At 37.9% G+C, this 125,990-nt stretch overlaps 2 protein-coding genes and 2 pseudogenes across 13 annotated transcripts in view; 2 read left to right on the top strand and 2 right to left on the bottom strand.

Annotated features, from left to right (window-relative positions):
* Window positions 1–29,575: 29,575 nt before the first annotated feature.
* Window positions 29,576–80,777, bottom strand: LOC104611799 (Rhodanese/Cell cycle control phosphatase superfamily protein). Of its 3 annotated transcripts, none has more exons than XM_010279017.3 (8): window positions 80,361–80,775; window positions 77,253–77,306; window positions 68,579–68,728; window positions 68,065–68,224; window positions 45,986–46,077; window positions 37,108–37,211; window positions 33,538–33,813; window positions 29,576–29,890 (listed from the first exon to the last, which is right to left on the bottom strand). In XM_010279017.3, exons 1-8 carry the CDS (start codon window positions 80,718–80,720, stop codon window positions 29,737–29,739), a joined length of 1,350 nt encoding a protein of 449 aa, XP_010277319.1. In that variant the 5' UTR covers window positions 80,721–80,775; the 3' UTR covers window positions 29,576–29,736. The 3 variants fall into 3 exon arrangements, with proteins under 3 accessions (XP_010277319.1, XP_088742424.1, XP_010277321.1); XM_088886298.1 differs by lacking the exon at window positions 29,576–29,890 and adding an exon at window positions 36,736–36,872 and having other exon boundaries at window positions 33,641–33,813; window positions 80,361–80,777; XM_010279019.3 differs by lacking the exons at window positions 29,576–29,890; window positions 33,538–33,813 and adding an exon at window positions 35,985–36,872 and having other exon boundaries at window positions 80,361–80,777.
* Window positions 37,207–38,920, top strand: LOC148792261 (UDP-glycosyltransferase 92A1 pseudogene; annotated as a pseudogene). The gene has a single exon (XR_016068496.1). The product of XR_016068496.1 is annotated as a UDP-glycosyltransferase 92A1 pseudogene (transcript).
* A 24,220-nt stretch (window positions 80,778–104,997) lies between the features above and the next one.
* LOC104611800 (pentatricopeptide repeat-containing protein At5g66520 pseudogene) overlaps window positions 104,998–125,990 on the top strand; it is a 23,213-nt pseudogene continuing 2,220 nt past the window's right edge. For 2 of the 8 annotated variants that reach the window (XR_016085984.1, XR_016085985.1), the window contains exons 1-3: window positions 105,000–107,067; window positions 108,199–108,283; window positions 109,037–109,176. The product of XR_016085984.1 is annotated as a pentatricopeptide repeat-containing protein At5g66520 pseudogene, transcript variant X1 (transcript). Of the gene's footprint in view, window positions 107,068–108,198; window positions 108,284–109,036; window positions 109,177–125,990 lie in introns of all 8 variants that reach the window. The other 6 variants (XR_016085991.1, XR_016085988.1, XR_016085986.1 and 3 more) reach the window with 6 other exon arrangements.
* LOC148792260 (uncharacterized) lies at window positions 124,112–124,609 on the bottom strand. The gene has a single exon (XM_088903770.1). It carries the CDS (start codon window positions 124,607–124,609, stop codon window positions 124,112–124,114), a length of 498 nt encoding a protein of 165 aa, XP_088759896.1.

The following is a 125,990-nucleotide window of genomic DNA, read 5'->3' as shown; positions in this document are numbered from 1 at the left end:
AATGATATTTTGGAGAATGAAGGATATTTTGGTGATTTGACATGAGATGTTTTGGTGAATTGAAAAGAGGGTAGTTTTTAGGTATTCAACATGTGGGGCATTTTTGTAATTTGACATGGGGGGTACTTTGGGAATTTGGTACAAGGAGTGTTTGGGTAATTTGGTCAAGGGGTATTTTAGTAATTTGGTTAGGGGGTGTTTTGGAAATTTAAAGGAAGGGGGTATTTTAGGAATTTGGTCAAGGGTATCAGGCAATGTTTTTAAACCATCGTTGACCCCGACGGTTGGACGGTTCGGACCGGAAATCATCTAAGTGATCGGTTCCGTTTTACCCCAAACCCAGTCTTTGGTCAAAAACTGTTTAATTAGTCAACAAACCGTTGACCCGGACGGTTTGATCGTTGAACCGTTCTACCCAGGGAACGGTTTGCGGTTTATTAAATAAGAGCAACATTCAAGAATGAAAAGAGAAATTTCTCAAATCTCATATATGAGGTCTACTAGAGAGAGAGAGAGGTCAGTTGAGGGAGATCTCAGATCTGAGATCTATCGGATGTGTAAGAGAGTGAGAGAGATCTAAGAGATTTGGGAGAGAAGGCTAAGAGTCTAGATGATAGATCTGGGAGAGAGAGATCTGAGACTGAGAGAAATCTCAAATCTACTTTCATTGCCACCGCTGTAGTTTGCCATCGCCGTCGCCGTCACTATCACCGTCGTCGTCGACGCTGTAGCCGACCTCCTCCTCCTTCTTCTTCTTCTTCTCTCTCTTCTCTCTCTTCTAAACTCTCTCATCCATTGGTTGTCTCTCATTCTCAAACAATCAAACCCTTTGTCTCTTCTATTTATATGCATCTTACCCTAATATTCCAATCTAATGGGTAAGATGGCATATCACCATTTATAATATTTAAACCATTTGACCTAGACAGTCGAACCGCTAACCCAAAAACCAGTGGCCAGAATGGTTCCATTTTGGGTCAGTTTTTAAAACCTTGGTATCAGGTGAGATCAATAGTGGATTTTGAGGATTTGGAGGTTGAGTCTTGGGTGTTTTGGAGTCTCTAGGTTCCGATAGGGTCAGAATGATTTGATTGATGTTCAAGGGTGAGTTGGGGGCTCGGACAGAGGACTGAACAAAAATCAGGTGCTGACAATACATGCAAAGAATATATTATTTCATCAAGAAGCCAAAGATGCAAATCAATAGGCCAAGGAAGATCAATTAGACTTAGATGCTTAGAATCAAGATCATTTGTAGCATGCAAAACAAGCATTGGATAAAGGATCACTAGATGAGAAAAGGAAGAAAGATGCAAATCTGAAACACAAGGACTCCACTCCAAAGAATAAAAGACCTAAGGTATGTCTAGTTCATGCTTCTTCCGGTCTAGTTATTTCCAAGGAAATTAAAAATCTTAACAAAAGGGTAAATAGATTTTAAACGCAAGACTGTAGTCTTAGAAGTCAAAAACATCATTCTTAGCTCTTCAAATTTAACCCTAATAAGGTAACTTAAAGCACTACAAAAAGTAACTGAAAAATTGAATGCCTTTTTTCTAGGACTAACAAATGAGCATATGTGAGTAACAACTGAAAAGTTTGACGTTATTGATATCCTAGAAAAGTTCACCCTTGGAACTACCAATATTAAGAAGATTTTAGGAAATCTAGTTTTGACCAATGACAACAGTGGGTTAGGATATTCAAGTGAGAAAATGAGTCACACTTCTGCAAATAAACTCCAACACAGTGGAAGAAAACACCGCCAACACTAATCTCCATGGGTCTGGATACTCAATTACTGCTAGTAAAGGGATAACCCAAGCAAGTCGAGTGAAAATTCTTATCTAGAGGAAGGTGCAATAGAATCTCACAAACCCAAATAAAATTGGGTATCTCACGCCTTCTTTTGATCCTCTCCCAAATGTCCTCCTTAAGTACAAGTGGAAAGAGAAAGGTTTCATTATGAAGTTAGAAGGTAGCCCAAGATATGGAGGACAGGTACTTACTCAACTTTCCCCATAGGGATATTCTTAAAGGCCGAATGATTAAGTTTGATTCCCTAAGGAAGGAAGGGACGGACCTAGAAAGACTATTGAATAACCTAGGCTGGAAGAACATAGTGCAATTCCATAAACCAATCTATCCCACACTTGTGATACAATTTAACTCAAACTTATCCTTATTGAATATGAGTTCAAAACTATAGTCAGATGTGGAAAAATGCAATTCTCTTTAGAAAAACTAAGGAGAACTATTGGAATCAGTAGTGAAGGACTCCAAATGGATGAAGAGGGAAGTGCCTAGAAACCCTAGAGTTAAGTTATCTTGATACTCTCCAAATGGTTTTTGACAGACCAACACTTAACCATAAGGCCCCGTTCTCTTTTTGGTAAGTTACTTACCTGGGTAAATGCAATTACCTAGGTAAGTGTATTTACCCATGTTCTTTTATTTCCTAGGTAAATAAGGTAATAGCCATTTTAGCCATAAAAATCCATTATTAAAAGGGGTATTTTGTCCCATTCAAGTGTTAGCAACTTTTCCTCTATGTGAGAAAGTTATTTACCCACCTAGGAGATGGGTATCACTTACACCCAGGAAAATAAACTTTTCCTAGTCCCCACATATATATGAAAAATGAACATGGGATTCTTAGTCAATGGGAACCAAAATCCCAATGACCAACTTTCCCCCCTCCCAAAATCCAAAAAAAGAACACCCCCTAATTATAGACCCAAAATAAAGAACCTTAGCATATCCCCAAGGCTATGTTTGTTTGGGGTGGAAAATCGAACCGGGGTAAACTTTACAACCCAGTTCGATTTTATTGGCGTTTGGTAAACATGTAATTTTACACTAAAAATCGGTGTAAAATTACACTTCGATTAAATTTACATCGATAATCGATGTAATAAATACATCAAAATTATATATCGATGTATTTATTACATTGCTCTCTCTCTCTCTCTTCTTCTTCTTCTCCTTCTATCTCGTTCACTCACTCTTTCTCTCTCTCTCTCTCTCTCTCTCTCTCTTCTTCTTCTTCTTCTCCTTCTCTCTCGCTCGCTCACTCTCTCTCTCTCTCTCTCTCTCTCTGTTTCTTCTCCTTCTCTCTTAATAGATGGTGGTGTCTATTGGTGGCATCGGAGCAAATCCAGCCACCCCTTCCCCTTTTCACTACCAGTTGCAACTCTGAGTGGGGTCGATTCTCTTCCTCCTTCACCGCCACCACCTCCGACAGGGTTTGATTGGGGGAACTTGGAGGCCGATTCAGATGGGTGTTCTCTACTTTTAGCCTAGGAGAGATCTCCATTTGGGTGCAAACCCATTGTTTCTCTCTCTCCCTCCATGGCTGTAGCATCTTGTCATGCCTGAGCGATCTCCATGGCTGCAACATCTATTCGTGCCTATGCGTTTCTCTCTCCTTCCCTCTCTAATAAATCTCCCACTGCAACAAACCAGAAAACAAGGTAATCTCAAACCAAACAGGATGAGTGTAAATGGGCACAATGGCCAGTCCATATTTTACACTCTCATCGAACCATTGTGTGTCAACTCCATCGGTATAAAACTGCATTTACACTGGAAACAAATGCAGCCTAAGAGTCATGCATGTGGCAATAACCAAAGGGGTTATTTCAAAAGAAGGGGAACTTTGGACATGTCTCTCATTTGGAGATCTTTCTCTTATTCTGCATTAAAACCAGAACATAAATAAATCTTCCATACATCATTGTGATGCACACAACTGAAGCAGCCAAAAGCACGACAAGTCCTCTACCATACAGAATGGCATTGACTAAAATCTTTGAGCAAGAGAGAGTAAACCTTGATCTTGAATCCGTCCTTATTCCTCGAGGGAAGTTCAATGTAAGGAGTTTGAGGAATATAAACTTAGACAATGATGCTTCTGAGAACCAGAGAGAAATTAAGGCTATTAAATGATTATAAATGATAAGAGCTAGTGAAGAAGGTAATCATGCCCCTTCCAACGAAAATGCTCAAGATGTGCCAAATCCTGGACCATCGTTTCTCATTTAATCTTGAACAATAACTTAATGCTTTGAACGATGGCATGGACTGAATGGTTGAGCTAGGTATTCAGCTCAACATCTTGGAAGGACATGTAGAAGGCATATATGGAAGCAAGATAAGGATAGCTCAAGCTATAAACTTGATGCACACCAAGATTGAGAGGATTGAACAAATGATAGAGAAGAATAGAGAGAGTTCTTGAGATTTCAAGAAAGAATGCAAGGAGCAATTGATGAAATGATAAAAGGTCTCTATATATAGAAATCCTAGACAATCAATTAGGAGTGAGATATAATCTTTTTAGCATGAAATTTAATATGATTATTTAAATTTATTGCATTGTTTATTCAATTAATTAAGTGTTTAAACTGACTAAGATATTCTTTCTTAATTATCTATGACATGCTTGTTCTCCAATAAGCCTTGATTGAATTGCATACTTTTTGAGAATGGAGATAATTGGCCAAAGCTATCTACAAGCGTCTAAATATGTTGAAAGGCACTTACCTTAGGGGCCACAAATACAATACACCCATAAGACAAGCATATAAAATGCTTGATTTCCCTCTTTGTGTTTATACTATTTGGTCAAAACTATTTACTATTAACTTCCAACTGATTTATTTCCCTCTTTGTGTTTAATACACACCAATTGATCATTTTCTATAAAAACATTTTTGAGAAAAATAAGTCTTGGAAATATTGACCTTATAATTAAGGGTTAGCATCATCCCTTAGGGACTCAAGGGGATTAACATCCCCACCCGCTATAAGGGATGAATGTTGTGCCTTCGTTGCTAGCTTAAGCTGCGCTCAAACAACAACTTGGTATCAAAGCTAGGCCACGAGTTTGAGTCCCCCGAGTAATGTTGAGGGGGAGACTATTAGCCTTATAAGGGTCATTGTCATCCCTTATGGACCTTAGGAGCATAACATACCCACCTACCATAAGTGATTACTGTTGTGCCTTCACTATCAACTTATGCTTTTGGTGTAATGGCAAGTCGCCCTTGAATAACACCTCCTTATTGACCTTATGGATTTGATAATAACAAACTCATTGAGAGAATTAATGGTTGTAACTAAGTGTGCAAAAAATCTTTAATAAGATTTTCTATGCTAGAAGTGAATTACGGCTAGAATGCTACAAAGGATTAAGTGGAAGCTTTGTTGAGTTGGATGTCTATCTCCAAAGATCTCTACACCATCATCATCTCTCTAAGCTATGGAAGCTCCAAGCAATTCAAGCATTAAGGCTACTAAAGAGCTTAAGTCTTTTTGGAGTTGCTCAAAGGACATCTTCTACAACACCTCATCAAGTTGTGCTCAATTTGTATTTATATTTTAGGATCTTTATGTAACCAGTTGTACGATCACTAACGAAATTTGTAACAGGACTTAACTCAATATAATCAATCTTAAAAACCATCAACTTGAATGGGTTTGGTTACTGGGCTTTCTAAGCTTAAACAAGATATTATAATCAGGAAAATACATGTTGAAAGCCAATAAAAGAGTTTCCAAAGTTTTTATGTATTGGACTATCTGTTAGGCAACATTGTCCTGGCTGTGAAATATAGTCGACTACCCTAGACAACATAGTTGACTAACTCTAATAGTCGAGGCATGAAATACTAGGATTGTGAGGTATAGCCAATTGCTTCAAAAAGTATAACTGACTAACTATGATAGTTAAGGCATGGAATATGCCCTGTTTAAGAAGATTATAGTCAACTAACCAGAAAAAGCATAGTCAACTAACCCAAATAGAATGGGTTCAAATGATACCACCCAACTGATGTGGAGGAACTAGTCAACTAGGAAAGAAAAAAGATTCCTTCTTTTGTCAAATAGTCAACTATTTCAAAGAAATTTGATTGTTTGAAGGCTCTAACGGCTATTGCCATCTATGTAATGCCTTCTAACATGTTGGGGAAATTTTGAATCATTTCTAAGGAAGGAAAAATCCCTCAAATGGATAGAAAATGGTCACTTTCTCTCAAATCCTCTATAAATAGAGGAATTCTACTTTGTTTAATATAAGAACCAAGAGGTTGAATCAAGGCTTGTGAAAAATAATATGTGCATTCCTTGTACATATTGTATATTATTGTTTTTCAGGGATAAGATTAAAATTATTTTGTTGAAAAGATTCCTAAGCTTCAATGGTGTTAAAGGAGAGCAAAGTTGAGAAGCTTTTTAGCTTGTATAGTCTCACCCATCTACTGGTAATCTCTTCACTAAGCTAAGAATTTGTTAACAACTCTAGCATATAAGTTAGTTTGTGCTTGTATTATTATATTTACCTACTGAGAGGTTTCTCTTGCTTGTAAATATACTCGAGTGCTAAAGAAAGAAATGTCATTGAGTAGGTAGGTGTTTAACTTGTTGAACATCATCAAGATTTTGTTAGCTCCTCTAGTAAACCCAACTACAAGGTCTTGTAGGTTCTCGGAAGCCCTATTGATTCTGGTTGGATTGGCACAAATAAAGTCTAACCGATTTTAGGTATTGCAGCATCCATGAAGTCCTACTAGTTGTAAAAGCTTGTTTAATGCCCAAGAAGTCCAGTCGGTTAGTGGAAATCCTTAGTGGTGGTTAGAGGTAGAGGATGTAGGCAGGGTTGGCTGAACCTCTATAAAGATCATAAGTCCTTTATGTGTTTATTTCTTTGTTCAAAATTTGCAATTTCCTTTCATTTACTAACATTATTAGTTAACTAAAATATCTTGATTCCTTAAGATCTTGCAAATATTGTTTGATTTTCTTTTTCTATGTTTTCATCTACAAGATATAAGGTCACTTAGTGTAGTTATTTAGCTACTAACCTCACAAACTTTTTTAATTGCACTAAGTCTTTGGTTCAGTAGTTCAAGTTTATCCTCTAACTTCTTCCAACTACGTACTAACTATTCATTCTAACTACTGCATTTTCATTTATAGTTGCTTTTATTTATATGTTAATAAATCCAAGTATTTCTAACTAAAATTATCTTATACATTATCCATTTTAGACATAAAATATAAGAAAAATTACAATAAAAATAAAAAATTATATATTATTAGGGCTAATTCTTAGAACCAGAACCAACATAATCACTTTGATCGATTCTGATGAGAGCGGATTTGGCCCTCCAGTGACATTATGACATCTTGTCACGGTCTGACACAGGCTTAGCCTTGCCTATGCTTGGTAGGCTTACGTTAAGGGACACCATCATCATTTTCGCCTGTAAGATTATTGGGAGAATTGATGTCATCTTCAGGCAGACCTCTAAAAGCTTAACGTACTCTTTGAGAAGGGGTGGTCGACCTCCTTGGGTGCCTAACCTTGGCACTCCTAGACCAACTTCCCTTGCGGGGCGGCCCTGGTTAATGGCTAGCATGGCTACTAGGGTTCCTCATGGGCGCACACATGCTCATGGGGACCATGCACGGACCAACATTGTGTTGTTGACGCTCAAGGGAGGCTTGGCATGTGGGCCTTGCTCAAGCATGATCCTTCACCTCGCTAGCCCCTTGCCCAAGCTGATCGAGCTATCCCATTGCCCATAGCGCACGGGTGTGCTCTGGCCCAAGTTGTTGTCCAATCACCTTGGCACACAGGTGCCCATCATCATCGGCATATAGGAGACCCATTCACATCGGTGCTAAGCCACCTCTTCGACGCATAGTCGCCTTGCATTACGACCATCCCCCTTTAGCACGGTCAGAGCCAGAGCCAGTAGAGTGCCCCGACCATGCGGCTTGAGGTCATGTCCCAGCGCTATTGACCATTGGGGAGCCATCCCTTCGGGCAACTCCTAGCCTCCCAACATACAAAGGCTTATCCTGGCCTGCCTTGGCCTGGACGCCACATGGGTTTCTTCCGCTGTAGAACTACCCCCGTGACAACCTGGCACCTCATGACAATTAAGTGCAGCCTCTTGACATCCAGGCAGCTCGGGGCTTGCCACCAAGGAGCTCGTCACAAGTAGCTCGCCCCTAGGCAGCTCGTAGTAGGACAGCTCGTCCGGAGCCTCACGAGAAGCATTCCGTCTGACAACCGTACCAGAAGGCTACACCCACGTCTCTCGCCTGACAGCACCGTACCTGCCAACTCTGGTGGTTGCCTACTGCCTGACAGGACCGTACCCTGCAATGGTCACGCTAGCCCACCCGCATGCTAGTCCTCGCAGTAATAGGCCACCCCAGGACGTTACCTGTCAGTGGATCGCCGCAGCAAAGATACGGGGCCAACTCCACCGAACCTATCAGACACCAGTATATAAAGATCTCACCCCCCCAGGGGGAAAAAGAAAGAGAAAATGATGGTCCTTCAGCTCCCGCCGTTCGCAAAGAGGAGCATGTCATCTCCCCCAGAGAGCAGCCGAGTTGCACTACTAAGGAGCTCCACTTCAGCCCCTGAGTCACAGGCCACTTGGGGGCAGATGTCACTGACGAGGTACTTAACCAAAAATCGGTACATCACAAAAATACTGATACGTGACCAGAACTGATTACATCATGTTCTGTTCTATCGGATAAACCCGACCCATTGATAGCCCTAATCATAACATATAGGGTCAATAATCTCTTCCTTTTTATGATGGTAAATCATTGAATGAAAAAATTAAAAACACAAGGCATGTCTAACAACAAGCAATTGTTAGCATCAAAATACTTGACTTTTCTTAATTAGGATGCTCCCCTAGAAGAGTGCGTACATGGTCCCGTTACTATGTTCTTTACTTTCATGTTTTCATAATTCTTCTCCTTGACGTAATTCCATATATACTTCAATATTTTCCATCGAAGGGCATCAAATTTCAACACATATTTCATATTTTTTACTCCCTTTTAGCATTAACAAAAAAGATAAGATGGGGAAATATAGAAGCACGAAGATCGATGTAGAATTCCAAGTAGAGACAAGTAAAACTGGCATAAGGTTAATCAAAACACAGACAGAAAAGGAGAAATCTCATTGATTAGTAGCAAAATTATATTAGAGAAATATCGACGAAATCAAGTTATGGGTAAACATAACAAAGAAGACTTTATTTGACATTTGAGACATGAGAGAGTACAAAGATATCTATCAATGAAGCCTACGTGCATGAGTTTTAATATCTTTAATTGCTTCACGTAAATCTCTCATAGACTATTTGACCTCTGTCTCAAACTGATTCACTTCTTTTTCTTTCTTTGAAAATTTCATTCCCCATAGCCATTGATTGCATGGTCAAGCTATATATTTTGATAACAACTTCCTGATTTTTTTGCATACCAGGAGCAGGAATGACAGCCGTGAATGATACTACTATGTTTTTAGTTGATTTTTGTTGTTTGGCTATGTTTTCCACTTTCTACTCTATATTTTACCTTAGATACTCTAGACTGTGATATATAGCCTGAAATAAAAATGGAATATCCATGGGGACGCTGTTAGTGTGTGTAGGGGCCGCAAATGATGAAGGAATAACTGAACTGGTTGAAATAGGAGAGGTAGGTAGATTTTCAATGCTTGTTGAATTTTGCTCTGAATGATCCGTCACAGATGCTGAATGTCCCTTTCTTGTTTGGGTGAAGGGAGCTAGAACTTTGATGTTGTCCGATCCGAGGTGTTTCGAACTAAGGACACAATCAGATAGTCTTGCCAATTGGACGAGGCCGAGGTGGAAGGATGAAGCCATGCACTGAGATTTGCAACCGGGAGAAAGGTGAGAGGCCCGAGAAGTTATTCCCTGGGTAGGTGCTCTGACGCTCAAGGCAATAGGATCAAGAAGAATGTGGCCGGGCCGAGCAAGTTGAAATAGCGCTGCTCCGGACCAAAGAGAAAGTGCAAAGAGTGCAGTTCCAAAAGTCCCTTACCTCGAGTGGGAAATACCTATTTATACTTGAGCGTTTGTGTCCTAAATGAATAGAGCTTTCGGGGCTGTCGAGATGAGTGCATCCACTGAGGTCTTTGGGAAGTTTCCTCTTCCCCGATGGAGTTCGCTTCCTTATCCGTGTAAGACACTCCTTAGTCGTGCTCTTCCATTACGTGTGTGTGGCCTAAGAGGGGGGTAACCGCGGAGATTGCCACGTGGCATCCTTGCCCAGCTCAACCATCACCCAAACAAACCCCATAAGAGAGATAGGTGGATTCTCAGTGTGATATATCTTCTTAGTGAGCTTAGAAAATCTGGAGACTGTAATTGTCTCAGTGTGTGGTGTTCTCGCCACAGGCTGATCTGAGACAAAAGCTAAAACATATACCAGATGGCTGAGTAGCTAGAGATTGAAACCCTGTTTTCATTTTCTCTCACCAATATTGTCAAACGACCTTCCGCAAACTTCCTTAGACCCATGTGCATGAGAGACTTAAGGTTCTGAATACTCCCCTCTTTTAATTCCATGCTTTCCTCCTCTCTTAAATGCCCTTCTAATGCTGAAAATATTCTTGTCAAACCATGCCATATGGCAATGTACTGTCACTACCTAATGAGGTACTTTCAATCATGTGCCTAATCATGAAACAAGCAATGTATGCCACTACCTGATGGAACCTTCATTTTTCTTAGGTTATGTTTGGTTTAAAGGTTTCCTTACCTTTTCCTTCATTTCCCTACTTTTTCCTTCAAACCAAACACAACCTTAAAGGATACCCTTAGCCACGATTTGGTGAAGTATTCTCATTTTCGTGCTTAGGTACTTGGTTTTAGGTCTAAAGTCTTGCTCAGGGTTTTTGAATACTGTTCTAATGCCTCCAATGTGAGAAATGCCTTCGAAGCTTGGCCATTTTCTATCCTCATAGACGTAAGGACCTTCGAAATTGACACCCAGATGGGTACCTAATTCCTTAACCTAATGGCTAATGCCCTTCACAAAGGACACAATGGTATTTCAAGCCTGTTCAGCAGGCTATGAAACCAATAATAATACTCCACTTCAGTCATAAAATAGATGGGCCCACAACCATTTGTCCTCTCTCAGTATAGGCCCATGCAATTTATCACTGGTGTGGAAAGTTATCATTGATTCCACAGCATATTGAACAACTAAAGCATTCAACTAATCCGAATTTCTAAGATTCAAATAGAAGTGCCCTACAATGGTAGGGTAGGTCATTTCTTTTATCTTGATCAAGCGATCCCAACCAAGATTCTTCAATAGAGTTCAAAATTGAGCACTCTAAGTGAAAGAAACAGAAAATCTACCTATTATAACTTCCCTTTTGATGAAGATACCTATGTTTTGATTCTTGGTCAGGAAGGTAACCCATGTGGCAATCTTCCTTTTCTTTAGATCTCTTCTCATGAGAAACTATTTTGGAACGCTTGTTGCTTCTAGTTGCCATTGATATTGAGAGAGAGAGAGAGAGAGAGAGAGAGAGAGAGAGAGAGAGAGAGGGGTAGAAATGGCAATGGAGTGTATTCAGGGCGGGGCACCCCCTCCCCGTCCCACTCTATAATCAATATATTCTATCCAGTCTTTGGTGAGAGAGAGAGAGAGAGAGGGTAGAAATGGCAATGGAGCGTGTTCAAGGTGGGGCACCCCCACCTCGTCTCCACCCCATAATCAATATATTCTATCCAGTCTTTGGTGAGAGAGAGAGAGGGTAGAAATGGCAATGGAGCATGTTCAGGGTGGGGCACCCCCTCCCCATCCCCACCCTATAATCAATATATTTTATCCAGTCTTTAGTGACGAGGCAGGGCACCCACTCCCCTCGGGGATGGGGAGTCCTTGAATTTTCTCCGCTTGAGGTAACCAATTAAAAATAATCGAATTTATGGATATTTTACAAATAAGATTATAAGAATTTGGGAGGTATTTTAGGAATTGTATTATGACAATTTGGGGGTATACTTTAGAAATGGAATTACTAATTTACCAATGGATTTGGGACATATTCGAAGAATTATATACAAATCCCATCCCTACCCTGTCCCTGGTTTTATAGGGGAAATCGCCATTCCTAAGAGAGATAAAAAATTTTTATTGGTTTCTTAAATGTATTGTCCCATACCCCAACTTAACCCACACCACCCTCTTTCATGAATTGTGATAGATTCTCCCCTTGACACTGTTCCCAACTGTACCAACGCATAAAGATTGTTGAAGGGGACTAAACAATAGAAACCCTTATATAATAATCACCTGGGAATATCTGATCATAACTTTCATGAGACAATTCATAACGAGTGCCTTTTAAAACCCTAACCGGAGAATGATTTTATGGGACGTCTCAGTTTTATGAGACGATTTCTATCCTACAGACAGAAAGGAACGACGCCCTTATGTAATACTATTTCTATGTTACTGGGAGTCAACTCCATTTTACCATAAAAAACAATCAGTCCTAATTTATCCCCAAGAGGTAATAGCCATTTTCAGACCCTTGGAGGTGTTTAAACTGCATTAAATGTGCAATAAGTTCTGACATAAAAACAAAAAAGGTAAATTGCTAAAATCTCCCCTGAAATTTCTGACCATTGCTGAAATCTCTCTTGACGTTTTGTAATTCCTCCTTTGAACTTTCTGATACAGTTGCAAATAGACCCCTTCTGATAGAATCTTCTAAAAAAGGCATTCCAAATACCCATAATGTTACTATTGAGGTTGGTTTCTATAGGAGGAAAAAAAACAATACAAATTTTATGAACAACAAAAACAAAAAGAATTTAAATCTGTGGCTTTACCTTTGAGTGATTGATATGAATGCCAAATTTAGAAAATAGATCATTTTCAGAAAAGAGATTAGAAGGGTTTAAGATATTGATTGATATGAAAGCGAAAATTTGGAAAAATAAGCATTTTTGTCAAAAGTAACTGTATGGGTATTTTGGACATTTTTATGCCTCTTTTTAGAAGATTATACCAAAGAGGTCTACTTGCAACTATGTAGGAACATTCAGGGGAGATGATTACAATTATCAAACTTAGGGGAGGTTTTAGCAACAATCAAAAACTTCAGGGGAGGTTTCAGCAATTTACCCAAACAGAAAATCATGAAGAGGTCATCAACTCCTCAGGCTTGGGAGACCAATTGCGGTTTGACAAGTTTGAGTTTTGGCAGACTTGCTTTGGAATTGACTCCTAGTCATAAGGAAACGACTTCTAACAAAGGGATAACTCCTACTGGTTGTTAGAATTTCCTAGAACTTAAAGGGATGACTCACTAGATGACTCCCAACAAAACTCAGGATTTTCTAAGTCTTGGGGAATGACTTCCTAGGACAAGGGGTCAACTCCTAAGAGACTCCAGACACTTTCCTAGTTTAGGGGATGAATCTTTGAGTTTTACTGGTTAACTCCGGATAAACTGCTCTTGGATATTTTGAAGAATAAATTAACGCTTTTCAACTTGGAAATAACTCACAATACTTGGGGGATAATTCCTTGCAGCTTTAACTTGGTTTTCAAGGCAAGAACATCTCCAACATATTGAGCCAACTCCAATCCAAGAAACATAGATGAATTTAATATATATCAAACCAGGAGGCTTCCAAAAGGTCTATTTATATTAACCATTATATTTTAATTAAAGGCAACTATTGTATTTTAATTATTTCAACAATTTTCTATATATATATATATATATATATATATATATATATTGTAAACTACAAGAAAAATAAGTAAATGGGTTTAACTTCTTAAAAATCACTGATGTAATTAATTTAATTTAGTGAATAATATTTCCTATTTCTATAACTCAACTTAAAAAATTATATTAGTTCCATTGGAATTTTTAAGTTAGATATAATATGCAATTTCAAATTTTTAGTTAGTAGTCACTTTATATGAACATAGTTATTTTGTTTCTATAAGTTAACAAAAAAAAAATAGCATAAATTGTTGTTGGATCAATGTGTTTGATAGATCCAACTTATTGTTCTATCCTACAATGCATAAAAGTCATTTAAAACATATAAAATAAAACATTTTTATATTTTTTAGGTTTCCCCAATTTTTTTGGGGGAAATTTTATCTATTATTGTTGGTGTGAAAATTTTAATAAATTCTCATGCAATATAATTCACTCAATCAAGTGATTGAGTTTTTATTATTTTGGATAAGGCTCATTCAGGGAATAATATTGATTATTCTCCTTAATTACATCTCCACAAAAAGGTAGAGAATACCTTTTGATTTTGATTTAGAGAAATGAATGCATAAAATAAAAAATTAAAGAATAATAGAGTACTTAAAAGGAGCTTTTCATTTGCACTTCTTTTACATCAAGTGTACAAGAATGAGAAGAAGAAAAAAAGAAAATACAATTGAGAAACTCTACAACAATACATTTCTCTTTTTCTTTTTGATACAAGGAAGATTTCCTTCTCACTTCTTTCTTCACATAAGCTATAGTCAATCAAATGAAATTCTGATTGTAAACAACCTTAATCCTTTAGATTTTTTAGTACAAGAAGGGAACCATAATCAATCAAATTGAATATTTGATTGTAGATTGTTTTCATCCCCCTATTCTTCATTTTCACTTGAAAGGAAATCATAATCAGCCCTGGAGAAATTAAATTATAGATGGATTAATCCCTAATTTTGTCTTGAAAGAGGGAGCATAATCAACCAAGTAGAGGCACCTGGTCGTATATGACTTATTTCCCTCTATTTCCTTTTTCAAAAGTGAAAATAAAAGAGAAAGAAGGATACATAGCAAAAGACATATATAGGAAGTATTCACATAGTGGACTTTCCTTTTCCTACCTGTATTAGTGAGATTTCTTTTAATTTCCTTCCCTGTCTTCCCTTGAGCACTTATCTTTTTTTCTCTCTTTATCTTGGATTTTCTTAAGAATCTCTTGAAACATTTTTCTCCGAAGAGGGCCTGTAGCTTCCCCTTAAGGAACTTTAATAGGCAGTGGGGTAGTATGTAACTACCTCCTTCTCCTCCTCTTAGGTGAAAGACACATGTTCCTCCCTCTTAAAGAGAGAGCACTCCCATACAAGAAACTTTTTTATAGTTTTGATGATTTGGCCAGTAAATTAGCCAATCCACTTATTTAGGTTATGAATTATTTAAATATTATTTGGATTAAAAAGATTCATTCAACAATGCCCCCTTGAGCACTATTGGCCCAGAATCCCAAAATATGGGCATATAGGGCTCAAATAAGCAATTAGAGTCAAAACTTATGGAAGTTCTATCATTAGAAAAGAATTTGATCCAACATTGGAAGAGTCTTAATATGATTAGGAGGACTCTTGCAATATCTTTCGTTAGACAAAATCTGATATAATCTAACTACTTGATTGATTTGATGAGGCTTTATAATTACTCATCTTATTAAATTGAGAAATCCTAGTGCCACTAGGACTCTCGATTTCATTATGCTTGATGTTATTAATAGTATGATTTGATTTGAATACTTGAGGTTAATTTGGAAGAGTCCTAGTTGAAGTAGGATTCCTTGATTTTATCAAATTATCTTTGATTCACCCTTAAATCTTGATCCCGAGTTGTTTTTGACCAATATAATTATCATATAGGCTCATAAAATAAGAGTCCCGATTTAAGTAGGGTTTGTAGAAGAATCATGGCTTGAGTAGGATTTTTTTGGAAATAATCATGTAATTAATTTTCTTTTGTGGCTTGGGACGAAAAAGTCCTAATCTTGAATTGGAAATATTAATGGTATTAATGGTCCATTAAAGGTATCAATGGTCCACTTGAATTTGAAATATGGTAAGGGGCAGAATTTGAAAGCTTATTAAGGTTTTGGGCCCAACTAAAAGCCGTAAGTGGGCCATTATAAAGTTTCTTATTTAAGCTTGAAAAAAGTCCATAAATGAGTTGTTATAAAGCTGTTAAGTGGGCTACACACCCCTGTCTTTGTTGTTAACTCTAATGAACAATCCTAATCACATTAGGACTGTAAGACTTCTTTTGGCTGTAAAAGACATGGGCTGACATTTCCAGCCTCTATTTTTTTTCCTACACAAATTTTCATAGGCTCTCCGTGGTTCAAGAGAGAAAGGTAGACCTCTCCTTCAATATTCAAGTCAAGGAGTTGCTGAAATCCTTTAACAAGAGAGACTTTTTCTCTTCTCTTCAAGATCTATGATTAAACAAAGAGAGTCTTCTTTGTTTCTTAAAGTGGTGGATGAACAAAGAGATTTTTTGTCTTTTCTTGAGAAGAGAAAACCCTAAACCAGGTTTGACATTTTTTTTTTTTTTGTATTTTTTGTGTGATTGCTATCAAGAGAAAGCTTCACTTGCTTCCTTAATGGATTGTTGCAGTATAATCACTGCATCAGCATATATATTGTTTATTTAAAGTTAAGTTTGTAATACCGCATCAGCATATCTGCTGAAAAAACATATTTATTGTTTATTTAAGGATAAATTCACAGTATAATCATTGCATAAGCATATATGTTGAAGCAACATATCTGCTATTTATTTAAAGCTAAATTTGCAGTATAATCACTGCATCAACATATTTGTTGTTTATTTAGAACTAAGTTCGCAGTATAATCACTGCATCAACATATCCACTGAAACAACATATCTATTGTTTATTTAAAGCTAAATTCACAGTATAATCACTGCATCAGAAACAACATGTCTACTGCAAAGTATAGCAGAACTTTCTTATCTTTTTTTATTTTAAAAAAATTCTGCTTTGTGGATTTTATTTTGAACACAACCCATGTTTTGGTTGTCAAAAACAATTAATAGCTTCGCTAACACTTTGCTATTATCTTAGCAAATTAAGATCTCTCTTTCTTTTTTTTTTTTTCAGGTATGTTCACTCTGGTTTTAGTACTAAAGCTTCATTTAGTACTGATGATCTTTTGATTAGGGACTTCTCACATGTGATCCCCTCCTTTTTATGATAATGACCTCATTACATGGATCAGTTTCACCTCTGAATCTCATAAAAGGATCAAAATTAGCAAAAGAAGAAAACTTGATCTTATACATATCAAAGAAGAAAGAAAGAGAAAAAAATTGGTCTTATAACAGAGATCAATTTTAAATTTAATGTTTGGATGAAATTTACCCATCCTTTGATACAAATGTTTTAAAATCATGTTAAACTGATATCATAAGAGAGATCATATCAAAATATTTGAAGACTACAGAAATCAATTTTAAGATATTTTCTTTTATTTGAAAATCATTTTGATCTCTCAAAGAGATTAAGTCAAGTTAACCTAATTGAAGACTACAATTGTCTTAGGTTGATATGTCCTCAATTTCAGATTTGAAATTCTAATCTTATAAAGAGGGAAGGATTTAAAGGTTGCTTTGATCTCATGAGGAGATCATATCAAAATGTTTGAAGATTAAATTGATCTTATAAAAATTCAGTTTTAAGAATACACATTTTTTACTTGAGAATCATTTTGATCTCATAAAGAGATTAGGTCAAGGTGACCTCAATGAAGATTATTTTGATCTCATAAAGAGATTAGGTCAAGTTGACCTCATTGAAGATTATTTTGATCCCATGATGACTTACAAAAGAATGTTTTAATAAAGTTCAGGCTTTTGATCACAGAAAAGAGATTAACTTCATATTTGATTTTTTTTGTTTGGACAACTAGAATGATTTGGACCTCATAAAGAGGGAATAAGATAGGTCAATATCATAAAGCTTAACCACTTGAGGATGGTTCTAATTGATGATCGTCAGATTTGAAGATTTAATAGTATCATAAAGAGATCAATTTCAGATTTTAATGATATCAATATGGAGATCCATTTTAAAAAAACTTGATAATTATTTTTAGTTGGTCACAAAAAAAGAAATAAATGATTCAATTTTAAAATCTAATGAGAGATTAGTTTCAACCTCATAACAGTGACCATATTTTGATGAAAGAAAAACATTTTTTATCTTTTAAATAAAGAGTTCAACTTCAGATTTAATGGTTTTGATGAAAAGGTCAACTTTTAGTCTCGTAAAAGAGATCAAATTCAGATTTGATAGCAGAGATCAGTTAAGAGATTATTAATGTCATTATGGATATCAAAATAGAAACCAAAAAGAAGGAATCATTGTTATGTACTCATTCTTAGGGTACTATATGGTGATGCTTTTCACCCTTAATAATTCTTTAAGTGCCTTTGAGTAATGGTATCATGGACCAAATTAAAATTGGATTTATTTTAGTTGTACATAGTTTATACTCTTGCAGGCCAGGAGCACATACATACATACATACATACATACATAAATATTATATATATATATATATATATATATATATATATATATATATATTTGTTGATATTGTGGTTGGACCAATATATTAGGCTGCCTACGTACCCGTGGGATCAAGCCAAACATAGTTCATGTGACGCTCCAACAGTTTAGCCACTTAAGAGCAAATAGTGGGGTATTTAGCAGTTTTTCCACCTATTGATACCATTGGTGGTTTATCTAAGCAGTTTAGCCACGTGTAAATTGAAGGGATAGGAGATCCATCATATGGATGGCTGAACCCTGCAGGAAGGTTTGGCGAAATTTCAAAAATATCTTTTTCTCCCATCCGGGAATCGTATTCCCTAATTTAGAAAATTGCATTTTCAATGTTCGTTCTTAAATCAAAACCATACTAGTTTGAAACCAAAAGGGAAGTGAGGGATATACCTGATACAAAATAACAATAACTCCCAACGTAGGTATTCACGCCTAAGGAAGAGACCATCTGAAACCAAAAGGGAAGTGAGGGATATACCTGATACAAAATAACAATAACTCCCAACGTAGGTATTCACGCCTAAGGAAGAGACCAAAATCCACCTCAATTGAAGATGACACAGTGTACGGTGAAGCAGGATTAGCAGGATGGTTCTTCAACAAGAACCTGAATTCATCAATAAGAATCGAGCAAGGGTTGGTGAGCACGACTTCAAATTGTTTCTTCTTGCAAGAAACAATATCGAGAATCTTTCTTGATTAGTTCCACAGGTGGAAATCGAACTAGGTAGGAGCGACAAGAACTAGGGAGAATTCTGTAGGTTGCTGAGTGTGTGTAAACTAAAGAATTCGCCCCCTATTTATAGCCTTCTTTGGATCAGCCTCCTAATCTAATTAAGAGAGAATTTCTTGATCCAAATCTGATATTTGGATATGGACTCTTAAATGGATAAGACTTATCTTATCCTTCAACTAATCCTAATCAGGTTATAAATCATATTTCACCTCCTTTTAATTAACTAACTTAAGCCCAGTTCGAAATAGGCTTTAGGCCCATTATGTCACATAGCTTACTTACCCTTTAATCTGTTGGATAACTTGGCTATCTTTGCATGGTGTGAGACCCTAACATTGATCTACACATCAACTACATGGGTTCAGCCCAGCCTCTATTATAAGGCCGGGCCGAATTCACCGTAGGACACAGTAAACCCCTGAGTCCATCACCATGGGCTCTTAATGGGCCTAACATTTATACTAAATTGTCCTTGGGTCCAGCCACCTTATGAAAACCCAAGGACTATGGGCAGATGCAAGATTAGCCCATCAGGTATTACCCTCAATGGTCTTACACTTAACCTCTCAACCCTTAATGATCATACACTATCCGACATGAGAGGACCTCTCCCTCGGCTGCAAGGTACAGTGTTACACTCTCTACTCACATGGATCCCAGGAATGAAAACCTTTTTGCAAACAATTTGAAACTATAATGTATAAGTATATCTCTATATAAATCTATTTTGCAAAATCAGATTTCAACACATTTGAAATTCACTACTAGCAGTTTAGGTTTCCATCAGAGAGAGTGCATTCCCCGATCATTCACTTTATCTGACAAAGGGGTTGATCATGTCACTATGATCACCCACTCAGATGAATTCTCGGACTGTCCCAACATACCCAGGTTTTGATCCCCTCTAAAGATCTCACTGATTGGCATATCAAAGATAATCCAATCCGACACCTAGTGCAGTACCATAATCGAGTCTAGGGGTCAGGTGTAACATTTTAGTTTTGCCCATCTGTCTCCAAGGTCCAGGGCAACATTGGAATTTGGTCTGATTCAGGGTTTCAAGAAAACCCACACTGATGTACCTCAGGTCTCACCCTGGCTGCTGAGACAAGCCACCCCAACCAACTTGGCGACACATCAGTGTCAGCCTTGGAAGGATAAATCTCCCCAAATCTATCCAACGATTGTGAAGATTCTAAACTAACACGAGTCTCATAAGTGTCTAGTTTAAGGGAATTACACAGAAACATACGAAAACACATGAATCAATTATGCACTTTATTCATTTACAATAAATGACATAATATACATCAATCTAATTGAAGATAAGGGCATACACTGTCTAATAGCTCCCACTTGCACTTAGGTCCAATCGGGTATAAGCTGGAGTCTCATACTTTCCACATGTTTCTTAAACACTTTCTGTGTCAGTGGCTTAGTCAATGAGTCTGCTACATTTTCTGCCGATGCTACTTTCTGAATCAGGATGTTCCCTCTTCCAACTATCTCCCGTAGTACATGGTACTTCCTCTCGATATGCTTCAACTTCGAGTGGGCTCATGGCTCCTTAGCCTGAGCAATGGCTCCAGTATTGTCACACAAGAGTGGAATGGGTGATGTGCTGGATGGAACTACTCCTAATTCTTGAATGAACTTCTTCATCCATACGGCTTTCATGGGAGCTTCACTTGCAGCAATGTACTCGGTCTCGATTGTGGAATCTGCCTTGGACCCCCGATACGAAATCCATGCAAAAATGCTCCTGACTTAGATTAAATTGGTATCTACTTTCCACACTCACTGCTTGAGCAATGTCGGGAGAAGTGCACAACATGGCATACATGATGCTCCCTACGACTGAGGCATAGGGAATCTCTTTCATTCCCTCAATCTCCTTAGGTGTCTTGGGAGACATCCCCTTGGAGAGAGTGACTCCATGCTTGAAAGGAACATTTCCTTTCTTGGAGTTCTCCATACTATATCTTTTGACAATCTTGTCAATGTAAGTAGACTGGGATAATCCTATTATCCTCTTTGATCTTTGTCTATAGAGTCGAAGTCCCAAGATATAAGAAGCTTTTCCTAGATCTCTCATGGAGAATTGTTGTGAAAGCCATACTTTCACCGTAGTCTTATCATTACATTCTCTTCTAGTAGATTGGGATAATTTTATTATCCTCTTTGATCTTTGTCTATAGAGTCGAAGTCCCAAGATATAAGAAGCTTTTCCTAGATCTCTCATGGAGAATTGTTGTGAAAGCCATACTTTCACCGTAGTCTTATCATTACATTCTCTTCTAGTAGACTGGGATAATCTTATTATCCTCTTTGATCTTTGTCTATAGAGTCGAAGTCCCAAGATATAAGAAGCTTTTCCTAGATCTTTTATGGAGAATTGTTGTGAAAATCATACTTTCACCGTAGTCTTATCATTACATTCTCTTCTACATGTGTGAATTGTGTTGTGATCCTTAAAGAGGGTAGCTGAATTTCTAGAGGAAGAACAACCTCTACTCCAAACACCAAACTATACGGTGTGCATCCTGTAGCCATTTGTTCTATGGTACGATTAGCCCAAAGAGCTTTAGGGAGGCGCTTATGCCAATCTCTTTTATTTTTTGAAACTATCTTTTAAGTATTTTGCAAAGGACTTTAGTAAAAGCTTCTTCTTGTCCACTTGATGATGGATTATAGGATACCAATTTAGCATGTTGGAATTTGTATTTCTCAAATAACTTCATCATAGCCTTATATTTAAAGTGCGAGGAATTATTTGATATAATTTTTGAAGGAATTCCATATTTGTATATGATATGGCTTTGAATGAAGTTGGCAACATCAATTACCCTCACCTCTTTTAGTGGAATTGCTTCTGCCCACTTAGAAAAATAATCTATAGCAACCAAGATATATGAATGTAGTTTTGAAGATGGTGGTTTAAAAGGACCGATGACATTTAGGCCCCAAGCCTCAAATAACCACGATAATGTTGTAGGGTGAAGAGGCATGAGCGGTTGATGTATGAAATCACCATGAAGTTGGCATGCTTTGCAAGTAGAAGAAAATTTTATTGCATCTCAAATCATAGTATGCCAATAATAACCTAACCTTTTTAATTGGCCTGCAACTTTTGGTCCAGCTTGATGAGCTCCATTTCTTGCCTCTTCATTGGATAGACATCTTAACAAGATCCCATCAAAGGATCTATATAAGGTGTCACCAAAATAAGTGAAACATGAGGCCTGTCAATGTATATCGACTCTTTTATTTGGATCTGTAGGAAATCTCTCATATTGTAAATAATCAATAATGGGTTGTCTCCAATCTATTTTTTCTTTGATGTTCACATTAACAACTTCTAGTAACATACCCCTTAGATTTTGGCAATTAACACAAATCCTTAAGATGCAAATAGCATCTAAGATGATAGTGGGACAAAAATAGACCAATTCTTTTAAATGTCCTACCATTTCAGGGACATTTTGATGTATATCGCACTCTTCTGCATGTATTTCATGGGGAGCTTGTTGGACTTCATCTTTAGAAAGAAACTTAAGTAGAATTCCATTTATGGATTTTCTATACAAACTGCCATTTATATATCTATAATGTTTAGCATGGCATAGCACATCAGTACTCTTTCTAGAATTTATCAGGATGAGCCCATGTTGTAGATAATTGATTATTGGCACTCTCCAATATGAGTTTTCTCTTTCTGATTGAATTGTAATAAATTTCACAAGCTCAATTTCCCAAACTCTTTCGTTTAGGGGGAATATGTCTCTCACTGACTGTAATATGAAGTTGTCTATGTTTAAGTAAATTAAGAGACATAGCCAACTTAGCTAAGGCATTAGCCTTATCATTTTCTGACCTTGGAATGTGACCCACTTGTATGCTACTGCTAAATTGGGATATCAGCTCTTTGGCTCTTTTAAAGTAAGGGATTAAACTTAACTTTTTAACCCCATATAATTCATTTAAATGGTTAACTACCAGTTAAAAATCTCTAAAGACTACTTCATCTCTCGAGCCATTTCTAAGACAATAATGGCTACTTCATACTCGGATGTATTGTTTGAGCATAATGATGTGAGGGAGAAAGAATATGGAATTAAAACTCCGATGGGAGTGATGAACACAATCCCTACTCCTGCACCTTGTTTTGAATAAACTTTATCAAAATAGAGTTGCCATGGTCTTTCAATTTCTACGTATAAGACCCTTTCATTTGGAAGGTCTTCTAAAAGCTCAGTGTTATCTGGCACAGGATGAACTACTAAGAAGTCGGCTAAAGCTTTTCATTTTATTTCTTTTAAAGGAACATATTTTATCTCTAACTCAAATAAAATAAATGACCATTTTGCTAGTCTACCCGTTAGAACTGGCCGAGAGAGCAAATATTTGAGAGGACAAGATTTAGAAATTAAAGTAACTAGATGTGCAAGCAAATAATCTCATAACTTTTGAATATAAAATACTAAAGCTAAGCACATCTTTTCAATTGAAGAATAATTATGTTTTATTTGAACTATGATTTTGTTTAAATAATAAAGGGCATTTTCCCTTCCTTTATCATTATTTTGAACTAATAATGCCCCCAAAAAATTTGGTGAAGCTTTTATTGGTGTGACAAGCACAAGTGGGTTTAACAAATAATTTTTTATGCTTTGGAAAGCATTTTCACATGCTTCATCCCAAAAGGTGTATCTTTCCTCATCAATTTAGAGAAAGGTTGGCATCTACTAAACAACTTTAATATAAATCTCCTTATATAAGCAAGTCTCCCATGTAAGCCCCTTAATTCGGGGAGGAGGCATCTCTAAGATTGCCTTAATTTTTGTAGGATTAAGTTCAACCCCTCGATGTCAGACAATAAACCCGAGGAATTTCCCCGAAATTACCCCAAATGCACATTTTAAGGGGTTCATTTTAAGTTGGTGTTATAGAAGTCTATCGGAAACCTTTTTAAGATCATCTAAGTGGTGTTCTCTTTTCTTTGTTTTTACCACTAAATCATCAACATAACATTCCACAATGTTATGAAGCATATCATTGAATATGACTATCATGGCTTGTTGGTATGTAACTCCAACATTTTTCAAGCCAAAGGGCATAACTGTGTAGCAAAATATCACATTTAGAGTTTGAAATGCAATTAGCTCTTCATCTTCTAGAGCCATTTTAATTTGGTTATAACCCAAAAAGCTGTCCATGAAGGACAATGCTTCAAATCCTGTAGTAGCATCCACTAGTAATTCTATAATAGATAGTGGAAATTCATATTTTGGACACACGTCATTAAGATATCTAAAATCTATGCAAATGGATCTCACTGATTGGTATATCAAATACAACCAAATCCAACACCTAATGTAGTATCATAATAAAGTCTATGAGTTATGTATAACTCTCCAGTTTTACCCATCAATCTCCAAGGTCCAAGGCACAACTGGAAAATGGTTCAGGTTTAGTGTTACATCCAAACACAATGCATGCGTTTCGGATCTAACCCTAGTAGCTATGACAAGATACTCCAACTTCTTTGGCAGCACATTAGTGTCTACCTCAACAAGATAAATTCCCCCAAGTCTATCCAACAGATGAGAACATTCTAAACTAACACGAGTCTCATAAGTGTCCAGTTTAAGGGGTAATTATACAAAAACATAAATGCCTAAATTAATGTCTTTCTCAATTTCAGAGAAAGTTGGAGAGCATCATAAACACTTAATAATGCAGGAATGTGTTTCAAATGGGCAAGAATGTCATAATGCACAATTTTGTTTCTCGAAATTCCTTCTAAACTTGAGGTCGGACCCTAATTAGATTCTCTAATCTATGGTCTTCCTCCTTGTCTTGTTGAACTTATTGAGTTAACTCTAACTCTTTTTTCTCTCCTCGTTCTTCACTCTCTACTCTAGAGATAGGACCATCTATATTCTTTTGTTTCTTGTGTTTTCGGCTATACTGCAAAGTAATTTGATCCACCTCATTTTCAGTACTAGGTACTTCATGTTCTTTACATGAAGCCACATAACATGGTGCTACTTCTAGTTCATCGAAACTTTCTTCCAAGATTTATTTTGGGATGTACTCTTTCAGTGTGACTAGAAACCTTGGGAGTTGTTCATACTCTTCTTCAAAATCAACTTGAACCTTTTTCTTAAGTCTCCTTTTTTTCTTCTTATTGTTCTTTGTGGAGGTTCTTTGTTCCCAGAATTCAATGCCCAAAGAATTGTAGAGTGTAATTCGTATGGGCTCGACTACCCCCTTTGCCCCATTAACTATAGTTTTCCAACTTGTTTCATCTTTAGATACAAAAGAATCACTAAAACACATCACACTTGATTCTTGCATCAATTCATATCATGAACAGAGGGTAGGACCCTCTTCCTCTAATAGAGAAACGTTATTTGCAACTATAATAGTTTGCTTAGGAGAAGGTTCTGCGATTTCAATTTCTCCCTTATTTATCATTGATTGGATGATGTCTTTGAAAATGAAGCAGTTTTTGATACTATGATTGACCATCCTATGATACTGACAATATTTTGGATAATTTGTCTTGTTCACCTCAAATGGCCTCCTTGGCTCTTGCAACTTAGTCGCCTTTGTTGCTAAGAGGTCTTCAAAAATTCCTTCCACATTCTCATTATCAAATGAAAATTTCTTTTCTTTCTTTTCTTTAAGGGTTAAGGGTTGAGATGGATCTTTCCCTTTTCCCTTATTTTTCTTGAGATTAACAAAAGTGGTTATTGCTTCACCTTTGCCTGCAGGTTTCTTACTGTCTTTTTTTTTTCATTTTTTGAGGTGAATTAGGTTTATTTGCTACACCCTTTTGCCTAGCAATTTGTCTTTCGATATTACTGGCCTTAGAAACCAATGCATCAAATGATTGTGGTTCAATAATTTCTACAAAGTAGGAATTTCCGGCAAGAGATTATTAGACCACATTTGTACTGCTAAAGCTTCCTTTAATTGTTCAACACATTAAAGATTCATATTTCTCCAATGTGTAATGAATTCATTTACACTTTCATTTGGCCTTTGTTTTGCTTCAACTAAGTTTGTAACAAAAAGTTTCCTTTTGGAACTAACGAATTGTGCTAAGAAAGCACGTTGCATATCACCCCATGTGATTATTGATCTTAGTGCCAACTGTGTGTACTAGGTAAAAGATGCCCCTTTCAATGTTTGCACAAATTGTCTTATTAATAAGGCGTCAGACATTGCTGACTCACCACAAGCAGAATAAAAATGAGTGAGCCAAATGTTCATGAGGAGACCCATTTATTCCATCAAACTTCTAAAAACTAGGCTTTTGATATCTTGGAGGGAATGAGAGTGTATCAAAATATGCATGATATGATTTCCTGTAACCAAGGACTGGTTGTGTGAGAGACGCCTGGAATTCCTTTATTCCCTCTACGATAAGTGTCTTTAGATCTATTAGAGGAACAAGAGTAGAAGTTGATATTTGTTGAGACAACTCTCTAACAGATGTGCTTGCTTGAACCGACAATTGAACAGCTAGAGATGTAATTTCTACATCATTTTTTGCCATATTTCGTTGCATCTCTTCAATTTGCTCTTCTGTACTTGAAGTACCAGTTACCATGACCGTCATAGGAGATGGCTCTTGGTCTTCTCTTGAGGACATAGCAATTCCTTGCAATAGGATGTAATTCCATCCATAGATTCATCTTCTTGAATTGAAGATTTATGATCATCTTGGATTAGATTGACTTTGGAAGTGATAGACTCACCAATCAAACTTAAAGTTGACATGTCTTCAGAACTTTGCAACAATCGAGCTCTTGCTCAGGGCCTTTATAAGGCTTAAGTTCTTCATTGGGCATAGTATATGCCCCCAATGCAAAGTAAAAATTTGTATGTTTAGCAAACATGTATCTAGAAATAAAAGTCCATTTTTTTAGTTCTCATGTCTAATTTTGTTTTCTTTGATCTTTCTATAGAAAAATCAGCAAGGGAAATGGGAGTGCTACTTTGTAGCTTTTTAGCCTTTGGAAGTCTCTCAGGCCTAGGCTTATGAATGAAAATTGGAGATTGTTTTGAAAAACCTTCAATTCTAGTTTGAAGGCTTCTGATTAAAAATAACTTTCTTCCCGTAAGAGGAAGAACCTTTTCCACTTGAACTTCTGAGTTCAATTACCTAGGGTTTCAGTTGTGCAGATGAAGGAACATTTGTTGCCTTCTCTTCTATAGTCTCATTAAAGGTCTGAAGAGTATATTTCTCTTCAGAAATAATCACCACCATGATTGATATTGTAAGAGGAATCGGAAGATTCACTAGAATGGTTCTTGTCATGATTTGGGTAGGATAAATAACCTTAGTCGTTGCTTTAGTAGACTTCTTTGGGGAAGTCACCATTAATTTTGTGATATTCAAGATTGGCAACGCAATCTTTTTAGAGGAATTTGCCTTGGGTGGCTTGAAACCTAACTTCTGAGTAAAGTTTAACATGTTCCTCTTTTTCTCTTTCTTGATCTTTTACTCAGCCTTAGTGACAGAAGACATGATAGTAGTAGCAAGAGGATTCACATCCATAGTAAATGTCGCCTTGTAGGAAGGCTTCTTAGAGCCTCTTATCTTTTCCTTCTTCATAGTAGTCAATTTGTGGTAGTAAAAACCACTTTGGGTGCGATGCCTGAGATATTTCTACCTATAAGTAGATAATACTGATATAAGATTTACATTTTTGTTGTTTCTTCTCCTTTTGTTCTAAAATGAAAAGGAAAATGGGTCCCACTGGGCATGCCAAAATTATGTTGGTGTGAAAATTTGAATAAACTCTCATGTAACATAATTCACACAATCAAGTGATTGAATTTTTATTATTTTGGATAAAGCCCATTCAGGGAACCATACGAATTGTTTCCCTTAATTACATTTCCACAAGAAAGTAGAGAACACCTTTTGATTCTGACTTAGAAAAACGAATGCATAGAACAAAAGAAAAGAACAATATAGTACTTAAAAGGAACTTTTCATTTGCATTTCTTTTACATCAAGTGTTCAAGAATGAAAAGAAAAAAAAATAAAGAAAATACAATTGAGAAACCTCTACAACAATAAATTTCTCTTTTTTCCTTTTGATACAAAGAAGATTTCCTTCTCACTCCTTTCTTCACAATAAGTTGTAGTCAATCAAATAAAATTCTAACTATAGACAACCTTAATCCTTCAAACTTTTTAGTACAAAAAGGGAACCATAGTCAATCAAATTGAATATTTGATTGTAAACGGTTTTTGTCCCCATGTTCTTCATTTTCATTTGAAGAGAATCATAATCAACCCAGGAGAATTAGACTATAAATGGTTTAATCCCTAACTCTATCTTAAAAGATGAACCATAATCAACCAAGTAGAGGCACCTGGTCATAGATGGTTCATTTCCCTCTATTTCCTTTTTCAAAAGTGAAAATAAAAGAGAGAGAAAGAAGGATACATAGCAGAAGACATATATATAATAAGTATTCACGGAGAGAACTTTCCTTTTCCTACCTATATTAGTGAGACTTCTTTTCCTTCCCTGTCTTCCCTTGAGCACTTCTCTTTTCTTCTCTCTTTATCTTGACTTTTCTTAAGAATCTCTTAAGACAATTTTCTTCAAAGAGGGCCTTCTAGCTTCCCCTTAAGGAACTTAAATAGGGAGTGGGGTAGTTATATGTAACTACCTCCTCCTATGTGGACACCTGTCCCTCCCACTTAAAGAGAGGAAACTCCCGTATGGAACACTTTTTTATAGTTTTGATGATTTGGCTAGCAGACTAGTCAACCCACTTATTTGAGTTATGAATTATTTAAATATTATTTGGATTAAAAAATAATTCAACAATTAGAACCTAAAACATCATAGATATAACAAGTCAACATATTTTGCATTCCCAACACCAAATATATAAATCTACTGAAAATTGAAAGGTTGAATAAAAGGTAAAAACTTACCTTCCATTCTCATTCTTCTTGATTTCAATGGCCTCTTTTTTATGCAAAGATCTCAAGGTAAAAACTCCCACAAGATCCTAAGACAGGGAAATGAAATTGAAGGGGGCAAAAACCCTTTCCACTGAACTAGTCAGCACATTGTATCTATCGAGGTTCAGTTCATATCAACCAATACAGAGTGATATAGTTGATATAGGATGACATGAATGGAATGGTCTGGCACCAAATCCATTCCACCTATGCCATGTGTTTGCTTGTTAACCAATATATTATGCTGTATCATGTATATGGTATCGATACCTAGAACCTTGATCAGGAATTTCAGACAATAATCCTATTTTCGTTGCTGCATCAAGCTTGATAAGAAATTAAGAACTAATATCTCAATATACTAGGAAACTAAACCAAACAAAAATTTATTTTATCATCTCAATCCAAGAGAAACAAACCTGGATTCTCAAATGCTTCTTTTGTCTTTGAACTCCAGGAGGCACTTGATTAACAAGCAAAATGGCTCAATATCATCTTGGTGCCAAGATTTTTTTTTAATCCCTGCAGGTCTAACCCTATATCATTGTCAGTACAGTGGAGTTTTAATTACCAAGTTCAGGATGGATTGGTGTGATGTTTTATGTCTAGGACTCCAGAATATTAAACCAAATTTATTACCATCATTCTAATTTTGTTCTCAATTTAATCGAGTAACCTAATTTAAATTGGAGGTAATGATATAAACTACAGACGTTGGAAGATTGCAGCCTTATTATCTGTTAGAGACAAATATTTAATTAAGATTGTTGACTTGACTTCAACTGTGAATCCCTATAAATATGCCACTTTTCGTATCTTTGATGTCCAGGCAGAACAGGTCTAAGTCGAGAAGCCTTGGAGCAATCCAAAGAGCAGCATCCCTGTAACTTTTCCACACAATTTGTGCAGCATCTGGAACAGTTAAATGCACAAATAAACAACGAGGATTAGCAAAATTAGTTACTGAAATCTGTGTTCTAAAGCCTAATACTGAAGTTCCACTATACTAGTTTTATTACTATTATGTGCAAGGTTCAAAGTATTGATATGCATGGTATGCAAAAATTCCACATTGCATGTTTCAAATGGCCGAAATACTTATTTATTTTTTTATTATATCAGGAATTGAGTTAGGACATCTACAGGAAGGGTATTATCCTTTAAAATTGTCCAGATACCCTAACTCACTGTATTTAGCATTCTGGTGATCTCAAAACATGACATGATACACCTGATATAGGGCATATCATATCGATAAGTTGAACCTTTTATGTGGCACATCTACAATGACACATATAGATAAATCAAGTTATTGCACTTTAGCATTCAACATACTCTTAAGTTACTTTCATTTGGGGTTTTACATAGACAAATGAATGGTATATGTATTTTCAAATAGAAATAGCTATATTTATCGACATCACTGTTGGTCACTTTGTCCACCGACTATTTCAAATGGTTCATGTCTAACTACTGTAAGGGGATAGACCGGTATAGTACCATGATGTCATTACAGATTAACTGCAGCCACACTCCAGAAACCTGTTAACATCCGCCCCACAACAGTGAGTAGACTCAAGGGGAGCCATGGATTCTCCGGTTCTCCCACAACGAAATCTACAATGTCTGCCTCTTCAAATGGACAGGACCGTGGTCCCCAGCTGTGAACCCGTGAACAGTGAGACTGGTACAAAAAGTGATCACCGTGAAAAGAGGAAAGACTGATCATACAGGCCTGCATGATTTCAGACTTTATCCCCTGGTGCGGCACGTGGTAGGATCCTGTGAAAGTGGTGGTTAAGCCGTTCACTGGTCCCCACTCCACAATCTGACATGTGTCCTCCGAATCAACCTAAAAACATGAGCCAGTAACCACCTAAAGAAGATTCTAGAATTCTTGCCCATGCCAGAGCCCCATCTTTGTCTATAAATAGAAGGACTTGTGACAAGGAAGGGGAGGATCAAACTCTCTGTCCATTCTCATTCTCTAATTGTCAGAGAACTCCTAGTTCTCTGAAAATTCAGTTCATCAAACCCTAATTCCCCCTATCCCTGCATCACACCCTTCTCAACTTCTCACTCTCAGAACTTAGGCCACAAACACTACAGTGCCTACACTAACAGTTACATTAATTTAGAAAACCGAGTAACACAAATCTATACTCAACCGTTTTCAGTAAAAATTAGAGCAGTCAGTGACACAAGTGAATTTAGGTTCATAACCACTTACAGCCCCATAACATCAAAAGTTCTGTCTCTTATCAATGAAGCTATAGTGGATAAATATGCCTATACTATCATATTCATCAATACATTCTAAAAACTTTTCACTTAATAAAGTAATTACAGCCCAAAATCCACAAATAGCATACCCTGCTATGCAGGAACATGGACAATGAGCAGTACCATGAATGTTCCCTTTCAGAACCAAGATACTGTTTACTGAAATACATCAATTAGAAGAATAAAGAGAAAATAACAGTATTTTGTAAGAACATAATGAGTGGCAGCACCAACTCTCTTATTTATATTAAGACTGTAAAACACAACAAGAGGACCATTATACCCCTATGGCCAGTACATTAAGTATTACAGAAATCCCCCTTATATATGTCATGGCATTTTCTATGATGCTGGAATGGTATGATACTAGAACTTCGACCAATCAGAACCCCTTTGAATTTTGATGAATACTAGTTGATTGGTTATCAGCTTCTTGGGTATCATGCCTTTTAGGCATCATAATTGGACTTGTATGTCATGCATACCCAATTTGCTACAAAGAACATTATACTACAGGCTGTTTGCACTCATAATTGTTAGAGTTGACTAGTCAGGGCTCTTTGGTCATTAAACTCTTTAATTATAAACTTGTAATTAGACCTTTTAGTCATGCTTAAGTCACATGTCCCTTACATAAGTAAGGGTATAATGGTCTTTGAACATTGTTTGCATAACCAATATAATAAACAGGTCGGCTGGGCTGAGTAATTATTCTCTCCAGTTCAACCATTCTTTTCTCTCCTCTCTTCTCTCTTCTCTTCTTTCTTGCCCTAATGCAGCAACTACAAGAGGACTGAACCTTTACAACATGGTATTAGAGCTCTGAAAAAGGGATAGAAAGTGTAGAGAGACTGCACCAGATGGACCTTTGTAGTTATTCTTTTTCTTTATTCTTTTATTAGGTCCTTCGTAGCTTAGTGGGCCTCATTGTTATGGGCCTGTCATAAGTTATTCTTTATGGTGTTTAAGCTAGCCGCCCTACTGAGGGTATCTTTGTACTTGTCCCTCTAATTCAGTTTAGATCTAATACAAGAATTTGGGGGACTGGAGAGAGGATCGATTAACTATATTCTCCATCTCTCTCTTCTCTTGCTCTGAGCATATTTCTTTCATTCTTTTCTTCAGTTTTTTTACCAATTATTACTTGCTTTGCTTCAGCTCTAATTTCTTCTTGGTATGAGAGCAACCAACCCTGTTTTTACCTTTTCTTTAATCCCATACACACTTCTATTCGAAGAATGTGATGGAGAACTAGTTTGAGAACAGTCCATGATTAATGCAACCTAGCTGTCAGAAGGTTTTTGGAGAGGTTCAGATCAGTTTTGGTTGCCCATGAAGCTTCTTGGAGATTCAGCCCCAAAATAACCTCCTTTAGTAAAAGATAACATAAAGTGAATAAACTGCCCCCACTTAAGTTATAACATCAAATGGCTTAAATAGCCCTGTTGAACATAAATAGAAGAAACAAATCCAAGGGAGAAGGAGAAATAAGACAATAGCAGAATATTAATAGAAAGCTCAGACGACCACTCCATTAACATGGACAACTAGAAAATATTTCCCAAATGGTTTAACACCAATAAATTCATTGCTTGGAAGAAAAGTATAATGTCTTTAATGACCGCTGGTCTGGCCAGCTATGTGAGAAGATGGAACTGCATCACTACTCTAAGTTCCAAAATGCATCTTACAATAAGATTTTAACTGCATTGAACATTAAAAAATCTCAGGCTGTGGCTAAAATAGATGCCCACTAAATATTTAAGATTTCAATACAAATGAATATCTGAAGAGATACTAGAACATAGATATCATGTTTAGGCTACCATAGTTGTTATCTCTACTACAATGTGCAGAAAATGATGATCATTATATCTCCCAATCACTAGTTCCACCTCCAATATCTCAATAGACATCTGGTTTTAAGTAGCAAAGAAATTAATTGTTCTTAATTTCCAGACAAAGGAAGTGCTTAGATAATTCAGATGAAAAGTTCTGTCCTACTTAGATCTGTAATCTGAAGCTCGTTGATCCACTGTGTCCCAAGTGTTAGGTGGTAGTACAAAGGGTAGTTGTTTCCTAAGTCACACCCTAGGCACTGATGCAAGAACACAACAGAAAATCCTACTTGGTAATTCAGGTGAATGGGTAATTAATGAAAAGTGACTATTTTAAAGGGACTTCCAAGGTGTAAGTTAGAACTGGAGCAAGCCACACGTGGGCTTCAAAATTGTACATCACTTACGAAAAAAAATAGGAAATGGAAGATAACTTACAGGAATAACAGGTTGCAGTCTAGATTTGCACAGTTCCGGTGCCTTAGTTCAGCCAAGTGTGACCCACATAGGTGGCATCTTGCAAAGGTAATATTCTTGGACACTAGTCCAGACCCATCAGATTCAGCCACAGCCTCATGCTTGTAGGAAGAAGGTGGTAGTGAAAGACGTGAATCAAAAACGAATAGATTTCCAACCCACTCAATAGGACCTTCATTCTCTAGATAATGAGAAATGCCTCCCTTCAGTGTGTACAAGTTCTGGAAGCCCCTTTGTCTGTCAATAAGAACTTGGGAACCAAGTAAGAAGAACCAGAAAAATAAAATGTTTCTACATTAAATGGGTATTAGAAGAAAAGATACCATGGGAAGTTGTTATGACTGGTAACTGCAATACTTGTAGTACTGAATTTATGTGTATAATCTATAGACTTTTGTCAGCAGTCTGGGCAATTTTTTCATTTTTGCCAAAAAAACAAAATCACAATTTTAATTAGTCTCCAAAACCCCTTCTAAAGACCAAAATTTTTTAAAATATAGAAAGCCTTCTCCATAATGAAAAATGAAGAGACAAAATCACCAGGGCTGTTCATAACAAGACCCAAACCGACCAACCCGGTCTGATCCAACCCGAGTTGGTCGGTTTTTCTTCATCACCGGTCGGTTTCGGATTACAAAAAAACATAAACCAAACCGACTTAGATATATATATCTGATATATTTCAGTTTTAATATATATTTCAGATATATATTTGTGGAAATATATATATATATATATATATATATATTTCAGCTTTATTTCAGAAATATACATATTATATATAAAATTACTGATATATAAAATATCAGTTTTAATCCATCAAATCATTTTTAATTTCCAGGCATCCAACCTTTGCTTTCTTAGACTTGAATCCTTTACCGTTCACACCGAGAGAATCATTCACAAAACCGACCCAAACAGATTCAAACCAACCAGGTCGGTTTTACTTAGTACTGGGTCGGTTTCGATTTCATTTCTAGGTAAACCGACCAGGTCGGGTCGGTTGGAAAAATGCCAGTAAACCAACCCAATCCGACCCGTGAACAGCCCTAAAAAACACTATAGAAAAATAAGGGGCCCTTATTGAACAGCCCTAAAAAACACTATAGAAAAATTCAGGCTTTTGCTAGAAGTACAAAATGAATGTCACTTTTCCTCCAAAATATTGTCAAGTAACAAAGCTTTGAACCTTTTTCTACAGGCTTATAATGTTAAAATTCAGAAAAGTATGGACCATTGTAATGGTATGTACTTTTCTATAGATGTTTCCACAAGTCCTTTTTTCCTCTTGCCAAGTCAGACTTCTTGAGACATGTCCAATTCTGATTTTTGCATGTCCATGTAAAATTGGTGGCCATACTATTAAATGAAAATATGAATTATCTCAATAGATATTAAAGCATTATCATTATTATAAAGGGTTAATTATTCTGAAACTAATTATTTAGGCAAAAGTTTTGGAAGGGCTTTAAGAGCTGAAAAAAGTTGGTTCAATTTGTTGATTTGGTGTAGAAGCAACAATTCCCAATACCCTTTATTAACTTTGTGTTGAAATAATGTGGTTATTGCATTTTCTATGCCTCACAATTGTTTCCAATTAATTTTCGAATATTTAGAATATTTGCAATATTAACTTTGTGTTGAAAATTTATTGTTATTTTCACAATATTCTGCAAATATTTAGAATATTTGCAGATAACAGATTAAAAAATTTACTGATAATTGGAGTTTCTGAAACATTTGGGAAATACCAGTAATGTGCACATGCTTTGCATGTGGAAATTTTAGATGACAATGATGATGACGGAATCTTTCTACAATTTTTTATATTTCTATGTGTATAAAAATAATTCTTATTTATCACACTTTTTTGTTTAAAGATGTTCCCAAAAGTTTTCTACAATTTTTTTTGTATTTTTCATATTTTTTTGTGTTTTTATCTTTTTACTTTTTATTATCTAACTATGAATCAAGGGTTGACACATTAAAATCAAAAGGTTAAATTATTGACCTACCGCCAAATAGGAAAACAATTTCACTTTTAGGTTAGTATTAAATTTTGTATTTCATTTCCATCACCAATAGAAATAATTCTTGCTTGTCACACTTATTTTTCTTTAATATGATTAATATAAAATATTAATGGATTTATGTAATTTTTCATGTTTTTTGCATTTTTATCTTTTTTTATTTTTATTATTTAATTTTGACATCAAGGATTGGTACATCAAAAGGTTGAACTATTGACCTGCTAGGGAAACAATTTTAATTTTTGGGTCAGTTTTAAATTTTTTATTTCATTTTCAACATCAATAAAAATAATTATTATTTAATATTTTTCTTTAATATGACTGATATAAAATATTAGAGATGTGGCCAATTTTTTCTACATTTTATGTTTTTCTACATTTTTGTTTTTATTTCTATTTTAAAAGTTAAATATTTAAATATAACATCTTGGATTGACCCACCCTGATGGTTGAGTTGCTGACCTTTCACCAGATGAAATAGTGGTTCATTTTTGGATCAGTTTTAAAAAACATGGGTTTTATGTTGTTATCAGTCTCCTTTGACTGAGGAAGAAGATCCTGACGACAATTGGGCAAGTTTGGCCAATAAGGTCTACAACAAGAAAGACTTGACTGGTTGTAAAAGAAGTAGGATCAGTTCTTTACTTGGTCCCAAAGTCACCTTCAATAGCCACAACAACAGCAAAGACCATCAATGACGACAATAGCTCCAGCAACTAGAGCCTTAGGGCAGCATCGCTCAGATTCAGAGTCCACAGAGGTTCTAGACAGTCTAAAGATAAACTGCAACTAGAACCAATGGGCTTCTACATCATCTATGGAGGTTTGTTTGGACTTGTATGTGTGTAATTAGGTTTTGGTGTAAGGGTAGGGGGACTTGAGATGTGGAATTTTTCGTAGGAGGTTGTCTTTTTCTTTCTTCTTGTTGTCCTTCTCTCTGATTCCTTATCACCTTTCTTGTTTCTTTCTTTTTATTTTCATAAAGTTTCATTTACGTTCAAAACAAAATTGTATTGCGTAAGGACAGTTAAATTTGTCCCACTTAATAAAGTTATCAATGTGGGGTAATGGGCCACACTCATCTATACCTAGTCCTCTTTGTCATTCTCCTCTTCAATACAAGTCTTACCAAACTCATACCAAATGATCCCCGAAATCACAACTAGATGAACCCCTGTCTCTTGCTTCTCTGTTTCTCTGCCCCCTTCCGTGTAGGTTTCTTCAAGGTGCTGCACAACCCCCCTTAAAAAATGTGCTGCAATAAAACTGCACCGAAATTTTATTACAGTCCACAAGAAAGATAAAATGTTTTGCAGAAAATGTTTTAATATCACTAAACCATTTACTAAGTTTCAATTGCCTAGTGTGTGATCGGATGTATGAGAACGTTAACAATATATGGAGAAAATCAACCTCATTTTCAAGTTTTCAGATAATTAATGTTAAAGCCAAATACACAACAAACACATGCATGCATGTCCAGATGCACAAATACATTTACCTAAGCATTGTAGAGTAAACATCGCAACGAATGCCTCCTGTACAATACATCAATATATCTGTGGTTTCTTTGTCAACACTGGCTAAAGGATCTGAAGAACTGACCTGGAATAATAGAGACAGAAAGAAAACTGAATGATACAATAGATGATCTCAAAAAGACATTAAATATGCTTTGTTTTAAGGGTAAATTACAAAGACCCCCTTGTACTATAGAGTCAGTGACAAAGACCCCCCTGTACTTTTTTTTGCAACAAAACCCCCCCTGAACTTTTACATTGCGACAAATGCCCCCTCGGCCGTTAAATCAGGTAACAGAAGGTGTTAAATTACCAAAATACCCCATTAAGCTTTTTAAATTTTCTTTTTTTTGCCATTCTCTCTTAAAACTTAACTGGCCCAAAAGTAATAATCCGTTCACCACAGCCATTCTCTCTTAAAACTTATCAGAATTAGGGTTGTTATTAAACATAAGGTCTGGAGAGATGAAGAACCAGTTGGCATAATCTCAGCACCAACACCTCCTCGAGGTGTTGAAAAACTAGTTGGCATTCCTGGAGAACTTCTTGGGCGAGAGAAGAAGAGACCAGGGAGATGAAGATGACAGAGAAACCGACATGTTTTTCAGATGGTTGGTTGAGGTCACCGACGACCTAGGTATATTTAATTCCGTCTTCAACGCTGGCGGTCGGCTGAGGTCGCCCACTACCAAATGGATGATCAGCTGAGGTCGCCCACTACCAAACGGATGGTCAGCTGAGGTTGCCTACTACCAAATGGATTCTCCCAAGTTCCCGCTACGAAACAGATTCTGCCAAACTGTACACTAATGGGACTGATGCTTGGTCTAAATTCATACAAACAGGTTCGTGTGTGGTTGAGGTCAGACGGGCTTTTGTTAAACACAGTGGAGGACTTCGATCAGACTGGTTTACAATATTTCAGAAGGGTGAGTGGTCGGCCTGTTTGGGCAATTGGGCCTACCGCCTCTTCCTTGGCCAACAAAACTCGTACGGATAAAGCCGCCAGAACCACCCCGAATCAATGCATCGAGTGGCTTGATATGTAGCCTCCAGATTCTGTTCTTTACGTCTGCTTCGGTTCTCAGAACATGATCTCTGCTTCACAAATGACGGAATTGGCTATTGCTTTGGAGGCAAGTGGTAGGAATTTTATATCAGTCGTTAGGCCTCCAGTGGGATTTGACGTAAACTCTGAATTCAGGGCAGATGACTGGTTGTCGGAGGGATTCGAGGAACGAATAAAAGCACAAAACAGAGGATTATTGGTGCGTAAATGGGCACCCAGGTGGATATTCTATCTCACATGTCTACCTCTGCCTTTCTAAGCCATTGCGGTTGGAATTCAATGATGGAAAGCTTGAGCCGTGGCATGCCAATCATCAGGTGGCCGACGCCGCCGATCAGTTTTACAACATGAAATTTTTGGAGGAAACTGGTGTTTGCATTGAGGTTTCTAGGGGAAACGAGTGTTTTGGATGGTTGGCTCTCGGTCTTGGATGGGACTGAGATGTAAGAGAGCTTCTGCTTGTTGTTGTTCAACTTGCCATCACAGCCATCAGAGGGACCCCCTTCAGAAGCTCTTTGTTAGTGTTCTTCATTTTATTCCTCTGTACTCTAGAGTTTAAACAAAGAGAGAGAAGAGGGTAGTTTGAGCAAAGTAAATGGGATGAAGATAATAGCTGAAAAGGAGAAAAAACTAAAATAAATTAGAAAGGGTAGTTTAGGCATTTAGAAAACTTTAACAGTAAAATCAGAATCTTTTTCAAAGTTAATTGACGGAACACTAACGGAGGGGGGTCTTTGTCTAATGGCCAAAGTTCAGGGGGGCCTTTGTTGCAAAAAAAAGTACAGGGGGGTCTTTGTCACTGACCCCATAGTACAGGGGGGTCTTTGTAATTTACCCTTGTTTTAATCACAGGAAGACATTAAATATGCTTTGTTTTATTAGTTGTAAATGTCCAATAAATTTATACCACTGCACCCTGAATGCCAGAAAGTAACGGAAAATAATAACAGATCCACAAAGGTATGCAATAATTATGAAATAAGGAATTATGAAAGCTAAACCCCAAGTGTAAAATTGTTTCACCCCCTTTTAATCTTTGCAAAGACTTAGAAACCTGTACAGATAAGTGGTTTTTCTTTTTTTTTTTTAATTCTAATGTAACAGTATTAGGAATCTTCTTGGTCATCTGCATATCCTTTGAATTGGCATTGATCCCTTCTAATTTCAAAACTGTGTTCTTCTCAAAAATCTAACCTGAAACAAGCTCGCCAAACCCATTATCATCAGCCCCCGCAAATCCGGTTGATCTTACTCTATCTTGATTCTTTACCTCTTTAATTTCCACTTTATCAACAGAATCTACACCACTTTCATTTATGGCCATCCTATATTTCTCTTCCAACTCTTTAAAGGTTTTCCTGGCAAACTCCTCCCCTCATAAGAAAAATAACCCAAACGACTTGCTAACTTCCACCTCTATTCACCACTTTTCTAAGTCAATTGATCTTCCAATATCATGATTCATGAGTCTCATCCACTAACCCCATCCTCACTAATTTCAGTTGAATCACCGTCTTCATCATCTTCTTCACCATACAAATCAGGAACATTATTTTTCTGCCACTGGTTTAGTTCGATATTTGCTCTTTCTTCTGTATAATCTTGAACAAGCAGCACCCAAAGTATTTTCATTTAAAAGTTTTTCTGTAATTCCTTCCACTTCAAACTCTGTAACCTTTCCACCCCTTTCCTCCTTGTGTCCCTCAACTTCCTCTTCTTCTCAAGCTTTACCGTTCCTGTCCCAGCCTCATCCCTTTCTTCTGTACCCTGATGTACACCCTCTCCATCTTCTATCTCACTGTTAATGCACATACAACCTTCATCCGTTTATTCTCCAGGTTCAAACATCAAATTTTCCTCCTCAAGTTCTGTTTCATCTTCCTTCTCTATTGCATCATTCTTCCCTAGATTCATCACATAAGCTACCCACTACCTCCTTTGTTTGAATTATGACATTCACTTCCCTAGTGTTTCATCTAGGGCTGCAAGTCGGGCCGGGTTAGGTCGGGTTAAGGCCAATCCTAGCCCAACCCTAAGTTCTAAACCCCAACCCTAACCCTAACCCAACCCGACCTTCAACCCAACCAACCCAACCCTAACTAAATTCCTTCAACCCTAACCCAACCCAACCCAACCCAACCCGAAGTCAATTTCGGGTTGGGTTGGGCTCGGGTTGGGCCCAACCCAACCTTCTTCCCATCCCTTAAAACCTCATAGAATTTCTCGATTTTAGATCTTAACTCAACTTTCATTACATATATTAATCCTATATTTCATTAGTATTTGTTTGTTGACTTTTTTTTTCGTTCTTTTGGTACAAAATTCAGAAAAACAAGTGTTAGAAATGACTCTAGTTTATTATGAGTTATGACTTACAATAGATCTTTCTTGGGCGGCAAAAAACATAGAGGAGATGAAGAATAAAATTTTCAAAAAAACATAAAATAATGTTATTAAGGTTTTAGTCTTTCTGATTAGGATTAAGTGAAGTGATTATCTTAAAAGAAATACATGATACTATGTTGTGGGGGCTCTACAAATATCATGCATCTAAACAAATCAATGTATATTATATATTACATATAACATATATTTATATATTATATGTACTATAGAGTCAGGTTCAGGTTGGGTTGGGTTGGCTAAGGGGTCAACCCTAACTCAACCCGAAGTAAAGTCGGGTTCATGAATTTCAACCCTAACCCTAACCCGAACAACCCGACCCAACCCAACCCAACTTTTTCAGGTTGGGTTAGGGTTGGGTTCGAGCCAACCCGGCCCAAGTTGCAGCCTTAGTTTCATCACCATAAGACCTTTACATGACATGATGAGCATGATGAGGAGATATAAAAAGCCTACTTTGAGTTGAATCTTGTATTTGTTTCTGCCCTATGGCAACCCTTAATTTTGAGAAATATGAGTGTAGGTTTTGGGAGGAAAAGAAATGTCTTTCTTGAGGAGGTCTATTCTATAGTGTACAGCATAGTTTTCTAAAAGGCTACGAGGAGAGGTGCAGGTACTGAGGCATAAGCCTCAAGATGAGTTGTGCACAAACTACCAAGCCTCAAAAACCATACATAACCTACATAAGGCTTAGGCCTCAATTTGCAAGAGGTGTAGGCCTCATAGTCTTTAGCCTCAATTTGTTGAGGCCCAAGCCTTATTTTCTCCAAGAAAAATGTTTAAATCCATATCTCATACTTACTAGTGACCATAGAATATGATCTAATATTAAAAAAAAATAATGGGCAACAATAATAATAATAATTACTAGCACTTTACAAAAATATTTAGGACAAGTTATGAAGTTTCAACAAAAAAAAACGTTTATTTAAAAAGCACTTATAAATTAATTTCTTTTGAAAAATAAATTAAAACATATCAATTAAGTAAACAAGGCATTCCCTTTAGTTAATAAACAAAGTCAAGGAAATAAAAAATACTTTAAATACAAAATAAAACATCAAAGATAAGTTCAAAAAAGTAGGAGCTATATCATAAAGCGTGCAATGAATAAACATGAGTTTATAAATCAGCTATCAAATAAGTAAATAAATAAATTTCACAATGTACAAAAAAAAATGAATATAAATTTGATTTTGTATAATAATTATAACAATTGTATACAGTGTAACTTTGGTCTCATAAACCTAGGAACAAAAGCTTGGATGAGAAAACCCTCCTCCCTAGTGCCCTATTCATAGAGAATAACTGGAGATACCAAATACAGAACACCCCGCTACAAAAACAAAACCCTGAGATTTGGACATTACACTTATAGAAAAGAAAAACAGCAGTCACCTACCCAATGCAACAACCCAAGAGTTGCAGCCTCAAACAATGCCAAAAAGACTTGAACATGCCCTTCACAAAACAGCTTCATCCACACAGCAGGGAGGGGGCTAAATGTTGGTAACGATATTTAGGCACAACTATTTGGTCACCACCTAAGCACATAGAAATGACATGGGATGTTGACCAGTCGCAAAGTGCCCAAAAAGCAATTCATTTCCAACTGCCAACCATATCTCATATTGATAAGCAAGATGAAATTCATTACATAATTTGGGGATCATATAACTAGTCCAGTTTTTTCCCTATTATTTGACAAGTATTAAAATAGACAAAACCTAAAGGCTCTACAAAATATAACAAAAGGACTGCTCAAAGCCCCTAGTGCCCAAAAAGGACAAGGATCATCTGATTGATCCATCCTATGGCCTAGGAAATTTCCTTGGTACAATGCCCTCAGAAGTGTGCAGTGCACAACAAAATATTAAGTAGGTCATGGAGATTGCCTCATTTACGTCCTTCTATTGTACAACTTCTGATTGAACTGTTGAAGTTAGAGTATTTAATGGATTGAAAAGTTTACAGCCACAAGAAAAGAAACTCAAACACATAGAAGTCCAAGCACATAACCAAGACCAAACCCATTTAAGCCCATAAGCATATCCAAACCCATGTCTCTAGCTCATATTCATACCTGAAATCCAGATACATGGCAAACCAACCTATTAAATTGAAATATGAATTGGGAATTGATACAAGTTCCATGAGCATTGGTGCTGGAGTTTCTTGGAGTTGAAGGAAGCATGGAGAATGACAACATTCATCATGAAGATTGAGAAGTTAGGTACTTAATCACCTGAGTTTTCAAGGTGCCAAAGTGAGGCTAGGAGGTAAGGGCACCCTATTGCCTAGGTGATGGATCCTTTCTAAATAAAAATCCTGAATCCTAGGGCAATCCGTGAAGGGATGGGAGATCCATCATATGGATGGCCAAACCCTGCAGGAAGGTTGGGTGAAATTTCAAAAATTTCTTGCTCTCCCATCCGGGAATCGTATTCCCTAATTTAGAAAACTGCATTTTCAATTATCGTTCTTGAATCAAAACCGGACCAGATCTGAAATCAAAAGGGAAGTAAGGGATATACCCGATACGAAGTAACAGTAACTCCCAACGTAAGTGTTCACGCCCAAGGAAAATACCAAAACCCGCCTCCATTGAAGATGACACAATGTATGGTGAAGCAGGATCAACAGGATGGTTCTTCAATAAGAACCTAAATTCTTTAGTAAGAATCGAACAAGGGCTAGTGAGCACGACTTCAGATTGTTTCTTCTAGCAAGAAACAGTATTAAGAACCTTTCTTGATCACATTCACAGGTAGAAATCGAACTGGGTAGGGGCGGCAAGAACTGGGGAGAATACTATAGGTTGTTGAGTGTGTGTAAACTATGGAATTCACCCCCTATTTATAGCCTTCTTTGGATCAGACTCCTAATCCAATTAAGAGAGAGTTTCTTGATCCAAATATGATATTTGAATCTGGATTCTTAAATGGATAAGACTTGTCTTATCCTTCAACTAATCCTAATCAAATTATCAATCAAATTTCGCCCCCTTTTAATTAATTAGCTTAAGCCCAGTTCGAAATGGGCTTTAGGCCCATTAAGTCACATAGCTCACTTACCCTTTTAATCTGCTGGCTAACTTGGCTCTCCCTGTATGGCGTGGGACCCTAACATCGATTACACATCAGCCACATGGATTCAGCCCAGCCTCTGCTATAAGGTCGGGCCGAATTCACTGTAAGACACAGTAAACCCTTAAGTCCATCACCATGGGCTCTTAATGGACCCAACATTTACACTAAATGGTTCTTGGGTCCAGCCACCTTATGAAAACTCAAGGACTGTGGGCAAATGCAAGATTAGACCATCAGGTATTACCCTCAATGGTCTTACACTTAACCTCTTAGCCCTTAATGATCAAACATTGCCCGACAAAAGAGGACATCTCCCTCGGCTGCACTCTCTACACACATGGATCCCGGGAATTAAAACCTTTTTGCAAACAATTTGAAACCATAATATATAAGTATATCTCTATATAAATATAATTTGCAAAACCAAATTTCAAACACATTTGAAATCCACTACTGGCAGTTTAGGTTTCCATCAGAGAAAGTGCATTCCCCGATTATTCACTTTGTTCGACAAAGGAGTTGATCTTGTCACTATGTTCACCCACTCAAATGAATTCTCGAATTGTCCCAACATACCCAGGTTTTGACCCCCTCTAAGGATCTGACTAATTGGCATATCAAAGACAATCCAATCCGACACCTAGTGCAGTACAATAATCGAGTCTAGGGGTCAGGTGTAACATTCCAATTTTGCCCATCTATCTCCAAGGTCCAGGGCAATACTAGAATTTGGTCCGGTTCAAGGTTTTAAGAAAACCCACACTACATGTACCTCAGGCCTCACCCTGGCAGCTGAGACAATCCACCCCAACCAACTTGGCGGCACATCAGTGTCAGCTTTGGCAGGATAAATCTCCCCAGATCTATCCAACGGTTGTAAAAATTCTAAACTAACACGAGTCTCATAAGTGTCCAGTTTAAAGGTATTACACAGAAACACACCAAATCACATGAATCAATTATGCACTTTATTCATTTACAATAAATGACATAATGTACATCAATCTGATAGGAGCCAAGGGCATACACTGTCTAACAATCCGCTAGGTTCTTTAGCAACCAGCAATCATCTTCCATTAGTAATTAGCAATAATCTTCATACAAAAGCATAAACTCCATATTAGAACATAGAAAATCAATATATTCATAAAAGAAAACGAGTAGAGGAAAGAAAAGTAGAAAATATAGGGGATGTGAGCCCCTATTTTTGACCAAGGAAAAGAATAAATGAAAGGGTGGAAGAAGAAGAATGTTTTGATTCGATAAAATTTAAAGTGATCCCTTGCTTATCAATTCAGGTTTTGAAGTCTTCAAGGGTTCAAGACAGAACACACCAACATGTGTGTTGATTGGACCCAGCAAATTTCTACCAAAAAACCCTAACAAGAAAAAAATAAAAAGAAACGAGTATATAAAGAATTATAATTAAGTGTAGTAATGTCTAAATTATAATTATAACCTCAAAACATAAAGAAATATAATGATATTGTATATTTCCATATACAAAATAGATAGGCATTTAAGCAAGGAGAACCTCCAATAGGTGCCTTGTCACCTTGACAATCATGTCACTAAGAAATGTATTTGGAGTTAAAAGTTGTAGTCTTCTATGATAATTATTTAGAAAGTAGTAATTAAGTTGTAGTAGTAGTTTCCTTCACTAGAAGGAAAGTTTGCCTATTACACAGGGATATACTAGTTTGTTTTCAACAGTGAACTAATTAAACATATTCTTTAATTAGTCTGTGCCTTGATGGTGTGGCTCCATTTTCTTAGAGGTGTGACTCCTCTAACGAATTGGTCTGACTCTAATGTCGAATTAGAATCCTATAGTGAGATGCTAGAGATTCTAATTCAAGGCTATGTGACTCAACACTCCACTCTCTTTCTCAAAATCCTATTACATATCCAACCATCTCAAGTTGCTTATGTGGGTTTTGACCATGCTGCATTACTCGAATTAGAGTCCTATAGTGAGTTGCTAGAGATTCTAATTCAAGGCTGTGTGACTCAACTTTCCACTCTCTTTCTCAAAATCCTATTACATATCCAACCATTCTCAAGTTGCTTATGTGGGTTTCGACCATGCTGCATCACTCGAATTAGAGTCCTATAGTAAGTTGCTAGAGATTCTAATTCAAGGCTGTGTGATTCAACTCTCTACTCTCTTTCTCAAAACCCTATTACATATCCAACCATTCTCAAGTTGCTTACTTGGGTTTTGACCATACTGCATCAACTGCCCTTCATATCATAATTCATTACTCCTGTGATTTTGGGTTTGGACAAATTTCGTACCTCAGCCTCAGATAACCCAAATGAAGTGGTCCTAAAGCAGTCCACATCAGGTCGTTGAGCTCCATGAAAATGACCTATATCCCACTCATAACCTGTACAAATTATAAAAGTTTTCAGAAACTATAACTTGAAATAACAAATATAGAAACCCAGGGTGTTTTAAAAACTCAAGTAATGGCATCAGGTAAATAAAAATAAGGGTAATCACAAGTAACAAAAGCTTCATCTAGACACCAATACACATTAATGGACACACAAATGCACATATGTACATACAAAGAACAAAAAAATATATTAGGGTTAGTGAGGATATATGGAACAATTGGATTAGCATCGTGAGAATATAATCCCAATTGGATTACAATAATTGCACTTTTCAGGCTATCCGAGGCCAATGATAGTGTTGATTTTATCCTCCAAGTAATTGCTTTGTTATTTTTCTCATGGCTTGTATTTATTAGGCATTGGTTTGTTATGTAATCTTTGGTTCATTTTGTGTAAAATAAAGGTGAAATGTGCAACTTTGCTTTTATTTATTTATTTTTATGATCTCTTTTGTTTCTGCTACTGTTTTTACCATGTGCAAGGTTTAAGCTGAGAGTTTCAATGGAAATATCAACCATATAAATAGGAAACATTTTAGAAATGTCAGAAACTTCATATAGATTTATAGTAAAATTTTATGTCGATATTGATATATAAAATATTTGTTAGTATTTTTTGAAATTAGAAAAAGGACATACTTTTTAATGTAAATTACATAATTAAAAATGACAAAAATGATGTTTTTAAAATGATTACGTCATATGGCCACTCCTTCCACTCAGAATGGATTTAACGATTTACAAAATCATGATATGGTACCAACTAGGGGCCATGACTTGGTCTGATGGTAAAATTTCAGGATGGCAAGTGTGAGAACATACGAGGTTTGAGTCTGAGGGCGGCAGCCACTTTGTGCAAAAAATGCCAGAGGTTAGGACCATACCCAGTCTATGCCTCCCAAGACCCCAGATTGTTGGGACCAACATTGGGTAATAGCCTTTATAATAATAGTAACAACTGCTGATTGTGCTTTGTTTAATATAAAGGTTATGATTTACATGTATGTCTCCACCCTCGTAGAAACTTCCTTTGAGCATTAATTCTTTCTAACTCAAATATGGCGTTCTTCTCAAACAATTGATCAGAACTCAGGTCTTCTCTACACTTTCCCTCTACATCTCCAACTATTAAACTTCCAATTTCCTTAGTTGTCCCTGAACCAGAATCAGTCGCCCCCTTAATCTTCTCTTTCATCTGGAGTCTAGTCTCTCCCACCTCCCTAAAAGCTTCCTTTGTGAAATCCTCTGCCCCCCGCCCCAAGAAGAATAAACCCAACAATTTACTGAACTGACCTTCACCCGTGTTCAGCACCCTTTCCATATCTACAGATTTCTCTACTTCGTGAGTTTCATCTATGGCAACTTCTTCCTCCTCTGTACCCATTGTTCCATCCTCTTCCCCTGATCCTGCATCCTCTTGCAAAGGTCTGGTTCTATATTTTTGTTTCCTTATATACACTCTTCATAAAGACTTTTCCTTTTCCTTGTCCTCTTCATCAAAGGTCAGGACTTCTTCCCTAAAGACCTGGAGGCCAACATTTTCCAACTCAGGCCCTGTTTGAACTTCGTCCCTCTCTCCCCCTCCTCCACGTACATTCTCCCCCAAGTTGTTCTCCCTTTTGCCTTCTTTTTTTTCAGATTCTGGCTCTTCCAATATCTTGAAGTCATCTTCTTCAGAATAGCCATCTTTTTTTGTGAGAGCTTCTCCCGGCTGAGTCCACTCCATGACCTTGGAATCCAATCTTCCAACACAGCATCCCTTTTCTGATACCTCCCTCGCACCTGGATCAATCTCATCAGAGGGAGCCAAATTTCTTAAGCCTAAAGAAATGGAGCAGTCCTCAAAACTTTCATTGTTACAGGGTGGCTTCTCAGATTCATCATTTTCAATATTAAGAGGAGACTCACTGGAATTATCCGGAAAGTTGCTAAAAGGCCCCTGAAACCTGCCTAGTTCAGACAACTCACCTCTGGGATCTGAACTGTTCTCTTTTACTGGTTCAAAGTCTGGCCGAATCGGCTCAGAAAACAAAACCAGCATTTTACTAACCACCCCATTTTATTTCTCGAGCTTAACGTCCCCTTTCCCAAAAACATTTAAACTTTGGAACCTTCTCGGAGAGTGAACATTATTTGACCCTCCGCCCCTTCTTCTTCCAAACCTGTCACATTAAAGGAGCATCTATCTTCCGATATTGTCTGCCACATGGACTGCGCCCTACCTCATCAGTTTCATCTTCAACCTCTCGCCCTTCCCCCCACAGCAACGCTTCGTGTTCTGACGCAATCCAGATCTTCGTCCAAGCTCCATCTGAGAAGACATCAATAGATCGAGGAACTTCATCCGGCTTCACTCCAGCAATTTCCACCACTGCGTAGCAGAGGTTTGAGATGTTACAGGATATGAACATCCCTCCTATCGCCGTTACTACCTTTTTTTTATCAATAACACTTTCAATAATTCATCAGTAGAAAATTTACAAGTGGAAGACAAACACACTTATCTTCCAAGAGTCACAAAGAACTTCAAGAAATGAAAAATCTATCGCCGTTACTACCTTCTCCGGCACAGGTTTCTTCCAAAGATTAAAAGGGAGCCTGAACAATCTGATAGCAAAGGCTTCATCATGAAAAACCTTGCTGTTACAGGCAGCAGCCCATTTCTTCACCAGAATGATGACAGACTCAGTTTCTAACCTATCAAAATCCACAGTTTTTTCTTCAACATGCAAAATTGCTCTTCTTCTATCAAAAGGGGAAATCACAACTCCTTTCATTTGAAGTTTCCTTTTCAGCTTATCCAGAATAAATTCCCAGTCCATAATCTCCCTTCCTGCTTCCATAATCATTCTTCTTACCCACCCTCCTCCATTTCCTTCCAACATCAGCCTTTGCACTTTATAACGCAACTTGCACACACTTCTTGTTCTACATCTTTATTTTTATTGCTTTAGTAGACTTCTCTATCGTCCATCAACATCAGATATTCTTGCAACATCTGAGTGACCAACCTCCAACCTGTCCCCTGTTTTCCTTCTGGAAAACAAACCATTTGTCTTCTATTACCTCCAAAAAACTCTATAAGACAAACCAGCCCTTCTGGTTGTATTTCAATGCCGCCTGGTACCTTCTTTCAGCTTCCAGCGAATCCATCCAGCCATTTTTCTTCACTGAGAAAAGTGCTCCATCAATGAACCCCTTCAACCACTATGTAGCTTCTCCTGTTAGAAAAATAGTTGCCCTTCCTTTTTCTCTTAATTTCAGAACTGAAAGGTTTTTGCTCTTTCCTTCTTCAAAAACCAACTTCTTCATTTCAGTAAAATTATCAACTCTCCAACTTATTGCTGGAGTCCCCATTCTGAAAACTCTTTTACTCCCTCTTCCCCACTTCTTCATCTTGAATCAATCAGCTCATTTGCCACTAAAATCCCATCAATAATCTGCCTTTCATCAATAATCCCTCAAGTAACAGGCTAGCAGCCAACATAACCAAAAAGAGCATTGGAGGATACCGTGAAAAATGGCTATGTCCAAACCCTTGACCAAATTCCAAGACTGAATTGTTGAAACAAATGTCTATATCCATGGGCAAGCACCCAGTTGAAGACTCAAGGAGTGATCCCCAAGAGTCTGCCATAGGATATAATTACTGAAATTGTCAACCTTAAGGTCCCCTAGGTTCTAGTGCTCAACAACCAAGCATTATTCCAACCCCTGCTACCCCTAGGATCCATCCATCACAACTGAATATGGATAGAGAGAGTCATGTTCAGAACCTTGGACATAATCACATTCCAGACAAGCAATCCAATCGGGTTATAGGCCATGGATACCGTACCAACAACCCACAAGAATTGGATGATGAAAATGTATTTCAGGAAAGTGACTTTGAGGATACCCCTAAACATAAGCAGTATTCTGGTCAGATCTAGATAGGCTCACGATAACCAAAGAAATTTCCTTAAGGAAGGTGAAATCACAAAGAAGGAAAAGGTCGATGTCTCTATCTATGACGGTACATTAAACACAAGTGCTTTTCTAGATTGGTTCGAGTAGAAATCACTGATTGTAGATTTAGTTGAATTTCTTGTGAAAGGAAAGGGGGGGAAGATAAAGATTTCAGTAGTAGAGAAGAAAAGAGAGGGAGAAAAGAGTGGGAAGTCAACCAGGATTCTTGAATTAACCCTAGCTGCCAACCCCTCATTATATTTATACTTAACTTAAAAGATGAGATATTACAAGGATGCCCTTAGTAGGGTGGCTACTAATGTGGCTGAACAATCACAACTTAGAAACAAAAACTAATGGAACTAAAGCCCAATAACTTCCTAACTAAATAGCTTAAAATAAGAATAAAAAACAACTAGGCCCAACTCAACACTCCCCCTCAAGTTGGGAGTAAATGTCACACATTCCCAACTTGCGTAGATCATTCTCCAGATTGTTCTTTGCAACACCTTTTGTGAGAACATCCGCGAGCTGCAGATCAGAAGCAATGTATGAAAGACAAACTTCTCCAGAAGTTACTCTTTCTCTGATAAAATGTCTATCCACTTCAATGTGCTTAGTTCGGTCATGCTGGACTGGGTTATGGGCAATGTTAATTTCTGCTTGGTTATCACAGTATAACATCATAGGTTCTTCTGCCTATACACCAATTTCTTCTAATAGGGAACGAATCCAGAGAAGTTCTGAACCTCCATGTGCCATGGCCCTGTATTCAGCTTCAGCACTTGATCTTGCCACCACTGTTTGTTTCTTACTCTTCCACGAGACAAGGTTACCCCCAACAAGGGTGCACACTCCTAAAGTTGATCTCCTATCATCAAGGCATCCTGCCCAATCTGCATCTGTATAAGCCTCTAGTTTCAACTGTCCATGATCAGTAAACAATATGCCTCTGCCCGGGTTTCTCTTCAGATAAGCAAGAATCCTGTCAACTGCCTCCCAATGCTGGACTCGTGGAGCATGCATGTATTGACTTACCACACTTACTGCATAGGAAATGTCTGGTCTTGTCATACACAAGTATAGCAGCCAACCCACAAGTCTCTGATATCTCCCAATGTCCTTTACTGGTTCACCTTCGGATGCATTGATTCTATGGTTCTGATCAATAGGTGTACTGATTGCCTTCGTTCCAAGCTTCCCTGTCTCTTGAAGAAGATCCAAGACATACTTCCTTTGAGAGATAAAAATTCCATGTTTTGATCTTGCAACTTCAATGCCTAAGAAGTATCTCAGTTCTCCAAAATCCTTAATTTCAAATTCTTTATGTAGATTCCTTTTCAAATAATCAATCTCACTTAGGTCATTCCCCGTAACAACAATATCATCCACATAAACAATTAGGACTAACACCAAAGATCCCCTTCGCTTCACAAACAAGGTACGATCGAATTGAGTCTGAGTGTATCCAAAAACAATTAAGGCCTTTCTGAATCTGTCAAACCATGCTCTGGGAGATTGTTTCAAGCCATACAGTGACTTCTTAAGCCTGCATACCTTTCCCTTTTCAATATCACTGTAAAATCCAGCAGGAAGATTCATATACACTTCCTCTTGCAGATCCCCATTTAGGAAAGCATTCTTCACATCAAGTTGAAACAAGGGCCAAGAGTATGAGGCAGCAAGAGAAAGAAGTATCCGAACAGAGGTCATCTTTGCAACTGGTGCAAAGGTCTCTAAGTAATCAATACCATAGGTCTGTGTGTACCCTTTTGCAACAAGTCTTGCCTTGTACCTTTCTATACTTCCATCTGCCTTATATTTTACTGTGTAAACCCATCTGCATCCAACTGTCTCCTTGCCTTCGGGTAGAGCCACAATGTCCCATGTCTGATTTTTAATCAAAGCTGCCATCTCTTCCTGCATAGCTGTCTTCCACTCAGGTTTGGAGAGAGCCTCACTAACACCCTTGGGTATAGACACTAAGTCAAGGGAGGAAAGAAAAACACGGTAGGAAGGAGAAAGTCCACTGTAGGATAAGTGTTGTGAAATACAATGAGCAGTACACTTTCTCTTCCCTTTTCTGAGAGCAATAGGAAGATCAAGGTTATTTGTAACAGGGTTAGTAGAATCAATGGGAACTGAAACAGTAGCGGAACCAAGAGGAATACTTGAATCCATGTCAGCCAAATCTGGAGTCTTCAAGGAATCAACAAGAGTTCTGCTGTAGTGGAATCAACCTCCTTGTGAAGTCTCTGTCGTAAGTAATGTTGATAAACAGGATGCAAAGGAGGTGGTAAGGTAGGTGACACAGGATGGTCACGCACAGGCGTACACACAGGATGGTCAAGCACAGGAGTAGACATAGGGACTGGAATTGGGAGAGGAATAGACTACTGACTCGCTTCCCCAAAACACTCCCCCTGAGAAGGATGCTTTGAAAAGAAGTATGTGGATTCAAAAAAAGTGGCATCCATGGTAACATACCGGCTCCCAAAAACTGGATCATAGTAGCAGTACCCTTTCTGATTTTCTGCATATCCAAGGAAGACACTTCTTTGCCTTGGGATCAAGCTTCGAGCGGTGAGGACCAAGGATATGTGCAAAGCAGACACATCCAAACACCCTGAGAGGAATATGAAACATCTCCCCCTGAGGAAAAAGGAGACTGAATGGGGTGTTTAATCCAAGTATACGAGAGGGCACCCTGTTAATCAGATATACTGTTGTGGGAACTGCATCACCTCAAAACTGAACTACAACTGTAGATGTGCTCATCATGCTTCTTGCAATCTCAACAATGTCTGTTCTTCCTTTCTGCAACACCATTCTACTATGGACTGTAGGGACAACTGCTCTGATAGACAACACAATATTCTAACAGATATAAAGCAAGGTGTTTTTCAAAATATTCCCTGGCATTGTCTGATGTGAACACCTTTATTCTTGTTCCAAACTGTGTTAAAACCATCTGATGAAATTGCCTCACCAAGGATGGTACTTCATCGCGGGATCTCATCAGGTAAATCCAAGAGTATCGTGAGAAATCATCCACAAATAAGAGAAAGTATCGATAACCTCCCATAAAAGGAACATGGTAAGGTCCTCACACATCCGAATGAATAACATCAAAAGAAGAACACCTTTTATTACTAGGTTTAAATGAATGTCTACAATGCTTTCCAAGTTGACAACCTTCACACTCCAAACTTGACAAACTAACAGACTCAAAATGTTTTGGAACAAAAGACTCAAAGAAGAACAAGGCAAATGGCCCAAACGATTATGCCAAAGCATAATTTGACCCACAGACCCTAACTCACTATCCCTGCTGACATGATGACTTTGATGAGGAGGAAGAACATCCAGGAGGTAGATCCCATTCAATTCACGACCACTCCCAATCGTCCTCTTTGAATCCAGATCCTACAAAATACAATGACCAGGAGAAAAAATTACTAAGCAGTTCAGGTTCTTAATCAAACTACTAACAGATAACAAATTAGTGTTCAATCTAGGAACATGAAGGATTGAGGGTAGAGAAATAGAATCACTAATCTTGACAAATCCCTTCCCAGCAATAAGAGCATGGGATCCATCAGCTGTGGAGACCCTATCTCTGCCAGAACAGAGCTAGTAAGAAGAAAAAATAGTAGAGCTATGGGTCATGTGCTCTGAGGCTCCAAAATCTATAATCCAAGGAGGTCCCTCCTTACCTGAAGTAGAAACATAATTTGCAGTGACGTGTGAACTACCTGTGTGAGCAAACGCAGTAAACTGGAACTGGTTGTATCCCGCTGGTTCAAAAGTTGCCCATACCTCTCAAGTTTGGCCCTTATTGCAGCAGCTGCAACAGACTCCAGAGCAGCTATAGTAGGAGGGGCCGGAATGTCACCAATAACTACCATGTGTGCATTTCCCTTCTTATTTTTCAGTCTAGTCGGCACAAGATGTGGGTGAAGCTTCCAGCAAGTATCTCTTGTGTGTTTAGGCATCTTACAGTAGTCATAGATCAAATCTCTTTTATCTTCCTTCTTGATTTCACTGCCACCCCGATCTCCACTTTGTTTAGGTTTCACAGTACTCACCATGGCAGACTGATCAGAAACAGGATTTTTCATCATCACATCTCTCCTGCTCCCCTCCCCTGACACAAAGGCATATGCCTGGGAGAGGGTAACATTGTCCCTGGAAAGAAGATATTGTCTTGCAATATCATACTCAGGATTAAGGCCAGCAAGAAATTCAAACACCCTACACTTCTCTAGATGTTTCTAATAGGTAGTTGCATCCTTAGTGGTTTCCCAAGAAAATGTCCCTAAATGGTCAATCTCCCACCACAGGGTTTTAAGGGCTGAAAAATAGGCTGCAACAGGTCTATCTCCCTGCCTTGTAGAAATAATCTGATTTCTCAACTGATAAGCTCTAGCAACATTCTCCCTCTGTGAATAGGTTTCTGCAACCCCATCCCATATTTCCTTAGTTGTATTTGCCCATAAAAAATTTTTACTTATATGGGGCAACATGGAATTACACAACCAAGTCATCACCATATAATTCTCCTGTACCCACCGGGAGTTGCTAGTTTCAGGTTTAACTTCCTCACAAGTGATATACCCTAATTTCCCACGAGCACCAATGACCATCTTTGAAGATTGTGACCATTCTAAGTAATTTGCACCATCCAACCCAACTGTAGTAATGGTCACAGTCCCGAAAAGGTCTCCAGCACCTCCTCACACTGGTCTTATTTCACTCCCAGGCTTATTTTCAACTCTGTGACCCTCCATGCTTCTCAAAAAATGTAAAGAAAATAACTGAAATATGTAACAAGATCAAACAAAACACTTCTGGAACCAACAACACCTTTCTGGTGTCTTAGACTGTCTTCCCACAAAAGATTCCTTTTTTGTGGGACGGGAAATGAGAGAGAAGAGGCAGTCGCTCTCTCTAGAAGCCTCCAAATCAGGCAAGACTTGAACTGCCCCTTACAGAAAACTCCAAGGAACCCTAAAAAATTAGGGCGCCACTTCCTAGGTCAAAATTGAAGAGTCCAATAGAAACAGGGCTCTTCCCCTTTCTCCAGTTTTTTCCTGATTTTGATGAGAAACCCTAGACCAGCTACAGGGCACACAAATCCATCAAAAAATCCAAAAACTGGGCTTACCTGAGAACTTCGATCAGCCTCTTAAATCACCATGCAGTCGGCTGATCTAGGGCTGCATGAAGAAACAACTCAAGGAACCTTCGGCCTGCTTTAATACCAAGTAAAAATCACTGATTGTAGATTTAGTTGAATTTCTTGTGAAAGGAAAGGGGAGGAAGATAAAGGTTTCGGTAGTAGAGAAGAAAAGAGAGGGAGAAAAGAGTGGAAAGTCAACCAGGAATTCTTGAATTAACCCTAGCCACCAACCCCTCATTATATTTATACTTAACTTAAAAGATGAGATATTACAAGGATGCCCTTAGTAGGGCGGCTACTAATGTGGCTGAACAGTCACAACTTAGAAACATAAACTAATGGGCCTAAAGCCCAACAACTTCCTAACTAAATAGCTTAAAATAAGAATAAAAAACAACTAGGCCCAACTCAACAGTTAGCAGATATGGAGAACTACTTTCTTTCGTATAACATGTCCAATACCCACCACGTTTTCTTTACCAAGATAAAGCTAGTAGGGTCCGCCAAGCATTATTGGCAAGGGGTCCAACGAGGCATTGAACGTCTAGGTAAGGCACCGATTATTTTGTGGGCTGAAATGAAAGCTAAATTGAAAGAAAAATGTCTCCCCACAAATTGTAGAAGACAATTTTTGGAACAATGGATGAACTTGAAACAAGGGTCATTAAGTGTTCAGACCTAAATTTGAGGGCTTGTCTATGAAATGTGTCAATGTGATATAAGGGAAGAACATTGGATGACTCTTACTAAATTCAATAATGGGTTCAGACCTAAACTGAAAAGGGAACTGAACCTACATTCCCTTGACACTATGGAAGGGGCCTACCATAAGGCTCTAGAGCTTGAAAAGTTCCTAAGGTTTCTACCTTTAGGTGTTGGTCCTCCCAAACTGAAGAAACCCACGCACCCAAGTCAATGTCCAAGTAAGTGTCCTTTCATAGGACCAATGGGCATACACAGTCAAAACCAGCGATATCTAGTGGTAGTAACAATCCTGTTCAAAGAACCAATAAACTACTTCCAGCTCACAACATAAAGGATCTAACATTCAATATTTTAGATTTCATGGTAAAGGACATGTTGCATCACATTGTCCAAATCAAGCTTTAACCAATAGGCATAGATATAGAAGAATTTTTTGAAGGTGAGGATCTTGACCAAATTGTTGAGCCTTTAGTGGAAATCACCGAGTCTTTAACTTGAAGATGACCAAGGTTGTGTTGACAACAACCACCTTAAGAGGCGCACTAGCATTTATGAGGTGCATTTTGTTCACTCCTACTTAGACAAACAATTAAGAGGCGCACTAGCATTTTTCAAGCCTATTTTAAATGTGGCGATGCTATGTGAAAAGTTGTCATTGATGGAAGCAGTTCCACGATTGTAGTGTCCAAATCTTCCATAGCAATAATGAAAATCAGACCTGAACCACACCCACAACCATATAGAGTAGCTCAGGTAGATAAGACTTCTTTACCCATAACTAAGATGTGTCTAGCTCCTATACAGATTGGTGATTTGGGGTGAGAAAATGGGTAGGTTCTACCCGGAACCGAATGGAACTGACCTCAAACTGATTTGAAATTGACCTGGAACTAACCCTACCCAATCTATTACTAGGTATGTTCTGGTTCCAAATATTCCAAAAGCAAGAATGAAACTCAGACCTGAACCACACCCACAACCATATAGAGTAGCTCGGATTGATAAAACCTCCCTACCTATAGCTGAGAGGTGTCTAGTTCCTATCCAGATTGGTGATTAGGGGCGAGAAAATGGGTAGGTTCTACCTGGAATCAAATGGAACTAACCTCAAACTGGTCTAGAATTGACCCTACCGAATCTATTACCAGGTAGGGTCTGGTTCCAAATTCTTGGAACTGACTCCTACCCAGGCCGGCTCTAGGGTCTAGACGTTTACCATACCTGAAGGTCCTAAACTGATCTTGGTGTCCTTGGTGTAACTAGCCTTGGTTGACCTTGGTGGAGCTGGCCTTGGAACCGAACTTGCCTTCAAAAAAATCCCAAAATACTTTGAGGATGTGAAGATTTGAACCCAAGCCTCATGGTTACAAAGACCAACTGTTAGACAGTATATGCCCTTAGCTCCAATCAGGTTGATGTACACAAACATTTATTAGTAAATGAATAAAGTACATTATTGTTTTATGTTTAAATTGGTGTATTTCTATGAATTACTCCTTAAATTGGACACTTATTAAACTCGTATTAGTTCAGAATGTTCTCAGCCATTGGATAGACTTGGGGAGTTTATCCTGACAAGGCTGACAATGGTGTGCTACCAAATTGGTGGAACGGCTTGTCTCAACTACTAGGGTTAGACCCCAAGCATAGCTAGTGGGTGTTTAGAAGAAACACTAAACCCGGACCAATTTCCAGTTATGCCCTGGACGTTGGAGATAGATAGGCAAAACTGGAAAGTTGCACTTAACCCCAAACTTGATTATGATACTGCACTAGGTTTTGGACTGAACTGTCTTTGATGTGTCAACTAGTGAGATCCATCAAGGGTCAAATATCTAGGCATGTTAGGGTAGTTTGGGAAATTACTTGAGTGGGTGATCATAGTGATAGGATCGAACCCTTTGTCAGATGAAGTGAATATCATGGTTTACACTCTCTCTAATGGAAACCTAAACTGTTGGCAATGGATTTCAACTGTATTTGAAATCTAATTTGCAAAATATATTTATATGTTATATTACTATTTTATGAAAAAGGTTTGCAAAAGGTTTTAATCCCGGGATCCATTTGAGCAGAGTGTGACACTGCATTTCACAGTCATGGAAGAGGTCCTTCCCTATAGGCAGTGTTTTGATGATTATGGGCCAAGAAGTTAGGTGTAAGAGACCATTACAGAGTTGATTACCTAATGGGCTTTATCTTACATAAGTTCGTTATCCTTGGGTCTTCATAGGGTGGCTGAATCCAATGATCATTTATGTATAAATGTTGGGCCTAAAATAAGCCCAAGCTGATTGGGTTAGGGGTTCACTACCCCTGAGAGTGAATTCGGCCTAACATTTACCAAAGGTGGGGCCGAATCCTTATAGACTTGTGTGAGACCTTTGTTGGTCCCATGCTATACAATATTCAGGCCCAAAGTAGCCATGCAACACCATGGGACATGAACCATTAAAGAAACTGGGCCTAAGGCCCATTACTAATATGATTAGTTAACAGATCACATGACACCTTAAGTTGTCATGTGATTTGGGTTGAAAATGGGCATGGATCTGGGCATGGAACACCCATTCTTTTGAAAAGATAATGCTTATCAATTAAAGATAAAGTCTTGATCCAAATTTGATTTGGATCAGTTCCTAACTAGATTAGGAAAGTGCTCTATATAAGGGGCTAAGAGGGGAGGGGCAAATTCACCAATTCTCTCCACTCTCTTGCTCTCTTCTCTGCTCCCTTGCCTCCCAGAAACCCTAATTCGACCCAGCCGTGATAGGGACTGATTTTCATCAGTCCTCTATTGTGGTTTTGCAAGAAAAACATTGGTGGATATCAGGTTCACATACCCACTTCAATTCAAGCAAGTTGGAGACCGGTTTTGCTGAAATGGTGTTGTTGAATCGGCTTTACATACACATTGTGCCATCTTCAGTTGGAGGCCAATTTTGGGACTGATATTAAGCGTGAACTACCAGTCTAGGAGTTGCATATTGTAGTCTCCAAATCAGGTATAATCAGTTTTAAATTTGGTTTCAAATCTGGTTCGGTTCAGCACAAGATTGATCCTAAAATTTTAGATTTCAAATTTACCGAGAAATTGTTTCATGTGGGGTTAGAAAATTTTTAAAAATCCAGCCAGCCACTAAACCTGGTTCGGCCATGTCTAATCTGATTTCTAATCCTTCCAACAGGTTTCACTTGACCATTGAGTCACTTAAGTGATTTGATCATTTTTCTTCAATTTGATATTTGTGTACAATAAGTAATGTAAAAGGTAATATTTACAAAATTTAAATTACAATGATAAGTTTTGAACTATATTTTTTTTGAACTATAATCACAATGATAATTATTTTTGAACTATATATTATTATATTATGATAATATACAAATTAAATTACTCAATTTAATCAATAAAGGTAATATCAGTTTTGAACCATATATTATTATTATAATTAAAAATCAAGTTTTTAAAGAACAAATTCCATTTTTTGGGGGGTAAAGAAAGAACAGATTCCACGGTTAGACCCTAGAACTGAAGTTTCGATTCTAAAAACTTAGAACCACACCAACCCATGCTCCCCCTATTGGTGATTACTCATATGAGATTTGGTGCTACGTTCTATCTATGGATGTCGCTCATGTCCTATTGGGGTGCCCATGGTTATATGATATCAATGTTACCCGTTATAGAAGACCAAATACAGACATCATCAAGCACATTGTAAAATCTATCCTTGTGAAACTCACTAAACCATCCAAGAATGATAGATCCAAAAATAAGGTGTTCCCCATTGACTATCCAAAAATGAAACCTTTACACATTTTGACTCTAATAGAATTTGAAATAGAAGGCAACCTCAAATAACAGTTTGGTTATCACAGTATAGTCTCAATATGGGCAATATCCATAGCAGTTTGGTTATCACAGTATAGTCTCATTGAGACTTCAGCTTGAATCGCAATCTCAAATAACAAGGTCTTCAGCCATAGTAATTTGGATACACCATGAGCCATAGCTCTATATTTGGCTTCAGCACTAGATCAGGCTATAACAAATTGTTTTTTACTTCTCCAAGATACAACATTTTCTCCTACCAATGTGAACCAGAGGTGGATCTCCAACCATCCACAGAACCTGCCCAATCAGCATCAATATAAGCCTCAACCTTGAGATGTCCATGGTTGGAGTACAACATTCCTTTGCTTGGACACTCCTTTCGGTAGGCAAGAATCCTGTTGACAGCCTACATATATGAATTTCTGGGATTATGCATATACTGACTCACCACACTTACATCATAGGATATATCAAACCAGGTCAAGGACAAGTAGAGAAGCTGACCAACAAGTCTTTGGTAGACACCCTTGTTAGGAATAATGTCTCCATCATCCACACTCAGATTATGATTGGGGTCAATGGGAGTTTCAACTAGCTTGCACCCCAAGCTTCCCAACCTCATGAAGGAGATCAAGGACATACTTTCTTTGCGAAATGAAGATCCCTTCCATAGACCTTGCCACTTCAATTCCAAGAAAGTATCTAAGATTCCCGAGATCTTTGATCTCAAATTCAGAAGCAAAAATTAATGACTTTAGTTGCTCTAGTCCCAAAGTAATCATCTCCTGTGACAACAATATCATCAACATACACTATCAGTAGAGTCACTAGGCCATTAACCCTTATGAGAAGAGTATGATCTACCTGTGATTGTGTGAACACGATTCTAAGAATAGCTTTTCAGAATCTATAAAACCAAGCTCTAGGAGACTACTTAATCCCGTAAAGAGATTTTTTTTAGATGACAAACCTTCCCCTCATTGTTAGGGAAACTTACCCAGTTACCCCTAGGGGAAGATCCATATAGAGTTCCTCATGAAGATCTCCATTAAGGAAGGCATTCTTCGCATCCATCTGGTATAGAGGCCATGAATATTAGGCAGAAAGGGTTTATTTTGGCTACAGGAGAAAAGGTCTCCTAATAGTCAATCCCATATGTTTGGGTGTACCCTTTTGCTACCAACCTAGCTTTGTATCTTTCAATTGATCCATCAGCCCAATGTTTAACAATATACACCCACTAGCAACCCACTAGTACTTTTTTAAAGAATAAAAGGAAAATTTATTAAAGAGAAAAAAGATTACAGCACAAGGTGATAAGAAATCACCTAGAGCAGGATGCACCCACGAGAAACCCAAATATGCCTAAAAATACTACACCACACAAGCAAAAACAAAAACCCAAACAAACTCCAAAAAAAAAAAGAAACCCAATACAAAAAACCCATTAAAGTAGAAATCGCTGCCCAACTCTAAACAAAAGCAAAAACTTTCTAGCTGTCAACAACAGTTTTCATCTGTAAACACATCCTCTTGATTTAGGGAATTCCTCATTGCAGTCTTTCCTCCCTTTCAAATGCTTGGTCTTCATTTTCTCTTCCTCTTTATTTTTTTCAAATTCTTCAAAAGCCCTCCTAGCAAATTCCTCACCACCCCAGAAAAATAAACCCAAGCTTTTCCCAATTATGACCTCCCATCAACTAATTTTTGGATAGTCACCCCACCCATAACTTCATCACCAACTTCATTCTCCTATAGTAGCTGTGTTGCACCAGATTCAAATTCAGCATCAATAACCTTATTAACTTGTTCCTTCAATGAACAATGATAGGGGGTCAATGGTTGATCTTGCACTGTTGCCCCCTATGAACAGTACCAGATGTCCCATTAACCCTCACTCTTTTCCTTCTATACACCCATTTATATTTTTTAGTAGGTCTTGCCCCTGCCAAACCAAGTTTAAGTCTAGAAAAAATCTGTCACATGAACTATATTGTGAGTTCTCATATTCTGCGGTTTCTTGTTGATTATTCCACCATTCTGATTTTCCTTCTCTTCCATTTTGCTCCCTTGACCCAAAACTACACCCAACCTTCCCATCTCAACCTCATAAAATAAGCCATCTTCGTCCTAACTTTCAACCTGGCCACCAAAAGAGTCATCATCAACTAAGTCTTCCTTTCCTCCAACCTTATCTCCATCTAGGGGTGCAAGATCCAATCCTATTTTGTCGGATTCGGATATTCCTATTTCATCATCATCATCATCATTATTATATATATATATATATATATAACATATTTATTTATTTATAAATATGTTATTTATATTGCATTTTTATAAATTTTTTATATTATTTATTTTTTTATAAAAAACATGTATAGATATGATGAAAATAGTTGAAAAAATACTTGTACTTTTTGTTTATTAATTTTTTAAAAATTAAATCGGATCAAATCAGATTCAGATATCCAACATCCTGATCAAATTCGAATTCGAATCAATATTTATGAGATCTAATCGGATCTTCGGATCGGATTCAGATATACCCTGATTTGAATCCGATCCAATCTGTTTTCATCCCTACCTCCATCATTGCCTTTAGTTCCTGGCTCAGCACCAATACTAGCAATCTCTTTCCTAGTCGTTGCCACCCCCTTTTCAATTTCTCCACTTCAGCAAGAGTTGTCTCTTCCGAATGTGAACAAACTAGACATCCCAAGTCACACCTATCCTCTAAGGGCATCAAACTCAGGATCCCGAACTCAGAGGGAACACGAATCTAATCGAACCCCCTCCTGACTTGAGAGCAGCGTCTTGCATCACCAGACATTGCCAAAAGAGGACAATCGATGAAAGTCTCTCCTGTGTCAATGACAAACCTTTCTTACTACATTTGTCAAACCTGGCAATCACCTAGACCAACCTCTCTTCCTCTCTTTTTCTAATCTCAGACGAGATAATTCTTCTTATCCCTCCCTTTCTTTTCAAGTTAGACTTTTTGGGCCTTAGATGCTTCCTCTTGTTTTCTTTTCTATTTCAGGACTGAACTTCCTTCCTACCAATTTGCATATCTTTCTTCGCATCTTGAATACCAACCGAAAATTACATGCCAGATTTCTTATCTGTAAGAATCGAAGGTTGATTTACCGCACAAATCTTGTCATCACCCTCTAGCGCTTGTGGAGACACCTCTGCAACCGCAATCTCCGAGTCACCGGGGATCTTACCTTGAGTTGAATAAGGGGAGTTTAACTCCCCTTTGTGAGCCCATCGAAGACCTCTCCTTTTGAGACAAGTGCCCACTACCTCGTCCAAGAAGCAACTCCGGTTCACCCTCAAAAAAATGACCCAGTTCGGATCCTCTCTGGTTTAAAAAGCCTTGTGAACCCAAGAGGTTAGCTAATGTGGCTCCGCCCTTTTAATGATCTCCGTGTATGACTTTTTGCCTACTCTTTGATATCCAATTTCCAAAAAATTTGAGCTAATATCATCCTTATCCAGAGACTTGCCAGCAAACTTGCGTGGAGTCTCTTCATCCTTGTTAGACGCCTGGACATTAGCCAATGCCTTTTGGCTCGATCTCTTTTTTTTCCACGTGTAACCCAGCCTTCAAAGATGTCAACATCTTCTTCCTTAGAACTTTTCATCCATAGAGATGTTTCACCATCCAACAGAACCCAAACCTTAAGCCAGCAACCATAGATGAGCATCTCTACGCATCTGGAAACTTTTTCGGACTTCAGACCCTTGACCCTTACTTGCTACATGAAGATCTTGGAGATTAAAGGTTGTTAACAGTCCACGCAAGACTTGAATCAATTTTACCAGAGATTCCTCATTCCAATAGTTGAAGGGAAGCCCTACTAACTAAAGCTCGAGAGGACTTTCTAATATGTTATTCTGATTACAAGACACAAACCAGTTCATGACCCTTACTCTTCCATCTAGAGCTTCCACCGTCTCAACGCTTGGGATCACTACTTCGCAAGCTCCATATAACACAGCCTTTGAGTCATCGAAAGGTCTAACTTTAGCAGTAGCTGTTATATAAATCTCTTCACAACCGCTCCTACGATATTCTCCCAATCTTGGACTCTTTTGGATGAAGTCAGAATCAAATTCTTCTCCCATTCTCCTTCCGCTACGTCTAAGAGCAATCTTCAACTTCTAGAGTCACTGCAAACTATGGCTTGAGGTCCTTTCAAACTTTGTTCTTCTTCCTTCGATTTATCTCTATAACTCTGCTTAACATGGATTTCTGAACCACCACGAAGATTTGAGCTTTGTCTTCTATCTACAATCAATAGAAACTCCTGCGAGGTCTCTGTAAACATTCTCCATCCCACCCTCTCTCTCTACCCTCTGGCACACACATGTGTTTTCTATTATCACCACCACTTTCCACAATCGCCACGAACCAACCCTTCGTGTTTCTTCTCATCTCAACTTCAAAACTCTTCCCAGTTGTAGTTACTTCACTCTTCCAGCCCAATTTTTTAACAGAGAGAATCGTCCCATCCATGAAACCCTTCAGCCATATAATCACTTCCTCAACCACAAATATGGTGGCTCTGTTTTCTCTGATCTTTAACCTTTCCTTACCTTCATATCTACCTTTTTCGAAACAGAAACTTTTGGCTTCAATCTTCACTTCCTTTCTCCAAATCACCATCTCAAGTTAGTTATCAAATATCCTATTGCTCATTTTACTTCTTCCAGTGCCTTATCAACTTCCATGACAATAGAACTTTTGGATGAGCTATCACTCTTTCATTTCCTGCCTCGTATGTGCAAGCAGCTTGGCAAATGTTGGTCATTTCTATTGCTCATTTTTCCCAATCTTTAACAAATGTTGGTCTTTCATCAAACTTGATGTAATTGCAAGCCACTAGTACTTTACCCTCAAGAAGAGGAACAATTTCCTAGGTTTGATTCTTTATGAGGGCCTCCATCTCTTGGTTCATAGCATTCTTTCACCAAGGGAACTACATTGCATCTGAAACATTATGAGGAATAGAAACAAAGGAGGTAGCAGAAATATAGGCATAATAGGAAGGTGAAAGGGCATCATAAGAAACATAGTGATGGAGTAGGTAGTGCGTTTTCTTTTTCCTATTTGAACTGCAATGGGAAGGTCAAGGTCAGATTGCCAAATATCATGCTCAATAACAGTAGGAATAGGAAGTTCAGAGTTGCATACAGAATTACCTGGAGGTAGGTCATTAGATTGTTGTGGACATTCAGCCTCAACAGTAACCTTCCTTTTGAGCCTTATGAACCACTGCCGCCAGGACCGCTGCTAAGGAACAAGGGGAGGAGGAAGAACAGGAATATTGTTACTACAAGTGGGAAGGGAGGAAGATGGACCAGGAATGTTTCATAGAGGCAAGAATAGGAAACAAAAAGGAGTCCAATCTTCATTGGCACTCCTCCTAAAGAGAAGGACGAGTGGGCTGAAAATACAAAGTAAACTCAAAGAATGTAGCATTCTTAGATACAAACCATCTGCTAGAGTGGGGATCAAAGCACTTGATAGATTTAGGATCAAGTTTGAGACAAGGACTCATGTCATGAACAAAGTAGCTACAACCAAAGACTCTAAGAGGAAAACAGAAGATGGGATCATTAGGGAAAAGAAGTTGGTGAGGAAATTGAAGGCAAAGGGTTCGTGAAGGAAGTCTGTAATGAGATACACGGTTGCTTCAATTGCATCTCCCCAAAAGCGGGTTGGCACATACATCTATAATAATAGTCCCCTGGCAACTTTAACAACATATCAAATTTTTTTCTCTTTGCTACACCATTCCACCGCAAGTATGGGAACATGAGCTCTGATGAATTGCCCCCTTTTCTTCAAGGAAAAGTCATAGATGCTTTTCAAAAATGGGATGTACCCAGGAGCATTTCAGAAACAATCGGTACTTCCATAGGCAAAGTACAATCTGCACTTCCATAGGCGATAATAAGCTTGGCTAATTGAGACCACTCTAGAAGGTTGATTCCATCAAGGTTTACAATGGTTATTATACCACTAAAGACATCAACATTGCCCAAGAACATTCCGGAAACAATCTGTACTTCCATAGGCGAACCCTAGAAGAATCCAACAATCTGTAGTTCCTAGATTTTACAATCAGAATGGGATCATGATTTACAATGGTTCAAACATTGAACCATTATCTTCTTGTAAATTGTAAAATCTAGGAAAAATTATAGGAGCATCAAATGAAGATGAGAACCATACCAAAAAATCCCTAAAATCAAGGCACATCAAACTGAACCAATTTCAATAGTTGTCCTCGGTACTTGTACAGAATGCTGATGTCATCTAGTGACAGTCTGATGTCAGCACGTCTTCCTAGGTTTGGGAATCAAGAGTTAACAAAGAATACTCTTACAAGATCCCTTCCTGATCATCATCATCATCAGAAGAAGAAGAAGAAGAAGAGAAGAAGAACAATTACATTCATGCCCTTAAATGGGTACCCAAATAAAAATATGAAAGAAAGACAATAATGCCCCTGCACACAATACATATTCTCAATAGATTGCCTAGGATAGCTAGAGGACATGATTCCACCTTGTAGTCATGGATAGGTTTTCTAAAATAGCCCATTTCCTCCCATGCCATAAAACCAGTGAAGCTTCAAATTTGGCTAAGCTGTTTTTTGGGAGATTGCAGGCTCCATGGTTTGCCTACAATTGTGTTTGGCAAAGATGTCAGGTTTGTTAGTTATTTTTTAAAAACATTGTGGCAACTATCAGGTACTAAGTGGAAATTCTCAGCTGCTTTCACCCACAAATCGATAGAGATTTGCTTAAATGTTTAGTAGGTGAGCACTTAGGCAATTGGCACTCAGTGATGCCCATTGAAAAGTTTGCTTATAATTATTCAATCGAGGTCAACCAGCAAAACACTTTTTGAGATTGTCCAAGGCTTTACTCCTTGTATACCTATTAACCTTGTTCCCTTACCTCCAAATGCCCATACTTTAAATTCTACTGATTCTTTTTGTCCAATATATCCATGATTTGCATGCTAGTACAAGACAAAAAAATAAAAATTGCTTTAAGTAATGAAAACTATAGACTTGTTGCAAATGCACATCAAAGAAATCAAGAATTCAAGAGGGAATTATGTCACAGTTCGTGTGCATCCTAAGCGTTATCCAAAGCACTCCTTCAAAAAGGTATACGCCTAAGCCAATGGCCCATTTCACATCATCCAAAAAGTAGGACTTAATGCATATGAACTTAACTTACCTCCAAACATGGGAATCAGTTCAACTTTAAATGTGGAGGATTTGTTTCCTTATCAAGGCACCTTCAAGCCTCCTACTTTATCTGCAAGTGTAGCCACAGCTAGTACTTCCCCTTCAGTATGCATACCCATTTTGCCTCGAGTTCAGTCTTCACGTAACAATCAGATCAAGAGAATTCTCTAAGATTAGATTGTCACCTCCAAACTAGGTGGTTATCAGCGTTACCTTGTCAAATGGAAAGGTCCTTACATCGATGATACTCGGATTTTAGAAGAACTTCGATGCGGAGATTCAGATCTTTTGGAGCAGTATTGTTCTATTACTTCTTCTAAGGAGAGTTCTCTTCTATCAGGGAGAATTCATAGAAATCATAGACTGGCGTGCCATGCGTGTTACGTACTTACCTTGGGCATAGATGGCATTAGTTTAGGGTTTATTTTGATTAGTGTAGAATTCGGGTTCATTTGTAAACTTTCTTTTCTTAGGGGGTTATTTGATATTTTTATATTTACCAAGGGCTTGGTTGTAGCTTTTAATTTTAGGCTTCTTCCTCAACTTGTCTTCTCCTCTTCCTCTTCTTCATTCTCTTCTAACAGGTTCTGCATCACATGTTCACGAACCAATATTTTCTCATCTTGCCAAGTCAAATTTCTTGGACACACATTGGATTTTGACTCTCATGTCCCATTTAACATTGGTGAAAGGAGAAGATGTTTGATTCCGATTTGTGGTTAACTTTGGGTTTTGCAGTGGGAATAACTAAATTGAATCAGGGGTTATCTTTATAAGTAAAATTTTATCAGAATAATACTTTTACATATAGTGAAATCTCCTCACAAACACGCACACACAAGAAAATTGTTACCAATCAAAAAAAAAAAAAGAATCTCCCCACACGTCTATAATCTTTTTTCTCTTTAAATGAAATTTTCTGTTCATTATCAAAAAGAATATCTCTTTAATCTAGTAATTAGTCTAAAAGAAGCTTGAAAACATGCTTTTCTTGAACAGAAGTGAAGATAAAAGAAGCTACTTACCATTTCTCACATCCAACAAAATAAACTTCCTAGTAAGTTCTGAATTTGATGCTCCATGTTTTTTTCTATTTTGCAGTTTTTCCCTCCACTCAGATGGTGCTATTGGGATTGCTCTCATTGAAGGATCAAGCAAAGGAAGGTGAGAAATGCCTCCTTCTAACTGCAAAAGAACAAAACACAAATAAGTACATATTTCTTCAGAGTAGAGTGTAAGAAGCATCCATCCAAAAGGTGGAAAAGAAAAATAAGGCCATGTAATCTTGAAATAACAATGGCAAAATAAAGAAAAGAAAAAAAAAAGGATGACCACTAGACAAACAAGCAACATGGGAAAGCTTGGGTACAAATTAAAAGAGTTGGACTAATCTGAAAACAACACTTTTATTTTTCAATTAATGCACTTTGGGAGCGAAATTGCCACAAAACACAAGAAAAAGGAAAGTGGAAAATAAGAGCTATACAGCACTAATCAGAAAGAAAATGCACATAGAACCTGCACATAAACATAGCTTGCCTGTACTAGTGAAGGTTTATACCGCAGTTTCAGCCGTGGAAAAGCATGCCCATTTAAAGCAGGAGAAATCTGAACCAAGATATCAGAGAACCTTTTATCTTCTTTCAGCCAATCAATATATGCCAAAGCATCTCTTGATGGACCACTATACTGCAAAAGGACAAACTAACAGTTTCTAAGAAAAAGAGAAAAACAAGAGGAATGAAGAATGAAGATAAAGGGAAAAAGAAACAGCTTGGTCATAAGATTAGACCATCCAAGTTGAACATATCTGAAGTTGACAATAAACTTCAAAATTCAATTTTTAATTGTTCATAAAAGAACCTTTTCTCTCCCAGCAATATATGTTTGTAGAAAAGAAGGGGAGTTTTCTGCTTAGTTCTATGTTTCATCTTTTATTTGTTATTAGTTATTCGGCCTTAGTAGGTCGGGCCTATTTTGTATTTTTTTTATTTGATTATTATATGTGCAGTCATCTTACTTGGGGCAAAGATGTAAATTCATCTATTTTTATGTTTTTTTTATGAATAAGATTTTATTAAACCAGCAAATATGAGTTACAGGCAACCCATGGAAACGCACGAGGTGCAACCTTTCCTTTAAAACTAGTTACAGAATCATAAGTTCAAAAGAAATTACACAGAAGCCCAAAATAAAGTAGCTCGAGAAACCCCCTGTTTTGCAAGTGAATCAGCCATTGAGTTTGCTGATCTGCCTACCAACTGAACTCTGGTTGTCATATTCCTTGTTAGCCATTTAACCATTTTGAGAAGATCTCTATAGCCCCAGATCACGGAGTTCGGATCCTGCAACCAACCCACTATCACCTGGGAGTCCCCTTCAATAATCAGATGCTCTATTCCTAGCTGGTTTGCGAGCTGGATTCTTTGCACAGCAGCAAGTAATTCGGCCCTAATAGAGTCTCCCACACCCGCAGGACCTGAATACAAAGATATAATACTATTGTCGTTGTTTCTCAGCACTCCTCCTATACTTGAAGGTCTAGGGTTACCTTGGCTACTCCCATCAAAGTTCAGCTTTATAAACTCCTCCCCAGGTGGCATCCATTCAACCACATATCTGTCCTTCCTAGTAGAAGTGTTAGCCACTGCTAACCAGTTTCTCCATAGGTCATCGAAAGAGTATGCATCAAAGAGACTTAGAGTTTTCAGCCACTGAATTGCCCTTGTCAAAATACATTCTTTAACTTCCGAGAAACTCCTTTCTTTTTCACAAAAAATTCTGGTGTTCCTTTCTTCCCAAACAGTCCACAACAAAGCTGCTCTTATGCACTTCCACATAATTCTCCCTCTCTTTGTATGCCATACAAAGGTAGACGGACTAAACAGCAAGCTAGTATCAGATGGCAGGTTCCACCTACACTCAAACAACATAAAAATCCGATTCCATAAAACTGCAGCAAAGGAGCAAGAGATCAGTAAGTGGCGACAGTCCTCATTCTGAGTTTTACAAAGAACACACCAATTAGGGGATAAGCACCATTTTGGTCTCTTTTGCAGGTTTTCCAAGGTATTAATCTTACCATAAAAAACTTCCCAACAAAAAACAGCAATCTTTGGGGGAATGGGTCTAACCCAGAATTCTTTAACTAGGAAGTTCTGGGGTGTAGAAGTGGAGCAGAGGGATTTGAAGAAAGAAGAGCAAGTGAAAAAGCATTTCGGGTTAGGGGTCCAAATTCTTGTGTCAAGTTTGAGGGGATCTAAGCAAATAGACTCAAGTGAAGACAACAGTTCTGAAACACTAGCACTTTCATCATCACGTAACCCTCTTCGGAACCCAAAATCCCAGTTTAAGGCCAAAGAAGAAGCTGGGGAGGAAATAAAATTAGAAACCGGCTCTTTCTTATAAAGGGAAAGAAAATAAAGAGAGGTAAAAAGGTCTTTAAGAGGTTGGTTGCCTACCTAAATGTCTTCCCAAAAAAGAACATTGTTTCCAGAATTAACATCATACTTGACCAGATTGAGAAAATGGGGAAGGATTCTGTGTATAGCCTTCCAGGGTGTTGCAAGAGTCGCCCATCAAGATACCCCAGCATCCCAACCGTTCTGCGAACAGCCATGAATACTATTCACCACCTTGTGCCACAACCTCTCTCTCTCCAATGGCCATCTCCAAAGCCACTTCCCTAGTAGAGCTTCATTCTTAAGAACTGGGTTACCTAATCCTAATCCCCCTTCTTCCTTACTTCTGTTGACTATCTCCCACCTAATCAGATGATCCTTCTTCTCTTCCCCTAGCTCTCACAAGAAGTTCCCCATCACCTTTTCTAGCTTCTTAGCTTCCCTTGAGGGTATCCTGAACACCGAGAGAAAATAAACCAGAAGACTAGCAAGAGTCGTTCTAATCAAGGTCACTCTACCCCCTATCGAAATGTAACTTTTCTTCCAAGAAGCCAACCTCTTTTTGAACTTTTCCACAATTGGATACCAAAACCGACTTTCTTTTGGGTTAGATCCTAAAGGAAGACCCAAGTAGAATAAAGGCCAATCAGACATAGAACACTCGAGACAACTTGCTATAGCCTCTGCCTCCCAACCTTCCAAATTGATTCCAACCACACAACTTTTGTCAAAGTTAACTCTCAAATTTGAAGCAAACTCAAAGGATTTAGTAAGATCTTTTAGGTTTCTCACTGTCCCCAAGTCTCCCCCTTCACAAAAAATGATAATATCATCAGAAAACTGAAGATGAGTCACCGGGACATTATTCATACCTATCCTCCACCCACTTATAGCCCTTCCCTGTCTGCTTTAGAAATCATTCTACTAAGCACATCTACCACAAGTGTAAACAAGAAAGGTGAAAAAAGGTCTCCTTGCTTGAGCCCTCTACATGCTGGGAAAAAATCCTCAACCCCTCCATTAACTAGAACTGAAAAATGACAAGAGGTTGTAGAGAAGATGGTCCGAATGGCCCATAGGCTATTTATCCTTTTTTTATCTTTTATGTTCTTTGCTGTAATGGGCCTTAATCTGGGCTTTATTCTTTCTTATGTTATGTCTTTTTAATTCTCTGCCCAACTAGGGGCTTCTCTGTAAATTACTAAAGTTTAACTTAATGAAATAGGATTAAGGGAGTAAGAGAAGAGATCATGTTCGAAAATCTCTCTCTCTGAACCCAAGTTGCCGCCACCTTCATCTTCTTCTTCTCTCCTCTTGAACTCTAATTTCTGCTACTTTCTTTTGAATTTTTGCAACTTTCTAAACAGTCATTTCTTCTCAAAAGGCTGTTTTTCTTCTTGGTATCAGAGCAGGCTCGTTTTTCCCTTTTTTTTCACCTTTTTTTCCCATACATAGTGTGTATGGAGAACTGAATCGTATGAATAGTTAAAGAAACCTATTTCAGCCCAGTTGTTAGTGGTTTCTGGAGAGAAGGGGACTGGTTTTGTCGTCCTCTTGACAGATTCAAGTGTGTTGCCCAAAACCCTAATTTTCTGGAGAAATCTGATTGCGGGCCCCACAGGGAGTTTGACCTGGGCGCTCAGTGACTCAAGGCCTTCTCATTCTTCTTCTTGAAGATCGAATCAAGTGGATTGGTGTTCTGTGAAGTCTACAAGGAGTGGCTGAGTTTTCTCTGTTTCTCCCAGCTTCTAGGTGTGACGCAGGTTATTGGTACAGCTGCATAGAGGTTGGCTCACAACACAATTTTTGTTCTGTCTTCATTTGTTGTTATTCGAAGTTGTTGAAGTCATTTTTGAAGTATTTAAGAAGATGAACTCCTCAAACTTTGAAAACAAGCATGTTGCTGAATCCGAACAAGTTCTGGGAGCCTCTGTAGACTCTCTACTGGCTGTGACCACAGTCAAGCTGGATGGAACTAATTATCTACTTTGGCCACAATCAGTAAAAATTCATATTTGTAGTAGAGGCAAATGGGGTTTTATCTCCGGGAGCAAAAAAGTTCCTCCGGAAGATGATCCATCATATGAAAAGTGGATGCAAGAAAATTATATTGTTATTGGATGGCTTGTGAACTCAATGCAACCACAGATTAGTCAGCACTATTTGTGGATGAATTCAGCAAAGGAAATTTGGGATAGTGTTGCTGAAACATATTCCCAAAAATTAAATGTGGCCAGGGTTTACAAGTTGAGAAGTGATGTGAAGAATTTGAGACAGGGGGAGAAACCATTAGCTGCATACTTCTCAACACTGAAATTTTTATGGCAAGAAATAGATTTGATAGAAGTTGTAGCCTGGGACATCACTAAGGATGCTAAGACCTACAGAAAACTGGTTGAGAGAAACAGGGTGTTTGAGTTCTTGACAGGGCTAAATCCAAAGTACGACATTACAAAGCAAAATATTTTATCCAAGGATAGTGTCTCACTGTCTCAAGCATATGCCTTGGAAAGTAGTGAAGAAAGCAGAAGACTTGTCCAGGTCCAAGGGGCTGGTCTAAATGATCACTTTGCTAATATGGGAGTGAAACCCAAGGGGGTTGCAGGGACTCCAAGTAGCTCAGGGAAGAAAGAGATTATCTGTGAGTACTGTAAAAAGCCAAAACACACTAAAGACAAGTGCTAGAAATTGCATCCTGAGCTCCTACCACTTTGGTTTCAGAAGAAGTCAGATAATATAAAGGCAAGGAGTGCCAATGTTGTTGTTGGTCCAGATAGTGACAGATACCAAACTGAAGAGATAACGGCTAGTGAGCAGTTAGCAACTATGAAGGCAGAATATGAGAAGTTTGGGAGGATGATCAATCACCTAGAGGGTGTGACCTCTTCTTCCAACCCTCCAGGAAATTCAACCTCTTCGGCATTTGCTTGTGGGTGGCTCTTCTATTCTTTGAGCTCTCTTTTGACATATCTGTAGCTTCAGGCTGCCTCTTGCTCATCCCTTAGCAGCCCAATGAGTGTTTTTGAGTCTCCTTCAACTTCCACTGCCTTCATGTTCATTGCTTTTTCCCTCCTTAAACCTGTAAGTGCTGCTCAAATCGCTTCCCAAATTTAATAAGTGTTCCGCCCTTATTAAACAAAGGTCAATTATGTTTTCTCCACTTTGACTTCTGTTTTCAAAAGTTCTTGAGTTCCACTCTCCCCAAACACTCCATAAAACCACCGCTCTTATATAATGCCATAAAATCCTCCCCTTTTGTCTATATATTAATATGCTAACTTGTGGACAAGTCTAGAACATCAGAAGGGAACCCAAGAAAGAGGTGATTTACACTATCTCCACTCCTCAAGTCCTCAGACAAAGGGTGCCCTCATGAGGTGATATGCGCCAGTTAGTCCTCCTTTTGAACATGTTACCCATGTTTAAAATTTTCAAAGTGGCTTCCCAACAAAAAGCTCACCTTAAGAGGTGAGATCCAATCCAAAGAGTAATAGCTCGAAAAAAAAGGTGTAGAAACATCAAGAGACTTGATGGGGAAAAAAAAAGGAAAATTGACCCAGTGTATCAATAATCCAAACTCTTTAGTCATTGCCATAGATATTAAGAAAAACAAGACTGATCACCTCATGACTTTAATGGTCCCTCACTCCTCTCCTGAAACCCAAATCCCAAAAAAAGGTATAGAAACACCAAGAAGGTTCGCTACCCACCGAGGTTCCAACCAAAATTAGTTTTGTTTCCTGAAATAGCCTAATATGTTCACCTCAAAAAGGTAGTGTAGATAGCCTCAATTGCTTTCCATAGGCATCAAGGAATAACTTCTAGAAGATCCCAATCAAACTGTATTTTTGTCTCCTCAGCCATTTGCCCAATTGAGCTGTATTTTTGTCTTTACTCCTTCCAATTTGTAGACCTCCATCACCTTTGTCTGACATTTTTTTTTATCAATAACAATTTCATTAATTCAACATACGAATAATTACAAAAGGGAAGACAAACTCTCCTATCTTCCAATTACAACTTGAGCCCCCAAGAAAAGAAAAGAAAAGAAAAGGGAAAGGAAGAAACAATAAGATTACAACTTAGCCCAAAACATCGAATCCCTTTCCACCCCTTGTTTAGCTAATCCATCAGCAAAAGAATTAGCTTATCTTTTAACCCAACTCATCTTAACTTCCATCTCTCGCACCAGCCACTTAAATTTACTCCTCTCATTGCTATAATTCCATAAGTCACTGTTGTCTTTATTCAGCCACCCTATCACCACCTCCGAGTCCCCTTCAATTATGAGTTTTTTTATATTCATCTCCTTAGCTTTCTAGACTCCTTCCATAACTGCAAAGATCTCAGCTCTAAGGGAGTCACCCACTCCAATTGGGCCTGAGAACAAGGCAGAAATAACCCCATTCTCATCCCTAAAAACAACCCCATCCCTGATTGTCCAGGATTCCCCCTACTACTACCATCAAAATTTAGTTTTAAGAATCCAGCAGGTGGGGGGTCCAAGACACACTCATTACTGATTTGGTCTGTGTACAGTTTGCAATCTCACCCCACTTCCTCAACATGTTATCCACTGTGTAATCTGTAAACAGCTCTAAGGATTTCAGCCACTGTACAGCCCTTATATGGATTATAGCCCTTAGTCTTCAGCCCCTCTCTCAACTTTCTAAGAAGATCCTGAAATTTCTTTCTTCCCATAATGACCAGCATACTGCAGCCCTAAGTCCTCTCCACATAGTCCTTCCCCTTTTCATACGCCACCTGAAAAAAGAAGGGGAGAAAAGACTTTGCAAGTCTGATGGAGGGTTCCAACTACACCCAAAGAGAGAAAAAGCCCACTCCCAAATTGACTTTGCAAATTGGCAAGACACCAATAAGTGAAAACTAGTCTCCCCATCAGCTTTGCAAAGAACACACCAGTGAGGTGACAAGCAAGTATTGGGTCTCTTCTTTTGGAGCAGATCACCAGTGTTGAATCTTTCCAAATAGGCTTCCCAACAAAAACTACCAACCCTAGGAGGAATTGATATGCACCAAACCTCATTAACAGGGAAAGGGGGGGTTACAGGATTGGTGGACTGGCTTAAGACTATGAAGAAAGAAGCACAAGAAAATGAGCCAGTGGGGGTAGGGGTCCAAATTCTAGAATCCACCTTAGTGGGGTCTAAGAAAACATTATCAAGAAGTTTGAAGAGGCTCGAAATACTATCGAGGTCTGAGTCCCTCACAGCCCTTCTTAGACCCAAGTTCCACCCAAGCCTAGAACTGGAAGAGGAAGAGGTGATGAAAGAAAAAATTGGCTCATTTTTAAAAGCAGATAGGGCATACAAAGAAGGAAACCGGTCCTTTAGAGGGGCATTCCCCACCCAAGTTTGTTCCCAAAATTTTATGGAGTTACCTGAATTCAAATTATACCTAATAAGAGGGAAGAGTACTAGCAGCAAATCATGAAATGGCTTTCCAAGGTGAAGTGCTTGTGGTCCTAGCTCTGATTCTAGCATCCCATCCATTTTGCTCCAGCCCATGTATGCTTGCCACTATTCTAACCCATAGCCTCTCCTTCTCCAATGGGAACCTCCACAACCACTTCCCCAAAAGGGCCATATTCCTTTTTCTAATGTTCCCAAGCCCCAAACCACCACAATTTTTACTCTTGGTCACCACCTCCCAGCTTACCCTATGATCCCTCTTCTCCTCTCCCGGCTCCCAAAGGAAATCTCTCATCATCCTCTCCAATTTGCTAGAAACCTTCACTGGGATTTTGAACACTGACAAGAAATAAATGGGTAAGTTTTCTAGCATGGCCTTAATCAGTGTAGTCCTTCCATCAAGAGAAAGGTAATTATTTTTCCAAGAGACAAGTCTCTTTTCAAATCTTTCCACCACCGAGTTCCAGAAGCTCTCTCTCTTAGGGTTATCACCTAATGGCAACCCTAGATAATTCAATGGCCATCCTAAGACTTCACACCCTAGCACTTCTGCACTCTCCCTAATCTCTCCCTCCTCCATATTCACACCCACTATACAACTTTTCCCAAAGTTCACCTTCAAGTTTGACATTTGTTCAAAGAGTTGTATCACCAGTTTCATGTTTCTGATGAAACTCACATTACTTCCTTCACAGAACAGAATCGTATCATCAGCAAACTGTAAGGGGGTGAGGGGGGTTTCCTCCCTTCCAACTCTCCAACCTCTAATGAAGCCCCTAGAGTCTGCTCTGTGAATCAATTTCCCCAGAACATCAGCAATTAGTATGAACAAGAAAGGAGATAGGGGGTCTCCTTGTCTTATACCCCTAATGGCTGGAAAGAACCTTTATCTGAGATACCCTCTTCCAAATTAGCAAATGGTCCTTTTTGCTCACCCTCTAATGATGTTTTCAATGCTCTTGACCACTCTCACAAGGGCTCTAAAAATCAATTTATAGAGCCCAGCATTGCCTAATCAGAATGTTGTTTGGGATGCAAAAAGTGTATGAGAAGACTATGTGGAATAGCCTAGGGTTTTATATCTCATTCTCTTTTCATTGCTGCATTTAATTTTACCTTTTCCTCTATTGAAAGTAACAAATTAATTACTTGATCTTGTCATCAATCAAAATATAATAGTTGGAATATTTCATTTCTTATTCTGATCTATAATTGAGCCTAAATACACATTAAAAATGCATTTCTAGGGAACCAATTTTAAGCATCTTTTCACAACATCTGAGAGAGAGAGAGAGAGCAGCAGCAGCAGCAGCACTGCAAATAACAAGTTTAAAGACCTTAAAACCAACTAATATAGAATTTATAGTGGAATGGCCATACCTGTGCATTGATCCCTTGCTCATTCAAATATACCCGACCATGAATATCAAGACCCTGACAAAATTAGATGATATAAAGATAAAATAAGGGGCATAACTTGCTTTCTTTATGAAACATTCACAAGAAAAGGACATTTATTTCCAGCCTACATGGAGGCAGCACAGGAAGGATAAATACACATATAATAACAGGTTCGACAATGTGTGCTTATAGAGATCCATAACATTGTAACCAAGTTTTCAACTAGCCAACCAACTAGGAATTTTAAGAACCATAGACAACTAGACAACCAGTTGGGCAATGCACATTAGTTAGTCACTCTGGCATAACTAATTATGAACTTAAATCAAAGTCATGAAGTGGCCACTTCATCCAATTAGTTTCTTTATACCATTTATGTTTGTTTTACTGCAGATAGAGAGGCCACTTTTTGTTTCCTTATACCATATCTACAGATAGACATGCAAAAGGTATCAGACCAAGTCTGTGAGAGAGTCCAAAAGAAATTAGAGAAAAAAAAATAAAGATTCATTATGAGGATTTCAGGGTCTTTTTCTCTTCCTAAAATTGTAGCAATGGGCTAGTGAAGGCACTGCCCTGATCCAAGGGGGGCAGAACAGAAAAGCTGACCTTTCAATTCAACTATTCATCACCTAGACACCATCCAGTTCATGCTTTGCCTAGGAAAGATAAAATGATGATGCACTTTGAAACCTAAACCACACTTATTTGATGTGTGAACTAGTTTAAATTCCATACACTTCCATGTAAATCTGTACATTCGGTTAATAAAATCTTCTTGGTTGTTACTGATCAAAAAAAGTACTTCAAATTCCATGATGCATCATTAGAAACTCCATATCCTTGATTGCATACAGTTCATCAGTAAACCACTAATCAATTCTAATCATCCAATGCCCTACTGTTTGGATTGACCATACCCTAAAGAATGCATTCATAAAATGTTTTGAACCATATGACAAACAGTTTTTGCAGTCACCAGCATTTTGGCACTCTTTCCAATTGCTCACAGCCAAAAAAAAATCACTTAAATAAAAAGATCATATGAAAATAAATTTGTTATCCATTATGCTTTTATTGGAACTCGTGTCTTCTACCAAGAGCTTTGACCTATAGAAAACCCAAGATGCAGCCTATGAAAAAAGAGCATACAAGGAAGGTGATACAAGGAAGGTGACCAGAGGCCACCAAGAAAGAAGAAAAATCTTACAATCACCAAAAAACAAATTCCAAACCCACAACAACACAACCATAACTAAAGAACAAAACAACCAAATCCCAAACAAAGAACCCAAAAACACAAAAAGAAATCTGAAAACACACAACTTTAAACCCTTCCAGAGAATAGACCCAACAACAAAAATGCTTAACTCCAGCTTAAAACAACACAATCTTTACTCCATTAGTCATCAACTTTAGTAGCAAGCCCATAATCTTCTTTGTGTCTCTGGCATACCTTCTTACTAGGACCTACACCAAATAAACCCCTTTTCAATTAAGCAAAAACTTTCAACACACTTCTGTTATTTATCAAAAAAAAACTTCCAACACCTGCACAGTTCATCATCATCACAATGATCATCATCCATGGCTTATTCCAGCTATATGGGGTCAGCTATATGAATCCTGTTTCACCAATCCATTTCATTTAAAGCCATATCCACGTTGCTTTGGTAGGTCACTTACAGGGACCATCCTAGCTCAGGATGCATATTCATGAGGGTTTGGCAACTGCCAACTTGACGCAACCCTCCTCCTTTATCCAGGCTTGGGACCAGCAGTGTAAGACAAGCTCACATTGGCAGAGTTACCTGCACAGTTCAATGGTTTTATTTTTATACTTCTAAACCATCTAATTGCATTAGGAATCTGTTCAACAATCTTTAAATCCTTTTATTTTGCAACCTCTTTCCTTCCTCAAGACCAGTATCCCCTAATCCCCTTGCAATTCATGACTTCTCAAGATACCTTGAGACTCCTCTTCCTTGAAGTCTTTTTCTTGTGAATTCCCCCTCCCCCCTCCAAAGAAAAAACAAGCCCAAAGATTCACTCACCTCCATCTCTGCTTTCACCAATGTCTCCACATCAATTCATCTTTAAATGTCATGAGTTTCATCAATAACAGCCTTCCTCCTCATCCGAATCACTATCTTTACCAGTTTCATAAACACTCTCACCGCTATCATTTAACAGTTTAGTTCTATACATCCTTTTCATCAATAACAGCCACGTAAGACCAATATATTAATAGCAGTAATTGTAACACAAGTGTTTCTAGTATCAAACTACCAAAATAGACAGACCATGTAAGACCAATATACAAATGCACAGGTCAATTCTATGATTCTTGCCTTTTCAAATATTTTCACTTTACCTTTACTGTTAATGATGTTCTTATTACATCTTTTAGTAACCAAGCAAGTATATTTTGCTCTTAGTAACTTAATCCTCCACCGCCAAAAACATAAGAATAAAAAAATGATAAAAAGTAAGAATAAAAAGATAACCAAAACCTCGTACTACAGTTGGAACTCCTACTCCTAAAACTGTAAATTCGTAATTTTTGGAGTGAAAAAAGGAACCTGTCTCAAATGATTCAGGAGCATAGTTTGTGTTTCCAAACTCAATTCGGAGGTGCTGTGCATGTATTAATTAGCTAGTCCTCCTATGCACCAGAACACGAAAATGTCTTCCTTTTTAGGCTCAGAACGAAAACTATCCTATTAATTAACATTTAATCATGCACTCGAGAGAGTTTCAGGTCCATTTGGTAATGCAAAAATTGGCCAGGAATGTCAAACTTTCGAATGAAATGTAATTTTCTCACATTTAGAAATTAGAATAAAGAAAGTGGTACAAGTTTCTGAAAATTCTTGTTTCTAGCACCTATTCTGCGATCAACTTAATTCCAGTACTTACATAGCTCCGAAGGTAATTCCGGTACTGATTTTTTTCTTTTTATGTAACAATGTTATTAAGATGATTGGATAGAACATTATAACCCAAACGATGCGTTATGGTAGTACAATACACAATCAAAACTACGAAGTGCAAAGACGAGGGAAAGTGGGATAAGTGGAATTAAACCTGCATGAAGGAGAGGTGTTTTGCAACTTCGTCCTCTGGATTTTTGATAAAGACAAAATGATAGAAATTTACAACTATAAAGTCATCATCCGAAGCTTTAATTCCACCGAAATTGGAAGAAAATGCAGACCCACGTTGGAAATCTTGCCTCTTATCCTTCTCCGAAAGTGCAATTGAAAAAAATCTTTTGAAACCGAGAGAAATACATAAGACTGGCGAATCGAAATTTTCGCCATGCCTGAACTCTAAAGAAGCTTTATTTCTTCTTAGAATCAGATTGGTCGTTGGAAACGGAAATGGGATGGAACATCGCAACCGGAGAGAAGCATGAGCAGCTGATGGCACTGTGCACGCTCTCATCCTTTTTCCCTTATCTGTTTACGTTTGCTCCGTGTCCCTTCCCAAAGCTAATAAAACAATAAAACCACTTTCATTGTTTGAAAGAAGTCTAAAATCGCGCGCTAAGTTTAATAACAAAATATCAATAAATAATATATAAATACACAAAAAATATATATTTTAATCACATATAAAAAAAGGAAATACGTTATAATTAATAAAGTAGCTTGCATAAATTTAATACAATTTTATTAATAATGCATCAATCAAAATCTAATAGATATATTATAGATTTTTATCAACTATTATATACAAAAAGTTAACATTATCTACTTTCTAATAAAGTCTAACGCATGAAATATATACAACTATTATATTTGAATTATTATATCAATTATTATCTATTTTACTATTTTAATTTGTAACTTTAAAAAATTAATTCTCAAATGTTTGGTAAATAATACTTTTATTTTTGTAAACAATAAATATGTTACTACGAAATATAAATTAAAATAATAATTAAACATTTATAAAAATATACAATACTAACTTAATGTATATCATATTTATTAAAGTTTTTAATACATGTAAAATATGAAAATTCATACTTTTTATTACTGAAATAATTATTATATTATTGTTTTTTTATTTTTATAAATTTTCTTAAATAAAAAATCATTTTTTTGTTATAAGTATATATTAGTGGATTTGATAGATTCAATTTATATTATAATCTCAAATATTTTGTAAACAATATTTTTATTTTGTAAATAATAAATACCTTATTAATTAAAGCAAATTAAAATACTAATTAATAATTTATAAAAATTTTAAGAAACATTTCATTTGCAAAATTATTAATTTTATGTACTAAAATAATTATTCTATTATTAATATTTTTATTTGTATAAACTTCTTTAGATTAAAAGTCATTTTTTGATGTAAATGTAGATTTGATAAATTATTTATTCAATTAATGTATAAAATACTATTTTTGAAAATTATTCTTTTTAATCTTAGTCTCTTGAAACATATGTTATCTATTTGGATTGCATGTGAACATTAAAGTTAATGAAAGTTATTTTTTCACTAGTAATTAAGCACGTGTGTTTCACTTGTAGTAAATGCGCATGTGCATTGCACATTGAAATTTTAAATTGTAATAATATTATATTAAAATAACAACTATTAATATTATAATTACTATTATTAAATTTTATTCCATTTCTGTCATAAATAAAAATAATTTTTATTTTAACAATTACTTTTATTTAATATGATGAATCTATAATATTACAAATGTTCCCAAATGTTTTTGATGAAATTTTGTACTTTTTCTTTTTTTTTGTTTTATCTTTTTTTAAAATATTTATTATTCAATTATGACATTATGAGTTTCTTTGGAAAGTTTGATCATTGACCTACCATTCTAGATAAGAAAATAGCTTTGTTTCTAATCAATTTTAAATTATATATTTCATTTGCATTATATAAATATTTTTTCATTATCACACTTAATTTTTGTTTGACATAATTAATATATTATTTTGATTACTTATACTTTTTTATTTTTTTTCCAGATTTATTATTTAACTATCATATCATCAATTAATCCATTTGACCCAAACCACTAATCAACTCCCCAAAAGAAAAATAGTTTGATTTCTTGGTTGATATTAAATTTTGTATTACATCTACCATTATTGATAAAATTATTTTTTATATATAATTCTTATTTTTTGTTCAATATAATGAATGTATAATATTAGAGATGTGCCCGATACTTTATTTTTTATAAATATATAACATTAGATATGTGCCCAAATTTTTCTCTATTTTTTTGTCAGTGTGATTCTTTATATTTTCTATTTTTAAAAAGTTTATTATTTGACTATGACATCATTTCATTCCTAGGTTGATTTTAAATTTGGTATTATATTTTCATCATTAATAAAAATAATTTTTACATTTCATACATATTTTTGTTTTGTATAATGAATATACAATATTAGAGGTATTCCCAATTCCTTTTTTTTGTATTATGTATTTTATTTATTTTAATTTTTTATTATTTATTTATGACATTATTTATTAACCCATTTGACCCCAAATGGTCGAATTGCTTACCCACCACCTAGAGGGAAGAAATAGGTTTTATTTTCAAATTACTTTTTAAAATATTTATTTTTATACTATCAAAATTAATGTTGTGGATTTAACTAGTCGAATTTAGTGATGAGAAAAATATATCTTAAATATAGAATTTAATGAGAGAATATACCTTAGATGTGAGATTTAATGGGATAGAATAGGAAAATGGTTTTATTTCCAATTGGTTTTAAATTTTACATTCCATTTCCATCATTAAGGAAAGTATTTCTTATTTATCATACTTATTATTATTTAATATGCCAAATATATGATGTTAAAAATGTTTCCAGTTTTTTTCTAATTTTTATATTTTTTGAATTTTATTATTTAATTGTGACAACATGGATTGGCCCATTTGACCCATAATGGTTTAATTTCTTACCACCACTAGATGAAAACACTATTTCTATTTTATCCAGATAGATTCTAAAAGTATTAGTTTTTATGTTATTGGAATTATTAATTTATTATGTATGGATTTAATTAATATAATTTAATAATGAGAAGAAACAAAAATGTCCTAAATATATGATTCAATGAAGGTGTATACAAGTTAATACCTTAAATGTTGGATTTAATGAGAGTGAATTGGATATCTTAAAACTACCTCTAATCTACTCATTTAATATCAATAACCAATTACCTTACTTGCCCTCATTTTTATCAATAAATTTGAGTATGGAGGGGTAAATTTTGTCCTTAGCAAACTCCAAAAATATTATTGAGGATATTCGTGCTTTTTAAAGTAATATAGATTCAGCATCATAAAATAAAATGCGGCATAGACATTTAGTGGTTTAAGAATGCATTTAAGTCTTGGTTTGGAAACCTAGTTCCAAATCTCACTAGTTTCACTTTTTTTCAATAAACACAAATCGTTGTTTCTATGTGTATTGGGTTGGCCTGATAACACAACTTAGTGGATACACCATAAGTCATAGCGTATATTGTACTAGTGTAACTTGATTCCAATATCAAGAATCAAGAGTTCTTTACTTCTTCAGAGGCTTTGGAATGGGAATCCCATTCCCAAAGGTCCTAAAATTATCATTCCCCCACTCCACTAAGAATGGAATCGAAATTTTAACAAACAACTAGAATCAAAATTGGTAATTCTCATTATAATTCCAAGCACCTCCTTTACAGAATCAAATGGGCCCTTATGTTATAAGTTAGGTGCCATGTGTTTGGTTGGAATAGCTAAACACATGGGAAATTACCTTTGCATTGTTTGTTTACTAAGAAAGTTTTGAATAAAAATAATGAAATGTCCTATTATTGGTTTGAAATTGGATTTGCTCCTCACAAAGTGTGCCTGCACCAATCTCACACCGCATCACAATCATGCATGGAGAACATTGGATTTCAGATTAGCTAAACACTTCACAACATTAAGCAGGCTGTGGGACCAATTACACATCTCCACCTCAACATTGCATGCTGACGGCCTTCCCATGTGCGGACACTCCAACAATGAGATTGAGACTAATTACAAATTTTGCTTTTAAAATTTTATTTGTCTTGAAAATTAATTTTCATATCTTCATAAATCGTAACCCTAACCCCTCTTTTTTCCCTTTCTATTCTCCCTCTTCAACGTTACCACTTACCTCCCCCTCCTGCCAATCACTGTTAATGGTTCTACAACCTCCACCACCCTCACTCTTTCTCATATATTCTTATAAAATTCATTAGCTTTGAACCTTGCATGGGAAGTTGACAAATGATAGTTTCAATTGTTGAATGGCTTCTTGTAAAATTCTTTGAAGCAATGAAAAACATCGTAGCCACGAAGAGTTTGAACAAAATCTCACCAGATAATCAGCCTTATAATGGTCTCTTACACCTAACCCCTCAGCCCATAATCATTAAAACACTACCCATAGGAAAGGACCTCTTCCCTGACTGTAAAATGTAGCACCACACTATCTGCTTGGTGTATCCCAAAATTAAAACCTTTTGCAAACCTTTTTTCATAAAATAGTAACATAGCATATAAATACATTTTGCAAATTAGATTTCAAACAAGTTGAAATCCACTATCGGCAATTCAAGTTTCCATCAGAGAGAGTTTAAACCTTGTTATCCATGATAAAGGGGTCGATCCTATCACTATGATCACCCACTCAAATAATTTCCCAAACTTCCCTGACATGCCAAGATATTTGACCTTTGATCTCACTGGTTGGCACATAAAAAATAGTCCAGTCCAAAACCTAGTGCAATATCATAATCAAGTCTGGGGTTAAGTGCAACTTTCCAGTTTTGTCCATCCATTTATAAGGTCCATGGCATAACTAGAAATTGGTTCGGGTTGAATGTTTCTTTTAAACATCCATTGGCTATGCTTGGGATCTAACCCTAGCAGCTGAGACAAGCAACTCCACCAATTCAACAACACACCAACTAGTAGGTCTAGGATCCCTCGTCAAATTTTAGTGGGGCTAAAATCCAACACATTTCTAAACTCAAGCACACCAATTTAAATAGATTAAAGCATACATAAAACAATGTGGTCAGTTCAATTACCAACATACATAGTATACTAAAACTCACATCTAGATAGACTCCAAACACATCAGATATTACAACCTACCATAAGAAAACAATTAAGAGAAAAAACCACAATAGGATAAACAATTCATTATCTCCTCTATTCAAACAATATTTAATCTTTGAGGAAAAAAAAACAACAAAATGAACAACAAGATTATTGGCAACATTATATGAGTAAGAAGAGAATGATCAATTTAAACAACTGGTCTCTTTTTCTAAATAGCTAAACAAACATCCTTTCGAATAGTCATACAACATTCACAATAGAAGGATAATCTATGATAGGTTAGAGAAGATTTTTAGGATTCTACATAAACCGATTCAGCACTGACCTCATTATTAGTTCCGACATCCACCCAAACCCCCGTCATTCCATAGCAAACGTAGAAGAGAATCATTAGAAACAAATGAAACGAATGAAGTAAGATTTAGTTAGAACATGACTTACTTGGATAAGATTTTAGCTCAGACTGAAACAATGTGGCAGGGGATCTAGAGTAAACCTTTGTCTTGAATAGCTTCCTTAGAACAGCAATGGCGTTAAAGGGATATCACTAGGAGATCGACAAGGTGAAGCAAGTTTTCGAGTGCGTGTTTCACATGAAATCGAGAAGAAGGTAGTCTTAAATGAGGACCCCTAGAGTCATTCTACTTCACCAATCCAGAATCCTGAGAACAAGGGATCTGTGAAGTTGCTGAACCAGAGCTAGATTGGTGACAATATAGGGTGGGAAGTATTAGGATGGTCGGAATGTGGATGGGAGAATGGGAAGATGACGATTCAGTGGTAGAATTGCCACTACAACCTGTCAGCAATGATCAGAGTGGTTTGCTGCCACTGTTGTGTTCGTCATCTCTAGCTAGTTTGGTGGTGACAGAGTAGTGGAAATGGAGGAGAATAAGAAGAAGAAGAGATAAACGATATAATCGTGGGTTGAAACTTTATTTGCAGGTGTTTTGGTGTGTCTAGGGCTTGATTATATGGTATGATCGGCTTGAATGTGTTTAGATCAAGGGGATCTAGGTTATAGGTGTTTTAGGCTAATGAGAATGGTCAAAATGAAATCTTCATTCGATGAGTAGATAGAGGAATTTTGAGTTGAGATTTGCTGGGTAGGTATTTTAGAAGATATTGAGTCTGATGGTGGTGTCTAATATGAGGATTGAGGTATAGATAGTGGTTAGTTAGGGTCATCGGGTTGGTATCGACTATTGAGTAAATTTAACAATAAATTTGAGGGCTCTTGGGGCGAAATTCGGGTTCGTTGGGTTTTTAGGTGTTTTGAAGTGATTGAAAGGGTCTGATTGGGTGATTAAGGTAAATTGAAGGTTCAGGCGATAGACCAAGCAAAAATTGAGTGCTGACAACTGCCCATCTTTGTTATGAGGTAAGAAACTATGAAACAACAAAGTCCTAAAAAACACACAGATTTTTGTGAAGGGTAGACTTGGAAGAGGGGCGAGACAAAGAAGGAGGATTAAGACGAAGAAGATGAGTTCCCGTGCAACATCGTTCCATCATGTACAAGCCATTTTATTCTTGACAAAGTGACCCCTCCTAGGTATCAAGAACCTTTAGAATTGGGGCATATTTGCTGTAAAAGAAAGAAAACAACAAAGAAAGCAACTCATCATGGGAAAACCAATTACTTTAGGCAAAATGACCCCTCCTTGGTATCAAAAACCTTACAGAATCAAGACGCATTTGCCGTAAAAGAAATCATTAAAACCAAGCATAACACAACATTGGAAGCAATATGAAACAAGATTTTTAAGCTTATCGCAAAACACAATCACAAACACAAATGCAGAAGTTCTTTAAAAAACATTTTAAAAGCTTTAGTAAAACATTTCGAAAACTTGATAGAGGTCCTGTGGTCAGCATAGCATAGCTGCTCTTTTGGCAGGCAAGAGACATCCTTCAATGCTAGAGCAGTCTATGCTTGAAAACATCGAAAAAACACTCGACAAATCTAATAATGGTGCAAAGTGTTATTCTTTCAAGTGCATAACAACATTCACTGAGATAGTAATGCACGATTAATATAATTCCTCAACTTAGTAATCTCACTTACTCTCCTTGGGGGAACGATGGGGAATCTACAAATTCTAGACATGTTGCCACATTCATAGAGAAAGGTGGTGAACCTGCTATCAAGCTTCCATTGTCATCATTTCCTATCTTAAAGTGACCCTTCCTAAGTATCAGAAACTGTACGAAATCAGGGTATATTTATTGTAGAAAAAAACCAAACCAAAAGCTATGCAAAGAGTGTAAATTGTTTATTTTGTTTTAAAAAAACAGGGTACACATGTCACCATAAGAATCGTTGTAGAAACAACTCATAATGTAAAAACCATATTTTTGAAAAAAATGACCTCTCCTAGGTAGAAACCTTACAAAATTAGGGTATATTTGAAAACTGTTTACTTTTTTGGAAAAATGACCCCTCCTAGGTAAAAATGTAACATAATTAGGAAATATTTGTGAAAACGACCCCTCCTAGGTAAAAAAACATACGGAATCGAGATTGGCTTCCATCAGTGCCAACTTGTGCCCACACCGTTCTAACAACCTTTTCCAACCTTCCATTGGGAATATCTCTTCATGAAAAGTATGGAGATATTCTCAATGCAAGGCAATAAAGGCTGCTCGAATGGGCTTTGCCCTGACTGAAGCCAAACTCTATAGAATTAGGGGGTATATTTATGAAAATGACCCATCTCGAATGGGCTTTTCCAATCAGGGTTTATTATTTTTTTTTTGGATTTTTATTTGATTTTTAATTTTTTGGGAATTTTGATTATTTTATATACTATTATATTATATTTTTTTTTATTTTCCATTTTCATTCTATTTTCTCTTTTTTCCATTTTTGGGTTTTTAATTTTTAATTTTTTATTTTCTTGTATGTGTAATTATGCTTAACTAAACTTCCCTACCATTTTTATTTCAATTGTTTTTTCTTCTTTGTTGTTTTTTTGTTTTACTTTTTTTATATGCATATTTTTAATTTTTAATTTTATGCTTTTTTACTTTATATATTTTTTATTTTTTGTACTCTTGATTTATTTATTTATTTATTACTTTTATTTTTTTATATTTTTTATTTTATGTTATTATTTGATGTGGTCCCCACAAGGGGCATGCAAGCAAGCAAACTTGAGGTGGCTGACACCTTATCTGACTAGGCTGACATGTGAAGTGTGATGCATGAGGTTGGAGTGTGACACTTAGATCCATAGCTGAGGTCACTAGTCTATAAACCTTCACCCACACGGGCTTCTCTGGTTGATGACTAGCTGAGAGCCTTTCACTGGCCACACTGGGTTCTTAGTTCCGATGGCCCAAGTGTACCGGATTCTCTCCTAGTAGGCAAGGTTCAAAGTATCAGAAATGCAAGGTGTATCAGAAAGACAATTTTAAAAAACGTATCTGGGTACGTTTTAGATACGCATGGATACGGATGAAAAATTAAGATATGCATAAATATGATAGGAAATTCAAATAAATCATAAAAAATATATTAGTAATATTACTTACAAGTTTTATATGATTGCCATTTAAATGTAAAAAAATATATATTTTAATGTTTATATAAAATGTGACATATCAAGATATAATTAACGGTTGTTTGGCATCGTTGTCGTTTCCTGGAGCAATGACGCCACATCAGAAAAAAGTGGTGCTCTAGGAAACGGGCATTTGTTTAGAACCGTTTTTCCATAAAAAACGGTGCCCCAAGCCACACCTTGGAAATCGGAAAGCAATGGCTTGGAGCAACGCCAAATTTGGCATTTCCTGGAGCTGTGGCTCGTTGCTGCCAACAGGGCAGTGATGTGGCACTGGATAATGGGTACCAGTGCTGAAAACCTTTCCGGGAGCATTGCTACCAAACAGAAAAAGTTGTTGCTCCAGGAAATGTCCTACCTGGCAGCAACAATTCCAAAACAAAAATAAAGGCACCGTTTCAGAAAACGGTGTTGCAACTGCAGCATCGAAGCCAAAAATATACTTAGTAACCATTGAAAAATGATGGAATAACTCAAATGTGAAAAAAGCAAACAAAAAAACTAAATTGTGAATATATATATATATATATACATCAATTTTCAAATAACCAATATGATTTATCTTAATATTTATTAGTATATAAATTTTAATAATTAATTTCAGCATTCATTAATAAGCACCACTAATAAAAGATAAAATTTACTTAAAACTAAAAATGTATATAATTATAACAAGCAAATTGGAGTGGCTTAGTGACAAAGTTGTGGATGTTAAAATCTAGTGACCAATTAATTAATTAATGAAAGAATTGGAATTAGGTGCTAAAATTCAAATTTGAATTTAAATTTGTCTTAAATATAGGACTAATTAATTAATGAATGAATGAGAAGTTAGACATAAATATAGGAGTAACAAATGACATTAATGAGAGATTTGGTATTAATTATAAATTAACCAAATTAATGGAAGAAGGGGAACCGAAAGGACTCAGTTTGTATCGGCCTGTTTTGGGTTCACATCAACCGATACATATCCGAAACATCCCGATACGGACCCGTATCGGTCGATACATATGAAAAAAAAAAGATATACGCATTTTGTGTATCGGGTTCTTATCAGAACAGCACGTATCGACCGATACGTTATGATATTTTGAACCTTGCTAGTAGGACAATGGGATGGTAAACCTAAATGCAAAATGATGCGTCCAGAGTGTGAATAAACAAATAAGCGATAACAAAAATAAAGCAATAAACAATTATGGAATGCATCAGAAATAAAGCAGTTAATAATATAACTAAAAGACGTAAAAGCATGCATATATACAAAAATAACAATCAAGCCAAACGGGCCCATGTGGGCCCCACCTATGGTCCAAGAACTCCCTAGTGGAGTCGCCATTCTGCGAGCGTCAAAAAAATCTCACTTGGGCTGAAATTGGAGTCGCCACCCTTTAGTTACGAAAATGGATGTGATGGGACCTCCGAGAAGTACATCAAAACCGTTTTTATCAAATAGTAACTCCAAAGCCCGAGGCACCAACTAAGCAATTTGGTTAAGACTCGGATGGGAAAGGGAAGGAGTTAGGCACCCCTCTCCCAGGTCCAATAGGTGGGGTCCACATGGGATTTTAAGCAAACACACCCAAACAAACCGCTCTTTAGTTGACTACAAACATATTCATAAGTCAATCAAATCAAGAACAAACCATCACAAGATCCTCTAATAATTACACTTATTATTTTATTATTTATTATTTATCATTTTCCTTATTTATTATTTTAATTTTATCAATTATTTGTTTATTTTCTTATGAAACCCTATTTGATTTTACTTGTTTTATGGAATTATTTTTTTATTTTTATTTCTTTTTAAAATTTTATGTTTTTTTTCTTTATATATATATATAATTTTATTGCTATTTCCCTTTCAATAACTTGTTCTCCCCCTTTGTTATCTAAATGAGCCCTAGTCTAGCCATCCCACTTCACTCCTTTGCCCAAATTGTTTATTCATTCATTCTTTTTTATTATTGGATTAACTTGTCTTCCCTGACCGGTTACTTGCATCATTCAAATTCAACATTTGAAGGAATCATTTGCTACCTATTCCTTGTCATCATTCTTCACCTTAATTTTCCCTTTCCTCTTTTTTCCTATTATTATTTTTTAGTTTTTATGTTGAGTTATTACAGTCCATTTGGCAGTAGAACAACTAGTAGGTCTAGGATCCCTCGTCAAAGTTCAGTGGGGCTAAAATCCAACACATTTCCAAACTCAAGCACACCAATTTAAATAGATTAAAGCATACATAAAACATTGTGGTTAGTTCAATCACCAACATACATAGTATACTAAAACTCACATCAAGACAGACTCCAAACACATCAGATATTACAACCTACCATAAGAAAACAATTAAGAAAAAAAACCACAATAGGATCAACAATTCATTATCTCCTCTATTCAAACAGTATTTAATCTTCAAGGAAAAAAAAACAACAAAATGAACAACAAGATTATTGGCAACATTATCTGAGTAAGAAGAGAACGATCAATTTAAACAATTGGTCTCTTTTTCTAAATAGATAAAGAAACATCCTTTCGAAAAACAGTCATACAACATTCACAGCAGAAGGAGAAGCTACGATAGGTTTGAGTAGATTTTTTGGATTGTACGGAAACCAAATCGGCGCTGACCTCATTACCGGTTTTGGCATCCTACCAAACCCTCGTCATTATAGAAGAGATTTATCAGAAACAAAGGAAAAGAATGAAGGAAGATTTAGTTAGAACACGACTTACATGTATAATATTTTAGCTCAGGCTGAAACAATGTGGTAGGGGATCTAGAGTTAACCATCATCTTGAATAGTTTCCTTAGAACAACAGTGGCGTCAAAGGGATATCACTAGGAGATCGACAAGGTGAAGCAAGCTTCCGAGTGCGTGTTTTACCGAAAATCAAGAAGAAGGCAATATTTAATGTGGACTACCACAGTTGTTATACTTCACCAATCCAGAAAATTGAGAACAAGGGATCTGTGAATTTGCTGAACCGGAGCTAGATTGGTGACAATATAGGGTGGGGACTATTAGGATGGCTGGAATGTGGATAAGAGAATGGGAAGATGACGATTCGGCGATAGAATTGCCACTACAACCTGTCAGCAGTGATCGGAGTGGTTCCCTGTTGCTGCTGTATTCATCGTCTTTAGCGAGTTTTGCGGTGAAGAAGAAGAAGAAGAAGAAGAAGAAGAAGGAGGAGGAGGAGAAGAAGGGGGGAGAGAGAGAGATAGATAGATAGAAAGAGAGAGAGAGAGAGAGAGAAAAAAAAGAGAGAGAGAGAGAGGGGAGGGAAATGGGAGAGAATGGCCAGGAGGGGGTGCCACAGTTGAAAGAAATGGGGAGGTGAATATTGTCGAATAGTGTCTCCTCGAATTCAAAACTTTTGGTTGAATTTACAGGTAGTGTTAAGGACAATTTCATAATTTTTGGGAAATTTGGGGATACTTTCATAATTTAAAAAAAAGTTTGGTTAATCGAGTCTAAGAGTGGTCAAACCGAGATTTTGAATGGATGGTTGAGATTTTGGGTCAAAATGCGAAGGGTTGTGATAGATTTGACCGAAGAGAGGGGTTTGTGTATGTAGCTAGTAACATTGGCCAAAATAGAATCTTTTTAGATAAGTGGGAAATTAGGGGTGCATTTTGTTAAATTTTGGCAGGGTGGAATTTTTTGACATTCTGAGTTGAATGGTGGGGTCATATTGGCCCAACTAGGCCCAGATCAAGCAGATTGGAAGGGTACTGGTTTGGTTAATCTAGGGCTTCAGAATGGAATCTAGGTGCGATGGAGGGGCAAACAAAGGTGTTAGGGACCTTATGATAGTGTTTGATTGGTTCAAAGGGTCAAGATTGTAGGAATTTGGGTCAATAAGATGATCCGGAACAGAATCTTGGTTTGATGGAGTGGTAGACGGGAGAATCTTTAGTTAAAACTTTATGGGCCGGTGCTTTAGTGTGTCTAGGGCTTGATCATATGGTTTTATTGTGTCACATGTGTTTGGATCAATGGGATATGGGTTATGGGTATTTTGGGCTAACGATAAGGGCTAAAATGGAATCTTCATTTGATGAGAAGGTAAACAGAGAAATTTTGAGTTGAGATTTGTTGGGTAGGTATTTTGGAAGATCTTAAGTCTGATGGTGGTGTCTTATCTGATGATTGAGGTTTAGACAGGGGTTAATCAGGGCAATCGGATAGGCATCAAGTAGATTTAACGGTGGATTTGAGGGCTCTCAGAACAAAATTCGGGTTTTTTTAGATGTTTTGGAGTGATCAAAAAGGGTCTAATCGGGTGATTAAGGTAAATTGTAGGTTTAGGTGGCAGACCAAGCAAAAATCAGGTGCTAACAACTATTGACTTGCAAGCTGGTTTCTCTATCACTAGATTTACCTCTCTTATTATAACAGAAACCTCTGAAACGATTTTATATCAAGTCACTAGCTTCATAATAGATGCATCAATACGGATATTCTTAATACCTGCTAGAACCCAAAACATGAACTCAAAAATAGATTAAATAGGTAATAACCATATTGTTCAACCAACTCAATTCAAGTGCATCAGTATCTAAACCTCTTAGTGACAAAGAATACCTATATCTTTTCCTATAAAGCTCTTCAAGTTCCAAAGAGTCAAATTTAGCCAAGATTAACAAAAAAAAAAGAAGGGGGAAATATATAGTTAATTTAGAAAGGGGAAGTAGGAAAGAAAATAAAACTAGATTACAATGTAAAAGCATTAAAGCAAGATAAATGAAAACAAAGCCCAAGTTTCTTACAATCAATTGATGAATTTCTAAGATAAACCACAAGATAAAAATCTTTAAAAAAATCAAAACCAAATCAAATACCAAGACAAATCTTTTTACTTAATCAATTCAGTAAGATAACCACGACTCTCAAATTTAATAGAGATATTTGATGTGATAAAAGTATAGATTGAGAAGAAAAATTAGGGAAGATGTGTACCAACAAAATCAAGCTGGACCTTGGAAAGAAAACTAAAACTAACATAACAACAAGAACAAGGAATAGAAAACAAAGGGCAATGGTGGTAAGGGATGTCTTAGATCAACAAGGTTGGGAGAGACATTGTGAGTTATTTTCCAGCATAGTTTTCAAGGCTCTAAGGTGAAGCTAAGTGAAGGGGAGCACCTTATCACCTAGTCACCTAGATGATGGGTTTTTAGAATAAAAAATTTAAATCCTATAGTAAGTATTTCCTTAGATTTTATAGTAATAAGTAGTAATCTTTAACTAATAAGAAAGCATACAAAACATAAGGGTTGAGGCCTTATTTTGAATGTTATTACATGTCTATAGAATAAAATTTTCAAGTTATTTCTTACTTGTGAATTTAGGTTTTAAAGTCTTAAAGGGTTCAAGATTATGTAACTAGCTGATGTGTTGATTGAATCCAAACAAATAAGAAAATAATAAAAAAGAAACTAGTACAAGAATAATAATATTATTACTATAAGCCAACAATATGAATAATTTAATCTAATAATAATATATATTGTGCTACTTTTAGTTCGAATTAGCTACCAATAGAATACCTTCCAACACCCTACCAACATCATCTAACACCACACATCTCATACATGGTGGGTCCTTTTATGGAGGGCCCTAGTTTCATAATGAGATGTGCTCTGTTGGCATGAGATCCCAACTGATCTTCATACACATCTATATTGTATTTTGGTTGTTGGGAGCAGATTCAAACTCGTTCCAAACAAGGCATTGTTAGCATGAAAGCAACAACTATGGTGATTAGTGTTTTTCAACACGTCTTTGATCTAGACAGCTGAACCATTCGAACCATCATCTGGCCAAGATTTCAGGTCTGGTTCAATCAAAACCTACTAGTCGGTCAAAAAACGTTGGATTGGTCAAGAATTGTCCGACCCGAACGATTCAATTGTTGACCCATTTGACCCGATTGCGGGTTGTACATTCAAGCAAACAGGTCATAATTTTGCACATTCAAATTGCAAATTTTAATATTTTTATAAATAAAAAAACTAGTGGGGACCCGTGCAATGCACGGGATTTATTAAGTGAAAGGTAAATAATAGAGAGGGTTATTTACTAAAATACCCCTTCTAATTTCATAGATTTACTAAAATCTACCCTATAGTTAGCATTTTACTAAAACACCACTTAATAATGATAGTGTTGACCCTATGTTCATCTAAATAAATTTAACAAAAGAGTATACAATTGTTTTATATTTTCAACTTTTTAAATAATTAATAATTATTCATATTTTATATAATACTTTTAATAATTTTTTTATAATAAAAAAATAACAATAATTAATTTCAATTATGTTTATTCATCAAACGGATGAAACCGACCAACCCGATCAACTCGACTTGAGTTGGTCGATTTATTAGTAGTTTAGGTTGGTTTTGGCCCAAAAATTTCCCAATTCGACCAAATTTGATCAATTTCACTTTGGCCATTTGTAAACCAACCAAAATCAAATGACCTAACCTTGGATATATATTAATATTTTATATTTTAAATATATTTTTTAATATGGAAAAGAGAGAAATTTCCCATATTTCTTAGTCTAAAATGTTTTATAACAGAAATCTAATTTTTAAATTTATTTTTTAATAATTGCACTATAATTTCTAAAATTAAATTTAACTTTTAAGTTCAAATCTTTTTAAGCAATTAACCAAACCAAAAAATCAACCCAAACCAATACAACTTGAGTGGCTCAGTTTTCACAAAATGCCAGTCGGTTTCAGTTAACCAACTCCTCAACCAAACCGGGTCAATTTGGTTGGCCAAATAGCCTATGACCGAACCGAAACAACTCATAAACACTCATAATTTTAGCTAAATTAATAGTCGCATCTCTGATAAATAAAAATTGTTTAATCTCCAATAAGTATTGAAAATTTATAGGGAAAATACACAATTATTGAAAATATATTGACAAAGAAAAAAAATATAATAATTACAAAAATAGAATAAGTATAAAAAATATATTAAATTAGTCAATAAATAGTATAATCTCAAATAATAGTTTAATCTCTAATAAATATTAATCAATAAGTTATAACAAAAATACAATAAGTACAATAAATTAAATTTAAAAATTTCAATAATAGTAGTTTAACCTCCAATAATTATTGAAATACAATAAATATTAATTTTAGTATATATAATATATAATAAATACAAATTAAGAGTTTAAAATTATTATTATTAACTATTATTTTTTTGAAAGTTATTTTTTCGAATTATTACTTGATATAATTGAAATTAGTTAATTACAATATCATGTAAAAATATTAAATTATTATTAATTTCAATATTATGTTTTAATTATTTTTCTTCTTTTCAGAATTTTTATAAATTTATTACGTAATTTCTTAATTTTAACTATTTAAAATATAGTTATATTAACTATTTTATTATTTAAAATATTTAGTTATTTTAATAGTTAAATAATATGTAAAATATTTAAATTTTAAAATATGAATTATTTATTGAATTTAATTATCCATGAAATCATAATTTATACTATTATTACCTAATTTCATTATTGATTTTGTAATATATTAAATATTCTTAATTCCAATATTATGTTATAATTATTTTTCTACTTTGAGGAATTTTTTTTAAATTTATTACATAATTTCGTTATTTTAACTATTTAAAATATAGTTATGATAAACATTTATTTATATAAATATTTAAATAATCTATAAAATATTCAAATATTTAAATAATCTATAAATATTTAAAATATTTAAATAATATCCGCTACCCACCACTCCCATTAAGCCATGTCACCCAACTACCTAAAAATATTCCTATAATCTCTCTCCTAAGGTATCTCATTTAGACCAATAGGAAAATATCATGTTGCCCCACTCCCTAATCAATTCTTAAAATGCATCCCCCCAATCTATATCTACTCTCCTTCATTTAAAATATTCATATTAATTAATAAATAGTTAAATACAGTTAATATTTAATTTCACCCATATCTAATGGGTATTAAATAGTGTTATTGCCAAAAGTTAATAAATACGGTTAGTAAATTACCAAAAATTAATAAATATTGTTATTAATTAACTCATTAACAACATTTTTTAGAAATTGAAAACTCTTTAACTAATTTATATAAAGTTGATAATTATATTTAACAATTATAAAAAAAGTATAAAATTTTAGTTATTATTATTATTATAATTAATAACCAAATACAAATGGGGGAACAAAATATAATAATGTTAGAACATAAAATTATTATTTAATTTATATTGAAAAATAAAAGATAAATTAGTGTAGTTTTGTTAGTAAACTACCAAATAGAAATATATATTTAATAACAATTTAAAAAAAATTCAATAAATCCCCATAGTTACACAATGTAATAAATTTTTCAAAATTTTTCATAAAACTGCATTTTCATAATATTGGAAAAAAGAAATTATTGGTTAGTTTATATTAGAAATTATAAGATAAATTAGAGTAATTCTATAAGTAAACCATTTAAAAAGAAAATAAATTATTTAATAAAAATTTAAATAAATTTGAATAAATTATCAAAAATTACACAAGTACAATTTTGTGTACTTTTAGAAATTTACCATGTGATTAATACTCAATATATCATTTTGATCATTTCTATCATCAAATTGAATATTGGGTTGACAGGGACAGTGTTTTCAAAACCGGATCAAACTAGATGGTTAGACCGGAAAAATTGGGAACCAAACATCGTTTTTCCTCAAAACCGCTTCTTGTCCAAAAACATTTTATTTGGTTATCAAACTGCTGACCTGGACGGTCGAACCATTAACCTAGACAATAGTTTTTTGCATTTTTTTGCTTTTCTAATCTTTTATTTTTTTTGTCAAAGCGGGTCATCCGTTTGGACCGAACAGTTGGACTGTTCGACCCTAGAACGGTTCCCTATCCAGTCCAATTTTAAAAATCATGGATGAGGAGTAGGTGCCTTGCCTTGAGCTTGGTTTGTGTGCGGCATGGCTTGGCCCAAGGCCCGGCCCATGGACCAGCCCGACCCACGGCACGAACCAGTACAGGCTCGGGCCGTGGGCCATGTCGAACCCCAATTATCCTAGAGGAGGAAGGCACAACTCGGGACGCTTCGTGGGCTAGCATGGCACGACTCGCACTTTGTGCAGGCCACATGCGGGTCGTGTCGTGTCGACCCTGCACGACCCAATTTTCACCTCATCTTGAACCCGCCCAATATTTGGGACGGGGTAGGGAAACTCAAGGATTCTCCATCCTTTATGAGGAATGGGGTGCCTTGCCCCTGAATTCGTCCGACATTGAGGAGTGGTGGTTACCTTGCCCTGAACCCGCGTGGCACTAGGGACGGAGCGGAGATGGGGTAGAGTGTCTTGACTATGGGGCAGGGAAAGGGATGGGGTGCCCTCCCCTGAACCTGCCCCGTTGTCATTCCTATATAATTGTTAATTATTAGTAGAATTAATAAAAATGTTGGCTTTTATAATTATTTTTATATATTAAAAGTTAATAAAAATGTCATTTTAAAATAATAAAAAGAATAAAATTTATTAAAATTACTACAAATTATTAATAAAACTAAATTTATTAAAAATTATTTGTTCATATTCAATTAAGAATAATTATTTTTTATAAATCAACATTAAATGAAAAATAAAATTATTAAATCTTTTAGATTTTTCGTACATCACACGGGTTGCTGCTAGTATATATTAAAATGTGATGGTGCACGATCTGGAAGCTCCTAGCTGGATGATTACATGGACACTAGTCGTGTGGCGAGCTGGACCAAGCTACAAGACAAAGGATCAGAGAACCTGGTGTTAGACAGTTTTGTATGCACTTAGCTCCAATCAGTTTGATGTACTTATGACATTTATTGTAAATGAATAAAGTGCATATTTGATTCATGTCATGTGGTGTGTTTCTGTGTAATACCCTTAAAACCGGATACTTATGAGATTTGTGTTGGTTTAGAACGTCCACAGCCAGTGGGTCGGTCTGGGGAGACATATCCTGATAAGGCTGACACTGATGTGCCGCCAAGTTGGTTGGAGTGGCCTGTCTCTGCCACCAGGGTGAGATCCGAGGTACATGTAGTGTGGGATAACCTTGAGACCTTGAACCGGACCAGAATTCCAGTATTGCCCTGGACCTTGGCGATTAATGGGCAAAACAGGAATGTTACACCTGACCCCTAGACTCGATTATGGCACCGCACTAGGTGGTGGATTGGGCCATCTTTGATATGCCAACCTGTGAGACCCTTAGAGGGGGTCAAAACCTAGGTATGTTGAGATGGTTCATGAACCCATCTGAGTGGGCGATCATAGTGACAGGATCAGCCCCTTTGTCGGACAAAGGTAATGGTCGGGGAAATGCACTCTCTCTGATGGAAACCAAAACTGCCGATAGTTGATTTCAATCGTTGAAATTTTGTTTTGCAAAATATATTTATATAATATAATATATTATAGGTTTCCAAAATTGTTTGCCAAAGGTTTTAATCCCTGGGGTCCATGTAAGAGGAGAGTGCAGCACTGTACCTTGTTGTCGGGGGAGAGGTCCTCCCTTGTCGGGTAGTGTTTGATCATTATGGGTTGAGAGGTTAAGTGTAAGGCCATTGAGGGTTAAACTTGATGGGCTAATCTTGCATCTGCCCACAATCCTTGGGTGTTACACGGTGGCTTGGCCCAAGGACCCTTTAGTGTAAGTGTTGGGCCCATAGAGTCCATATGATGGGCTCAAGGGGTTCACTGGGCTTTCCAGTGAATTCGGCTATGCCTTGTGATAGAGGCTGGGCCGAACCCTTGTGGCTGATGTGGTGTAGATCAACGTTTGGGTCCCACGCCATACAGAGAAAACCTAACTAGGCAGCAATTTGGAAGGCTTAAGTGAGCACATGCATTTAATGGGCCAAAAGCCCAAAACAAAATGGGCTAATTAGAATTGGCTTGAATGGGGCGAATCTGAGATGTGGACCAGCCTTAAAGGATAAGGGAAAGTCCCTATCCACTCAGTAAGAGTCCTGATTTGAATATGATTCAAAACTGGAAACTCCTAACTAAATTAGGAGGGCTGATCATGATCTGCAGATTAGATGAGGTCTCTGCCTTATCACTTAAGGGGATCAACATCTCCTAATAGGATTAGGAGTTGATTCCTTTAGGGTTATAAAAAGAGGAGGGGGCAGCAGCCTCTAAACACACTCATCTGAGATACAGATACAACACAGAAGAGAGAAATCAGCATACAGTGAAACTGTGCCAATTTCTCTCTGCCGCCTCCTTCCTGCCGCCGCCGCCATTAGCAGTTCGTCTCCACTCACGTAGGAGTCATCAAGAAGCGTTCTTGGTTTTAGTTCTTTGAAAGAATTGAAAAGAAGTTGTGCTCACCTGTTGTCCAGTGGGTTCTTGCGAAGGATCCAGTTCTTGCGAAGAACATTGCTGATTCTGCTCCGTCCTACACTGCGCCATCTTCAGTGGGAGCAGTCTTTGGTGACTTTTCTGGGCGTGAACACCTTCGTTGGGGGATACTAATTCTCCATATCAGGTATTTCCCTCTCCTAATATTTTGTTTTAGATCTGATTCGGTTCTTGATTCAAGATTGATCCTTGAAAATTAGTTTTCTAAAATAGGGAATGCGATTCCCAGTTGTAGGAAGGAAAGAAATTTTTGAAATTCGCACATTCAATTCCACTTTATCCAGGCATCCATACGATGGATCTTTCCATTCCTTCACCTAGGGTGGTTAACCTGGCGAGGTCGCTCCGATGCTTAAGTCAGTATTGTACTCTGGTTACGAGCTGAAAGTTTGAACGCAAGTAGGCTAGTGAGCAAGTAATCGCGCGTACCTGAGTCTTGGGGGTTGATGTCCTTATATAGTTAGGCTGTTGTGGGTCTCGCGAAACACTTACAAAATCCTCGGCTTGTGACATAGGGATCTGTTCCGCTTCGAAAAAAGGATAACATATCAGTTAATGAGGCTTACCATTTCCCTCCGATTCCGGCGGGGCAAGGATAAGGCCTACTATTACGCGGCGTGATCTCGAGAAGTTTGGAGACAACTAGCGAGCTTCTAGGTTAGGTTATGTGGCATCTCGGCGTATGTAGGTACCGGGGTGCCCCGATTCTGAAGTGACCGAGCACCCAAGGTCCCGCGATCTGTTTCCTTTACTTATTAGGTCGGGCCAAATCACCCCACATCAATTGCCCCCCACTCCCCGTGCCTGGGGTCCTGACCCGACGCAGGGATTTCATGGCGAGCCCAGGTGGATTTGGCATGACTTCCAGGCGTTTTGGAGAGTGGCTCTTCGGTCGGACCTTCATGACCCGTTTGGATCGACCAAGAATACCCCAGATCACGTACTGGGTATGCACGAACACTATGCCATTTATAAACGCCGCGGACGTCAAATCGCGCGCTCAACCAATTTCGATCTTGGGTGGCGTGCAACTGGTTTTCATGGGAGTCGTCAGATTGTGTAGATCTCGACCATTGAGTCCCGATCGTGGTGGCTATAAATAAGGGCCGGAGGGGCCCATTTTTCTCGCCACATATTGTGTGCTCAAGTTTTTGAGGTCGCGCTTCAATCTTCTAGGTCATCGTTAGTTGCCTTTGCATTCGAGGTCTTTTTGCTTCCTTCAGCCTTATTGGTGAGTTCGTCTCTCTTTGTTTCCATTTCCTTTTGTCTTTCTCCTTTAGTTTGGTATGTCTAGCATTAGCTTAAGTAGTTTTTTTTTTTTATTGGAGTGAAGAGTCCACCGGGGCCAAGGAGTGCACGAAGATCTTCAACGATGCAATCAAGGATGCCAAGGTTTAGGCCATCGAGGAGTATAAGTCTTTGGAGAAGCAACGCAAATTGCTGATCGAGACCGGCACAACGACCTATCACAAGGGCTTCTAGCTTAGCAGGTGCCTGACACGACGTGAGTTTCCCAAGCTCGACCTCAGCGCTATCACCACATCCAGGGTCACCAAGGAGATGGGCGGGGAGGCTGCTAAGGATTTGGATTCCGAGGAGGAGAGTGATGACGACCTCCTCAATGAAGAGACAACAGAGGAGACGCTATTGTTGAGGATTGTATGGAGACTGACCAACCTACCAGAGTTACTATTGGGGACGAGGAGCCCCATATTGACTATTGTTTATCTGCCTCTTTTCTTGGACCCCTGATGTTTATTTGCCCCATGTCGAGGATTGTATGGAAACAAATTGATTTGTTTTCCCTCTGCACCACGTTTAGAAGGCTTTCTTGTGACTTCGGACACTTCTTACTAGTGATGAAGTGGGTCGTTAGCATATTCACGAACTGTGCCCAACTTTTGATTGAGCCTGGCGCATATTCCTATACCAAGTTCGAGCTATTCCTTTGAAAGTGGTGGAGAAAGCCACGCACATGCACACTTCATCTGCTTCGGCAAGATGCATCTGAGATTGGAACGCGTCTACATGGTGGTTGGGGTCAAAACTTCCGTCATACTTTTTCAATGGGGGTACCTTGAAATCCTTCGGCATCGGGGTTGCTATTAGCTTGGGTGACAGGGGGAGGGCCAACTCAACAAGGCAAGAGCCGGATGTGCAGCTACCGAGCTCACTTCCTCCCTTTCCTTGCTTCATTCTAGCAGGCATTTGCTCCTTGCTGGCGGGTTGTTCCTGGTGGAAGACCGACGAGTCTTACAACATTGTCATTGCTGCTTCTTTGCTAGCTCCACATTGGTGCTATTGACTTCTATGTTATTAGGTACTTTGATTCTGGTCCGCTCTCTCTCCTGAACACTGTTGCGAGGTAGATATGGGTTATTTCCTCCTGCTTCTTCTTGGTCGTGAGACCAGTGCTGGCTGTTGCAGGGTGCCGAGGTGTCTCATCTCGAGCCCGCACCTCGGGCCCCAAGCTAGCGATCATCAAGCCATGACTCGCGATTCTCAGGCCGTGAGTGTTGTTGCTGACTGTTTCTTTCATGCTGGCTGACCTCGGGCCTATCTTTTAGGTTCTTCCTTTGAGAAACTAGGGGGTGTGTTGGCTGTCGGTTCTACCCCGAGGTGGGGTCTGGTCCCTAGGAGGGACCGGAACCTGTGAGTTTCTCTCACCCTGATGGGAGATCAGCGAACACTCTGATGAGGCTACTGGTTCTGGTTCTGATTTTGGTACTGACCTAGTTTCTGGTTTGGCTACAATGGTGGAAACTGTTGCTGGTATTGCTGACATAAATAGTATTGCTGAAATTATTGGAACTGATGCATCTGTTGCATCTGAATCTACATGGTTCTGACACTTTGAACTAGATCATCGAATTGGTGATGTCCTACCCCAGGAGGAATCACCGAGGGTTCCGAGAAAGTGGTGTTTGCCTGGGGTAGCAGGATGTTTATCTGCTGACTCGTTTGCTCAATCGACACAGTGGGGACCCTTGAGGCAATGAGGGTGATGGTAAACTGCCTGATAGTCATTAAAGGGCCTTGAGGGAGTGATGCTGGGTGGTCCTGCCCCCCAGTGACGCTCATGTCGATGCCCTTGCTGGTGTTGCTTGAAGATGCCATTGAGAAAGAATAAGGTGATGGATGAGATGTAAGGTTGACATTTTGATTGGTTCCCACTGACAACACCATTTGATGGTGCGCGATCTAGAAGCTCCTAGTTGGAAGATTACCTGAACACTAGTTGCATGGCGAGTTGGACCAAGCTCAAGACAAAGGACCAAAGAACCCGGGGTGGCTAACCCGGCGAGGTCGCTTCGATGCTTAAGTCAGTATTGTACTCTGGTTGCGAGCTAAAAGTTTGAATGCAAGTAGGTTAGTGAGCAAGTAGTCGTGCGTACCTGAGTCTTGGGGGTTGATGCCCTTATATAGCTGGGTTGCCGTGGGTCTCGCGAAACACTCATAGAATCTTTGGCCCATGATGTAGGGATCCGTTCCACTTCGGAATGAGGATAATGTAATAGTTAATGAGGCTTACATTTTCCCTTCGATTCGAGCGGGGCGAGGATAAGGCCTACATTTACGTGGCGTGATCCCGAGAAGTTCGGAGACAACATACGAGCTTCTAGGTTCGGCTACGTGGCATCTCAGCGTACGTGGGTTAGACCTGTTCATGGGTCGGGCCGAGCTTTTAGTCTCCATTAATGAAAATATGCTAGGCCCGAGCCCGAGCTCGGCTCGACCTACGGGCTTATAACTTGGGCCCGAGCTCGGCCCGACCTACGGGCCTATAACTTGGGCCTGAGCTCGGGCCTAATAAAAAGCCCGAAGCTTGACCTAATAAATTTCGCAGAGAGAGAGAGAGAGATTGAGAGAGAGAGAGAGAGAAAACTCACCGTTGCTGCCAGAGTTATTGCACCGGTGAACGTTCGCCACCTCACTATGGAGTGTGGAGGATGTGGAGGTTGGAGAAGAAGGGTTAGGGTTCGGCTGGAAAAAGAAGAGGGAAAGAGGCAAAGAGATAATAAAAAGATGGGGCTATTCGATTATGGTTTTTTAGGTCTAGGTTTAGGTCGGGCCGGGCTATTTTGACAAAACCCGAGCCCGGCTCAAATTTATTGCGGGCTAGGCTTTTTGGCCCGAGTTTAAGCCCGTGGGCCTATAACCATGTTCAAGCCCGTCTGGGGGCCGGCCGGCCCGTCGGGCCACCCGACCCATGAACAGGTCTAACGTGGGTACAGAGGTGCTCCGACTTCAAAGTGACTGAGCACCTGAGGTCCCACGATATTCTGACGTGGCACTACATGCTGATTTGTTGTCTGATTGACATGCCACATCCACCTATTCTTTACTTATTAGGTCGGGCCAAATCACCCCTCATCAAAATAATTTTTAAAACATTGGTGCCAACAGACTAGGTGTTTTTCGGTGTGAGCAATATGCTAGTCTTTTTTTTTGGGGATAAGTAGACTGCAATCCCTTGTATACCGCCTAGTTTTTACAGTCCTCTTGTTTACTAGTGATCCCCTATTGATCCCACTTGTAGGATGGGGTTAAGATTTCTGAGGTGGACTGAAATATAAAAACCTTTTTTTTTGGTAATGCAGACAGTATCTTAGCTGAGACATGTTGTATGGAGTCTCATCTCCTCGTCTTTGTAGGGCTGTCTTAGAGAAAGTGAAAATGTTTGTCTGAAAACATGGCGCAGGTAAGTAGAAGTTATCCGAAAATCAGGGGAGGTAAGTGGAATTTGGCAGGGTTTGAAAAATGCTCTTGTATTTGTGATCGATCTTTTGCCTCCACCGCAGATGTTGCCTCTCATCAAATATGTGAAATCAAGCAACAGAGCTCTCTCCCTCCTAGAACTATGTCTAACCATGAGAGAAATCAGACAAATTCAATCCCATCTTATCGTCTCCGGAACTATTTGTGACCCTTATGCCGCCGGCAAGATCATAGCTTTCTGCGCGATCTCCGACCTTGGCGATCTCAATCACGCCTACCTTCTCTTTCGCCATCTTCCCCACCGCACGACTTTCATTTGGAACACCATGATTAGAGCTTTCGCTGAGAGAAAGGAACCCGCGAAAGCCATTTTACTCTACAAACAAATGCTACAGAGTGGCCTCTTACCGAACAACTACACTTTCTCCTTTCTCCTCAAAGCTTCAGTGGACCTTTCTAGTATTTGGCTTGGGCTGAAATTTCATTCCCAAGTTGTTAGACTTGGGTGGGAGTGTTATGATTTTGTTCAGAACGGTTTAATCCATTTATATGCCAATTGTGACTGCATTGCTAACGCTCGAAAATTGTTCGATAGGAGTTTGAACCCTGATGTTATTTCATGGACCGCCGTAATTAGTGGTTATTGCAAATCTGGACAACTCGAAATTGCTCGGCAGTTGTTTGAGAAAATGCCCGAGAGAAATGCTGTTTCTTGGAGTGCTATGATCACGGGTTATGCTCAAGTTGGTAAGTTCAGAGAATCTCTGGAGCTTTTTAACGAAATGCAACATGCTGGGTTCCAACCTAATCATGCTGGGATTGTTGGTGCACTCTCTGCTTGTGCTTTTCTTGGGGCCTTGGATCAAGGAAGATGGATTCACGCTTATGTGGATAGAAACAAGATGGAATTGGATAGAATACTGGGTACAGCTCTCGTAGATATGTATTCTAAATGTGGGTGTATAGATACGGCTCGTCAAGTCTTTAATGAGATGCCTGAGAGAGATGTTTACACCTTTACTTCTATGATATCAGGCCTATCAAACCATGGCCAGAGTGCAAGTGCCATTGAGTTATTTGTTGAGATGCAAAAGGAAGGAGTTAAGCCAAATGAGGTTACATTTATATGTGTCTTAAGTGCTTGCAGTCGAATGGGATTGGTAGAAGAAGGGTTGAGATTTTTCAATAGCATGACCGAGGTTTATGCAATTAATCCAGGCGTTGAGCACTATGGGTGCTTGGTGGATCTATTGGGGAGAGCAGGGATGCTCGAGGAGGCAAAGAAAGTTGTAACAGAGATGCCCATGGAGCCTGATTCATATGTGTTGGGTGCATTGCTTAACGCTTGTAGAGTACATGGCAATGTTGAATTAGGTAAAGAAACAGTGGGGAGCCTGATGGATCGGAGCCTTGATCATGGTGGGGTTCATGTTCTCTTGTCTAACATTTATGCTTCAGCTAATCAGTGGGAAGTTGTAGAAATGGTAAGGAAGGGTATGGAGGAGAAGAATGTGAGAAAAGTGCCGGGGTGTAGCTTGATTGAGGTGGACGGTGTAGTTCATGAATTCATTGCAGGAGACAAGTCTCATTTTGTTATGGAGGATATCATGTTGTTGTTGCTTGGAATCAATAAACAATTAAAGTCTTTTGGGTTTGATGATGATGATGATGATGAAATCGCCATTGAACAAATTCATTTGTAGTGCAGCATATAAATTGATCTTGATTAAGCTTTGATTTGGGTGATTATTCCAAATAATACCCACAATATGTAATGTTGAACCGGACTGCAAGGGGTTGATATTTCTGACTTGGTCTTGTAAATCAACTGTCTGCATTAATACAGAAGGAAAAAAAACACCATTACTTGCTCTAATCCTGCTCAAATGATTTCCAAGTTACCACATTCTGGTGAGAATTGAGATATTTTAAATTTACCTTATTTTTCCTGATTATGTTATCCAAAAATGATTCACAATTACTTCTGATATTAGAAACTTGATAGTTTTGTTGATCAATCAAATGGGCAATTAGCTTTGAGCAGACTTTTCTAATTTAATAATCTGTTCTCATTGTACACTTGTATGCACATCCCCTCTTGATTGAATTTGTTCTTTATGATTGAATCACGTTGTGTTGCTTATTTATATTTTTTCTTATTAAGCACACACCCATTTCCAACCACTAAGTGTCAACGGGGATGACTCTTAGTGGGATTTGGGAACCAGTCCAAGTTTCTCTAGGTCTGTATGGAGCTTAATGTTGTTATGAGAAGGGAATCAAATATTTGGATAGAAATGGAGGGAAGAGGGTAGGGGTGATAAGGGAATCAAATGTTTTGAGGGTCCTCTCACCACATAGCTCACATGTACCTCTTCCTCCTCTCCTTTCTCACACATATGCACATTTATTTTTAAATTAAATCATTAAAAACCTCATGGGTTTTTATTGTCTCTCATAAAATCCATATTTACTCTCTTATAAGACCATTGTTAAATCTCTCTCTCCCTCCCTCCCTCCCTCCTTAACCTTAATAATCAATGTTTGTAACATCCCATCCCCATTAAATCTTTATTTTCCTCTTAAATGTCTCTTCATACCTTTTGGCTCTCTCTAATAAAATATGGTGTAAATTAGATGGGTTGGGTTAGGTTAAGGATCAACCTAAATATGAACCTTAGCTTGGACCCAAATTCATTTCAAAAAACCTAAATTTTCCCACCAATACATGGGGTGGACCAACTTAAACAAATCATTGCTCCTTTCCTTGGGTTATCATCTTTTTCCTTTCGTTTTGCTCCTTTCCATGGGTTCAAAATTTTCCCTCTGTTTCTATTAATTTAATTTAATGAAGATTTGTTTCATGGATTGTTTTGGTTCAAAAATAAAATAAAGAACTTAACACGAGTCTTTGGTTATCTTCATCAGTTCAATTTTGAAATTGTTTTTTTAACTTGGTTATTTATCTCATGCTAAGCATATATATATATATATATATATATTTTTTCCTTTTCTCATTCTCTTCCCCCCACACTCTTTCAGTCTCTCTCTCATGCACTCTCTGTCTCTCACAGTCAACATCGACCTCTTACCACGGGACTACATCCCAGGACACCGGCATCAATAGGTAACCCCTCTCTCTCTCTCTCTCTCTCTCTCTCCCTCTCTCTTTCTCTCACTTTTCTACTTTCCATGACTAGTTGAGTAATTATGATGGGATTTGGGATTTGGGAAGCAAGTGTATCCAGTTCAGGTTGTTCCTCTTCCTCGTGCAACCAGGAGGGAAGATTTAAACCCATTTGCAAGTTTGCAAAGAGGAATGACAATAAAGGAGATGGAAGTTAAGACATGTTGGGTTAAAAGATCGGCTAATTCCCTAGTTGACGGTTTAGCTAAACAAGGGGCAGAAAGGGATTCACAGTTTTGGGCTAAGCTGTAACTTTAGTGTCTTCTTTTCTTCTTTTCTCTTGTTCTTCTTTTTTTTTTTCCTTTTATGAGGCTTTTTGTGGCTCTTGGAAGATAAGTGTGTTTATCTTCCTCGTGTAAATTTTCTACTGATGATTTAATGAAAGTGTTATTGATCAAAAAAAAAAAAATGAGTGCTCTCTTTCTAGTGATTCACTTAAAATGGGTGAAGAACAGCTCAGAAGCACATCACATTTTCAGAAATCTGAAATGAAGTTGCCAGAACTCCTACATGATCTTGAAACAACATATGACAAGATTTGTTACTCACATGGGAGGTCTTTGCAATGTAGTTTTGAAAAGTTGAACCTAGATCTGTGTTGGTATTTATACATTAAAAAAATTCTCAACCTTTGAAGGGGCAATGTTTTGATTTTGGAGGTGCTATTTGGTACTTCCTTCTTATTGTTGACAGAAACATAGTACACAAATGACTTGCAGACGCATATCAGATACAGTAAGGATGTTGTCTTTGCGGGGCTAGAACCATCCATTGAGGATAATGAGGAAGAGAAGATGATAGAGCAGCTGTGAGGTTTCTATAAGCAGCAAGAGGTGATTTATACTTACAGAAATTAGCTTTTCAGTGGTGGATTCTTTTAACTGTCATGCTTTTGATGAATGAGGTTGTGGAAAATTTCATGATCTTTTAAGTTGGAATATGCTAAGAATGTGTTTGATTTGGTAGAAAATAAAAGAGAAGCAGAAAGTTGAGGGTAGACTATTGAGGAGTGTGAAAGGATTTTTCCTCAACTTTCTGTTTCTCTCTTGTTTTCTATCAAACCAAACATAGCCTTTAGATTTTGTAAAATAATTGACTGGCTGCTGGACCTCTAGTTATTGGACCAGTACTGGATTGTCTGGTAAACTAATTTAAATTTATTGCATAGGAAAAAGTTAAAAGATTACTGTAGTTTGTAACTATTCTTCTAATCTGAAAACATGATTACTCCTTAATGGCTGAAGCTAAAGTTTGGTAGGTTACAGCACCCTTTGGATGATACACACACATGCTATGTTGAAACAATGTTTGGTAGATTGTTACACCCTTTTTGGGTAGTTTGTTCAACTTTAGATTATATATATACTATGTTGTGCATTAATCAGCAATACTAGCTACCTATTCGACTTTGACTTCATGGAATTCAAGGAGGTCCAGGTCTGAGGGCCTTCTGTAGTACTTGAGCAAGAGTGAAGAACAGACAACACTAAGGAACGAAACTAAGTATGATTGAAGACTCGGATGGTATAGAGTAAGTGAAATGCATTTTCTTTGTAAAGAACATTAGTTAGCAAAAGGAAGGGAAAATGGAGGGGATGGAGTTCGTGCAGGCAGGTCAGTGGAGGAGATCCTTGAAGATAGAAGCAAAAAATCTCCTGTTCGAAGAGATGAGAATTAAGGGGAAGGTAAGCCTGAAGGTAAGGGAAGCGAAAAAGGGTACAATACTGCTGGAAGGATTAGAAGTGATCGAGTGGCTAAGAGAGTTCATAGCTGGAGCCTGTTCAAAAGGTAAGCAGATAAACTGACAGGATTTTAGTACATTAGAAGGGAGAAGATATGTTGTTGAATGTAAGAGGAATAGAAAGGGGTTCTTCATAGCTTTGGCTGAATTCTTTGGTAAGGGACAAAGGCAACTGGTGTGTCTACCAGCAGGAAAACAGAACCAAGGTTGGGGGGAAGTTGACTGGTTGCTCAAAGAATTCTTAGCTCAAAGAGTAGCAAATGAGAAAAAAGCCTCCATAAGGGAGGAGAAGGTATATCTCAGCAACAGCAGGGTAGAACAAGGGCCAGTGGTCATGGCAAAAACAAAAGGCCATTGCAGAATGGTGGGAGGTCTAGAGAGAGAGGAGTGGGATAGTAAGCTTGTGATACAAGCCAAGGAAAAGGTTAATGATTGGAGGAGGGTAGCCGACTTACTGGCAACCAGGTTGAAGCTGAAGAGTGTCTTCATAGTAACCCCCTTCGATAATTGTAAAGCCATCCTAGATCCATTAAAGAATGATTTGGAAATATCAGCTATCAATGTTCAGGCTGAGTTCGGATCATTCATAGTCTTCAAAGATGGTGTGGTGGTGTGTGTAATAGGCTTGCCATTCCATCTATGGAAACAAGAAATAGCAGAATCTATAGCTGTGTTGTGTGGAGGAATCTTGAAAGGTGTTTTCTGGGGAGATCTTTACTCAGTAGCAATCCTGCTAAGTGGTGTGAAGCCAGAAGACATTCCACGAAAGGAAGAGGTACGAACAGAGGGGAGATTTGTCTCTGTATGGTTAGCTTCCTCCATTGAAGCAGTGCTGTGGAAGGAGGCTCGTATGGTTGGAGGGGAGGAGGAAGAAGAAGCACTACGTGGACTTGTGAGAGTGGTTAATTCAAATGGGAAGGGATGTTTCACTAAAAAGGGCCAACAAATTCTGGGAAGCCAAAAAGTTATGGGGCAGTTGGAAGGTCAAACCTGGAGAAAGCAAGAAAAAATTATGACAAATGGCAGATCATTTGCGCAGGTGGTGTCAGGGGAAACAAACAAAAATTACTAGTTTCGAAAGGGAGAGGGCTGAACAAGCAACCTCAGACAGGGAAGGTTGCTGGTTCGACCATTAAATCAGGGAGGCGTGACCTTTTAAGTGGTCACGTGGGACGAAATGAAGGGCCTGATCGAGTGGATCCACTTGATGAAGGGCCGGAGAAGGCGTCTCAAATAAAGGCTGTAAAGGTGGGCTCCCATAGGCTTCAGCCCAAGGCCCATTACAAGATAGATGGGCCGGGGGGTACTTTAAGTAAGCACGTGACTGGGAGGAGGGACGAGCTGATAGACGAAATTAAGCGTCTATCTTCTTCTACCCCGAATCCCTCCTCTCGTTCGAACAGTTCAGGCGCAAAAAAATCTCCAGATTCATAGTCGCGAGGCTCTCTACAGTGGGTCCCATCCAACCTGGCGAACCGTCTCTCACCAGATAGGCGCAACCCGAGATACCTCAAGCCTAGTGATGAGAACAGAACAGGGATTGAAGACTGGTCGAGTGAACAAAACAGCAACGACGATTCTGATAGAGACGAAACGCTAAGTCTGGGAAGTCTGTCTCTAAAAAGCAACAATGATTTTTTTGAAACAGAAAGTTTGCATACAGAGCTGTTGTTTCTAGAGGAAGAGACTGAAGAGGCAGGTGGCGAGAAGGCTAGAAATGGTGAAGAAAATGGTTCTAAAGCTGTGAAAACTCCTCCTCCCTTCGTCAAGGGAGCTGACCCTGAGTCTAATGAACTACAGGATGTTGGTAGAGAGGGACAAGAATCGGCTGTGAGGATGGATGCGGGTATTCCAGTGTCGGAAACACAGAGAAAGGTCTTCCAAGTGGGTAGGTCGTCAGGAAGTGATTCTTTCACCATGTCTACTTCACAACCTTGTCCAAAAAGGGGAAAGGCTTTAAAACCAGTTGCCGCCTGTCAGCAAGTCATTTCCAGTGATTCTAGTCCTACCCCCGTTCTATCAGGTATGGGTGTCAATTCTGTTTTAGGTACTGACTTGTTTGCTCTGCCTGTAACAGATATCCCAGCTTCCCATCCTGGAGGTTTTGATGTAAGAAAGAGGGTGATAGTGGAAGGAGGAGAGAGGGTGTTGGAAGGAAGTAGTAAGGGGGAGGCGGACAGAATTTGGGAGTTGATCTGTACAATGATGGAGGAACAAAATAAAAAGGAAGGACTTGGAGAAAGATGTTGTAGCCAAAATAAGTGTGAGCAGGGTAAAATTCTTCCTTAGACATTGGCTGGAAAGGATGGAGAAAAGAAAGAGGATGATTGCTGTATTAGGATGGGGGGGGGGGGGGGAAGGAACAAATAAGAAAAAAAGATCTGAAGTGGAAAGGCTAATTTTAGACATTGAGGGGGATTTAGAATTCAGTGGTAGAGGGGATAGGAGGAAGGGCCTAAAATAAGGAGAATATGGCCTCTTATTGGGTTCTTTTGCTACTTTGTCTCGATGAAAATTATTAGCTGGAATGTAAGAGGGTTAGGGAGTGCAAGGAAGAGAAGGGTGATCAAAGACCTACTCCGAAGGGAAAAACCTGATATTATGCTGTTACAAGAATCCAAATTGATGGAATTAGATGGGAGATGGGTGAGGAGTTTTTGGAGGTCTAGAGGTTTAGGTTGGAGCTCGGCTCCTTCTTGGGGAGCCTCGGGGGGGATTGTAACACTGGAAGGAGGATGTGGTGGAAGAATTGATAGGCAGATTCTCAGTTTCCATTAAGTGCAAGAATGTAGAGAATGGGTGTGTATGGGTTTTAACCAATGTTTATGGCCCTAATTCCTATAGAGAGAGAAATGAGATGTGGGAGGAACTATATGCAATCAAGGGGCTATGGGATGGTCCTTGGTGTCTGGGCGGGGATTTTAACGTCATTAGATTCTCTGATGAAACCAGTAATCCCCAACAGGTAATCTCAACAAGCATGAGGAAATTTAATGGTTTTATTGAGGATTGTGATCTGAAGGAAATACCTCTGCTGCAAGCCAGTTACACTTGGTCCAACCTTCAGGAAACCCCTTTGTGCTCGAAGTTGGATAGATTCCTTTTTAACCTTGCCTGGGAGAATAGTTTGGAAAACCTGGTTGCTAGGGCGTTACCCAGGGTCACCTCCGATCACTGTCCTATCCAAATAGGTACTGAGTCTTTTCCTATAGGACCCAAACCTTTTAGATTTGAAAATATGTGGCTTACCCATCCAGATTTTGTGAAAAAAGTGGAGTGGTGGGGTGAGGAGGAGAGAGGGGTAAGATGGAAGGGGATCAAGTTCCACAAGAAATTAAAAAGGTTGAGAGCCAAAATAAAAGAGTGGAATAGAGATCAGTTTGGTAGAATTGAGGAGCAAAAATTGGGCCTAATCTCTCGAATAGAGAACTTGGATGTAAAGGAATCTCACAATGGGCTGACCGAGGAGGATAGAGTGTTAAGGAGACAATTAAAAAAGGATTTAGAAGAGGTGTTATTGAGGGAAGAAATCAGTTGGAGACAAAAATCTAGACACAAGTGGATTAAGGAAGGCGATGGGAACACTAGATTCTTCCATGATTTGGCAAATGGGAGACGAAGAAAGAATTTTGTGATCAAGCTAGAGATAGGAGAGGAGGTGTTTACCAACCAGGATGACATAGCCAGAAAATTTGTGGACCACTTCAAATCGATTTATAGAAGGCCTTTGAGAGAGAGGACAGTCATGGAAAGGGTGGATTGGCCAAGAATTGATGAAGGAGTGGCAAGGTCGTTGGAAAGGGATTTCGAGGAAGAAGAGATTAAGAAAGCTGTCTTTATAATGGATAGATCCAAGGCTCCGGGTCCAGATGGCTTTACAATGGGTTTTTATCAAGATTGTTGGGAGGTGTTGAAAGAGGATCTAGCTGAAGTCTTTAAGGAATTTGCAGACAATCACACTATAAGCCCTGGAATTAATGCCACCTTTTTGGCCTTGATACCTAAGAAGAATGATGCCAACCACCCAAAAGATTATAGGCCTATTAGTCTGGTGACAAGCATCTATAAAATTCTGGCTAAAGTGCTCTCATTGAGAATCAAAACAGTCCTCCCTACCATCATTAGTGAAACCCAGGGGGCTTTCATTCAAGGGCGACAAATAATAGATCAGATCTTAATTGCGAATGAGTGTGTGGAGGAAATGAAAAGGTCTAGTAAGAGAGGATTCATTTGTAAATTGGATCTTGAAAAGGCCTATGATTTGGTGGACTGAAAGTTTCTATTGGAGGTTATGCAAAACTGTGGACTTGGGGACAAGTGGTGTAGTTGGATCTTTGGGTGTATCAGTACTTGCCACTACTCTATTCTGGTAAATGGTACGGTGAGAGACTTTTTTCCAGCTTGCAGGGGTGTCAGGCAAGGGGATCCACTTTCACCCTTCCTTTTTACCTTAGTAGCTGATGTGATTAGTAGGATCATTACTAAGGGTTGGAGAATAGGGAGACACCAAGTCCTCGTCACCCACCTTCAGTTTGCAGATGACCTAATGATTTTTTGTGAAGGAGGTATTAGTGAAAAGGTAGCAAACCTAAAGGAGATAATAAAAGGATTTGAAAGTGTCTCTAATTTGAGAATAAATCTGGAAAAGAGCTGCATAGCAGGTATAAATTTGGAGGTAGGGGAGGTCGAGGCTATTGCGGAGTGTCTTGAGTGTTCCACCTCTGCTTGGCCTATGTCATATTTAGGGCTTCCTTTAGGGGCAAATCCTAGGGAGAGTAGATTTTGGACCCCAGTGATAGAAAAGTTTGAGAAGAGATTAGCTTCATGGAAGAGGAACTATATCTCTTTAGGAGGGAGAATTACCCTAATAAGAGCTACCTTGGCTAACTTACCTACCTATTATTTGTCTGTCTTTAGGATACCAGTTAGGGAAGCCAGGAAACTGGAGAAGTTGATGAGAGACTTCTTATGGGAGCCGGGACAAGAAAAAAAGGATCACTTGGTTATTTGGGAAATTGTGTGCAGAAGTAAAGAAGAGGGGAATTGGGAGGGTAATTAGAAAGAATCAAGCTCTGTTAGGGAAATGGTTGTGGAGATGGGCTTTGGAAAGAGAGAGATTGTGGCATGAGGTGGTGGGAAGCATTCATGGGAGGTCAGAGAACGGATGGGATGCTGGTGTATCGAGGCAAGCTAACCTAGCAGCACCGTGGAAGGCTATTCACAACACCCTTCCTCAATTCCTCAATTTTATCAGGTATGAAGTTTGTTCTGGCAACTCTGTTCTTTTTTGGGAGGATATTTGGGTAGGAGACTCACCGTTAAAGGACTTGTTCCCTTCGCTTTTTTCTATTTCTTTGTACAAAAAAGAGGTGGTCTCAAAATTTGTTTCACCTTTGGGAACAACCTTAGATCCTATTTGGGATTTTGGGTTTCGTAGAGGACTTAGGGATGCTGAAATTGAGTCTCTTTCTATTTTGGTTGGTTGTCTTAATCAGGTTTGTTTGGATCCCTCCAAGCCAAATAAGAGAGTTTGGACTCCTAGACCCATTGGAACCTTCTCTTGTGCTTCTTTCTTCAAGTCCATCTCTCAACTTTCTTCTCACCAACCCTTTCCGTCTAAAGAAATTTGATGTAGGCTAGTCCCCCCAAAAATTATGGCTTTTTGTTGGGAAGTATTCCATGGGAAAGTAAACACTTTAGACAACCTACAAAAGAGAAGACCTTTTCTCTGTATTTCTCCTAATTGGTGTATCCTCTGTAGAGTTCACGGTGAGGATTGTTACCATCTACTAGTATCTTGTCCCTTTTCTGCAGACCTTTGGGCTTGGCTACTTTCGTTGTTTGGGGGTAGTTGGAGTCTACCAGCAGAAGTTCACATGCTCTTCAACCATTCTACCTTTTATTGGCCTACAAAAATAGGGAGAATTATGTGGAGATGTGCTCGTGCTGCTTTGACTTGGATTCTTTGGGAAGAAAGGAATCTCAGAATTTTTCAAGACAAGGAAAGGAACAACCAAGATTTGAAAGACTGTGTGTTAAACAAGGCAATACATTGGCTGAAAACCTTGGAAATCTTCCATCAATTCTCCTTTAATGACCTTTGGAGAAATTGGTCAGCAGTAGCAAGGTGCTCATCTTTAAAGGACAAATCAATTACAAGCTGGTCTCCTCCACCCGAAGGCTCAATAAAGTTGAACTTTGATGGAAGCAGCATGGGTAATCCAGGATTATCCGGAGTGGGGGGTGCTTTGAGAAATGAGAAGGGAGAGATTTTGTTGCTCTACTCAGGTCCCTTGGGAATTGGGAACTCCATCAGGGCAGAATTCTTAGCTGCTGTACAAGGGGTGCAATTTGCAAACCAGCTGGGGGTACAACACCTAATAATCGAGGGGGATTCCAAAGTGGTGGTGGGTTGGTTAAAAAATTCTGAAGAGGCTATGTGGCGATACAAGAATGAAATGAAGAAATTTAGTTGGTTGACAAGGAATATGTTGGTCACTGTACAGTGGGTGGGGAGATCAGCAAATACTTTGTCAGATGTGTTAGCTAAGCAAGGGGTAAATAGGGAAGAATTATTTTGGGCTCAGTTGTGATTATTGTTTTTCTTTCCTAGTTTACTTGTAAGACTCAAGGAGGGGCTGCAGCTCGTGCCTCTCGTTGGGATGATGTATGAACTCACTCTAAAGTTGCTTTTGAATCAATAAACTTATTATTATTCATCAAAAAATCAGCAATACTAGCTAGTCAAAATGAAAAGTTGGGAGACAAGATATTGGAAACAATGCTTTAAAATATCTAATGTGAGAAGGGGAAAAGAAACCATGCAAGAGTAAATCAAATTTCTCATAATCCCTCTCCTAATGGCAATTCTATAATTGGTCCACTGTTGCCATTCCTCATCAGACATATGAAACCATTCAAAATGGTCATCTCTGTAGCAGTAAGCCAGTGTTGAAATGTTTTCAATTTAACTTTTTATCAGCAAAAGAGAATTTTATTTGAAATTAGGTTAAAATAGGGTTTTACAGCTTTGTGTATGGGATTAAATCTCCCATACTTTTACAAATCTTTGTCCCACTTTACATTGCAGCCCAAAACAATTGTTGCCTTAAAGCCCCTTGTTTAGCAAGATAATCAGCTAGCCTATTTGCACTCCCAATCCATTTGAATTTAGCCTCTACCTCCCTTGCTACTTTTCCACTTCCCTTATCACTTGTTTGAAGGTCCACGGAATACTTCTATTGTTTTTAGCCCAAGAAATGATCACTTTGGAGTCCCCTTCAACCTCAATATGCCTCATTCCAAGTTGCTTAGCTATCTTCAGTCCTTGTAGCAATGCCATTAACTCAGCTTTTAGAGAGTTGCCTGTACCAACCGGTCTAGAGAACAAAGCTAATATTCTCCTTTCAGAATTTCTGATTACTCTCCCGATATCTGACAGTCCCGGATTTCCTAACGAGCTTCCATCAAAATTCAGTTTAAACCTATTACCATCTGGAGGTTTCCATTCCATCCTTACTTTCTCTTTCACTCTTGATGATTGTGATACTTCCGTCCAAGATCTTATAATGTCTATGACTGAGAAATCTTGAAAGATATGCATAAATCTTACCAGTGGGCTACTTTAACTTTGATGGTGTTGATTACCTCCTCCATTGTTCTACTCCTGTCCAAAAATATTCTGTTGTTCCTTTCTTCCCAAATCACCCAGCAGATAGCTACCTTTGTAGCTTTCCACATAATCTTCTCTCTTTTCTTTGGTTGACTCAAAAAATCCTGGTTGAAGAGTCTTGCCACATCTTGAGGGGAAACCCACCTACAACCGAAGAGAGTACAAAAAAATTCCCAAATGTTATGCACAAAGGAGAAGGATAATAATAGGTGTGCCAGGGTCTCACCACTTTCCATACAAAGGGAGCACATGTGAGGAGAAAGCTTGAATTTTTGCGGGAATAGGCTTACTCCAGATTTCTTTCACAGGGAAATCCCCCTTTGGGATATTAGGTGAAGCAAGAACACTAAAGAAGGACGAGCAAGAGAAGAGGCCATCTGAGGAGCCTTTCCATATTCTAGAGTCTTCCAAGGATGGGTCCAAATGAACTTGTCCTATTAGGTTCATCAATTGAATTAAAGAATCACATTTGTTTTCCCTAAGGCCCCTTCTGAAACCCAGATTCCATTTAACCCCATTTGGACTAGGATTTCCCAAATATCTTACTGTTTTCCCTTTGAAATTTGACAAAGTGTAGAGGTCAGGAAAAAGGTCCTTAAGTGGCTTATCTCCCACCCAAAGGTCTTCCCAGAAACGAATTTTATTACCCTGGCTCACATCAAGTCGAATGGAATTAAGGAACGTTGGGTAAATTTCATAAATTGCTTTCCAAGGAGAAGTTGAAGAAGTATGGGGGGGGCAACTTTTGCATCCCAACCATTTCCATTCACCCCCTGAATACTCTCAATGACTTTGTGCCACAGCCTGTCTCTCTCAAAAGGGAATCTCCACAGCCATTTTTCTAACAAAGCTGAGTTCCTGAGTGAGATGTTCTCTATTCCCAAACCCCCTTGGTCCTTGGGCTTTCTGATTTGATCCCAATTAATCAAGTGAACCTTCCTCTCCTCTCCTAGGTCCCAAAGGAAATCTCTCATGTACTTCTCTGCAGGGTATTCTAAAGGTGGAAAGGAAGTAAATAAGGAGGTTTGCCAGAGTGGCTCTAATCAAGGTTATCCTTCCACCAAGAGAGATGTAACTCTTCTTCCACAGAGCTAGTAGCTTCCTAGCAAATCTTTCAATGATTGTCTCCCAGAAATCTTCCGACCTAGGATTGCCTCCTAAAGGTAACTCCAAGTAGCTCATTGGCCAAGTTCTAATCTCACACCTCAAAATCTCTGCGAATCTATGTAGTTTTCGTTCCTCCAGATTGACCCCTACAATGCCTGTTTTAGACCAATTTATCCTAAAATCTGTCACCCCCACAAAGTGATCTAATAGCAATTTTAGGTTTACCACTCATGCCTCATTACCACCTTCACAAAAGAATATTGTGTCATCTGCAAACTGAAGATGGGTAACGACCAATTTTCAATTTAACTTATCAACAAAATTTAATTCCTCTGCATAAAGTCTTTCAATGACATCTTCAGATTTCCTCCACATTACACCCGAGCTTCCTCGTTAACAAGTAGGTTAACCACAACAAGAGTTGGTGGTTAAAGATATTGGGGTCCAGAATTATCCACCTCATTGGGCTGCATCCCAACAGTCCTCTTGCCATTGACAGATTCTGGATATGTGGCAGATGAACCAGCCTGTCTAATCTTTACACAAGTAGCTCATGTGCTCATGTCAGGATTTCATCACACTAATGATCTTTGAGCTTGGTCCTTAGATTTCCACCAGTCCAAGTAGGCATACTAAGAATATCCCAAGTTCTAGTGTTGTTTGATGCTGCAAAGGTAGAAATCAATAGAAGAAAGGGGTTACTTATATGACTAAATTTAGTGAGTACAACAATTTCTCTCAGAAGCATAGATAATATAACCAGCATGAACTACTTGTTCAATGGACCCCTAGATGGGTTATGACCTTGAACAGCATGGAAAGGTGATACATAAGGGTATAATTGATTAGATCAATTCAAAGGAATACCTTATTGAAATGGCTATCCACTAACTCATTGATGAAGACCACAATAAGCAATTAAAGTTAGAGATGGTCTAAAGAATGCTGATTACCCAACCAAAAGTCATCTTATTTATCCATAGACCAGCTACAGGGCATACATAACCGTAAAAAAAATCCAAAAACTGGGCTTACCTGAGAACTTTGATCAGCCTCTTAAATCACCATGCAGTCGGCCGATCTAGGGCTGCATGAGAGAACAACTTCAAGAATCTTCGACCTGCTCTGATACCAAGTAGAAATCACTATTTGCTAATTCAGTCAAGTTTCTTGTGAAAGGAAAGAGGGGGAAGATGAAGATTTCAGCAGTAGAGAAGGAAGGAGAAGAAGAAAAGAGTAGGAGGTCAACCAGGATTGTGAAAATAAACCCTATCTGCCTACCTCTCATTATATTTATATTTAATGTGAAAATTTGAGAGAAAAAATGAATTGATTGTATTATCCTGGAAGGAGCATATACACAACTTTATATAGAATTACAGAGCTAATTTACAGGGTGATAAAATAGGAAACTAACTTTTCCTAAAAAACTAATTTCTATATCAGTGGGATTCTCCAATTAATATCCCATGATTCTAGGATATCCCATGATTCTTGGAAATTAAGTTTCCTAAACTGATGGACCTAAAATTATGGAGAATCAATCAGAGAGTCAATCTTCTACTTTCCAACACTCCCCCTCAAGCTGGTGAATATGCATCTTTCATTCCCAGCTTGGAGATAAGTCCTTGGAATGCCACACTGCAAAGCCCTTTTGTCAGCGCATCTGCCAGTTGACCATTCGTTGAGACGTATGGAGTGCAAATTAATCCGCTATCCAGCTTTTCCTTTATGAAATGCCTATCTATCTCAATGTGCTTTGTCCTGTCATGTTGGACGGGATTGTGAGCAATGTTAATAGCTGACTTGTTGTCACAGAATAATCTCATTGGACCTTCCCATCTGATCTTTAGGTCTCCCAAAATTATCTTGAGCCATAGTAATTCACATACTCCCTGAGCCATTGCCCTGAATTTTGCCTCCGCACTTGATCTAGCTACCACATTCTGTTTCTTACTCCTCCATGTCACAAGATTTCCTCCAAGGAACGTACAGTAACCTGTAGTGGACCGCCTATCCATGGGAGAGCCTGCATAATCTGCATTGGTGTATACCTCTAGGGTTAATCCAGTGTTTCTTTTAAACAAGATTCCTTTGCCAGGATTAGCCTTTAGGTAATGTAGTATCCTATAGACCGCCTGTAGGTGAACCTCTTTCGGGTTGTGCATAAACTGGCTAGCCACGCTCACGACATATGCTATGTCTGGCCTTGTGTGGGCAAGATATATAAGTTTTCCTACTAATCTTTGGTACATTTCCCTATTCACGGCTGGATATTCATTTGCTTCTCCCAATTTGTGATTTGGCTCAATCGGTGTAGAGGATGGTTTGCATGCTAACTTTCCTGTTTCTCTTAAAAGATCTGTTACATATTTCTGTTGTGAGATAAAGATGCCTTCTCTGGAATGAGCTACTTCAATCCCTAGAAAATACTTCAATCTCCCAAGTTCTTTTATTTCGAATTCTCTAACTAGGCATCTTCTCAAGGCTTCCTTCTCCTTTTCATCATTTCTTGTCACAATTATGTCATTGACATATATCAAAAGAGCCGTGACTCCCCCTGCATCCGAATGCTTTATAAAGAGTGTATGATCTCCCTGACTTTGTTTGTATCCGATGGCAAGCATAACTTTAGTAAATCTTCCAAACCACGCCCTAGGTGATTGCTTGAGTCCATATAGTGCTTTCTTCAACCTGCAAACTTTATTTCCTTTAGATTTCCTTTGAAGCCCGGAGGAATATCCATGTATATCTCCTCCTCTAAATTACCGTGAAGAAAAACATTCTTTACATCAAATTGCTCCAAGTACCAGTCGAAGTTAGCTGCTAGTGACAACAAAATTCTTACCGTATTCATCTTAGCTACTGGAGCGAATGTCTCCTGATAGTCAACACCATAGGTTTGTGTATATCCTTTTGCCACGAGTCTTGCCTTGTATCTTTCTAGAGAGCCGTCTGACTTATACTTTACTGTGAAAACCCACTTGCAGCCCACGGGTTTCTTTCCTGGTGGTAGGTCAACAATTTCCCATGTTTGATTCTTATCTAGAGCCTGCATCTCTTCTCTCATAGCATCTTTCCATTTCTCATCAGATAATGCCTCAAATAAAGTATTAGGAATATGAATGGTGTTTAGACTAACTAGGAAACTCCTATGTGATGGGGAGAATTTTTTAAAGGACACAAAATTTGCTAAGGGATATAAGGGATGTTTAGTGCATTCTCTTGTGCCTTTCCTAAGGGCAATAGGAAGATCTTGGTCAGATGCTAATTCAGAAGAAATTTCTGGAACTGTATTTACCTCATTCTCAGGATTAGGAGTTGAATCTTGAACCTGCACAAGATTAGGATCCTGGTTTCTTCTTCTTGAATATACCTGCAATCTCATAGAGTCACAAAGTTCATCATTCTCTGTCATGGGTCTGGTATGAATGGGTGAAGAAGTTGGTTTGGTTTGAGGTGGTTCGATAGGTGTAGATACGGATTGAACTGGTATAGATGCTGAGTTTGGGTGTTGAGAAACTGTAGGTAGACCAAGCGGGAACAAATCTCTGTCCTTATCTTCAATGAATGACAAGGACTCCCCCTGAAGATAAGGTTGAGTGAAATATGGTGTTTTTTCTTCAAAAGTGACATCAATAGAGACAAAGAATTTTTTAGTAGGTGGGTGGTAACACTTATAACCCTTTTGGGTGGACGAATAACCCACAAAAATACACTTGACGGCTCTTGGATCTAACTTCCCTCTATTATGGGTATGAACATGGACAAAAGCAATGCATCCAAAGATTCTTGGGGTGAGATTATTTGTTGTACGTAGATCGGGATAAAATTGAGAAAGTGTTTCCATTGGTGTTTTAAATCCCAACACCCTCGAAGGTAATCGATTTATAATGTATGCGGCTGTAAGCACAGCTTCCCCCCAATAGGTTTTTGGAACATGCTGGTGGAAAAGTAAGGCTCGGGTTGCAGCTAGTACATGACCATTCTTCCTTTCTGCTACTCCGTTTTGTTGTGGAGTATTAATGCAGGAGGATTCATGGATAATCCCTTCTCTTTGAAAATATGGGGATAAAGTTTGGTTGAAATAATCCCGTGCATTATCCGATCTAAATCTTTTGATTTTGATCCCAAACTGATTTTGGATCATGTTATGGAAATTTGGGAGTACGCTACTTACATCTGATTTAGATTTAAGAAGAAAGATCCAAGAGACCCTAGTGCAATCATCAATAAAAGAGACGAACCATCGTGAGCCAGACACATTTGGAACTGTGGAGGGTCCCCATATATCACTATGGATCAAAAAGAATGGGACCGAACTTCTCTTGTTACTGATTGGAAAGGGCATACACTTGTGTTTTGCAAATTCACACACATCACAATGAAAATATTCAACACTCAATCCTTTAAACAAGGAGGGAAACATAGTTTTCAGAATTCCAAAAGATGGATGTCCTAGTCTAAAGTGATGAAGCCAAATGGTGTCTTTGTTGGATGATGAAAGGAATGACAGAGATAACTTATCCTGGACAATATTTGATTTGCATGATTCTTCAAGATAGTAGAGTCCATTCTTCTCCTTAGCAAGTCCAATCCTCTTCCCCGAATCCTGGTCCTGAAATATACAGTAAGAATGATAGAAAAGCACATTACAGTTCATGTCATGGGTGAGTTTTTGGATGGATATCAGGTTAGTGGACAATTTTGGAACATGAAGGACACTTTTTAGTGTAAGTGATGGATTAATATGGATATCCCCAAGGCCAGCTACGGTAGTAAGGGAAACCGTCTGCAATGGCTATTTTTCGATTGCTTGGGCAGGGGGTATAAGTGCTAAATGTAGTGAGGAGTGAGTCATGTGATTTGTGGCTCCTGAGTCAATAACCCATAAATCCCTAATAGGTTCATCTGAGACATTTAGTCCGTGAGGAATAGAAAACTTACCTGAGATTGCAAGAGAGCCTGTACCACTAGGTTTCTCCAACGATCCCAGAAGCCCCCTTAACTTTTCGATCTCCTCCTTATTGAACTCGGTCTTGTCTGGAGGCTTTTCTTGGCTCGGCTGATTTGTGGTGAAGTTAGCTTGACTTCGACTCTTCTGTTGTCCTCCTCTGTAGCCCCATTCCCTATTTGATGGTTTACCATTCAGCTTCCAACACTTCTCTTTGATGTGCCTTGGTTTCTTGCAATAGGTACACCAAAGAGACTCCTTGTTGTCCCGCGCAGAGGACAAATCTGTCTTCATTCATTCCAGTATTTTCGGTTGTTCCATCCTTGTAGTCATGGCTGAACCTTCTAGTACTTGGGGTTCAAGCATAACCCCCCTATGGCTTTCTTCAACACGAATCAGAGAAATAGTCTCATTTAGAGATGGTACCTCTTCTTTGCCGAGAATCTGGACCCTAACTTGATCAAATTCTGCGTTGAGTCCTGCAAGAAAGTCATAAACGCGATCTTTTTCGATAAAACTCTTTAGGATTGCTGCATCCGCTGCACATTTAGTCTCAATGCACTGATAATGATCGAGTTCTTGCCACAGGTTCTGCAGTAAATTTGCATACTCAGTAACTGTCTTGCTGCCTTGTTTAGTTGCTCCAGTTTTGACTTTGATTTCGTACACTTGTGCTGCATCACGTGCTTTTGAATATGTTTGTCGGACAACATTCCAGATCTCTTTAGCCGTGGATAAAAACATACACGTGTCGCTGATTTCAGGGTTCATTGAATTCCATAACCATGACATGATCATGGAGTCAGCTTCGTCCCATGCATCAAATCTTGGATCTCCTTCCTTCGGTCCCGTCCCTAAGAGATGGCTAAGCTTTCCTTTTCCCTTTAAATATGTTCGAACAAACTGAGACCACTTCAAATAATTTTTCCCGTTCAACCTATATGCTGCCTGAATGTTTTACAGGTCGCCAGATGCTTGATGTGAGGAAACTTCTTCCAATTGTGCAGTGGTATTTGATACATTGGTTTCTGACATATTGGGTGGGCTTCAAGAAAGAGAGAAAGAGACAATGAAGATCTGAAAAACTTAGTAAGGGTTGGCGATGAAGGCCTAAAGAATCTTTCAGCCAATGTAAAAAAAATGTAACTGTAATGCTCCACCAAACTGAAGAGTGGATCGAAACCACTCAAAATCAAAACTGATCCAAACCAAACCAAAGGGATTCAGTAAATCTGCTCTGGGAAACACCAGATCTAAGATTTCAGACTGATCTGATGTCTCTACAAAGAGATCCAAGAAAAAAAGGATGAATCCGATGGCGCAGCAGTCCAGAAGAAGCAAAAATGTAGAGTTCAGATCTGTAGCCGATCTCGAAGAAGAATCAAAGACACTCAAGAACCTCCCAAATACTGTTAGAGAGTTCTTGAACCAGCAGCAGAGATGACCAAAGAGATACTGTGTGGATTAAGTCGTGACCAGCTCTGATACCATGTGAAAATTTGAGAGAAAAAATGAATTGATTGTATTATTTTGGAAGGAGCATATACACAACTTTATATAGAATTACAGAGCTAATTTACAGGGTGATAAAATAGGAAACTAACTTTTCCTAAAAAACTAATTTCTATATCAGTGGGATTCTCCAATTAATATCCCTTGATTCTAGGATATCCCATGATTCTAGGAAATTAAGTTTCTTAAACTGATGGACCTAAAATTATGGAGAATCAATCAGAGAGTCAATCTTCTACTTTCCAACATTTAACTTAAAGATGAGATTACAAGGATGCCCTTAGTAGGGCGGCTACTAAAAGCTGAACAATCACAACTTAAAAAAACATAAACTAATGGGCCCAAGGCCCAACAACTTCCTAACTAAATAAAAACAAACCAGACCACTCAACATCTACATGTTGCTGCATCTCTCTAGCTTTCCCGTTCAATAGTTTCCAAGTGATCAATTTCATGCCAAAGAGATTTCAGAGTAGCAAAATATACTGAGATCGACTTCTCCCATTGTTTGTGGTTGTTTACTTCACACTTCAGTTCATAAGCTCTAGCCACATTAAGGGGTTGAGAATAAGTCTCCTTCATGCTGTCCCAAATCTCCTTGGCTGTTTTTGCCCAAAGGTAGTTTCGACTGATATGGGGCTGTATAGAGTTGCATAGCCAA

This window comes from Nelumbo nucifera, chromosome 4 (assembly GCF_055504915.1).
Source record: "Nelumbo nucifera cultivar China Antique chromosome 4, China Antique-T2T, whole genome shotgun sequence".
Taxonomy (NCBI): Eukaryota; Viridiplantae; Streptophyta; class Magnoliopsida; order Proteales; family Nelumbonaceae; genus Nelumbo; species Nelumbo nucifera.
The sequence above is the reverse complement of the archived record's forward strand: the minus strand, read 5'-3'. Positions and strand labels throughout refer to the sequence as shown.

What these genes read in the sequence shown, in the direction of transcription:
- LOC104611799 (XM_010279017.3), bottom strand. Translation starts at nt 80,720, where the DNA reads ATGAGAGCGTGCACAGTGCCATCAGCTGCTCATGCTTCTCTCCGGTTG. An exon ending in GTTTACTCTACAATGCTTAG is followed by an intron (nt 33,814 to 37,107) that starts GTAAATGTATTT and finishes TCTTATTGACAG; the next exon opens with ACAAAGGGGCTTCCAGAACT. An exon ending in GACTGCAACCTGTTATTCCT is followed by an intron (nt 29,891 to 33,537) that starts GTAAGTTATCTT and finishes TAACTGTTCCAG; the next exon opens with ATGCTGCACAAATTGTGTGG.
- LOC148792260 (XM_088903770.1), bottom strand. Translation starts at nt 124,609, where the DNA reads ATGTCATGGTTATGGAATTCAATGAACCCTGAAATCAGCGACACGTGT.